Source organism: Asterias rubens, chromosome 11, assembly GCF_902459465.1.
Source record: "Asterias rubens chromosome 11, eAstRub1.3, whole genome shotgun sequence".
NCBI classification, from domain to species: Eukaryota; Metazoa; Echinodermata; class Asteroidea; order Forcipulatida; family Asteriidae; genus Asterias; species Asterias rubens.
Genome location: NC_047072.1, coordinates 17,446,596 through 17,572,156, shown reverse-complemented (window position 1 = coordinate 17,572,156; position 125,561 = coordinate 17,446,596). Strand labels below are relative to the sequence as shown.

The 125,561-nt window shown below is 38.7% G+C and overlaps 7 protein-coding genes and 1 long non-coding RNA gene across 13 annotated transcripts; 6 read left to right on the top strand and 2 right to left on the bottom strand.

Annotated features, from left to right (window-relative positions):
- Positions 1-4,408: 4,408 nt before the first annotated feature.
- LOC117296365 (wiskott-Aldrich syndrome protein family member 3-like) lies at positions 4,409-36,542 on the bottom strand. The gene is made up of 6 exons (XM_033779244.1): positions 36,089-36,542; positions 20,383-20,669; positions 12,239-12,392; positions 8,643-8,760; positions 6,398-7,223; positions 4,409-5,393 (listed from the first exon to the last, which is right to left on the bottom strand). Exons 1-6 carry the CDS (start codon positions 36,160-36,162, stop codon positions 5,230-5,232), a joined length of 1,623 nt encoding a protein of 540 aa, XP_033635135.1. The 5' UTR covers positions 36,163-36,542; the 3' UTR covers positions 4,409-5,229.
- A 5,066-nt stretch (positions 36,543-41,608) lies between these two features.
- LOC117296367 lies at positions 41,609-47,262 on the top strand. The gene is made up of 2 exons (XM_033779245.1): positions 41,609-41,685; positions 46,402-47,262. Exon 2 carries the CDS (start codon positions 46,420-46,422, stop codon positions 47,260-47,262), a length of 843 nt encoding a protein of 280 aa, XP_033635136.1. The 5' UTR covers positions 41,609-41,685; positions 46,402-46,419.
- A 4,641-nt stretch (positions 47,263-51,903) lies between these two features.
- LOC117297011 (tubulin alpha chain-like) lies at positions 51,904-58,395 on the top strand. The gene is made up of 4 exons (XM_033780132.1): positions 51,904-52,104; positions 55,435-55,657; positions 55,842-55,990; positions 56,305-58,395. The coding sequence occupies exons 1-4, from the start codon at positions 52,102-52,104 to the stop codon at positions 57,286-57,288; spliced, it is 1,359 nt and encodes a 452-aa protein (XP_033636023.1). The 5' UTR covers positions 51,904-52,101; the 3' UTR covers positions 57,289-58,395.
- A 3,673-nt stretch (positions 58,396-62,068) lies between these two features.
- Positions 62,069-65,019, top strand: LOC117296306 (tubulin alpha-1 chain-like). The gene is made up of 3 exons (XM_033779154.1): positions 62,069-62,264; positions 62,900-63,048; positions 64,033-65,019. The coding sequence occupies exons 1-3, from the start codon at positions 62,084-62,086 to the stop codon at positions 65,017-65,019; spliced, it is 1,317 nt and encodes a 438-aa protein (XP_033635045.1). The 5' UTR covers positions 62,069-62,083.
- Positions 65,020-70,657: 5,638 nt separating this feature from the next.
- LOC117296327 (tubulin alpha-1 chain-like) lies at positions 70,658-84,176 on the top strand. 3 transcript variants are annotated; one of them, XM_033779191.1, is made up of 5 exons: positions 70,658-70,759; positions 77,507-77,729; positions 78,422-78,570; positions 78,974-79,530; positions 83,418-84,176. In XM_033779191.1, the coding sequence occupies exons 1-5, from the start codon at positions 70,757-70,759 to the stop codon at positions 83,839-83,841; spliced, it is 1,356 nt and encodes a 451-aa protein (XP_033635082.1). In that variant the 5' UTR covers positions 70,658-70,756; the 3' UTR covers positions 83,842-84,176. The 3 variants fall into 3 exon arrangements, with proteins under 3 accessions (XP_033635082.1, XP_033635083.1, XP_033635081.1); XM_033779192.1 differs by lacking the exon at positions 78,974-79,530 and having other exon boundaries at positions 82,861-84,176; XM_033779190.1 differs by lacking the exon at positions 83,418-84,176 and having other exon boundaries at positions 78,974-79,959.
- A 3,807-nt stretch (positions 84,177-87,983) lies between these two features.
- On the top strand, positions 87,984-92,393 carry LOC117296329 (tubulin alpha-2/alpha-4 chain-like). The gene is made up of 4 exons (XM_033779193.1): positions 87,984-88,174; positions 88,668-88,884; positions 88,990-89,138; positions 89,684-92,393. The coding sequence occupies exons 1-4, from the start codon at positions 88,172-88,174 to the stop codon at positions 90,668-90,670; spliced, it is 1,356 nt and encodes a 451-aa protein (XP_033635084.1). The 5' UTR covers positions 87,984-88,171; the 3' UTR covers positions 90,671-92,393.
- Positions 92,394-98,482: 6,089 nt separating this feature from the next.
- LOC117296843 lies at positions 98,483-103,253 on the top strand. Of its 2 annotated transcripts, XR_004519804.1 has the most exons (5): positions 98,483-99,863; positions 100,511-100,694; positions 101,143-101,280; positions 101,743-101,892; positions 102,705-103,253. XR_004519804.1 is itself a non-coding variant. In XM_033779922.1 (4 exons), exons 2-4 carry the CDS (start codon positions 101,173-101,175, stop codon positions 102,792-102,794), a joined length of 348 nt encoding a protein of 115 aa, XP_033635813.1. In that variant the 5' UTR covers positions 98,483-100,694; positions 101,143-101,172; the 3' UTR covers positions 102,795-103,253. The 2 variants fall into 2 exon arrangements, 1 of the variants encoding a protein (XP_033635813.1); XM_033779922.1 differs by having other exon boundaries at positions 98,483-100,694.
- A 10,803-nt stretch (positions 103,254-114,056) lies between these two features.
- LOC117296896 lies at positions 114,057-116,712 on the bottom strand. 3 transcript variants are annotated; one of them, XR_004519815.1, is made up of 4 exons: positions 116,233-116,712; positions 115,923-116,069; positions 115,050-115,180; positions 114,057-114,611 (listed from the first exon to the last, which is right to left on the bottom strand). It is a non-coding gene; the product is annotated as an uncharacterized LOC117296896 (long non-coding RNA). The 3 variants fall into 3 exon arrangements; XR_004519816.1 differs by lacking the exon at positions 116,233-116,712 and having other exon boundaries at positions 115,918-116,136; XR_004519814.1 differs by lacking the exon at positions 116,233-116,712 and having other exon boundaries at positions 115,923-116,136.
- Between the last annotated feature and the right edge of the window lie 8,849 nt (positions 116,713-125,561).

The following is a 125,561-nucleotide window of genomic DNA, read 5'->3' as shown; positions in this document are numbered from 1 at the left end:
TAAACAATACTATATTAATTTCAGAACCAAAAGATCCAGTGTCCCGAGGAATTCTGTCCGCCGGGGATTCGTTCCCCCATACGATGGGAAATCAGCATGGGCTGAAGTAGTGTTTCAACAGAGGGCGCTATCAAAAGAAGTTTTATTTGGTCCAGTGCCTTTAAAGGCATGGACACTATTGGTAATTACTCAAATTAATTAGTAGCGTTAAACCTTACTTGGTAATGAATAATTGAGTGCTGGTAGTATAGCATATTTGTGAGAAAAGGCTCCATTGAAGTAATTTCTGTTTTTAGGAAGAAGTAATTTCTCACAAAAATATTTGAATTTGATTTCGAGACCTCGGAGTTTGATTTTGAGGTCTCGAAATCAAGCATCGAAAAGCACACAACTTGTGCGAAAAAGGGCGTATTTTTTTGTTCCATTATTCTCTCGCAACTTGACGTCCATTTAACATAAAAAAATGCTGGATTAAACACTTTCAAAGTGTAGTCACTCACCGAACTCATGAAGTGTTGGATTTAATTTTTTTTTAGAGTGTACTTGTTTAAAATTGGGGGGAAAGAATCAAGACATAAACAGGAAGAAACACACGGCAACAGCCACAAATCTTTGTTAATTATATTGTTTTTACTAGAAAAGAAAACACCGCATAAAAGCGCCGTGCCTTTCTCGATGTGTATCATACATGGTGATATATTAACCCCCTAAACCATATCAGCTAAAGTGTGAAGATTTGTACACTTATCATTTCTTATAGGCCTACTAAAGAAGTCCTCAAGTTCAATATATTGGTAATTTTGAGCCACAAAACAAAAGGAAACCACGAGAGCCACCAAACGAAAGGAAACCACGAGAGCGCCTTCATTACAACGTTTTTTCCTCCCTTTTCTTCATAAAATGGAGCCATTTCAAAGTGGCCTCAGATGGAACAAGGGGTCCTGCTGGCTATTTGTTCATAAAAGGTAAATGGAACACCCTGCATAAGGTAGACATCCAGTGCCAGTGTTTGATGACGTCAGTGCAAGGAATCAAAAGTTACAATTTATGGGTAAATTGATTACCAAGCGATTGGTGCAGCATTAAGATATTTCGAATGATACAAAGGTCAAAATAATCTGAACATTTTGTTTCCGATGAGATTTGTCGAGCTCCGCTTCACCCATTTTGATGACAGATTCAAAAAGTAAAAAAAAAAGTTCTTGATTTTTACATTTTCTCTTTAATAATCTTAGTGCAAATTCATCTACAATTGTTCCCCTATAAATCAATAGGATAAAGCATTATCCGTTTGTTCAAAGAAATCAACAAATGCCCAATTTCACAGCTTCAGGAAGTTTGGCTTATGCTTCAAAAAAACTGGTTCATCAAAAAAGTGTAAATTACTGTATCAAAAGATATATTGATTGAAAGGCAAGTAATCAATAAACCGATTGTAAATACCCAATAATCAATGAACGAATTATCGAGACCCATTAATTGATCACCAATATATATAATTATAAATAGAATGCCAATCAATTAATGAACCTATTATCAGCATAAAATCGGTAAACGAACCGATAACCAATACTTAATAATTACAAATACATTTCCCTAGAATTCTGTATAATACACTATTAATAAAATATCTAGATACTTCTTACATTATAACAGTCTGCTTTCTGTTCTGCATGTATTTAACACAACTGTTTCCAATATTAAAACAAAATAAAAGAAAATTCGCACAAAAATCCAAGACAAAAAAATTTGCCCAATTCAAAATTTATCTTTATCTTAAACTTCTGCTAAAATAAAACAAAATTATTTATATTCTGTGTAAGTAAATAGCCCAATGCACCAAATAACATATCAAATTATTACAGCAAAATGTATCTTACACTTGAAACAAAAGCACCCTTTCCGCCAATTCAGAATGGGATTGGTATTCTGGTAATGGTTCAGAAGACCATAAAGTAAAATTTACAAAAAAGAGGGCCACCTTTTGAAGTTAACAATTGAGCTTCTTTGGTTTTGTAAGAAGATAATCCCACTTCTGACACCATGTAAGAAGATACACCTTTTTTTTAGCCTTCAAAAAAGACTCTGCTAGGGTTGAAACGTCAGGCCATTAACTATTCTTTGCAAGATACAACTTCGTATGTTTGAGGCTATATTCCAGATTATGCGAATCGACTGTTTCGACTGAGAATCGACGTGTCATCGAGTAAACAGATGAGCAAACCTAGTACAAAATGAGTTAATAAATGATATTAAAAAATGTGAAGGATTCCAAACAAAAGGCTATGGTTTACTCTGTAAACAAACAAAACAAAAGTTAAAACCTACTATATACACACAGAGTGCAAAAAATTAAGGGAAACAAAAGTGAAACCATACTTTCAAACCCAGTATGAATATGATGCAGTAATATACTACAAGACCTAAATTGTATTACGTCAATATCACTTCGACTGGGATGAGTTTGAAGGGAAGTTATTTCTAGATAATGGTTCTTTTTTAGCATAATCTTTAAGTTACCAACTCAGCGCCGGCCCTGTTTGAGGTAATGATACAGTAAACAAGCCAATAAAGTTGACCCTACAATGCTTCAACATGTGGCTACAGCAAACAGCCGAAAGTCAAAGCCACTCAACTCCAACGCAATCCAGACACAGACACTTGTCAAAACCATTACTTGAGTCTCTCGGCCTTACCAAACAACATACTATTGTCACCACTTGAATATTGAGGGCGTGTGAAAAAAATGAAAGACTTTCTAAATTTTCGCAAGCATTTTTTTTTTACCCTTAATTTTGCCAATTCGTCAGCAATTTTGGTTGAAGTTAAACGATGTAGTAATTACACAAAAAATGGTATACAACAATACTCATGCTAATTTTAGATAATATTTTTTTGTTTGTATAGAAAGATACTGTACAAATATGCCAAGTCAGTGCCATTAAGTTAGAAAAGCTAAATCTGTTCAAATTACTTACAAATTTGTTTACATTTTGTATAAATATTAAAATATGCCTTTAAACCTAAAGAATATAACAGTTTCTCCCTCTTTATTTAAGAGGAATTTTGAAAGATGTTTTCATAGCAAATTGTTTTCTTCCTGGGAGGTATTAAAGTTGTTTTACTTTGCTTTAAAAAAAAGGAGTTCAAACTCAACAAATCACATCTTGTCTTTTAAGTGAAGCCAAACTTTAGGTGTCAATGTTTAATACATGTACTAGCCTGAACGTCTGACACCATCCTTCGAGGCTCGTGAATAACGCCAGAGCTGCCAAAAAACGGCGTGTAGTTTGACCTCTGTCGTTTCACATATATATACGCAGTAAAATTTCATTGAGAGCAGCGACTATTTGGGCATCTATGTCACTGCACGTGCATTGTATCCAATGGGAATCACTGGATCTAGCGGCAGCGACCTGTCTTTATCCTTGCGGATAAAGACAGGGGCCCAGTCTATACATGTACCAGCTTCGAGAACTCCACCAACATGGAAAACATGTTCCACAAGAGGGCGACATAATGATGACAAGGATCATGACCTCATGTCACACATTGTTCAGGCTGGCAAAACTGTTTCAAAAAACTTGTGCTAACCTTCATATTTGTTTTCACTTTGGATTCAGCCATATTGAATTATAAATCAACCAAAATATTGCATTGACTATTTTGTAAAATAGAAAATAAGTAGGATTTGAAACTTTGCATGGTGGAGAGGTTTGCAGTAACACCATGTGAATATCTCTTTTTGAGTAGTGTTGGTTCTTTTTTTTCTCTTTTTTTTTTTGGTGGGGGGGGGGGATTTTTTCTCTGGGGACGGGGTTTATGTGTTTAGAGTGTTTACATCGGGCTAATTTATTAACCATCAGATTCGACTGAAATTACCTCAAGAACTAAAACAAAAAACAGAAAGAAGCACCTTTTCTTGTTTTAAATTTTCCGGGTTTTTAACAAATTATTTAGCAGCCCACTTCACCAGGGATGTTCCTCGTTTTCATACAGTCAAATACCATCAGTATCTTCTGTAAAATCAAATTGCTGGACTTTGATATAGATGCGTATTGGGCCCTTACAGCACGCATCCCCTTATACAACAAGCAAGAACCAGACTGTGAAAAAAAAGTAGCGTAGAAGGTTTGCTGTATGAGATCTTGTGGTGTAATACTTTTTGTATGTGTAAGAGCCTTGTCACACGAGGCAACTTTAACAGTCAACTTGGAGGAAACCGATTGCAGTGATTGATACAGAACCACTTTGGTAGCACACAATTTTTCTAACGGCGTGTTAGGACCCACACGAAAAATAATCAGCGAACATTCAAATAATAATAATAATAATAATAATAATAATAAACAGTTCTTATATAGCGCATAATACAAAATAAAGTCTCTAAGCGCTTCTGTGATTGAAGAGATGGGTTTTAAGTCGTGATTTAAATTGTTCTAGTGTGGCACAGTCTTTGAGATTGTTGGGAAGAGAGTTCCATAGTCTAGGTGAAGCATATTGGAAGGAACGTTGACCGTAGAACTTCGTGTGAACTGGAGCTGCTATGAGAAGACCTTTTGAACTGGAACGAAGTTCTCGCGGAGGGTGATAGTGTTGAATTAAACCCTGGAGATAGTCTGGTGCTGATCCGTTTTTGCATATGTAGGTGAGTGTTAGGAGTTTGAAAACTATCCGTGATTTAACTGGTAGCCAGTGGAGATTGCGAAGGATCGGAGTGATGGGTTCAAGTGATCGGGTTCTAGTGATGAGTCTGGCTGCTGAATTTTGAACGCGTTGGAGTTTATGAATGGCTTTTCTTCTTGGAGATGTCCTGGAACTGGTTGCCCGTAATATGGCCTTTTCCGATTGCTTTTCACGTTGCTGTTTTTTTCATACAGTGTGATTTTTTTTTTACGCAGACTTATTTTGAAACACTTGAAAACATTTCAGAGCACTTTCAGTTGCAGCTCCTAGGATGTAGAATTCCATTCCACACTCCATTTAAAGTTCTAGCTCCGTTACTATGTTCAAAAGGTCACTGAAAACATACTCGTTTAATGTCATTCTCTGAGCGCTTTATAACCTTAGAAAAAAAAAACGCTTTGTAAACGGTATTATTATGATTTTGTATTATTAACAACGGATTTCTAAAGAAGCGCGGATCCGTGAAAGAAGCACTCCGTGAAGGGAGTGCACCCCTCCCCCCACCCCCTATGAATGTAGTAACACCCCTACTCCCTGAATGGCTTAGTCCCAGTCCTCGTCGTCATCATCATCTTCGCTGCCGTCCGAGTCGGTGTCGCTCAGCTCCACGGCGATGCGGCGTGCCAAGATCGCCTCCACGGAATTCGTCGCCGGTGTCTGGTACTTGTCCTTCTCCTCCTGTATCTCAGTTTTACGGAGATTGATACCTGCAAGGGGTCAAGTTGAAATACTGTTTAATAAAAAATAATAACAGTAGCTTCTAAAATAGCGTATATCCGTCACTCAGTGACGCTCAGGGCACTTTAACAAACAGTATTTTTTCTGCAAGGTATGTGGGACTACGTTTGAGTTATGAGACTAACTCCTTTTACATAGCACTATGTAAATAATAGTAAACATTATAAAAACAATTACATAGTGCCAAATCAATCGAAAACAATGCTCAATGGTGCTTACAGAGTTATATTAAAACAAAAATCCCTAAAAACATCAAAATTAACAACAAGGTATCAAAATAAGTTTAAAATCAGCTAAAAATAACAAGCAATTATAGAAATGTACAATAAACAATATAAATACAATATGCAATAAAAAATACACAATTTACACCAGAGAGATATGCAATATTTTAAAATGAAAAGGTTTAATGTAACATTTTACAAGGTGCTGTGGCGCAATATGCTGCCAATCAAACCAAGAAAACCCGAGCGAACCCCCTTCTCTTTTTGATAAGGCACTGGGTTCTTTAACATGCGTTACACAACACACTGAACCAACAGCTTGTGACATCACACGCTTTTTCGTCACATGCTCGAAAAGCGTCCACACTTGGGTTGAAAAGTGCCCTCACTTAGGCGAAGGGAGGCAAATGATTGGAGGATGACAATAATAATAAAGGAAACTTATATCACACAATATCCACCTAATAAGGTGCTCAAAGCGCATGAAAAGAAGAAGACAAAAACATAAGCAACAGAGGGAAGAGGGAAGAAAGGGAAACAAAAGAAACAAACTACTGAAAATCTGTTTGAAACAAATGAAATTTCAATTAAAGGAATGGTCCAGCATGCGCAAAGGGCCTGCCCCCCCCCCCAGTTAGGATAGCTGTTCTTTGTGGGTAAAAAGTGCCCGTGAGCTCAGCGTCCCTATAGCGTTGAGCGTTATGCAAGGGGTTTACTAAGAAGAAAGAAGGGCTGGGGTAACATCTTACCTTGCTGTATGGCCGTCAGGAGGTTATTTCTTTCGTTATTAACTTGTGGAGCCTTTGGTCGCATTGATGCTCGATTCGGAGACGCCAAGCTGCCAGGACTAGATGACTCTGGTATATCCCCACCATGTGGAGGAGAAGGTGCGGGGGCAGGCATCGGGGGTGGAGGGGGTATGGATTTGCCGCCCGTTACCCCGACGGGAGGGGGTGGTGGTGGGGGCGGGGGCGGGGGAATGTTTGCGTTTGTAGTGGGTGCAGCGGGAGGGGCGGGCGGGGGCAGCACATGATTGGCGTCGTTGTTCATGATGGGCATGTCCCCGAGATGACTGGGGGGCAAAATGGTCTGGTTGACGGGGATATGTTGGGGTCTGTTGTGGTCCTTCGCAGGCGGCGCCTGGTGGTTGAATGCCTGGGGGGGTACGGCTGGTGCAGGTCGCTTCGGAGTGCTGGCCGAACCGTTTGACATCGGCGGCTGCTCATGGTTAGGTGTTGGGAGGTTCGACGGGGGCGGGGGCGGTCGATTTGTGGGGCGGTGCGATGCTCGATGACCGCTGTCATATGAGCCCCCTTCGTCGAATCCTTCCGATGAGGATCTTGACATACTCTCTTTCGTGGCAAGAGGTTGATGGTACGGCTGTTGAACCGGTGCCTGCTGCGGCTGCTGATACTCATTAATGTTTTGGTTTGAACCCTTCGTTTCCGAGGTGGGCGTCGGCGTGGGCGTGGCCTCCTCCATGAACTCTTGACCCTGTGCCATCGCCTGCCATTTCTGTTTTGACGTTTTGATGCGACTTGGCTTGTCCTGTTGTTTTGACTTTGCGTGTCGCTTCTAAAATAACATTGGCAAAAAAATTAGAATGTTAAGTTTGAGAAAAATACATATCATAAGGATTGGTAGGTAGCTTTCTTCATTTCTTTCATTTTATGTCTCCAGGCACATAAGGCCTGAAGGCCACATTAAGGTTTGGGCTACAATCAACAATTTGTCCAGGGGCCGTTGCTACCTACTCCTGGGGCTTAAACAGAGTTACCCCCTTTACAATCCATACGGATGTAGGCTTGAGCATCATCCATCAGAAGGCTGAATAATAAAAATTCATAAATACCTTGGACGGTTTCAAGTCTCTGATTGGTCAAAACCCGGTCACATGTGGGAGTGTTAACAGTGGTATAAAGACCGGCTTAGGAAAATAGCGAATAAGTGGCCACTATATCAGCATACATTGTGTAAACCTAGCTTGTTTATATCCATGTTAGTTTCATTGCAACTTCGCGCACGCGCGCTGAAAATGTATTCATTTTGAGTGCGCGCGTGTAACAGGTGCACGCGTATAAACTGACGCTGAGCTCATGCACGCGTTTTAATGCACAAAGAACAGCTATCGTCCAATCCGTTGCCTCCTTTGACCTCAGTGAAGGCGCTGAACAGAACATTATTTAAAAGAGTCACTGGTCTCAAAGATCAGTAATGTGATTAACGCACGAAAGAGATGGGAACCATCAAAAGCTCAAATATGGCCCCTGAATATGTCTGGAAGTACCGTCAAGAGAAAAGTTTTTATCAAGGAAGAGATTTCATGTGAAGCAAATTTTTGTGCTGGAAATCGGGCCTAGTAGTCCATTGTAAAATTTGAGCCCTGATCAGCCTACTGTGGACCATTTTTTATAGCTGGAACCACTTCAAAGCACACCCCCCTCGATTGACCTACAGTGGACCAATTACTATAACCGGAACAACTTCAAAGCACACCCCCCTCGATTGACCTACAGTGGACCATTTTTTATAGCTGGAACCACTTCAAAGCACCCCCCCCCCCCCCCGATTGACCTACAGTGGACCAATTACTATAGCTGGAACAACTTCAGCCAGCCCCCCCCCCCCCCCCGATTGACCTACAGTGGACCAATTACTATAGCTGGAACAACTTCAGCCAGCCCCCCCCCCCCGATTGACCTACAGTGGACCAATTACTATAGCTGGAACAACTTCAGCCAGCCCCCCCCCCCCCCCCCCCCGATTGACCTACAGTGGACCAATTACTATAGCTGGAACAACTTCAGCCAGCCCCCCCCCCCCCTCCCCCCCCCGATTGACCTACAGTGGACCAATTACTATAGCTGGAACAACTTCAGCCAGCCCCCCCCCCCCCCCCCCCCCCCCGATTGACCTACAGTGGACCAATTACTATAGCTGGAACCACTTCAGCCCGCCCCCACCTTAGGACTTGCCCACGGCTCACACCTTTACCTTTTTCCTGTTCTTTTTTTCTCTGATATCCGTGATATTCTTCTGCATCTCTTCGCACCAAAGCTGGAAGAAGTACTTCGGGTCAGTGTAGAACTTTAAGGCTTCCTTACCGTCTTCCCTGAAAGGACAAAACATCACAACGGTTTGAGACGTTTGAGATCGCCTTGGGATTAAGTTATTATTTGAATCCAATCTACATGTAAGGGCATTGTCACACAATGCAACTTCGGGGCAACCAGTCGGACAATTTCTCCAAAAGGTGCAAGAGCACTCACCTCGGCCCAATCTCACGGCGCTGCTCACCGCCGTAATCTGCACTTATGATCACCATTCTCCACTTACATGTACATGCAAGCGCCGAATTTCTGCGCTACAATGCCTAGTTACGTGGAGTACGCAAGAGCAGAAGCCAAAATTCCCTGCCTACCCGTGAAATAAGCTTGACGTAAGCACGGAATTCACCTCATTTCGTAAGCGCCGATTCTTTGCTTACGATAAGCAAGGCCATGAAATTGGGCCCTGGTCGTGTTTAGACAATCTTCCCGTCAAGGCAACTCGGCAAACTCCCACAGGGGGAAATAAACACCAGGCTTGCAACAGCCAATCTCTAAACTTGTGTACAACATTCAGGGAGACATTCAGGTCTACATTTTTTTTGGTACATCTCATAACAAAGAAGGAACACATTTTCATATTCAGGGGGATTATCATCAGAGCCTGGAAGAGGGGGCATCCGATTTGATTCAAACCTGGGCTTTAAATCTCAATCAGTCTTCATTCTTAAATGGGAAATATTCTTATCTAAGCATTCTCATCTGGGCAATATCCCTGTTGGCCAGGCAAGACTCGTGGCCTCTTCAAAAAGTTTGGTTTTAAATCTAAAAACTTTGCTCATGGCTTTGGCTCCCCCACTAACAAGAAATCCAAATCTGGACACTTTTCCCAATTTGGATTTACATCCGCACTTGGGCACTATCCCAATCTGGGTGCTAAGTTCCCAGTTGGGTGTTACTTTACCTATACTGGCTCAAGACATTGAGATCAGGTGGCGGGTCGCATCTGAGGTAGGTCTCCCTCATGCCAGCTTGCATGGTGTGAACGTCAAACGTAACCACGTCTGGAATGGTGCTGGCCCGAAACTGCTGTACGTCCAACAGCTGCGTCAACTCAACTAAACAATTGAGGATTTGTTTGGGTTTGGATTTAATTTTCATTAATTGGGTGGGAATCTGGGATTGCCCTGGGAGGGTAAGGATTAGGAGTCGGAAATCGAAACTCGGCCATCCATAGTGCTTCTCAATTACTACTTTATTGTAGTTGAACTTAAAGGTTGGACGCACCTTTATTAGAAGTGTTGAAAAATGCTCGGCAAATGTTGTGTGCAGTTTTTATTTATATTTCCCTTAAATAAAAAAACAGCTCTAAACTTTTTCCTGAGATTCTAATTGATCGTAATTAAGAAGCGCTTTATAAGAAGCAAATATTATGATTATACTCTTATTCCTAAAAGTACTCTTTGACGTCGATATTTAATGAATCTTTTTATTTTTGCTTCTAAATTACAGGTAATTGTCGTTTGACTTGATGGAATTTTTGTATAGTTAAACAGCCAATAAAGGATGATCTCAAATATATAGATATTACAGTTTTCTTATAGCTGCAGTCCATAGGAAACATAACAAAAATATAACGAGTCTCTTACCTCATGTTAAAACATGGTAAAAATGTTTTTTTCTACAGAACGCTTCTAGCCAAATTTCTGAAAAACGCGGGGTAAAAAAACCCTGCGCGACAAAGGAATCGTGACATCAGTGGCGGCTATTTGGTGTGGAAAATAGCGCCCTCAGTTTGCCAAAGCTGGAGAACTGTGTTCACACCCAATTAGGGGAATATCGTCACTGGCGTCAAGAGGTCATTATAATAGATAAGCCGTTTTTGACTCTCGACTGAAAAAGCTGCACGGCCGCCGGCCGGGTGCATTTTTTACTCAAGTTATTCGTTTTTAAATGCAAATTTTGAGAGTAAAATGGTTATTTACCGGTATCTACGATGTCTATTTGGCCATAAAAAGGTAATAGTTGAAATATTGAGATCATCCTTTATTGGCTCTTTAACAACTATTTTTGGAATACCATTTAATTTATCTTGATGGCAATTGTTTCTTTGTATGTGACCTGCCAAGTGGCTAAGCGGGGAATAACATTGCACTCAAGCTCTGTTTTTCCTTCAGAAAGGGGCTGTTTCTCACAATGCTTTTATACTGTCAACAGCTCTCCATTGCTTGTTAACAAGTTAGTTCTCATGCTGACAATTATTTTGAGTTGTTTTCCCGTTTCTTTACAAACAAGCCTCCCCTCAGCGAAGTCAAGAGCTTCCAGAATCACTTGATCCTTAATGATCTATGCATCACACTCATTGACAAGTGTCAAAGAAAAAAACGAATATTGGTTTTCATGACAACGTTTAAAATGCAAATTATGGTTTTCCCAAAACAGCTGCAGTGCATAACCTCAATAATTATCTCAAGAAAATGAGGGAGACCGGTCTTCAGGGAACCGGGGAAGGGGAGAGAGGTCTCCGCGACACCTCAACGATGGTGAGTCATCGTTACGGACAATCAAGTCAGCGGATCAAACCAGCACTGTCCAAGGTGATTTGCGTCTGGCTTAATATCAAAAGGAGATCCGTTTCTGGATGACGAAGCAATTTCAGGATGGCGTTTAGATTTATCATTTGTTTTCACATCGATAAGTTTTTGATGCCCTTTGTCATCATACAATCATGAAAGTATTTCTGTTGAAACACTACATTTTACGTAGTTAACTTGTTATGCTGTGAGGGGCACTGGACACATCATGCTAAAAGTGACCTGGGCCCAAATTTGCTTAGCATGAAATTTCTTCCTTGATAAAAATAGGATTAGGCCTACCAACCATATTTCCATTTGTTGCATATTCTTGTTACTTGTATTCAGCTGTTGTTTGTTTATCCTCACGTGGAAATTTGGTTGGTAATTCTGTTTTTATCGAGGCCAAAATTTCATGCTAAGCAAATTTTTGTGCTTAACAGCGCTATGAAATTGGCCCCTGACCATTGCAGCTGGTTATTCGTGTGTTTCAATCGAACCCATGTGAGGATGCAGGGGTCGATATCACAGAACTCTTCCTAACTTGGGACTAGTCAGAGGCAATGCTAAGAGATATGACAACTCTTAGATTAAGACCAGTTACTGGTCCTAACTTCAGAAAAGACTAGTCTTATCTCTTTGAGAAATCGAACCCAGAACAGCCGTGTTCGATTGTGGTAATATATGCGTCTTACTTAAATTAGAATAATTTTATTAATATTTTCAATCTCAGGAAAAAGCAGAGTTGCGCATTTCACAAAATTCTTATTTTTTATATTAATCATTTTCACAGTGTTTATTTAAAATAAAAAAAAATTGAAGTAGTTGTGAATTATCAAACACTTTGTATGGATAAGACTCATCTCCAAATCCTAAACCGATCCTCCTACCCAATTGAGAATGTTAAAGATCCTCTGTGCCCATTTGGGAATATAGACAGGGGGTGGTTTATTTTGTTACTGGGTTTTACCTGTAAGGGGTTAGGAGGTTGAGCTTGGGCGGTTTGTCACAGCGCATGTAGGTTTCCCGCATTGCCGAGGGCATTGTGTAATTGGCCACCACCTCTTGGTCCAATAGTGTGGAGCTTTTGAAGGCTTTACGCATCTGGATGTCTTGCAATGAGACTGCGGGATGGTTTGCAAGGGTGTGCAGAGAAGAGAGGAGAGCAGCAGGAAGTGATGCAAAAATGGAGAAGTGAGTAAGAAAGATGCAGAAGTAGTAAGAAAGTAGTTAGAAAGATAGAGTAGTAAGAAAGTATTAATAAAGATGAAGCAATAGTAAGAAAGAAGCAGAAGTAAGAAAGATGGAAAAGTAGTAACAAATATTTAGAAGTAATAAGAAAGCAGAAGAAGGATGCAAAAGTAAGAAAGATGCAGAAAGAGTAAGAACGATGGAAGAAAGTAGAAGAAGTGAGAAAGATGAGAAAGTAAGAAAGATGATGAATTAAGAAAGATGGAGAAGTAGGAAGAAAGATGGTGAAGTAGTAAGAAAGATGCATGGAGAAAGATGGAGATGGTATGAAGGGCAAGTAGGGATTATGAGGAGCGATGGTAAGATTTGAAAGCAAGGGCAAGATGGGAAAAGCATGACGGGAGAAAAAGATGCAATTGTTGTATTATAGAAAGCCGTTTTACCAAGCACCAATGCTACCAGAGATGATTAAAATACAATGTAAACACAATAACGGATTAAATGTCAGTGTAACTAGTAAACTACATGACCCCCTACAAAATATAATGTTACGTTAGCATTCCCACTAGCTTATTAAACTAAATGTCAATGAACTTTTCCTTTGCTCGGTCAACCATTTTTATGGAAAGCCGTCTCTGTTCCAGGACAGAAAACTACAAATTTGTGTAAACATTAAACCCATCTTAAGTTAGGACAAGTAACTCATCTTAACTCAAGATAGGATTAATCCTAGCGTTTCGTGAGATCCACCCCTGGTCATTGCCTTGGTGCCCTTCCCCCAGTAGAAAGTTAAAATTTCCTCATACATCATGTACATGGAGAATGGCCTTTTACCAGGGAGAAAACGCCTTTGTGTCCTTGCCCTTTCAAAAACAAAGCACAGGCCTACAGAGGTAAATTTTGCATTGGGAAAGTTCACCAAAGTCTAGTAGGATAGGAAAATTTGAAAGGTCATCAAGGGTCATGTCCTGGGCAGGTAAAGAGGTCATGTCCTCCCCATGTGGCCTAGCCTCTGTGTCATTCCAGACCTGACTATGCATACATATTTACAACTCAAATTATGGACTTTTGAAACCATTGAAAATGGAATTCACAAATTTGCACTGCACCTGCCAATGCATTTTAGAAATAGATTTTAAGCACTTGCTATTAAAATATTCACAAGCTGAGAAGGAAAATAGAATACTGATTTAAGAACGGACAGAGAGCCTGAAAATGGCGGATTTGCAATTACTACTGATGGTTAGTCATAGGAATATTCTATGTTTATTGACAGTCCACAGAGAGTGGATTGTCGGGCACGGTCGGACAAAATATATGCATATTAATATTCATAAAGCAGTGAATGCAGCGAGATGGATTGTTTCCATTCACTTGTGATCCTTTAATCACAGTCTACTCTGAGTAACACAAATGCCAGATGCTTCTGAAAAGGACTGAGGTACTTTTTGTACGGCACAAAACACATTGTTCACAGATTTACATTAAACTCACACAGAATGAAGATAATGATGGTAGAAAGCTTCCCCTATTATTGTACTACTTGCTTGGGACAGACAAGTCACAAACATATTTTTTTCTGAAATTATTTTAGCATGTACATGTATTTTCGGGAAATTGTTTTACTCAATTCTCGAAAACTACAGCACCTCAGCAACTAATATTTAAAGGTAAACTTTCTACGTGTAGGCCTATCATTTTCTTCAAACGGTATTTTATAAATTTAATTTATCTGTGGACATTGTGTTTTGTGTCCAGCAAAAGGTACCAAGACCCTTTAATAAAAAAGGCACTGTACACAAAACCTGTGTACATGATACAGGCATGACGGTGAATGATTTGGTTCATCAACTTTGCACAGCAAAATATTTTGACAGAACAGATTCTGTGCACACAGAATGCTAATATTGTTGAGTTACATTTGTAGCAAAAGGTGGGTTTTTAAGTCTGGTAACCTAAATTCTCTACCATGTTTGAAACTGGGACCTTGAGTCGTTTTCACAAAGAGTGTAATGTATAGAACTAGTCCTAACTTGCACAACGTATGACTAGTCCTACGAGTAGATATTACAAACTTAAAGACAGTGGACACTATTGGTAATTGTCAAAGACCAGTCTTCTCACTTGGTGTATCTCAACATTATGCATAAAATAACAAACCTGTGAAAATTTGAGCTCAATTGGTCGTCGGAGTTGCGAGATAACTATAAAAGAAAAAAACATCATTGTCACACAAAGTTGTGTGCTTTCAGATGCTTGAGGTCTCGAAATCAAATTCGTGGAAAATTACTTCTTTCTCGAAAAACTACTTCACTTCAGAGAGAGCCGTTTCTCACAATGTTTTATACTAATACTATCAACAGCTCCCCATTACTCGTTACCAAATGAGGTTTTATGCTGATAATTATTTTGAGTATTTACAATAGTGTCCACTGTCTTTAAGGCTACATTGTATGTCCTAAAACAAAGCATCCTGTACACATGATATAAAAACGAAGGATACAGTCAGTGTTATATATTTGGCAAAGTAAAAATAAATAATATGTTGCTCGTCCAGACTTTTTGAAAAAGTTGGTGAGATAGGTTCTTGTTATTTGTTATTTTCAAATTTGTTGTTATTTTTTTCTCAAGATGGCCACCATGTCTAAGATGGCGCACCATATCGTATTTGAAGATGGTGTTATATGGTTTTATGAGTATGTTCTATATGTCATCAAATTCTGTGTGTGTTTCTGTGTCCATTTTCATACACTGTTATTCTTTCCAAAGAGTTATTATTGCTTTTGCTCCAAAGTTATTCTGTGTGTGTGTGTGGCATCACGTCCCGGTGCAAAGAACTGTGGCATGCAAACGTGAAGGGCAAAACGTTTCAAAGTAGTGTGTTTCTCATTATGCGTTGTGATAGCATTTTTTGTAGGCCTACATGCAAGAAAGATGATGAAATTGCTCAATAAAAATGAAGGGTACATTTTAAAAAGCTATTAATAATATGTAATAAGAAAATTGATTTCAATGTTTTTTTTTATTGATTTTTTATTATTTTTTTAAAAGCCATTGGACACTTTCGGTAAACAGTATTGTTCAAAGGCCCACACTTCGTGTATCACAACTTATATATAAAATAACAAACCTGTGAAAATTTAGACTCAATCGGTCATCGGAGTCGGGAGAAAAAAACCCACCCTTGTTTCCGCACGTTTCGCCGTGTCATGACATGTGTTTAAAATAAATCTGTAATTCTCGCTAACGAGAATTGATAATTGTTTTAATGTTTTCTCAAAAAGTAAAGCGTTTCATGGAATAGTATTTCAAAAGAAGTCTTTCACCATTACTTCCTGTAAACCCTGCAAGTTATTTGTAAATCTGTGAACTTTAATTGTTTTTCTGTTCCGAAAGTGTACAATGGCTTATAATTAAAAAAAATAAATAAATTGGTGCTGCCGCCAAAATCGCGGCGGGCGGGGACGGTCAACATGGTATTTATTTGACTTGGCTTAAGTTCACACATGTCCATGTACACGTCCATGAACATTGTATTGTATGGCATGTATGGAGTAATCTGTTGCAGAACATCCCTGACTAAAATGTCAAAAACAGGAAGGAAATAAAGGACTTGGACAAGTTGCACTGGGAAGTACTAGTTTCATCATGTAGGCTAACTTTTCACTTTTCTGCCGACAGTTACATGTACATATACATGTACATGTATTGTACACATGCGTAGACTTCTTAGGCAACATATACCTGTACACACGGACTGTTGGTTTCAATTCAAACTTAATGCTCAATGTTTCATGGTCTCGGAACACAAGGAAATATCTTTGCATGCCCTTAAAGCCATTGGACCCTTTGGGTACAGAAAAAGAAAAACAAGTTCACAGATTTACAAATAACTTACAGGGTTTAATTTACAGAAGGTAATGGTGAAAGACTTCTCTTGAAATATTACTCCATGAAATGCTTTACTTTTTGAGAAAATATTAAAACAATATCAATTCTCGATAACGAGAATTACAGATTTATTTCAAACACATGTCATGACACAGCGAAACGTGCAGAAACAAGGGTGGGTTTTCCCGTTATTTTCTCACGACTCCCATGACCAATTGAGCCTAAATTTTCACAGGTTTGTTATTTTATATAGAAGTTGTGATACACGAAGTGTGGGCTTTGGACATTACTGTTTACCGAAAGTGTCCATATGGCTTTAAAAACAAGTTTTATGTTTCATAAATGAATTACTTTAGAAAATGTGTCTGAAAATAATCAGAGAAAGAGTAGGCGTCGAGGTCTTTTTACTGGCGCGGTGGTTTTACACAATTAAAACCGGTAGTCTGGTCATGGCCTTGCAATAACAGGACCCAGATCGCACGGCCAAGACCAGACCAAAGCAGCAACCTTTTAAACAGCAATCCAAGACAGAGTCAGTACTCTTCTATTCCCATTCATATGCCTTTTTCTTAACTTGTAGCAATTAAAGGAACACTATGCCTTGGATCAGCCGAGTTGGTCTTTGACTCCCATAAATGGCCGACCGTGTTAGTTCGCGACGTAAAATGAAAATCGTGCAATTTTGAGTGATACTTGTGTGGATCCTTATATTCTACTTTTAAAACATCTTTCTAACCATATGCATTTCATAACAAACGGTTTCAAACGCTTTTCATAGACCAACTTGTCCGATCCAAGGCAATGTGTTCCTTTAAGGGTACATTGTACGACGTATTCAAATTAGGCCTTACATCAAGGCAATGACGATGGGCAATGGTGGCAAATGCATCCGTTTCCCCCTCTAAGTATCGGGCCTGCGTACGTACAGTTTGAGACATACATGTACGTACAGTACTGTACATTGTGTGTTGCGCAAACGGTTGCAGTACATCATGTATGTACATGTACGTGTGCACTGTGCTGTACATCAGTGTATTGCAAAATATAAAAAATATTAGACTAAAACCAACAGGTGAACCCTTTTCATTCACAATGCCACAATGTCAATGGTATACAATCAAAATTGATTTTACAAAAAATGTTCGCCTGTAACAATAACATCAGAATGTTTTGTACAAAAATAACCAATTGTATGCATAGCACAAATGCATGTTTGCATACAATTTAAGAAATTAATAATGATCTAGGTTGTCTCGTAAATTTGGGTGTGATTCCTGGCTACACGACAGCTGACGGCTGTACACATACTGTTGTGCTTAGCTTCTTTCTGTCCTTTAAAGCAGCTCTACAGACACATTATGTAATTGGGCCCTGGTCGTTGCCTCGGTGCCCTTGAAATACTCCAGTAGAAATTGGAGGGTGCCCTTTACCAAAATGCCTTGGTGCCCTCAAAACATGTACAGGCCTGGTACTGTTCCAGCCAGAAACAGCAGACAGTTGAAACAGTACACTTCTCAATTAATAGCATGTCATACAGTAATAGGATTTCCTCTTCAATGAACATGTTGAATGCATCAATGTCACGTCTACATGTAGTTCAAACAACGAGTTTAGCTCAATCCTGGAACATTCCACAAACAACCGGAAACTCCTCCAGAACTTTTTTTTAACTTCTTAAGGGCACAGGGGTCGATTCCACAAAGAGTTAGGACTTAGGACTAGTCCTATACACATATAGGAGGTAGGAGATACATGTATAGCCTACAAAACGTATGGCTAGTCCTTAGTTAGGACGACTCGTCCTAACTGGAGATAAGACTAGTCCTACATGTAACTCTATGAGGTCGTTCAGACACAGTACTAAAGTTGGTTTAACTCATGGTTCAACCCGATCGAGTTCAACTCTGTGTGTCTGAACGGTTCTAAAGTAAGTCCGAATCGAGTTCAACCCACAAAAGATAAACCATCCAGGGAGGGGGTTTACCTTTAGACCGCTTCGGGTTTATCTTTTAACACTGTGTGTGGACAGAATAAAAAAGACCACATCCGGTTTAACTCACAACAGACGACCCATTGACCTCATTATGTAAACACACGGTGACCAATGAACATGCCAATAACCAGGATGTTAGAGTAACGGGGTCGCGTTTGCTATGACGTCTTAAAACCAAAGATAAACCGTATCGGGTTTAACTCAGTGCTGTCTGAACGCAAGGTTTTTTTTATTTTTACGACCACCCCCTGCTGCTCGTAGAAGTTAAACCGGTTCGGGTCTAACTTAGTACGCTGTCTGAACATACCCCATGTGAAATCCACCCCTGGACACGAATGGTAACTGTCAAGGACCAATAATCTTTCTAGGTGTATCACAACATCCCCTGTACATATATAATGCGTGAGACTTGCACTGTCTACAATAAACAGGCCATGAACTTCACTCTTGAAGGGGCACAGCAATTTCCCTCGGGCAATGGGCACTTCTACGAGGCAAAATGTAAAATTTTACAGGAACCTTGTACAGGGCACAACGGCAAAAAGCACAGGGCACAAGGGCAATTGCTGTGGGTGTTGTGGGCTATTTCAATGTCACAAGACAGATCATGATCTGTCTGTGGATGAAACCCCCCCCTCAGTGTTGAGTAAACGTGTACTTCTTGTGGTTGTACAAGGTGTCTAAGACTAATTGGGGTCAATCAACTTTTGTCACCATCTAAGATGTCTGCATAGGGAGGGAGTCCACAGTCAGTACATCTAGATTGATTGTGAGATACGGTCAAGCTGTGATGGCTGCGGGAGTAGCATCTAAGATGTCTGCGTAAGGAGGGAGTCCATATAGAATCAGTACATCTAGATTGATTGTAAGATACGGTCAAGCTGTGAGCTTTTGTCACCATCTAAGATGTCTATGTAAACATGGCAAAAGCAGGAAGTCTACACAGTCAGTACATCATGGAGCAAGTTCGAGTGTGCACTGGTTTTAACTAAAGGTTGACCATTTGCACTCAAACCCAGGCTGGTCGACCATTGGTTGACTACTGTGGTCGACCGTTTGGAACCAGCCTCGAGCCCATGGTTTCTTCACTGGTCCCAACAGCATGTTCCGTTCTAACATGTGCAAAGCGCAGAGGAAAACCAGTGACACTATAGCGAAAAAGGCAGAAGGTTGACTAAACTTCCAAATGAGACATTCGAGTGAGTGTGTCACTGTGCATGTACATTGCTGGTCAGTAGTCAACCACGGGTCGACTATTTGTGCCCACTCGAACTTGTTATAGAATGATTGTGAGATTTGGTCAAGCTGTGAGAAGATGACCTAGCCTGGCCTGGATAAACCAAGTTCTACATTACATTCACAATGTAGCTTCAAGTTTAAAGGCAGTGGACACTATTGGTAATTATTCAAAATAATTATCATCATAAAACCTTTCTTGGTAACGAGTAATGGGGAGAGGTTGATTGTATAAAACATTGTGAGAAACAGCTCCCTCTGAGATAACGTAGTTTTCGAGAAAGAAGTAATTTTCCACGAATTTGATTTCGAGCCCTCAAGTTTAGAATTTGAGGTCTCGAAATCAAGCATCAGAGAGCACACAACTTCGTGTTACAAGGACATTGTTTCTTTCATAATTATCTCGCAACTTCGACGACCGATTGAGCTCAAATTTTCAGTTATTTTATGCATATTATGTTGAGATACACCACCTGTGAAGACTAGTCTTTTACAGTTACCAGTAGTGTCCACTGTCTTTAAGGAACTTTAGTTCCAAATGTGCGCGTACATTTACATTGCATACATGTAGTACAATGTAGCTTCAAGGAACTTTAGTTCCCAATGCTTTAGACAAACCATGTCTGTCGTCAAAATCCACCTACTCCCCCCTTCCCCCCCCCCTACTTACAAAAAGAAAAATAATCATAGAAAAACAAGCATTTATAACGAGAAAAACAAATGCATAAAAAAGACGGGGCTAGAAAGACAAAAGCAGGCAGAAACCAGGGGCAGCTGCAGCGGCACGAAATAATTCCTCTTACCATCGTCTCTCGTCGCATCCAGCTGCTTGACCTTGACCGACAGTCTATCAATCCGATCCTGGAGTGAGTTTGACCTCCGACACAACGAGTTGGCCTCGTTGTAGAGGTCGCCGAAGATGTCCTCGGCATGCTTGCTCAGGTTACTCAGCTGCCGGATGATACCGGCGAGCGTGGTGTTGGTGACGCACTCTAGCTCGTTGGAGATGCCCTGTGAGATCACCCCTCGGCTCAAGTTGACCGGCTCAATTTCTCGTTTGACCAATGGCATGGTGACTGGTTTCAGACTTCTGCATTGATGAGAAAAGGGAGAGGAAAAATTTACAAATTTACTACAAATAACAACACTGGGATTGTACAGCGCTTTAAAAAAGCACACCCCTAGGAGTGCATCAACTGACCTCTGTATTTCTTTCCTGCAAGGTATTTGGAAGTTCTAAATTTTTTGAAGTATGAGATCTATGACAAGGGACTATGGTGCAATTTTCTTACGATCAGACCAGGAACACTGGGCAAACCTCTTCTTTTAAGTGCACTGTTTTTTTTATGTGCATTACACAACACACTGGACGAATGGCTTTGCATCCCATCCAAAAGAGGAAGCAATAATGGAAAAGTGTCTTGCTCAAGGTCATGTGTCAAGACCAGGAGTCAAACCTACACTCCAATCCAATGAAATCACTGGGTCTGTAAGACCAGTGCCTATCCTAAAGACAGGGTACCAGTCTAGCCTCACGCATGCAGTCCAGTGTAAATTTTGAGCCTTATAATCTGCATACTATGAAGTTGTACGTTACTATACATGTACGTACTGTTGAAAGACTGTTAATGAACGCCCTATTGCATATTTGAAGCTCCAACATGTTTAGTGACTTTATCAGTCTAACATGTCTAATGCAACAACATGTTGTCCAAGGACGATCCAGCGCAATCATGATGACGACTGATAATTATCCAAATGAAAATTAGGAACACACACATGCCTAGCCTACACATGTCCATGGAAGAGTGCTCAGACAACACACGAAGACTTCATGGTCCGCTGGCAGACTGGCATTATGTTAAAACTCATAATGAATGTAGTGTACATGTACGTACAATGAGTAAGATTAATGTATTGTCTATACGGCTAGCTGTTGATATTAATCGTTAATAAGCATTACAAAACATTGTTAGAGGTAATGTAGTTTTAGAAAAAGAGGTTATTTTTCACCCCACAATTTGAATCTGGGACAACAGCTCCCTAATACTCGTTACCAAGTAAGTTTTCATGCTAACAATTATTTTGAGTAATTACCAATAGTGCCCAGTGCCTTTAATGATGAGCTTGGCTTTTATCCATCATCAGCTGTCAAGAGTCATACATGTACATTGTGTGTAACTGACAGGCCTGTATGGTACAAGTGCATGCACTTGACATAAATACATGTAAAAGAATATCAGGTGCATTGGTGATGGGGGTCAGTGACTTTATCACCATTCTCTACCAAACTCTATGGTTATGATGGTACAATTTACCTTTCACCATTGAACTACTGTAGTACGTGTGAACTCTGTGTAGTTCTTCAAGAGGGAGATGTACAAGTGCTTTGAGATGCCCTTCGGGTATATAAAGCACTTAATAAAAACCAACTATTGTTATTACATGTATTTATGATTAGGCCACATACAATTTCTTTTTTGATAGTCCCAGCCCGACCAATCAAAACCCCCGACCCCATTTTTCCCCCTTTTTTTCCCCATTTCTGGATTTCTCTTTATACTTTTACTGCCCATATTTTTCAGCTGATATTTTTTTTCAAAATGTACAGGTTTGAAAAGATGTTTAAAGAAGGTTTTTATTCATGTTGGCAAAGCAAGAACAATTCTTCAAATGTTTACTTGGGCTACACTGTGCTTGTAGTTGTTTGAAAAAGTTTACAGAAAATGTCATTTAGGAGTTTAATTTGTATGACAAAACTATTGAAAAAATCAAAAACACACAAACCCTCTGTTTTATAGTGATTGTGATGATTTCTTGATTTTATATTTGGCATGTCAACAAAACTTTATAAAAAAAATATATTAAAAAAAACCTCCCTCCCTCCCCCATCCGCAAAAAAAGGACGATCAAAATTTTTTGTTTATGTGGCCTTATGTACTTCTTAGTAAAGCTGCTCAATTTTCTCAACTGTATTCATAACTCATCAAAAAAAATTGTAAAGCCTTTAACAATAAAAATAAGTCTGCAAGTCACTGACAAAAACATTGCACAAACTGTCTGTCAGTTCCATCTCTCTGAGACCTATGTGGTATTTATTATCATTAGCTGTTTTTGTACCCTAACAGGCCCAAATTTCATAGCGCTGATTAACGGTAAGCAAATTTGCGTGCTTACTGTAGCAGAAAAATTTGCTTAAGCCTTAGTGTATTTCACAGGTTAGCAGAAAAATTTGGCGGCTATATTGCGTGTTTACCGTGGATTTGCATTGTGGATTTGCATTTTCGTGCGGTAAGCACCAGAAAGTTAGCACGCCTTTTCGTGTGCTTAAGGTGAGCAGAGCTATGAAATAGAAATTGCAAAGTAAGCACAAAATCCGCCGCTAAGCAGCGCTATGAAATTGGGCCCTTACAGATCATTGTGTATTGGAGGGGCAGCTCTGTGTCTGTGACTATGCAAGGTATACTTGCATCTGAAACCATTTCAAAATGCAACATTTCTGAACATAGGTTTGTCAGATAACAGAGAAGTACATGTACATGTATATAATAATAATATGTACAATGTACATGAACGCAAGTCACTAACAAAACATTGCACAAAATTGCAAGTCTGCAACTTAAACTTCACCTTAATAGAGAAAATTACAAAAATGTCAATGATTTTGAATAATATTTTTCAATTTTGAATGGTCAAACTGCGAAAATAAAAGAAAGAAGGATATCAGCTGATCCGAAGAAAAGCTGCTTGCCTTAAATTGTAAGTTCCATCGCTCAGCTGTTTCTTGCAGCCAAATGTGGTATTTATTATCATTAGCTGTTTTTGTTCCCGAACAGATCATTGGGTATTCCAGGGGCAGCTCTGAGTCGATGACTACGCATGGCATTCAGTAACTGGCATTGAATGATGATGACAGAGGTGAAGTCAATGAATTATTTTAAGGAGTGATGTGTTGATGAGAGAAGCTTCAGTCTATAGTGGCTTAAATTCTTGGTGCGATATAATGCGGAATGCAGGGGCTAACTGTCCACAAAAAAATGCGCTAAAAACAGGTTTGTGGTAAGCAGAAAGGGGAAATCAGAGGCAGGTCACAATTTAAAACAACAGTCTTATAGCTCATATATTTACCGATATGGTACACAATGGTGTAACAGACAGAACAATTCTAAGACAGTTTTTGAATTGTTTGCATTTTAAAAACTAGACAAAATTTATGTACAATCTGCAGCTTATTGCCAGACACACCGGGGCAAGCCCCTTCCTAGTAGTAACTGGCTTCTATTTTGTGCGTTAGTTACACAACACACAGTGCCTATTTGTACAGTACATGTGTCCTGCTTTACGTCCCATCTGACATACGTCCGAAGGACACAGCAATAATATCCAAGATTTTAAATTTGTCTATTTTATTATTTTGAAGACATGTATTGTATTCAAGTTTTTATGACCATTCAAATGACCATTAAAATTTATGACCACTAAGATGGTCGCGCGACGAAAATCTTGCGCGCAATCCTAAGACTGAGGCCTAAAAACAGTGTCTTTTTATGATCGCGCGTCTAGATTTCCGACGCCCGACTAATGCGCGACCAACTATAACTCGGCCTTTAGGATACAAAAATAGGTTTGACAGTTTTTAGTAGCCGTCAGAGCTTCAAATGGTTAAACGTCCCAACCCTAGCACATACATTGTAGATACACAATTCTCACTTATTGTACAAACTTGATTCCAATATGAAATTCGCATACACACTAATGTACATGTACACGTGTAGGCCTACCAACTGACCAAACATATCACGTTTAAAGACACTGGAAACTATTGGTAATTGTCAAAGACTAGCCTTCACAGTTGGTGTATCTCAACATATGCATGAAATAACAAACCTGTGAAAATTTGAGCTCAATCGGTCGTCAAAGTGGCTAGATAATGATGAAAGAAAAAAACACCAGTGACACACAAAGTTGTGTGCTTTCAGATGCTTGATTTCGAGACCTCAAATTCTGAAGCTGAGGTCTCGAAAGCAAATTTGTGGAAAATTACTTCTCTCTCAAAAACTACATTACTTTAGAGGGAGCCGTTTCTCACAATGTTTTATACTATCAACCTCTCCCCATTACCAAGAAAGGTTTTATGCTAATAATTATTTTGAGTAATTAACAAAGGTGTGCACTGCCTTAAGTGTATGCAATACATGCATTCAGGGAGAAAGGACTCACAGTACTGTAGCACTATATCGCCAGATCAGGCCTCACCTGAATTAACTATCCATTAGTCACACAAACTAATAGTTTAATGCATTCGCACAATTAATCTTTAATTGAAAGAGCCCTGGACAGATTCTAACGGACAATAATGAGAATGAAATCAACAATTAAACCACCAAGCTGAAGAAAACATTTTAATTAAATTGTGAGATTTTGTGTTAGAGTGAAATACAAGTAGGTTGGTGCACATTTTCGCAACAGAAGGATATTTTGAGATGAAGTAAAATATTATTATATTCTTATTTTTTTTTATATTATGAAAATTTCCGCTGAGGGTAAAATCTGCTAACCAATCACAAAGAGTTGAGTATGACATGGTATACACATTTGCAACCTTATTTTTAAAAGGCATAGGCCCCTATATAGACACTAAAAACAATTCTTTGATACGTTTTTTTCTGGTAGGCCTTCTAAAATCATTTGAAAACTGGAGAGCTGTTTGTGTTGAATAAAACAATGCTAGAAACGACACCGTTTGAAGTAAAGTAGTTGTACAGAAAGAGGTAATTTTTCACCCAATATTTTAAATCTGAGAAGTTACAATGCATCTGGAAGCACATGATTCTACATTTATGCAAGATTTTGTTTTTTTCCCTTTGTTTTTGAACTAGCAAATTGGTGATAAATTGTGTCAACATTTGCACTAGTTACTGTTCTTTATATTACTGTATGTTGAGATACACAAAGTGAGGATACTAATCTTTGATATTTGGACACTATTGGAAATTGTCAAAGACTAGCCTTCACAGTTGGTGTATCTCAACATAATATGCATAAAATAACAAACCTGTGAAAATTTGAGCTCAATCGGTCATCAAAGTTGCTAGATAATAATAAAAGAAAAAAAACACCCTTGTCACACGAAGTTATGTGCTTTCAGATGCTTGATTTCGAGACCTCAAATTCTAAATCTGAGGATTCTAAATCTGAGGTCTCGAAATCAAATTCGTGGAAAATTACTTCTCTTGTAAAAACTACATTACTTCAGAGGGAGCCGTTTCTCACAATGTTTTATACCATCAACCTCTCCCCATTACTTGTTACCAAGAAAGGTCTTATGCTAATTATTATTTTGAGCAATTACCAATAGTGTCCACTGCCTTTAAAAAATACAGTCATGGAAGTACACAATCATCAGTGTACAACGTAAAACAAAATCCAATGAATAAAATCCAAAGAAACAAAAAACTGACATAAAAATATGCGAGCCAGGCCCGAGAAGCCCCACAGTGCAAACGAAGTTTTGTCAGCTTCAGAAATTCCAGTTTACAAGATTATCTTACATGTATCCAGTGTATCTTGCCACTACTCAATAATGTACGAGACTTCCAAGTACGATGTACAGAAACCTACTCACTTCGCTACAGGCATTTTTAGTTTCTTCGTTCACAAAAGCAGGTCACGAATATGTGTACATTCTATTCACGTGTACGCCGCTGAATAACTTAGAGTGAAACTCTATTCTTGTGAACCAGCACAAAGCATTTCCTCTACTTTAAAGGTAACTTCCCCTAGGATGTAAACTAAAAGTCTGTCGAGTAACAGTACAAGTACTACATGTATGTGTACGTTTCGCTTTTGAAAGGGCAAGGGCACCAAGGCATTTTCTACTTGGTAAAGGGCACCAAGGCAATTCCCCTAGGATGTAAACTAAAAGTCTGTCGAGTAACAATACAAGTACTACATGTAGTGTATGCTTTGCTTTTGAAAGGGCAAGGGCACCAAGGCATTTTCTACTTGGTAAAGGGCACCAAGGCAATGACCAGAGCTGGGGAATGAAGGCAATCACCTTCATTGCCTTCGTGAAGTATCAGGCATGTCATTTGCTACTCAAAATTTGCGTTCATTGAGCAAAAAACTTTCCAATCAAAATATTTTGCTGTGAATGCAAAGTTGCTGAAAGAAGTTGTTCGTGTAACGGTAATCTAGGAGAATCCATCTTCTGGTTACACGTACATTATTTCTATAAGAAAAATGAATTCACCATTATATGTAATGACTCAAGCATGAACGTTTTAACTGAGTCGTTGTTGTTTTAATACTAGTTTAATAATAATGAACGCTTTCACTATTGTCAATATTTGACCTCAAGTGCACACCGTTAAATTTGATCACAGATGAAAGACAGCCAGGAAAACCAGGAAGTGCAAGTTGTAGGACAAATTTAACCAGGGGGGAAATGTCCTTTCACATAGACAATGTACAAAATTACTAATATGTGTACAGTCATCCTCGTTAAAAAGAGTACTGTTATTTTTGTAATTTTGTAAAAAAAAATACAATGGTTTTTACTATTTCTTGAAGATGATTCGTTGAGAGATCGGGAGCCAGTGTAGTTGTTTCAGAATTGGGGTGATGGAACAGGATTTCTTAGATAGTGCCACAATGCGGGCAGCAGTATTTTGGAGGTGTTGAAAACAGGAAATCTGGTTGTTTATCTTTCTTTCTTTCTTTGCATTGTTCTTGTTTTATTTATTGTTCAGCGCTTTGATCTGTGTTAAAGGCGTAGTATAAATACCTATATTATTATTATTATTATTATTATTAATGTTCCTACAGTTCTGAAATAGTCTTTATCGAGGTTCTACTTTTAAAGAGTATAAATTCTGAAGTCCTGAATTTCATTTCTTCTTTGTTTTGCCGTTCTCTTACATGTTCCTGTTACAAGTCAAGCCTTATACATGTACTTTACAGACTGACAGACTGACAGAGGCAACGAAGGCGATTGCCTCCATGCCCCATGGTCACTGCCTTGGTGCCCTTGAAATACGACAGTAGAAATATAATTTCCATAATGTGTAGGGTGCCCTTTACCAAGGAGAAAATGCCTTGGTGCCCATGTCCTTTCAAAAACGAAGCATACAAGTCAGTAAAGGGGTAATTTGGCCAGTCTAAGCAATCTTGTTTTAAATATAACGCCAGTCAACTGTATACTATGTACGTGCTGCACAGAATCTGACTGTGTTGGCCTACATGTACCTGTTGTTTATTTGTTGTGCAATGTGTACTATGGTCCTTCTATCCGTTACTACGGAGGAAAAGGTCACTGGTAATACAGAACTTCCTTCTTCTTGTTTCTTTTTTTTCCACAGTAAGACATGGTTCATGTATAAAGTAGATTACTAGCAAGGGACAATCCTGAATACAGTACACCAAATACTATTGATAATTGCTCAAAATAATGTTTGGCATAAAAATCTACTTGTTAGCGATTATTAAAAGGGGTTGAAGTATAGACGTACACATTGGGCAATACAGTAATTATGTACTGACACACATACATGTATTGTGTACGTCCTTTAAGCTTGTGTGTGCCTCAACAGACCGTATTGAATAACCCCTTTTTGCTATGAAAAGTCGCCATCTTAAAGGAAGATGTTGCGTTGGACCGGACGAGTTGGTCTATAAAAAGCATTTGTAACCGTTTGTTATAAAATGCATTGATTGGAAAGATGTTTTAAAAGTAGAATGCAATTATTCACACAAATTTGCCTCGAAATTGCTTGATTTTCCTTTTACTTTGCGAACTAACATGGTCGGCCATTCATGGGAGTCAAAAATTTGACTCCCATGAATGGCCGACCAAGCTCGTCAACGAGGTAAAAGGAAAAGCGTGTAATTTCGAGGCATGTTTGTGTGGATCAATATATTCTACTTTTAAAACATTTTTCTAATCAGATGCATTTTATAACAAACGATTACAAACGCTTTTCAAAGACCAACTCGATTGATCCAAGGCAACGTGTTTCTTTAACCGGATATTCAAATTATTCTCCCAGGCCTACACGGCACATGCACGTACAAACACCCAGACGCCATTTTGTAGGTCAGATATTTGAGCCGCGTGACCTCATATTCAATACGGTCTATATGCCATTTTGGAGAATAGTGCTAGTGCGGTATGGATTGGTTTTTTTTAAGCAACACACTCTGAGATTCTCTTAACATGCTAAATTATCACGTAATTTTAACCATGGAGGTAGAATTCTACATGTATCTCCCATGTCTAAACATTCCCAGTGACTGATAAATTGCATCCTTGCCTGCACAAATGAGAGTGAAAATTGTGCAATAAATTTATTCTGATGACGAGCCAGGATTTCTCCCCACAGACAAGTCACCGCGGCAAGTCACGTTCGTACGTACATGTAGAGTATCAGGCGGATAGTTATGAAATATTTGGGGTCAACTGAAAAGGCCTGATCCAAATATTTTCCACACGACACGCTCCCCGATATTTCTAAAACATCGTTCTTTTTTTCAAAGAATGGAATTTAATCTTTGAAAGGACGCGGCCATTTCCATCCATTGGAAAGTCTTAAAGTCAATAGGAAACTTTTGAAGGGCACAAAGGCCAAGACCAGGGGCAATGGAGTCCATGGCATTCGTCGCCTGCATGCAATTTTAGGCAGGTGATTCGGCATGCTGCCCCAGGTAACGAGGCTACCTCTTCCGAGGATGGATCCCAGCAAGCAACCTGAAAAATTATGAAGAGCTTCTTGGGGGGATAGAGACAAGAACGAGATAGGTACCAATGAAACCATGCTCCCTGTTGACCCCCCAAAAGTAGTACCGTATTGACGCGTCTTATCTGATTTTTAGACCCCCAAAACGTCGGTGCGTCTTATCTTTCGGTGCGCCTTGTCTGCTGACCATTGATTTTTTTAATGATCACTGCGTGAACAAATAAATACCTTCTTGTCCAGTTCAAATCAACGGTCTTTGTGTAGAGAATCCTTACTCAATAATGCGGTCAAACGTCAAACACGACTAAACTTTTTATACACTGAGACCCTATTTTCATTTGAACAATGCCGCGATCCCCCAGGCCAGACCGTCCTTTCATTCCAACAATGCCGCAATGCGTCTAGGCCCCCCCCTTAATGATGGTGCTTTCGCTCCAACAGACCGAACTACAAAATAATCAAAGAAGTTTACGGTTGATCGCTCAATGCCATATGTGCGTAATTCCTACTGCAAAAAGTCCACAGTGTGGATAGCATCACATTTGTAAGAGAAGTAAGGGCCCCCAAGTAATGTTCCACTGCAGTGAGAGAAAACTTGCAACTTGTAAATCAATAATTTTTTAAAATACAGTAAAGAGTTCAAAACAATTATTTTAAACAAACTGCGCCAAAACACATGCATTAGCTACCCAAAATCGTTCATGCATGCAGTACATGCATGCAGTTCATGATCAATCACTCACAAGACTGTACAAAAATATAGTAATTTTATAAACACATCACATCATAAATCAACAAATAATAATAAATCAACAAGGACTCAAGAAGTCAAGACTAGAACCTAGGAAGTTAGAGCATAACATCTAACTTAGATGTTATGATGTCGCCTGGTTACTTAACTTTTGGGTCGTCGTTAGACCATGGTTTCTTAATGCTCACCTTATACTTTATAGTTAATGTTGAAACAAATCTGGGAAAAGTTTCCGTACGGCGCCACTACTTTTTCATTCGATATGAAATAATATAGTATCTAATTTACCTCAATGATATATCCCTTTTTGTAAAAATGAGTGAAAAAGTGGTGGCGCCATACGGAAAGTTATCCCAAATCTGTGTGAATGAAATTGAACCTTGGTCACGTGCAGGCGAAGTCAACATGATCAAAATCGTCGAGTTAATCCAACGGTTCTTTTCAGAACCACCCCAACTCATTGAGAGATTGTTATTACATGGTGTTACCGCAAACTTTTCTATATCTTACTTCCACCATGCAAAGTTTCAAATCCTACTAATGCTAATGGATAACTTTCCGTATGGCGCCACCACTTTTTCACTCATTTTTACAAAAAGGGATATCTCATTGAGGTAAATTAGATACTATATTATTTCATATCGAATGAAAAAGTGGTGGCGCCATACGGAAACTTTTCCCTACTAATGATCATTGATGATGAGCATGATGCTTGTTGATGCAAGACTTACCTAGATTTTGAATTAAATTTAAAAACTTGAATTGTTCCTAAACTAAAAAAGTCACATTAACTAATAATACAACCCAGGTGGAGTTCATGTTTAGTGGTGTCTACTTTTGATGTTTTCTGTTGAGTTGTCTGTGATAAACAATAAGAAAATAAGGTGACCCAAAATTTGTGAACTTTATAACCCAGCTTGAACTAGTCAGCCACATTTCACTGCACAGCACACACCTCCCATTCAAACAGTGTGTGGGCGCTGCAAAGCTCAGCCAGAAATAATCTGGCCAATTCATAAAACACTTCAAAATAAATAACTAACTAACACAACTGAATCAGCACAAATCAACCTACCATCTGCAGGAATCATTTCGTAAAGACAACTTGTAAACAACGTGCCGTCAAACTTGACAATTATCAGCGGCGTTTAAGACGGTTCGCTCGTCGATTTTTAGCGGAAGTGTACGAGTTCAGAAAATGGAAAAAAATGGCGTTTGATGAACTACATTGGCGAAAGTTTACTGCGAGAGGGCGCTGTTATCTTTTATCCACGCCCAAACTTTGCAGAGGGGGCGGGGGGGGGGGGGTGCAAAGTGCATAAACCCAGCCAGTGGAACTTGGTGTTGGGCTAAAGTCATATCTGACGATTTTGTTTCATTCTTATAAATTAATTGGATACCTCCATGGATGTAGAATTTCACTCGGACTTTCCCCAGCAAACATTGCTTGGTATCGCTGTACCCGTGGCCTAAAATATAATATTGTTTTTTCTTGAGAAGTTTTAAAAGAAGACTTTGTTTTGCCATTTTTTAGCAAGTGGTAGACCTAGCCTGGCTTATGTACGTGTCCATGTGGGCATATTGCCTGGACTAAGTAATTTAGGCTGATCGTGTTCTAAACAATGTTTTATCATTATTTTTGTTTCATCTACCATTAGCAAATTAATAATTATCGCCATGCCGATTTTTATATACGCCGGTGATTCTGACAGAAGATTCTGTCAGTCCCATATTTTGTGTATGGCAAAACTGTGTTCAAGTTATTTTGACAGCGCCCTCTTTTGAATCCTCCTCCTCTACTAGTGCATGTTCATTTCCTATGGGGGACCGAATCTCCATATTATGGGCAGACAGAATTGTGCAGAGGTTTGTCCTAGCATTGAGAAATGAACACGGTTCCCTTCTACTCAAATTGCTACCCGTGTTGATTTGACCATGGAGGAAGGAAGAGAAGGAGCTCAAACGACCCGAAAAACCGCAAAGTAACAAAAGAATACTCTGACAATGCCCCTGTCTGACCAGTGGAAAAAGGCTCATGGGACGGACGATATGGACATAGAAACGACGTGTACACAAGTCTATGATACGGCCAATAATTTATTTTTCTTTAGCAATGACACTATCTCTAAATGAATTGGCGTCAATTGAGGAAAGGCTTAAAGCCATTATACACTTTTGGTAAACAGTATTGTCCAAGTCTCACACTTCGTGTGTCACAACTTATATATAAAATAACAATCCTGTGGAAATTTAGGCTCAATCAGATATCGGAATCGGGAGAAAATAACGGGAAAACCCACCCCTGTTTTCGCGCGTTTCGCCGTGTCATGATATGTGTTTATAACAAATCCGTAATTCTCGCTAACGAGAATTTATATTGTTTTACCGTTTTCTCAAAAAGTAAAGCATTTCATGGACTAATATTTTTTTTTCTGTACCGAAAGGGTCCAATGGCTTTAACCTGACACCTGCTGAAAGACACATGACACCTTTGATAATTATTGTCAAAGACAAGCATTCTCACTTGGTGGTATAACCCAACAATGCATGAAAGAAGCAAAACATGTGAAAACTTTGACTCAATATTGGTCATCGAATTTGCAAGAGAATCGTTGGAGAAAAAAAAACACCGTTGTTGCCAGTCAATATAGCTCTATGGTTGATGCATTACTTTGTGTGCTTTCACACGCATATTCATCTGGAGTGTTTTATTATTTTGAGTGAGAATTTACCTCTTTCTCCAAAACTAACGTTACTTCAGATCAGAGGGAGTGGTTTCTCATGCTTTACTCACTTTAAACAGCTCTCCATTGCTCGTTACCAAGTAAATTGTTAAAACAATAATATTTTGAGTAATTACTAATAGTGTCCACTGCGCCTTTAAAGGTTGAAAAATGTACTAAAAAATATGCATTATTTGAAAGCTGTATTCATCAAAATGTTAATGTTGGCTTCGCTTTGACTTACTAAAAATGCAGTGAAACTATTAATTAATGGAGTTAGTTTGTCTGAAACATAACAACCATGCGACCTATAGCTTCCTAAATCGAAACCAAAATGTATATTCTTTATCCCCGATGCAAATTTAACATCTCTTATGAAAGAAGAATAGTTTCACAATATTGTGTGCTTTCTTGTAAAAGGCTTCAGCGTAAGTCTGGAATTACCTACCGTACTTCAGAGGGAGCCGTTTCACACAATGTTTTATACTATCAACAGCTCTCCTTTTCAGTTTTTATGCTAACAATTTACTTTGAGTACCAATAGTGTCCAGTGCCTTTAAAGCCATTGGACCCTTTCGGTACAGAAAGAAAAAAAAAAGTTCACAGATTTACAAACAATTTACAGGGTTTACAGAAGGTAATGGTAAAAGACTTCTCTTGAAATATTAGTCCATGAAATGCTTTACTTTTTGAGAAAACAATAAAACAATAACGAGAATTACGGATTAATTTGTTATAAACACATGTCATGACACGGCGAAACGCGCGAAAACAGGAGTGGGTTTTCCCGTTATTTTCTCCCGAATCCGATGTCCGATTGAGCCTAAATTTCCACAGGATTGTTATTTTATATATAAGTTATAACACGAAGTGTGGGACTTGGACAATACTGTTCACCGAAAGTGTATAATGGCTTTTATACATTGTTTCCTCTTCGGAAATACCGTATCAGCGCATTGCATAATATTACGCGCTTTACAAATGCTTTTATAAATTTCAATATAAAAATGCTGTTTCCATAAACGATGGTCGCTGGAGGCATTGACTATGAATGGTATGCAGTTCAGGGTATATCGTAGACTTCACTCAAGTCCCAATCCCGTGCCATCGCCAGAAAGCTATCGTTTTGAGTGCGGCGCGATATATTTTACACGAGAACAGGACTTGAAACAAGTCTAGGATCGGGTCATGGTTCTCCAGATGTGGAAGCTATCCTTTGCCCTCAAAATATTTCAATCGCGGAACTTAAATGACCCAAACATGTGTACGTCTCGAGCGAAAACCAAAAGCCCATGTTTGGAAATAAGCAAGACCATTCATGAACGTGTGTAGATAAAGCGTGTTCACAACAAAGATTTGGGAAAACAATTAACATCATTTTGCACATTGGATATCCATTTACACCGATGTGTGTTAGCACCACTCTGTATTTTGCTGAGTCATTTGAAGGAACACAAATCTATCTATTATGGTACATAAGATGGTTATGTTGTAAAACCTACTGTTGAAATTGTTTTGCCCTATAGGAAGATTTTTTAAGGAAATTGGTTGAACATAACTATTAGTTCTGACTCTCACAAAATCCAAAATTTTGACCAACAGTTAAAACAACAGTTAAAATACTACACTGGGTCTACTGTCATAATTTCAGTGAGACCGACTTAACTTACACTATCACCAGGTATAATGATTTCATGTTTATACCATGTCCCTAACATAGAAAAAGACGGATGCTGGTCTATAACAATACCAATGCTAAGTACGTGTGCTTTAAAGGGTCTATGTAACTTTTGTAGGACAACAAAAAACACAATGTCCACAGATTTACACTAAACTTAGTTTGAAGATAATGATGGTAGAAAGCTTCCCTGAAAATACTACGTGCTGAGGTGCTGTAGTTTTTGGGAAATTAGTAAAACAATGTCATGAAAATAACTTTCGTCTCATGAGACGAAAATTAATTTAATCATTTACAAACGTATTTTCATGACATTGTTTTACTCATTTCTGAAAAACTACAGCACCTCAGTAAGTAAGATTTGAAGGGAAGCTTTCCACTATCATTATCTTCAAACCCTGTAATTTAATGTAAATCTATAGACATTTTGAAAAATTACCCAAATCCTTTAAGTAATGTGGTTATTTTAAAAGGATCACTTTTATCCCCATAAATTTGAATCTGAGAAGCGTTACTGACTGTAATGTCTCTGAGATTGTGTATTCCAACACGAATTATTGTAATCTATGGCGTACATTAAAGGCAGTGGACACTATTGGTAATTACTCAAAATAATTATTAGCATAAACCTTAATTGCTAACAAGTATTGGAGAGAGATTGATGGTATAAAACATTGTGAGAAACAGCTCCCTCTGAAGTAACGTAGTTTTCGAGAAAGAAGTAATTTTCCACAAATTTATTTCGAGACCTCAAGTTTAGAATTTGAGGTCTCGAAATCAAGCATCTAAACGCACACAACTTCGATGACAAGGATGTTTTTTCTTTCATTAATATCTTGCAACTTCAACGACCAATTGAGCTCAAATTTTCACATGTTTGTTATTTTACGCATAATGTCGAGATACACCAACTGTTAAGACTAGTCTTTGACAATTACCAATAGTGTCCACTGCCTTTAAAACGATCAAAATGTTAAAATTCCCCTCTTCAAGTTTTGTTATATTATTATGGTCTTCTTGTGATGATGTGTTTTTATAAAGAAGCAAGATGAAAAAAATAAAAATAATACGTTTAACATTATCTTTGGCATCTTCTTTGATATTAGTCTTTACTTATTCGCACCTTGGATTAAACACAAATATTTGTAAAATTTGACATAATTTAGGTCTTTAAAATATTGATCATAATGAGGTTTTATGAAAAACAGTGACCATTAAATAAAATCAACATAACTGAAGGCTAATACATTCCTGGTCGGTGGAAAATTAAACCATTTCACTTTTCGAATCTAACGGAATAGTATTATGAGCCGTTGTTTATTTTTTATTTAAACAAAAACCATTACTAAATTAACGTTGACTCCACTATTGAGTCCTTCTCAAGAGTATTATTATAGCTGTATATGATTTTTAACCCAATTTTATGACAGTGTCCAAAGTGACACGTATAGTGACACTGTAGTTGCATTTTAATCATTTAAAACACAAAATTATGTCAGAGTTGATGCTGTAACATGATTTAGTGTCCGCATTAAAAACCTTCTCATCGCCCTGCGCCGACTTGATTCCTAAAATCTAATTTCAATAAAAACGGATTAATATAAACGTCTGGTCCTAGCTTACCGAGTGTGCTCCCGTGGTGTTTTCCTTAGGCAGGCGAACTGATCCGCACTGCTTTGTCTCATGATGGTTGCCATGGTTATCTGTTTGTTCACTCCCCAAAACCCGTGTTTCTCCTCCAATGTTGAACCAGATATATAGTATTTCCTTGTTCAATCGCTCCGAACTCCCCCAGACGACTACAAGCGGTCTTCCTCACAGCACCAGCGCTCGCATGAGAAGATTTGCGCCGTCACAAAGACGCGACACCACCCTAATCCCGGAAGTAAAATTCCCTGTTTTCTACTCCTCGCAGATTTTGTGATTGTTTTAAGCCGGAAGAACATCGAGGAAGGACGGTGTTTTTGTTATCAAATAGTTCTTCAATTCACATGCGGATAATCATTATTATCATTAGGCTAGGATGCGATGTATTGGAGGAGGATAGTATAGCACGGCTGTAGGTTTATATACTATGGGATGTGTGTGGAGCCGTTTGGGTTACAGAATACATGACAGTGCAGTGCTGGTTTAAACACAACACAACACACGTGTGTTTTGGTCTTTTGTACAATAGCTTCATCATCACGTGTGTCGTGTGATGGTACAATACCACGACCAGGAAATGAGATAGCTATTATTTTGGTACATCCAGGGTATAGTGAACTTTAGTGCGATATCAGCAGATTAAATTTAGCTGTCTGAATAAAAAAGATGTTCCTTAGATCCAATTGCAAAAAGAGATAATGGTGTATTGTCCTTTAGTTCAAAGGCAGTGGACACTATTGGTAATTACTCAAAATAATTATTATCATAAAACCCTTTTGGTGACAAGTAATGGGGAGAGTTTGATGGTATAAAACATTGTGAGAAACGGCTCCCTCTGAAGTGCCATAGTTTTCGAGAAAGAAGTAATTTTCCACGAATTTGATTTCGAGACCTCAGATTTAGAACTTGAGGTCTCGAAATCAACCATCTAAATGTACACAACTTGGTGTGACAAGGGTGTTTTGTTCTTTCATTATTATCTCGCAAGTTTGATGACCGATTGAGCTGAAATTGTTCACAGGTTTGTTATTTTATGCATATGTTGAGACACACTAACTGTGAAGGCTAGTCTTTGACAATTACCAATAGTGTCCACTGCCTTTAAACAAAATGTATGGGGTTTGAGGCATTGCATGGTGAGGTATATCAATTTGGCTTGCGGTATTGCGTGTGACCTATACTTGCTAAATGTACCAATTTAAGTGACTTCATCACCGGCTATGGCTAGTGGCTGTGGCTGCAACGACTGCCGAAACTATCAATTCATACATCGCCTATACGTTTTGACGGACATCCTCAGGTACGTGCCTGATGTCAATATTTAGGGTAAACATCCTCGTAAGCTTTTGGTTCTATTTTCAATTTAAACACAAGATGTGTTCTCGACCGATACTGTATCCTTATTATGAGAAGAAATTTCATGGCTCATGATTATTGTTCTACCTACGTGGTATAGTGAGTTGAACTTGCGGCTCTCAAGTCCTTTAGAATCGCACCCATAATTGCTTCTCCTCACCCAGTTGTATAAATGCGAAGCAGATATAGGCCTTCACAATCGCGAAGCATCAAGCCATCAATATTTTGTCTTGGGGCAAAACTAATTACGTTTAAGATAACAACATGGTATCAAAGGTGTAGACCTATAGAAGGGGAATAATAGTTAAACAAGTGCGAACCCGTGAACGAATTTCGAGGGCGGAAATGTAGGATGGAAGCGGTAGAGTGACAACATAATTAAAGGCAGTGGACACTATTGGTAATTGTCAAAGACTAGCCTTCACAGTTGGCGTATCTCAACATATGCATAACATAACAAACCTGTGAAAATTTGAGCTCAATCGGTCATCGAAGTTGCGAGATAATAATGAAAGAAAAAACACCCTTGTCACACGAAGTTGTGTGCGTTTAGATGGTTGATTTCGAGACCTCAAGTTCTAAATCTGAGGTCTCGAAATCAAATTCGTGGAAAATTACTTCTTTCTCGAAAACTATGGCACTTCAGAGGGAGCCGTTTCTCACAGTGTTTTATACCGTCAACCTCTCCCCATTGCTCGTCACCAAGAAAGGTTTTATGCCAATAATTATTTTGAGTAATTACCAATAGTGTCCACTGCCTTTAAACAGCAAAAATGAAGACATCCATGAGCGAGAAAGTGTGAGATACAGGCGTGTCCTGGGGGAGTTCCATTTACTAACATTGCATGGGACCACAACACCTTTAGATTTAGAAGCCAAGATTTGGTCAAGGATGGAGAAATATTATTATCATTACTATTGGTTTATTAAAACACATTCAAACATCGCAGCTACAAACTGAATGGGAGACTTTCTGGGACGATAGAGGGCAGCAGACTTACCGGGTAAATCCATTGTTCTCAGAATTATGCGCATGTTCAGAACTACGTAAACAATGGAAATTTACCCGGTATGTCTGCTGCCGCCTAGCGTTGGAAAGTCTCCTATTGAGTGTAAAATACAAAGATTCAAAAAATGGAAATGTTAAAATTTACGAAAAAACATAAGGACATACAATTTGTTTTTTTACACATTAAAAAGGCAAACCGGCTAGTGCCAGTGACAAATTAGGTAAAACTTAACATTGCACGGCAAGTCACATTCAAAGGACAAAATGAAAGAATGGGGACAAATGGCATACCAACTGAGTGAACACAAATCAAGAGCTATTGTTGAGTGCTTGGACAAGGGATGGAATGCAACTATTTTTGTAACGACCAGCCACATTTTGGGGCACATTTTGTTGGCATTCCGCAAGTTGTTGTTGTTGTTTGGTGGGAGCCAGTGCCTGTAGTTTTCAGATTCAAACAAGGTCTCACAAAAATTGACAAACAAATTAATGTCTCAGTCTATCAGTGATTGCAGGCAAACTGAACAATTGGCATATTTCCACTATGAAGTTGGTGTATTTGACCAGCCAGAATGATACGAAAAGCCCCTTTTTGTAACCTTTCAAGGGTTATGAGAAAAGGTGGCACGAATTTTACACGATTCGGGGTCCCCCTATATAACGAAAAATAAAATGGTAGCAGCTGATGCTACGAGTGACACCCCCCAGTTACGCCATGTAACGATTACAACAAAAACATGGTCAGAATGGAAAAAGCTATTAATTACAAACAAAATCACGAATAGGCGTCAGTTCCAAACAGAACTCCTTTTCTATTTATTCCACTCTATAATTCTTTTAAAACTATCACGGTAATTGAATGGTTCAGTAAAGTGTGTAGTAACAATGAGTCAATTAGTCAAGTCTGCATGATAATTTTGAATTATGTATGGGTAAAAAAGTTTGTTAAAGATGGCGGAACATTATTTTTTTCGGCACAGATGGTTCTTTCCCTTTCCACCTGTATCGCCCCAGGATTAGTCTTGAAGACAAGACGGTAACTGTTAAGCGCGGTGTAGTAACAGCGCGGTGTAGCTACGGGGACGTTACACTCACCCTCGATCTCAGTATGTGTGTGTGTGAGTCAGTCGCAAGCTGCCACGCGCTACCTACGACCGTTGCATGTGTATAATCGCACTGTGACTGTTGCATGAACGGCAGACAAATAGGCAGCGCCTAACGACTTGTCATCAAGTCTACCCAGGGATTGCCACTGTAAATGTTGGTGTAGCAAAACCTGAGCGCATCGTTGTCTATGGATTTTGTTTTAGCCCACAGTGTTATATTATGAATTTGAAACCCCTTTTTAAGCACAATTCCGCAGTTCCGCTTATTAGAATGCATGTAAGACAGAGTCGATCGCTCTGAGTTTGGTTGCTTCGGGGTTACGGAAAATACTATTTGGTTTGGCTACCAGTTACTGATTCTCTATTGTTATAGCATTCCGTTGAGCAACTCTTGAAGTCCCTTACGTGCTTGTTGACAAAAGGAACACGCAGTGAATGACTATTGTTGAAAGTTACAAATCTACTCACTGTGAATACAACCAAACATAAGAATTTTGTGGTGAGTGCATTTTGGACTTTGTTTGTAATATTTTTTTTTCAAACAATCCTGGTACGAGGCTGAAGGGACCGGAGGCTAGCGGGCCTTGCGCGGCGTTGCACGGCGGTACAATTCTTGAACAGAGACCACACAGTTGTTTGATTAACTCCCTCATGACCTTTTTCTTTAAAGTCCAAATAATAGTTGCGAAAACTAGGACTGACAACTTTTCATTTGATAGGACTGATCTTCGCCTGGGGAATAAGTTGAAATTGTAAAAAATTGTTTGTTCAAAGATGGTATTTGGGTTACACAGACCCCAGGTTCTGGTAAGGAATTAGACTACGGTGGAACCTGCACACAACCCAGACCTTTATTTGGAAATAATCTGTTATTTGGTAAGTGGGTTTTGAGTTTGCATTTTAAAAGTGGACACTATTGGTAATTACTTAAAACACTAAATTAGCATAAAACCTTACTTGGTAACGAGTAGTGGGGAGAGGTTGATAGTATAACACATTGTGAGAAACGGCTCCCTCTGAAGTGACGTAGCTTTCGAGAAAGAAGTACTTTTCCACGAATTTGATTTCGAGACTAAGTTGAAATTGTAAAAAATTGTTTGTTCAAAGATGGTATTTGGGTTACACAGACCCCAGGTTCTGGTAAGGAATTAGACTACGGTGGAACCTGCACACAACCCAGACCTTTATTTGGAAATAATCTGTTATTTGGTAAGTGGGTTTTGAGTTTGCATTTTAAAAGTGGACACTATTGGTAATTACTTAAAACACTAAATTAGCATAAAACCTTACTTGGTAACGAGTAGTGGGGAGAGGTTGATAGTATAACACATTGTGAGAAACGGCTCCCTCTGAAGTGACGTAGCTTTCGAGAAAGAAGTACTTTTCCACGAATTTGATTTCGAGACTTCAGATTTAGATTTTGAAGTCTCGAAACCAAGCATCTAAAAACACACAACTTCGTGTGACAAGGGTGTTTTTTCTTTTTATTATCTTGCAACTTCGACGACCGATTGAGCTCAAAAGCACAGGTTTGTTAATTTGTTGAGATACACCAAGTGAGAAGACTGATCTTTGACAGTTACCAATAGTGTCCACTGTCTTTCAGAAATACACACAATTCGTGATATAGTTATTCTAAGATCGTTTTTTTTTCTGCGGTAATTTAAAAAAAAAAAAAAAAACGCCAATTGTTGTCAACTGCTTGGTTGAGTGATGGACTCGTCATGGGTTTTCAATCATTTTCATTGGATGACATAAAGTTAAAAAGCTTCAGGCACGCTGTCTCAATAACATTGTTATGTGTTGATTTGTTTTTTAACAATACAACTTCTTATGGAAGGTACATGTATTTTATGAAAGTTTGCAGAATATGTTGAAATGATCTGTTGAGTGTTTTACGGACAATCGGCCGTCCAGGACCTTTTGAAGCGTATCGGCCACAAACGACCCCCGGCATGATCGTGAACTCTTTCCAACCCATATCAGCATTTGCCGGTCTTAACTATCACTCACAGACTGAAAGTTGTCGAAACAGTTGTATGACTACCCGCTCTCCGTGACGCTCGGTTTCGGTAACTCGATCTTCATTGCTGCACCTCTTGGTAAATATAATCATTTTTTCCACATCAGACTATAAAAACAGTATTTAGAATTTCAACTTTATAAGCATTAGTTTGGGTAACCTAAAATATGTTAAGATTAGTGTTTGTGTTTGATGATGCTTGTTTGGAAAGGAAGAGCGTAATCATACGTTGCCTGCGGATGAATTTTGTGAAGACAGTGTGGCCACGAACACTGTTCGAATTGTTCCCCCCCCCGAAAATGTGAGCATCAAACAACTCTGTTAGTGTATGTAGAGGCCTTGAGACAAACATAAAACAATATACGAACAATATAAAAAACAAATTAAGCAGTTGTCAAAATGATAAGCGTGTTTATCATTTGAACGTGTTTAAAAAGTGGGTACAACAACATCAATTTGTGTTTAAAATCTAAACACTGGTTGTAAGCGACGGAAGCATACATAGCAAAACTGGTGTATTAAAATTGACACAAAGTGGTGCTGTCACAGAGGTAAAAAACAAAACAAAACATAATTTGGGTGTTAAGGCGTGGACACTATTGGTAATTACTCAAAAAAATTATTAGCATAAAAACTTACTTGGTATAACAAGTAATGGGGAGAGGTTGATAGTATAAAATATTGTGAGAAACAGCTCTCTCTCTCTGAAGTAACCTAGTTTTTATGAGTGAAGTAATTTTCCACGAATTTGATTACGAGACCGCAGATATTGACTTTGAGGTCTCGAATTCAAGTATCTTAGAGCACACAACACTTCGTGTGACAAGGTTGTTTTTTCTTTCCTTGTTATCTCGCAACTTCGATGACCAATTGAGCTCAAATTTTCACAGATTTGTTATTTTATGCATATGTGAGGAAACTGGTCTTTGACAAAAAATTAATTACCAATAGTGTCCAGTGTAAGAGTAACTTTAAATATAAATATATATAGTAAACTTGCGGGTACAACCATGCACGAGTAAAACTTCTTTTGAATGAGTAGTGGCTCTGGATAGTTTTTCTTATTCTCCACATCATGCAAAATGTCAAACATCAGTGTATTCAACACCCTATATATGTTTCAATTTTGATTCTCAATTGGTCTTCTTTTTCACAAAACCCTTGGTGTAAATTTTACCAAGTTTTTGTTTTTAAGGCAGTGGACACTATTGGTAATTACTCAAAATATTTATCATTATAAAATCTTTCTTGATTGCAAGTAATGGGGAGAGACAGATGGTATAAAACATTGTGAGAAACAGCTCCCTCTGAAGTGACGTAGTTTTCGAGAAAGAAGTAATTTTCCACGAATTTGATTTCGAGACCTCAAGTTTAGGATTTTAGGTCTCGAAATCAAGCATCAGAAAGCACACAACTTTGTGTGAAAATGGTGTTTTTTTCTTTCATCATTATCTCGCAAATTCGACGACCGATTGAGCTTAAATTTTCACAGATTTGTTATTTTATGCATAGTTGAGATACAGCAAGTACAGTCAAATTACCAAAATAATAGTGTCCAGTGTAAAAGTAACTATAAATATATAAATATGAATAGTAAACTTGCGGGTCGAGTAAAATCTCTTTTGAAGGAGTAGTGGCTCTGGATTGTTACTCTTATTCTCCACACCAAGTGTCAAACACCAGTGTATTTAACACCCAGTTTGTGTGTTAAGTTGCTGTCTGGGTGTCCATGTTTTCCCAAACTATGACTCAGACGTAAAACTTAGATAATTTGTTTTACAACATTTTTCTGAGTTAACGTACAAAAAGGAAGACGCCCTTTTGATTTGCAAAAAAATAGTAGTTGTGAAAAATAATCAATCCCAAATATCCGGATTTTGGGCGCGAGAAACGCGACCACCTTTTGAAATGAAATGTTCACAGACTTGTTACATGTATTATAGGATCAAACCAATCGTACGGTTAAAAAACAAAAACAAATATATACATTGCATTTAAAGGCACTGGACACATCTGTTAATTGTCAAAACCAGTCTTTCACTTGCTTGTTGTACCTCAAAATATGTATAAAATAACAGACCTGTGAAAATTTGACCTCAATTGGTTGTCGAATTTGCGAAAGAATAATGGAAGAAAAAACACCCTTTTCACACGAGCTGTTTGCTTGATTTCGAGACCTCAGCTGAGCTCTCGAAATATTTTAGTGAGAAATTACTTCTTTCTCAAAAACTACGTTACTTCAGAGGAACTGTTTCTCACAATGTTTTATACTATCAACAGCTCTCCATTGATCGTTACCAAAGTTGTTATGCTACGAATTGTTTTGAGTAATTACCAATAGTGTCTCGGGTCTTAAGGAGGACCCCAAACCAGAAACATTCTTGTTCATGGGTGATGGGGGAAGGTAAAGAGTCTGGTACCACCCCAATGCAGCGTCCAATTTTGTACGGTGGAAAAGTTCGTTCACACGGCGACTTATCCGGAAGCAAACGAGTCGAGTTGACCCCAAGTACCCCACACGTATACAATGGAACCTTGAACACGCTTGTTGAGATTAGAATCATAGCATTCCAATGTCATCATTAAGCCCTAACAAAACACAATAATTGGGGGTTCTTTCTATACTTATTGGAAGATCCATCTAACAAAAGGATATTATAATGACCTGCTAAATTTGTTGCTTTCAAATTATAATTTGTTCAGGGTCATCCTGGCAAGAAACCACTAATAAAACCACAATGACAAGAAATAATGAGGGACAAAAATAATATTGACCATTGAAAGTGAAAGGAATCATCCGTGCTCATGGAGAAAGTTTCAAACTAACTGCTGATTTTTGGGCAACTTGAAAATTAGTTGTGGCGCCAATTATTCTGCGCGATAATGCTGTCGCTTTTTAAAGGCAAGACACTATTGGTAATGACTCGAAATAACTGTAAGCATAAAAGCTTGCATGGTATTCGAGCATTGGAGAACTGTTGGTTATATAAAGCACCGTGATAAACGGCTCCCTCCGAGTAGTTTTTGAGAAAAGAGGTAGTTTATCACACAATATCAAAAAACCTCAGCTGAAGCCTTAAAGGCAGTGGACACTATTGGTAATTACTCAAAATAATTATGAGCATAAAACCTTTCTTGGTGACAAGTAATGGGGAGAGGTTGATGGTATAAAACATTGTGAAAAACGGCTCCCTCTGAAGTGCCGTAGTTTTCCACGAATTTGATTTCGACACCTCAGATTTAGAACTTATTGAGGTCTCGAAATCAACCATCTAAACGCACACAACTTCAGGTGACAAGGGCGTTTTTTCGTTCATTATTATCTCGCAAGTTCGATGACCGATTGAGCTCAAATTTACACAGGTTTGTTATTTTATGCATATGTTAAGATACACCAACTGTGAAGGCTAGTCTTTGACAATTACCAATATTGTCTACTGCCTTTAAGCCTCTGAAAGCGAACACATTAATTTTGTGCAACACAGGTATTTTTTTCTTCTCCATTATTCTCTTGCAACTTCGATGACAAATTGAGCCCCAATTTTCACAGGCCGTGATTTTATGCATGTTTTGTTGGGATACACCCAGTGAAAACACTGGTCTTTGATAATTACCAAACATTTTCAGTGCCTGCCTTAAAGGCACCAAAGGTGTCCAGTGTCTTTAACTGATTTGGGATGTTGACCCAAAGCAACTGCCACTAGGGGCATGTTGCAATTTTCTCATGGGGTCTGAAACAAGGTTTGCCCCTTTCACAGTCCATGTTGAATGATGTAGGCATGGGTATCATCCACTAGGAGCCACCTATACTCATAGCAGCTAAAACAGGGTTACCCCTTCACAGTCTATAAGGATGTAGGCATAATTATCATCCACTAGGAGCCACCTACTCCTTGGGCTGAAACAGGGTTACCCCTTCACGGTCCGTAAGGGGGTAAGCATGGGTATCATCCACTAAGAGCCACCTACTCCTGGGGCTGAAACAGGGTTGCCCCCTTCACAGTCCCTAAGGATGTAGGCATGGGTGTCAACCACTAGAAGCCACCTACTCCTGGGATTGAAACAGGGTTACACCCTTCACAGTCCCTATTAAAGGATGTAGGCATGGGTATCATCCACTAAGAGCCACCTACTCCTCTAGGGCTGAAACAGGGTTACCCCCTTCACAGTCCCTAAGGATGTAGGCATGGGTATCATCCACTAGGAGCCACCTACTCCTAGGGCTGAAACAGGGTTACCCCCTTCACAGTCCCTAAGGATGTAGGCATGGGTATCATCCACTAGGAGCCACCTACTCCTAGGGCTGAAACAGGGTTACCCTCTCCGGAGTCCCTAAGGATGTAGGCATGGGTATCATCCACTAGGAGCCACCTACTCCTTGGGTTGAAACAGGGTTACCCCCTTCACAGTCCCTAAGGATGTAGGCATGGGTATCATCCACTAGGAGCCACCTACTCCTTGGGTTGAAACAGGGTTACCCCCTTCACAGTCCCTAAGGATGTAGGCATGGGTGTCATCCACTAGGAGCCACCTACTCCTAGGGCTGAAACAGGGTTACACCCTTCACAGTATGTAATGATGTAGGCATGGGTATCATCCACTAGGAGCCACCTACTCCTGGGGCTGAAACAGGGTTACCCCTTCACAGTATGTAATGATGTAGGCATGGGCATCATCACCTAGGGGCCTGGCTGGTAGAGCAGAGTTCAATAGTGTTTGTGAACCAAAAGGGTCCATTATAGACTCAATCATTTACGCTATATTTCTGTGTACTCTTTCTAATATTTTTAATCAGATTAATACCGGTTATAAGATGGCCATGGATGAGTCTACGAGTCGCGTTATCCTTTGGGGTGTACCCATGTGCCTGTCCACAGTTTTCACGAGATGCATGGCGGCAAGAGGCAACACCGAAATCTTCGTGGAGCCCTACGACAACTGTCACAGTTTTGGCCCGGAGAGGCGCGTCGCATGGCCGGCCCAGATCCACTCGGCAGACCTGGTGAATGACTGGCAGACCTACAGTTGGACAACGGCTAAGCTGGAGAGGGATTATCCACAGTCTGTCTTTGTGAAGGACATGGCCTTCGCAATGGATGGGAAGTTTGAGATGCTACCGGGTGGTTACCGCCACACTTTCATGATCAGGGACCCCGTGAAGGTGTGGTCGGCCTACCGAAAGAGAATCACACAACTGTTGTCGGGTGAGAAAAATGGCGTCGACTCAAACCTACCGGGAGACCTTGAAAGCTACGTCAGCCCTTCATCCGTTTACAAGGCCAGTTATAATCTCATGGACTACGTGCGATCTGTTCTCCACCAGACACCGGTCGTTGTTGACGCCGATGATTTGGCTGCTCACCCCGGGGAGACCTTGCGCCGGTACTGCTCGGAAGTCGGCATCCCGTACAAGGAGGACATGTTAAACTTTGCCGCCCAAAAGGGCACAGAGGAGAATAAATGGCACTGCTCCAAGTTCTTTCAGTGGGGAGGGGAACAAGGTGGGTTCTATGACAAGGCGATGAAGAGTCACAGCTTCCTTGTCAACAAGACAGAGTACAGGATGGAGGACTTGCCTCCGGATGTTGTTGAATGCGTCAAGAGGAACCAGCCGTGGTATGAGAAAATGTACGCCTTGCGATTAAAACCAGAATAAGTGCGGCACGTTTAGCCGTCTGCCGCCCTCTCGTGTAAGTGTCAGGATTTTTTATTTAGATAACAAGGGATTGCTTGATCAAATTGGAGAAAAATACATCTGTGAATGAAATTAGTTTTTTGTATTTCGTTACCAACTGGTGATGGATCGATACGTACGTTTTAGTGCTGAACCATTCTTAGTATTAAACGGTATTGTTTTAAAACACTGTGGTGTTAAAATTACCCCCCTGGTGTTTATACGAAGTAAGTTAAACACTTGATTAGATTGTATCTTCATGCTGCGTAGTGAGTCACTTTTTAACGACGTTAAAGGTGGGTATTCAATGCTCTCTCTGATCATTGTTCCTAATAAGATTCTCATAACACAGTAAAGACAGGGTGGGGGGATTTATTACACATTATTGTTATTTGTGTGTTGAAGGCAGTGGACACCATTGGTAATAATTACTCAAATTAATTATTACCATAAAACCTTACTTGGTGACGAGTAATGGGGAGAGGTTGATAGTATAAAACATTGTGAGAAACGGCTCCCTCTGAATTGCCATAGTTTTCGAGAAAGAAGTAAATTTCTACGAATTTGATTTCGAGACCTCAGATTTAGAATTTGAGGTCTCGAAATCAATCATCAGACTGCACCCAAATTCGTGTAACAAGGTTTTTTTTCTTTAATTATTATCTCGCAACTTCGACCACCAATTGAGCTCAAATTTTCACAGGTTTGTTATTTTATGCATATGTTGAGATACACCAAGTGAGACACTTCTTTAAAACACTATGGTGTTAAAATTACACCCCTGGTGTTTATACGAAGTAAGTTAAACACTTGATTAGATTGTATCTTCATGCTGTGTAGTGAGTCCATTTTTTTTTTAAAGACTTTGAAGGTGGGTATTCAAAGACCCTCGACGCATTTGGAAAGCATCACTCGGTGTATCCCAACATGCATAACAAACTACTTTGTGTAAATTTTGACTCAATTGGTCATCAAAGTTGCAAGAAAATAATGAAAGAAATAACATCCTAAAGCATTATTTTTGTGCGTTTTTATTTTTTGGGGGGATGCCTGTTCATTCTCGAATACTCCTCAATGTACACCCACTCTCTGATTATTGTTCATACGGTTCTCATAACATAGTAAAGACATAGGGTGGAGGGGGGGGGGTGGGAAATATTTATTACACATTGTTGTTATTGGTGTATTAAAAAACCCATTGCAACCCAAAGAATGAATTGCACAGTAATTAAAAAGTACAGAGCATAAACGTTATTATAAAAAAATTAATGTGAGACAGAAACGACAGCAATGCAATTCTGAAAACATAACTTAGTTGTTGCTCAAGCCACAAACAGTAAACGTGTCTTCATGACTGTATGATATCAACTTCAACATTTTACTTAGAAGTAAATATCTTTCAAAGGTGATTGATTTCAGACCCATCGCTTGATGGGTGCAATCGAGAAGGGCAGAGGGTTCCTTTCCACTACCGCGGTTCATTCTCACATTCCAGATTGGGTCACGGCTTGTAAGAAGAAGCTGCAAACTTTCACTTAAAGGGATACGTTTAGAAGTGACTCTGAAAATTAATGGAGACAAAAACTAACTCGGCAAGAAACTTCTCGCTTCGATTATGGAATTTTTTCTCACTTATTTGCTCATAACCAAGCACTTTTTTTTTCTAACAATTTTTTGGGAGTAATTACCAATAGTGGCCAGTGCCTTTAAGATCCTTTAAGAGGTTTGATTCGATAAATGCTCAGCTTCATCGCTATCTACTGACTTATAATTACAATAGGAAGCGTTGCTTCATCTGATTGAGCATCCTTCTAGAGTTAACCATCAACATTATATATTAAAGCATGACTAAGAAATAATTGCCTCATGGAACCCTCAAAATAAATATTTGTTTGCGGTGACAACATCTGCTTCATATTTGACCAATTCCTTTGAATTCATAATGACGTTTCCGTATATTTTGTTTTATCCTCCTTTGAAAACAGTTGGCAAATAAAAGGTTTTTATTTCATTGATTGCTTGTTGAAGTAAGTATTTTAAGTATAGCTCGCCTCTGCATTGAAACCACGAGATGTGATATATTATTTACTGGTTCACATTTTCAATAATAGCTCGCCTCTGTAATGAAACCATACGATATAAATTATTATTTACTGGTTCCCTGTTCAATTAGATTAATCCATGTTGAACATACTGATCGACCTTTCACGACATTAATGCATTAGCTTAATTACAAAGTCCCTATTTCAAATCAATACACACTTTGCCACAACCAGGGATTACGTATGTACACCCCTCTAATGGAATGGAACGTTCCAGTGAAACCAATGCATAACATTATAAAGGTTGTGAGTAGTAATTACTGTTCTCATGAAACCTGTTTCGCACCAACATCATAATAATAATTTTTAATGGAACTATGATTTACCCGTTTACAAACTCGCCCATATTCCTTGAACAGTCGTTTAACAGCAGATAAACACATAGCCTTGCCGAAGGCTCTATACGCAACAAAATCATACTTCGTTTTGTGACCTCGTTCATACCTCGAAAAGCCATGTTTCGACCCCACAGTATCGTGCGCGCGGTATAGTAGTAGTACACATGTACACGCAGTTCGTGGATTCATAGCAGCGGGCCGGCGCGGTGCTTGTGTAAAGAGCCTTGGACGAGGCTAATAAACACAAAAACCATTGGACCTTGGCAGGTGTTGAAAGACTTAGGCCGTGTCCGAAACGGCGACTTCGGCTACAGCTACGACTAGATCGCGCGCGTCTGCTATTCTTCAACACTGGTAGACGCGCTGATCTAGACGTAGCTGTAGCCGAAGTCGTCGTTTCGGACACGGCCAATCTTTATGCACAGTCCAATATTGTCATCGCACCTGGAATCACGTAGAGCTGCTTATGCATAAAAACTAGCTAAGCACGACAAAATTATGCTGAGCAGAATGGGGTTGTCGGCCAAACTACCCTGTCAATTGTACGTTTTGTGAGTGGCATTCTGCTCATTTCTGCTTAGCAGAAACCGAATTTGCGCTTATGGCGCCTTTAAGCGCGTGATTCTATGGACACCATGAGAGTGAATTCGCGGTAATGTCCCCTTTTTCGTTTGTTTTATAGGTTTCTTGTGTATTGCCCTTTTGGCTTTCTTGTTTAATTTTGTTGGATACTTTATTTTGTGATTTTGCTGCTTTGTATATTCTTTGTTCCATATTGGAAAATAAGAGCCGTGAAAGTGCGCCCTGGTCGTTGTTATGATATCAGTATGAATACGCAAATTCGCATTTTTTTTGCATAATTTTCTGAAACTGCCAAGTGGTTGGGAACACACCCATTGTGCTTCATTTGAAATCTAAACGTTTCGCACTAAGATGCTGAGGTTACTGTGTATTGCATTTATTGAAAAGAGTCTATTAATAATACCCCCCTTCTTTGGACAAGCACTCACTTTAGTTTTCCCAAAAAAATAAACGTTTTAATCGGGATCTTAAGATGAGTTTAGATCTTCTTAATTGGAAAAGAATTCCGACTTCCCCAAATTGCTTTTTCTTGTTCATCCATCTGAATGCATTCTGCTTCGCTCCTGTCACTTCTTTCCAGTTGACTGCTTCGGTTACATTAGCTAGGATACTGTCATTTTAGTCTTTGAGAATGACTCTGCTCAGGTTGATAAGTGAGGTCGTTGACATCTTCTTTCCATGACACCCTCCCCTTACTCACCCCACCCCCATCCCCTAAAAAAAAGAAGGGAAACAAATGTAGGTTGGGATCCCGACATTAGGGACTTTTCGTTTTCGACGACGGATGGTTCTGTGACGGTTGTTCAGCTAAACGTTGTCGTTTTCAGCACAACGAAGATTCATCCCAAGTACTGTCGTAGAAATTGAGGGACGACCGTCCTCAAAGCCGACGCATGCGCAGATGACGCCAAATGTCATCTTTACCGTCGCAGAACCATCCGTCGTCGAAAACGAAAAGTCCCTATTATCTCGCGATCAACAACCATGTACAAACAATTTTGCAGTTTGTAACCACATAAGCTGTCAAGATCCATTTAGAGTAAAAACGAAACAGAAATCAGGAATAAGCATATTTCGGCGACAATCGACTAGATCGTTCATTTATGAAACCCCATGGGACTAATACGTTTGTACCCCAACCCCTCATACATTAACTCCATCCTCAAATGAATTCTTAAAATAATTGTAATACTTGGCCAAAGTACTTCAAAAGCAGCCACTTTCCATGCATTTTGTTGTTTAGATATTGAAATGGAATTAAATTACATTGCACAAGAGGGTGGACATAATTTCATATTTTAATGTATCGTAGGCAGGCGTGAATAATTACAGCACCGCTAACTCTCTGGCGGTGGCTTTTTGAAACAGCTTATAATGTCCTCAAATTGGTTAAAGAAGATTATTTCATCTTCTCCATGAAACTGCTGTGTACCTCAAGTCGAGTGTGAAATCAACCGTGATGGAGTGATGACACGACCCAATAGCGTCGTAGGAATCCAACTTGATGTTTAACATCGCGGCCTGGGGTGATAATTAAGGTAGGCATGCGCGGCTGCGGACGGCAGGCCGTGCGTGCGTCTTGGGGCACACACAGGTTCGCGAGAAGCTGTAGTCATTTCGAGCCTGCAGTCGGGAGGTTTGTATCGCGTCTGACCCGCCCATCACAGTTGGATCAAGACCGCTCTGACTATCTCACTCCGGATAAAATATAAGAATCTTTTCTTGGATTTATTATCTCAAAAAAATCCCACATACATTCCACTTTTACGTTCCAAGAGAATCGCAGTCAGATCTTCAACATGGTGAGTACTATTCTTTGTTCTAAACTCTGTTTTCGATTAATATTTTTGAGGTTGAAATGATGAAGTTTAGTTATTTTGTTTTCTTCATGGAAAAGTCGTCCCGTCATCTCTAACGCGTTTTTCCCGTTTCAAATTTGAAGCCACACCTTTGTCAAGTGACAAGCGAATAATTATGCGTCTTCGTGTCTTCAGCAAAAAATAAAAATAACTACTATTACAATTTTGAGGGTAAACCCCTCTTAAATATTAGTCAATACATAAATTATAGTAAAACATATATTTAAATGAACAACATATACAGTGAAAGTAAACAAACACTAACATGTGCAAAATCTATCATTCACACAGCACTCAATTATATGGATCTTGTTTGTAATTCTGAATCTTGTTTGTTTGTTTGTTTGTTTGTTTGTTTGTTTGTGTCTATTTATTTATCAATGTCTTGTTTGTTTCCGCTCGTGGTTTTGTAATTACTAAGTTTATTTATTCCTAAATTTTGTTTATTTATTTATTTACTTATTAATTTTATTCATTTGTGATTGTAAAAAAAAAACTTTATTTTTTCAATATTATTCATTCTTTATTTATTTTTTTTAAACAAATTTACATACACATTATGAAACAATATCACTCAGATCATTCTTAATAATATGATCAAGAAATATCTTGATATCTTTGCTAAATCGATAACTCGCCAGGTATTCGTTTTTGTACTGTATCGATTTACTGGCGTCAATTTTGTGCTGAATCAATACGTACCAGGTTTCTAAAGTGCTATCGGCACTTAGAACTGTCAAAATCAGATAAACTCTAATGGGTTTTTGTTTTAAGAAAAATCGATTTGGAAATAGTGATGGGAAAAACTGTGTACGATTTTGTACAGACTTTTGTTTAATGAAGGAAATGTACAATGTTCTTTGTCGTTACAGTAGAAAAGAAAAATTAGTAGAAATTGTTATTCTTTTATTAAAATGTTACACCAAATTTACCAAGAAAATTTCACGTGTTTGTTTTCTTCTTCTTTTTTTCTTCTAGTACAAAAATGCTTCAAAACATCACAAAATTGTCTTCAATTTTATTTACTTCACTCCTTGAAACAAACTTGGCATACGTTTTAGTGGTTCCAAGAGAGCATTATAATGACAATGGTGTAATGATGTTGCTGTTAATTTGTTGTTGTGAAACTTGAGTTGATCCATGACTTAAAGACACTGGACACGATTGGTAATTGTCAAAGACCAGTCTTCTCAATTGGTGTATCTCAACATATGCACAAAATAACAAACCAGTGAAAATTTGAGCTTAATTGGTCGTCGAAGTTGCGAGATAATAATGAAAGAAAAAACACCCTTGTCACACTAAGTTGTGTGCGTTTTGATTTCAAGACCTCAAAGTCTAAATCTGAGGTCTCGAAATCAAATTCGTGGAAAGTTACTTCTTTCTCGAAAACTATGTCACTTCAGACGGAGTCGTTTCTCACAATGTTTTATACCGTCAAACTCTCCCCTATCACTCGTCACCAAGTAAGGTTTTATGCTTATAAATATTTTGAGTAAATACATAGTGTCCACTTCCTTTAATAGATGTTGCTACAGTTAATTAAAACTTAAAATACAACAATAACCAGGCATTGTTGGAATTCACATAAGAATTGCTTAATGTAAAAAGAGTAATTAACTTTTAGAGGTGTGTCATGATCATATCGTAGCTCGGGCATGAACGTCGTGCAAGAGAGATCAAACAATGCAGCAAGCAAAAGTTTCCAAATTTTAATTTTAAGTCCATTTTAAATTCGTGGATGGCTTCCCCCTAATAGGAACAATCACCTTCGAAATGTTGCCCTGCTCACTGCCGTTAAATGTAGAACCAGCAGATATAACAACAGTTGTATCCCCAAACTGACCAGTCTGCTTAATCACAAACCCTAGTGTTTTTATCTGTGGTATTCTGTTTTCTTAACAATTCGCTGGCTTTTCAGTTTTTGTTTTTGTTTTTAAATTGCCTGTTTGTTTTTATGTCTTTTCTCGTCTTTTGGGTTTTTGTAGTGCCTTTTTGCTATTTGTTTTTTATACCTGCTCCCCTTGTGTAATATGAGTATGTTTTACCTTAATGCTTTTTTCTCAAATTTTAATAGATTTATAGTAATAATTATTGTATTTTTACTCTTTGTATATAATATGCATCCGCAATTCGGCCTTTTGGCCGCCAGGTTTGCATTTTTAATAAACCAATAATAATAATAAAAAACATTAAAACAATTGTAAACATTGAATCAGCATGCACAGACAAACCAAGCACAATGGATACAAAGTTGCCCCCCTGCGCTTTAATGCACAACACGGACTATTTGTTTTCAATCGTTATTAAATCTGTATGAAGACAAAAGAAAATTCAAAACATTTGATTTTCATTCCTGTACTTCAACAACAAAAAGCCACCTTCGCAAAAAACAATGAATAATTTCCCCCATCCTCCCTTGATAATCACCATCCTCTGCCAAATAAGCATAAAATATTCTTCGTCACTTCATTCTAGAGAGAGTTAAAGTTGTGTACCTAGTAACACGAGGACAGTGCAGGGCCCCAGCGTCTTCGTGCGCCGTGCATCATCAATGCACTAAATTCCCCCGGGGCGATTTATCCTCTGCTATGACTCACGTATTCCGTTCTCGCCAAATCTCATTTCCTACCCGGCCTCTGGCCATGTAGGAATAAAACATTGTATCTCTTTTCTTTCGTGTTGTAAGAAATGTTGATATTTTTGTGTCGGTCTTTCAGAACCAATTCAATTTCAATTCCTACCTGGCCACTGGCCTTGTAGAAATACAACACTGTATCTGTGATCTCTTTTTTTGTGTAAGACATTTTAATATTTTGTTTGTATAGGTTAAGCGGAAAAAAGAAGAAGAAATACACATTTTTAAAAACTATTAAGTGATTTTGTATAAACTCTTCACAAAAATCTTGGTCTACGATACTGCATATGCAGGACATAAAGATGCGAGCAAGAGAACCAAAATGAAACTTAATCGTTGTACCAAGACTGTAAACTCGTAGGCTCATAATTATTTTGATTTGTTATGCCCTATTTCCCCTTAAAAAGTAAGCTGTGAAATGTGTTTTTACTATAAAACACGATTGTTGAGTTTGTTTAATGTTTGCAGAAGAGATAAATTAATGATAACTTGAACAATATCAGTGCCCGAAATTACTAACGGCGAGTTGTTATAGCGACCTCTCGTGACAGAGCATTACCCTTAAAATCTATCATCAAGAACTGGCTGACAATGCTTGTATAGTTATTGTATCGGCTCTTAATGTTTGTTTTCAGCGTGAGTGTATCTCCATCCACGTCGGACAAGCCGGTGTACAAATCGGAAATGCCTGCTGGGAGCTGTACTGCCTGGAGCACGGCATCCAGCCTGATGGTCAGATGCCTAGTGACAAGACCATCGGAGGTGGAGACGACTCCTTCAACACCTTCTTCAGTGAGACCGGTGCCGGCAAGCACGTCCCCCGTGCTGTCTTCGTTGACTTGGAGCCCACAGTTGTCGGTACGTCTCCCTAGCATAAGTTGCTTTGAAAGGATGAAGTGACTTGTCATTCCAAATGATCCAATATACCTTGAACAAAATGCAAATCATTCTGTTCCCTGTGTTTTCCCCAGGAAATTATTTATTTTGAGCATAATACAACACACATTACTAACTTTGTTTTCGTTGCTGTTCATTCCTCCAGATGAGGTCCGAAGAGGTCCGTACCGGCAGCTCTTCCACCCTGAGCAGCTGATCACAGGCAAAGAGGATGCCGCCAACAACTACGCAAGAGGTCACTACACCGTCGGCAAGGAACACGTGGACACAGTCCTAGACAGAATCCGTAAACTGGTAATTGTTATCTCACTTTATCTTAAATTCTTTTTTCCAAGGTAATAGTCAAACAATGTGAGCAATAATCCCTTGGCTTTATTAGAGCTGACTGGCCTCAATGTTTAAGTGGCGTCAGTGTCGAGGCCGAGAGGTAATAAGGGCATTGTACTCAAGACCTTGTGTTTGTGAGAGTTCGAGTCCTGGTCGTGGCAATTTGTGTCACTGAGCAAGATACATTACTACATAAACCAATTTGTTTTCCCTTTGTCTTTTCTTGTGTTACTTTATGCAATAATTATTGAGTGATTATTCTTGTCCTTTTTGCGTTGTAGTCCGATCAGTGCACCGGTCTTCAGGGTTTCCTCGTCTTCCACAGCTTCGGTGGTGGTACCGGCTCTGGCTTCACATCCCTGTTGATGGAGCGTCTCTCTGTCGACTACGGCAAGAAGTCCAAGCTGGAGTTTGCTGTCTACCCTGCTCCTCAAATAGCCTCCGCTGTAGTAGAGCCTTACAACTCCATCCTCACCACTCACACCACCCTTGAGCACACCGATTGTGCCTTCATGGTCGACAACGAGGCCATCTACGACATCTGCCGTCGTAATCTCGACATTGAGCGACCGAGCTACACCAATCTAAACCGTCTGATTGCGCAAATCGTGTCCTCCATTACCGCTTCTTTGAGATTTGATGGCGCCCTCAATGTCGACTTGACGGAGTTCCAGACCAACTTGGTGCCCTATCCTCGCATCCACTTCCCTCTTGCCACCTACGCACCAGTAGTGTCTGCCGAGAAGGCCTACCATGAGCAGCTGAGTGTTGCAGAGATCACCAATGCCTGTTTCGAGCCGGCCAACCAGATGGTGAAGTGCGATCCCCGTCACGGCAAGTACATGGCTTGCTGCCTTCTCTTCCGCGGTGATGTCGTCCCCAAAGATGTCAACGCTGCCATCGCAACAATCAAGACCAAACGCTCCATCCAGTTCGTGGACTGGTGTCCAACTGGCTTCAAGGTGGGCATCAACTACCAGCCTCCTACCGTGGTGCCCGGTGGTGATCTGGCCAAGGTGCAGCGTGCCGTCTGCATGCTGAGCAACACCACCGCTATCGCCGAGGCTTGGTGTCGTCTGGATCATAAGTTTGATCTAATGTACGCCAAGCGTGCCTTCGTCCACTGGTATGTAGGAGAGGGTATGGAGGAGGGTGAGTTCTCTGAGGCTCGTGAGGATCTGGCTGCCCTGGAGAAGGACTATGAGGAGGTCGGGGTCGACTCCAATGATGCAGATGAAGACGAAGATGGTGCTGACGAATATTAGACTCTCTGAATTGTCTTTCTTTCAGTCTCCAAGAAGTATCTTATTTTGCATTTAGCATAATCTGCAGGAGTTAGTAGACATCAATATTGTTGTCATAGAAACTAATGTGCACATCTCTTCTTGCACATTCCAGGGAACCCAAGCTAATCTAAACACCTAATATTCCTTAAAATTGAGTTTTGCTCTTTGCGGAATGGAAACTCGAAATATTTGCCCTTATTTGCACAATCGAATGTTTACACATAAAGATGTACACATTTTGGACCTTATAATAAGCTGACGTAACATATTTATTAAATTGTCTCAGGGTGGCGCTGTTCAAAATGGGCCTGGTTCCAAGTCTCAGGTTTCTGGGTAAAGTTTTTGATGACTTTAACAAAAACGGCCCGATTACACATAGTAAGACTTGAAGACAGTTTGTACCCATTTTACTATGAGAAATACGCATTGTCTATATTAGACACCTTTTCAAGTATCACATGCATCATTACACGGTATGAATCTTGGAAAAAATTGAGCCACAGGATCAAAGAGAAGGGACACAATAATAAAGCTACAACCAAATATAACCAAATGATATAGAATACAACCATGTGAACTGAAGTCTACCAATGTACGCCCTCTATATTAGAAATGATAGCCGAGCCTGAACATCTGACGTCACACTTCGAGGCTCGTAAACTACGCCAGAGATTGAGCCAAACGTCAATATCCTGACGGTCACGTGGTAAGGATGTACCGTTGATCACGCATTAATTTCGCAGTCAATTTTTACTGTACTGTAAGTGTATTACATGTACGCCCTCATTTGCAATTCGAAAGCCAATCCTTATGAATATTAAGACTTCTCAAAGGTCTATGATTTCGGCATGTATATCCGCAAACATTCAAAAACTACTTTATCCAAAAAATTATAAAATATTTTGTAGAATAAGTCGAGAATCTTCCCCTTGTGTAGAACAAGAAGTATATAGTATTTTTTAGAGTAGGGAAGTCATAAAAATCGTCTGTTGTGATTTAAAACGGGCTGTATTATACCGGAAAACAGTAACATTATGTACAAGTCTCATGAACAAAATAAAACTCAACTGACGTCTCTCATAATTATTGTTTTCTTGCAGTGTGAAATTTCTCTACCTAAAATAAAACGTTACATTTCTGTGAGTCATTTTGACAAAAGTTCATGAAGTGGGGACCGTACCCAACTTCAGTTGGGACAACTCTATAGTTGGGCCCTCCCAACTGTACCACTCAAGTTGGCACTGGTCCCAAAGACAGTTGGGACACTTCTACAGTTGGGCCGTCCCAACACTCAAGTTGTGACCGGTCCCAACTACAGTTGGGACAATTCTAGAGTTGGGCCGTCCCAACACTCAAGTTGTGACCGGTCCCAACTACAGTTGGGACAATTCTAGAGTTGGCGCTGGTCAAAGATCTCTGGATCCAAGCTATAGTTGGGCTGTCCCAACTGGAACACTCTTGGACCGGTCTCAACTACAGTTGGGACAATATTCCAGAGTTGGGGCCCACGGTGACATATCTCTAAATCCCAGCTATCGTTGGGCCGGCCCAACTATAACCCTCAAGTTGGGACTGGTCCCAACTACAGTTGGGACAATTCTAAAGTTGGGACTGAACAATAACCCATTGTCCTTGTATCGGGGTGTTAGACAATAAAAATGTTGATATAAAAGTTGTTTCGAGGTGAAGGCCTGTCTCATTATATCGTGCGAGGCGTACATTGTCAGCGCTCTCGGCATACCAGAGCAGTCCACCTTGCTTGACGAAACCATCATAGCCAGGAACTATGGTAAGTTGGATTTTAGAAAGTCTTGTGTGGGTTATTAAACATCTTTTGTTCGAAGTTAAACTTTTCAACTAGCTTCGTTCTTCTGATGATGTAAGAAAATGCTTTAAATTTATCTGGTAGTACAGTCTTTGACAACAATGGGTGCGTTCGATTAGCTTCCCTGGGTCTACCCCGCGGTGTTCACTCAGGTGAGCCCCTGACAAGAGCTAAACGAACGGCCACTCACCACTCTCGTAGTGACGTCATGAACCAGGGCCAGCCCCCAAGTGACCCACTCCACAAGCAGGGCACTGGGGGCTGACCCGGGTGAGCCCCTGGAACGACATCGAAGTTTTTTGAACGCACCGGTGGCAGTCCAGGGTAGACCCAGGGAAGCTAAAACGAACGCACCCACAGTAATAAGGAACTGATGGGAGGGGCAGTCAGCTATGATTAATCGTGATTTTAGGCATTGTGATTGTTTATTGACTATCTCAGCCTTTTCACAAGTTTTCACGCTCTAGAGATATTAATACATATTTTGTTATTAGTAACTTTTTTAAGAATTCTCTGTCCTGTACCCCATTGCAACGCTCTAAAGTAGCCATTTATCCCACAAACTTGGCCTTCTTGTCAACTCTGTGTCGCATCAGGGACTAAGAATCCCACTGGGGGAATATAATACTCCCAAAATTCGTTGTGAAATGATCTTTCCCATCTAGTCAATAGTTCTTGCTCAAATAGCACATTTTTCTTTGAAGAAAAAGAAGCAGTTGAATTGTTTCATACATAAAACAATCCCCTTTTCATTTAGGCCGTTGCCCCCCCCCCGACGGAAATGTCTGGCCATGTTAGTGGAAACATGAACAGCATGAGAGGCAGTTTCAAAGCGTTTTCATCAACAGAAACAAGCCAAGTCAATCAACCAATAAAACAAAAATCACAAACAAAATAACAAACTAACACCCGATCACCTGAAACAAATACAACCAAACCTGTCACTTTTTATCACCACAACGACTATAGACCTTATCGCAAATACCAATGCGCAAGCGCAGACTGTTAAATGAGGTGCATTGTGGGATATATATGGATCAAATTTGGATACCAGCAAGACCACAATGCACCTAATTCCAAGCTTTACGCGCGCGCCCCGGTATTTGCGAAAAGGTCTTTGTCAACAATAAAAGCCAGCCTCCATCCCTCATTAACTATCGTCGCTCGTCCCCAACTGTTCAACAATTGAATTTCGAGGAAGAGAAGGGGACGGGCATGCGAGGTCAACCAAACCAGCCTTTGTCATTTTATCACGCAAAGTACAATAACCCATCAATTAAATTGTGGTGCCCATTAAGCTCAATGACAATAATTACAATATAGAAAGGTTTGCATTAATATTATTAATTTTAATGAGTTTAATCACAATGATCTTGAACCCCAAAACGCCTGGTTGTACTTATCGCTCGGCTGAGCATCTAATTATCCTGTCCACCAGTTGTTGTTTTATCAAAAGAGGGTTATATTACGTTTACAGGCAAAGTATACCCTTTGTTTCCATAACCGTTCGATTGTAGATGTATACAATAAAATTAACATGTGACAACTTCATTTCAAAAGGTGGTCGTCCATATTTATTACAGAAGCGATACGACAAAGCTAAGCTTTGTCAACAAAGAGGCAGACAGCTCTTTGGAACACATTTTTAGACAATTTGTATTTAGCCAAATAAGGCTTAAATGATGGCACATTTTTAATACAAAGAGGGTGACATTGTACACCCAATGACCCTTTTGACAGGCAAGAATATATGCTGATCATGTTGAAAATTTGCATTTGTGTCACCATGAAGCTCCATTGTGTCACATATTATTCCACATAAAATCGAGCCTTACTTATAAACGAGAAAGTGGCTAGTTGATTCGAGGAATCGGGTAGTGTCAAAAGGGCCTAAACATGAAATAATGCAAACGCATTTTTAAAGGTAGAACAGAAATAAACATTGGCATAAACCAAACGGTGGACGAGAATTTAAGCAGAGGACCCCCCCCCCCCATCAAACAACAACACACAGGTCAGAGAATAACAACAACAGTGGGTTTTCTAAAACCATGGCTTCAGGCTTTATTACAACCTTTAAAGCCGTGTAACTCGGTGTTACACCTCATCATACAAACCTAGCCTCATACATGATTTCGAAAACATCAAAACAATACCAATATTTTGTGTTACCCTTTAACCACCACTCTCAATATTTTTGTTCCAGCGCAGCGGTCTTGTTTGCTTGTATTGGTTCATAGAATAAAAGACCGAGGTCAAATGGTGTGTTATCGTTTTACGCCAAACAGGCTCTCCATACTGTTGTCTGCTAGTCATTCTATTGTTAAATTACGTCGAAAAATACTATTCAAAATTGCCATGCTACGTGTTTGCTGGTTTTAAGTGACATTTTGAATGGTGTATTCTCTGTATATTTTGGTCGCCATGTGAAATTTAGCCCCTTTCACACGAGAGTAAATTAGCAAGGGGTCCCTTGCTAAATTTGAGCAAGTTTGTAAAATTTTACCTCGTGTGAAAAGGACGAACAATTTTTACTGTCCCAGTTTCCTTGTAAAATATTGTCAAACATTGCAACATTTACAACCATGCTAAAATTAAGCAAGGGACCCCAGTTAAAGTGCTGTCATGTGAATAGGACTTTTTACTCTAAGGAGGATGCATGACTACAAACTATATACCATTTTGTGTTTGCACTTCGTCATTGCATAGAGGTCATTGTTACAACATTTTCTAGTATCCACATCGTCAATGGCCCGTAAAATAACATACCAGGGCCAAATTTCATAAAGCCTGTAAGCACAAAAACTTGCCAAGCACAGAAAAGTATTGCTTAACAGAAACAAGTACCAGCCAAAATGACATTTAAAGAATGGTTTTATTTATTTATTTTAAAAATATTTGTTTTAGCGTGAATGTGTGTCTATCCATGTCGGCCAGGCCGGAGTCCAGATGGGCAATGCCTGCTGGGAGCTGTACTGCCTGGAGCACGGCATCCAGCCTGATGGTCAGATGCCCAGTGACAAGACTGTTGGGGGTGGAGACGACTCCTTCAACACCTTCTTTAGTGAGACCGGGGCCGGCAAGCATGTCCCTCGTGCCGTCTTCATCGATCTGGAACCCACAGTGATTGGTAATAATATAAACCAAAGTGCTCGGTCCTTACTTAGCACAGCAATGTCTTAGCTAGATCAAGGTGCTTCACATTATCTATCCATTTTCATCAATGCCCAATTTTATAAAGCATGTAAGCATAAAACCTTGCTAAGCACAACCAAATATTGCTTACCAGAAATAGGCTACCAGAAAAAAATCTCATACAGCTTACAATGCTGCATCATGGTACACTACTCAATTCTTGCTAGCAGATACATTTTGCTAAGCAAACAAATTCTGCTTATCAGCTTCATGAAACTGGCCCCAGAATACTAAGATCATTCATCAAACTCCCTGGGGAGCAAACGACCAACCTGCTTCTTAACGGTTAGTGGTTAATAACATAACGGTGTCAGTCACAGTACTGTCTCAGTCCATCCATGTTCCCATTTCAAAACCTGGGTGAGGAGAAGCAATTATGGATAAGTGCCATTCTCATGGCTGGGATTCGTGTTAGTGGCTGGGATTCGAGCCCTCACTCCGACGATTCAACCATCGGAACTTTGCTCCATCACCACAAGCCAGTATATCGGTCCTATTAAACCACATTTCTAAATCAAGAACCAGACATTCAAGAAAACATTTCTCTGTTGTTTTCACTCCTACTTAAAGATGAGGTTCGAACTGGCAAGTACCGCCAGCTCTTCCACCCCGAGCAGATGATCACTGGGAAGGAGGATGCCGCCAATAACTACGCCAGGGGGCACTACACCGTCGGTAGAGAGTCTGTCGATAACGTCATTGATATAATTCATAAGATGGTAGGAGAATTGTTGTTTACAGAACAAGAATTTAAAGACACTGGTCACTAATGGTAATATCAAAGACAGCAATGTCTTAGCTAGACACTGCTCTAGAATTGCAAGGTTCGTGGGTTCGAATCCCACCCGAGTAACATGCCTGTGATATTTTGTTTACAGGACTCGGGAGAGTATACAGTGCTAACACACATCGGTGTATGGGTAAAACCCAAAAATTAATAAACACTAGCTATGTGAACGTTTTGCCTCAATTGGTTATCGAAGTTGGAAGAGAATAATGAAGAAAGAAAAAAAACCTTGTTTCACAAACTTGGGAGCTTTCAGATGCCTATTGAAAGTCCTCAGGAACGGAGACTTTTTATTATTTGATTGAGAAATTACCATCTCAAAAACTACGTTACACCAGAGGGAGCTGCATCTCACAATGTTTTATACTATCAACAGCTCTCCAATGCTCGTTACCGAGTAAGTGTTTATTCTAACAATTATTTTGAGTAATTACCAATAGTGTGCAGTGCCTTTAAAGAGAGTGGACACTATTGGTAATTGTAAAAGACTAGCCTTCACAGTTGGTGTATCTCAACATATGCGTATAATAACAAACCTGTGAAAATTTGAGCTCAATCGGTCGTCGAAGTTGCGAGATAATAATGAACGAAAAAGCACACTTGTCACACGAAGTTGTGTGCTTTCTCATGCTTGATTTCGAGACCTCAAGTTCTACATCTGAGGTCTCGAAATCAAATTCGTGGAAAATTACTTCTTTCTCGAAAACTATGGCACTTCAGAGGGAGCCGTTTCTCACAATGTTTTATACTATCAACCTCTCCCCATTACTCGTCACCAAGAAAGGTTTAATGCTAATAATTATTTTGAGTAATTACCAATAGTGTCCACTGCCTTTAAAGTCTAGAGTGAAATGTCATGAAGTTCTTGTTTTAAATTGACCACTAAACCACCCTTTGTGAATGACTTTCCTTGTAGACTGAACAGTGTTCCGGTCTTCAGGGCTTTTTCGTCTTCCACAGTTTCGGTGGTGGCACCGGGTCGGGCTTCAGTGCCCTGCTCATGGAGCGACTATCAATGGACTACGGCAAGAAGTCCAAGCTGGAGTTTGCCGTCTACCCTGCTCCACAGATGGCCTCGGCGGTGGTGGAGCCTTACAACTCCATCCTCACCACTCACACCACCCTTGAGCACACCGATTGTGCCTTCATGGTCGACAACGAAGCCATCTACGAAATCTGCAAGCGTAACCTCAAAATCGAAATGCCGACTTTCGCAAATCTTAACCGCCTTATTGCGCAGATTGTGTCGACAGTGACCGCGTCTTTGCGTTTCGACGGCGCCCTCAACGTCGACCTGAATGAGTTTCAGACAAACTTGGTACCCTACCCGAGGATCCACTTTCCGCTTGTGACGTATGCACCTGTGGTTTCCGTCGAGAAGGCAAGTCATGAGCAACATGACGTTCCTGAGCTCACTTATGCCTGTTTCGAGCCGGCCAACCAGATGGTGAAGTGCGATCCCCGTCACGGCAAGTACATGGCTTGCTGCCTCCTGTACCGTGGTGATGTCGTCCCCAAGGATGTCAACGCTGCCATCGCAACCATCAAGACCAAGCGTACCATCCAGTTCGTTGACTGGTGTCCAACTGGCTTCAAGGTTGGCATCAACTACCAGCCACCCACCGTGGTGCCTGGTGGCGATCTGGCCAAGGTGCAGCGTGCCGTCTGCATGCTGAGCAACACCACCGCCATCGCTGAGGCCTGGGCTCGTCTGGATCACAAGTTTGATCTGATGTACGCCAAGCGTGCCTTCGTCCACTGGTACGTAGGAGAGGGTATGGAGGAGGGTGAGTTCTCTGAGGCTCGTGAGAATCTGGCCGCCCTGGAGAAGGACTACGAGGAGGTTGGGGTCGACTCAATTATAGAGGACAGTGATGAAGAGTACGATGCAGATGAAATATAACTTCATCCATCTTTAAGGATCCTCCTGGAAGTAGTAATGACCGAGAGAAAACGTTCAGTATTTATGAAATCGTTATTCGTTAGACCATTTACAATTATTGATAAAGTTTTAACTTAAAATGCTTGCCCTTCATTAAAAACAACAGCTCATTCTTTTTTCACATGTCCAAATATCAAGCAGTTGCAGAAAGTATAGTTTAACAAAAAAGATTTGCAGAGCAAAAAGTGTCAGTCCCCCTGTCAGTGCTGTGTAAATTGCAAATATCTCCTTCCTTAACTATGACTCCTTTTCATCTTAGGCAATAATTACCGTGCTAAGTAAATATTTGTGTTTCATAACATGTTCAGTGATAGGAATCAGTCTTCGGAGGTAAAAAAAACCCGAAGTTAATGGTCGATCAAGCATCTGAAAGCACACAATTTCGTGTGACAAGGGTGTTTTCTCTGGCGACCAATTGAGCTCAAATTTTCACAGGTTTGTTATTTTATGCATATGTTGAGATACACCAAGTGAGAAGACTGGTCTTTGACAATTACCAATAGTGTCCAGTGTCTTTAAGTATGAGACAAATCCTTAGCCCGTACCTGGATGCTTGTGTTTGAAAGGGCAAGGGCACCAGGGCACCCTATGTGAACATTGTACATTTTTCTACTGGAGATATTTAAGGGCACCAAGGCAAAGACCAGGGGCATGGAGGTATCAGGGCTGCCTTTACATATTGTCACCAATGTATTACAGAAAGACTCGACAAGGGACGAAACGGCAGGCCATTAACTATTTGTTGTGCATGTTTATTATGTCCAGTTTGCAACAGCTAAACTATATTTTCTCACTCTTTAACAAATGAAAGTGTCTTGATTAATTATTCCATTTTGCCGAACAAAAATTTATGAATATGCATCATATTATTGAGGTCAGGGAATTGTGCAACAAGTCTGACGATCTAGTGTTTGGATCAGGTATCCATGGCAACTTGACATGTAGTTGTCGCCCGTTTATCGAGTGTGCTGTGAAGCGATCAATATGGTATTAAGAAGCGCATAATTGGGTTTCTGGGTTGCCGGCGAATTTTTTTTTAGTATTATTTTGTTTGCCTTTAGAGGAAGTCAATCTGGGTTAAAATGGCTGCCCCAATAGTCAATTCTCGCGGGTTCTCGAATATTTGCCGAGAACCTTGGCTCATTTGGACGCTGCTGCCAAGTGTAAATGTAACAGAAACGCAAACTCTAGAAAGGGTCATGTCACACGAAGCAATTTAAAGGCAACCACTTCCAGGCAATCCACATGAAGAACAGGCATTCACATTTGAATGTGTACATTTGTGTTTCTTTAGGGATTGTATGACATTGTTTGAAAAATTACTCATGTGCTACCACAGTGGTCCTGTAGAATTCACTGCAGTTGGTTGCCTCCAAGTTGCCTGTAAAAGGCACTGGACACTATTGGTAATTACTCAAAATAATTATAAGCATAAAACCTGACTTGGTGACGAGTAATGGGGAGAGGTTGATGGTATAAATCATTGTGAGAAACGGTTCCCCCTGAAGTGGAGTATTTTTTGAGAAAGAAGTAATTTTCCACGAATTTGATTTCGAGACCTCAAATTTATAATTTGAGCTCTCGAAATCAACCATCTGAACGCACACAACTTCGTGTGACAAGGGTGTTTTTTTCGTTCATTATTATCTCGCAATTTGACGACCAATTGAGCTCAAACTTTCACAGGTTTGTTATGTTATGCATAATACACCAAGTGAGAAGACTGGTCTTTGACAATTACAAATGGTGTACACAGCCTTTAAAGTTGCCTCGTGTATTAGAACAAGCGTTCACATATAAAGCACATAATCTTACATGTCATGACATGGACAAGTTCCTTGGTTTTAAAATGCTACAGTTTTTGTGAAACGGTAAATCATGGGACCAGTTACATTTAGCTTTAAATACTGATTGTTTATTTGCTCAGCAAAAATTGAGTGGAGTACCAGTCACAACAATGTAAACGTAGTGTAATTTGGGCTAGTTACCTGTTGCAATACTGTTATGTGCTTAGCAAATTGTGTTTACTTGGTTTATGAAATTGGGTCCTTGTTTGATCTCGGAAGTCAATCCCGATGCTTGAAAACAGGAAAAATATTATTACCCCCCCCAAGTTTCACGTGATGTTCCCTATTTGTTTTGTCTTCGCTCGTTATTGAGGCCTACGTGGCCCTACGGGAATTTTGGAGGAGAAAAAACAATGTATTTAACTAAATATCTTGAATTTGAGGCAATGCATGGTGAGGTATCAATATTAATTATATTTGGTTTGCGGTATTAAACACCATGTGTGTATCTATATTACCAGGTACATTTTGTTCTTTAGAGAACTGTTGTGCTTCATATTTAACCGCCGAGGAGAAGATGTTCGGAATTCGGGAGACTTCAAAATGAAAAGAAATCACAAGAAATGTTCCAGAGATACATTTCTTGGATTATATATTTGTTTTGACTTTGGGGTTATTTTGATGCAACAGTTGTGAACTTTGGCTGCAAATATCAAAAATAATCGTCTCCTGATGGAAACAACAAGTGTAGGTCTTTTTGTGCGAACAATCCGTCAAGGTTTTCGAGTCCTTTGTTCTGTAATTGTCCGTCACTCCATCGTAAAATGGCGCGGAATCAGCTTGGAGCGCGGGTAAAAGCGTCACCACGGCAACCGATGGTGCTTAAAACTGTCTGCTTCGGTTCGATAGTGCGACCTTTATCGACTGGAAATTGCGGTGTGGCCGATTACTAGGGACTTTTCGTTTTCGACGACGGATGGTTCTGCGACGGTTGTTCAGCTAAACGTTGTCGTTTTCAGCACAACAAAGATTCATCCCATGTACAGTCGTAGAAATTGAGGGACGACCGTCCTCAAAGCCGACGCATGCGCAGATGACGCCAAATGTCATCTTTGCCGTCGCAGAACCATCCGTCGTCGAAAACGAAAAGTCCCCACTATTACAGCAGCGAGACCCCCAAATTGTGATACATTTCTCCTTGTATGAAAGTGTGTGTTCTACTTGAACTCGACAGGTTTATAGATATACATTAACCTACCTTCTACAGCAAAGATTGTGGCTTATTTTGTTTTCTTTTAGGAAAGTGTGTCAAATTCAAACTCAACAGATTTCAAGAAACATAGATGGGTAAATAAATATTGTTTATTTTTAGGGAGAATAAATGTATGCAGATGCACTAGTCTTTAAGACATATTGACAAAGGGGATTTACAGCATTTTGTTTGGGGAATGACACAAATTAGTATGTATATGGAAATTAAATCCAAAGTATCTATTTGAAAAAGAAAAAAAAATGTTAAAGGGGGTGTATTGTTTGTTTGGGTTTGGTACATCATTGGGTGTTTTTAGGAGTACATTCATTTTAATAGTTCAAATCATCAACACGAGGTTGCACATATTATTTCCTTCTAAAAGAGTACATTCATTCCAATCCTCTAGTTATCAAGAAAAAAATCATAAAGGGATGGGTACATCATTGGTTATTGGAAGAGTACATTCATTCCAATCCTCCAGTGTTCAAGAAACATTTTATAAAGGGATGGTACATCATTGGTTTCTGGAAGAGTGCATTCATTCCAATCCTCTAGTGTTCAAGAAACACATCATAAAGGGATGGGTACATCATTGGTTATTGGAAGAGTACATTCATTCCAATCCTCTAGTGTTCAAGAAACATATCATAAAGGGATGGTACATCATTGGTTAGTGGAAGAGTACATTCATTCCAATCCTCTAGTGTTCAAGAAACATATCATAAAGGGATGGGTACATCATTGGTTAGTGGAAGAGTACATTCATTCCAATCCTCCAGTGTTCAAGAAACATATCATAAAGGGATGGTACATCATTGGTTAGTGGAAGAGTACATTCATTCCAATCCTCCAGTGTTCAAGAAACATATCATAAAGGGATGGGTACATCATTGGTTAGTGGAAGAGTACATTCATTCCAATCCTCCAGTGTTCAAGAAACATATCATAAAGGGATGGTACATCATTGGTTAGTGGAAGAGTACATTCATTCCAATCCTCTAGTGTTCAAGAAACATACCATAAAGGGATGGTACATCATTGGTTAGTGGAAGAGTACATTCATTCCAATCCTCCAGTGTTCAGGAAACATATCATAAAGGGATGGAACATCATTGGTTAGTGGAAGAGTATATTCATTCCAATCCTCTAGTGTTCAGGAAACATATCATAAAGGGATGGAACATCATTGGTTTCTGGAAGAGTACATGTATTCCAATATATAATTATCAATACACATCATAAAGGGATGGTCCAACATTACAGACTTATGAAATATCTCATTAATTACCACCACTTTGTCAAAATAGTCAAGAGCTTATTATAACAATTATTACACCGTTAACTTATTTGTCTACACGATTAGTCAATCAATTTGAAACAATACCGAACAGTTTTCACATTGATATGTAATAAAGAGTAAGCTGTTGCCAACAGCTTTTAAAAATCGCTGTAAATTTATTACAAAATTATATTGACCTTACACAAATGCCCTAGTGGAGGTCATTGCTACGAGTAGAGCTCTCATCAGCTTCGGAGAGAGTGAGGCCTGATATAACCTTCTCTTTGGTAATAGCTACTTACCACTAATTAATTAAAACAAATAAATAAACTATATGAAGGCCAAACCTGTTTGTAATTGCATTTTGTGACTCGCTGTCAGAAAATGTCAATTGCTTAGGAGTTATGGAAACAAGTGGCAAAGGGGTTCCGAGCAAGTTATTTTTTTATTAAAATAAAATTCGTCGAATATAATATTTCAATACAGGGTGGCACAATGATAAGAACAAAACAAAACTAATGATGACAGCAATTGTCACCCAGTTGATCAGCATGTTTTAAATGATGTGGTACACCAAAAATGGAGTGAAACACACGGGACGAAAATAAAGTGCAACTATACACATTTTGTCTCTGAGATAATGGTTTAGTTTCATGAAGGCAAACCATGGTGTATCTACTGCTTTGTTCTCAAAACCTCGACGACCAAAATGAGCTCAAATTTTCACAGGTTTGTTATTTTATGCATAGGCCAATGTTGAGATACACCAACTGTGAAGACTAGTCTTTGACAATTACCAGTAGTGTCCATAGTTGATGTTGTAATAATAGAAACAAGTCATTTTGTTGTAGATATTCGGATGCAGTTGAGTAGTTAGGTTTAAATGCTCGTCAAAATTTGGTTTTCTTTTAAGTTGCACCAACCTGCTCAATGAGTTCCCGGACATCTTGTTTGGATTAATGAACAAAATCAATTTGAACCAAAGATGCAATATTTTGTACACAAGTAATACAATATAATTGACTTGATGGCTAAATCGATCGTACAGTCATAAAACAATATTCATAATGTATTTAACCGCATTTCTCCCGAAACCCACTAGTGACACTAGCAGACAACAGTGCCTGATACCATGGCAACATAATGCCATCTTTTCACAATATGGCGCGCAAGGTTGGTCGACTAATCAGCGGCGAGCACAGCGACGTGAGCAGACGACACTTGTTTCGTTATAATAAAGCCATCTTTGAGCCGAGTAGCGCACATCGTCTTGCGCCGTCATTACAAACGGACCGAAAAAGAGTATTCCTGCTCGCCAGCTGAACAGAAAGCATATTTTCTCCCTGAATAATTTCTGTAAACTAACAAGAAACAGTCAATATGGTAAGTTGAATTCTCTTCAGTTATTTTTTATTTTAGGAAAGACTAGAAACAGGAATAATGTGTAGTAGTTTTATTTCACTGGTGGTTATTTTAAAAGGCAAGCAATAACCCGCATTTGTATCGTTAAATCATGGCAAACGGCGACTACCCGCCGGAAAGCTTAAAGATATTAGTTGATTAAAGTTAATTGTTGGGGGAAGACAGAAAATTTGATCACCAATTTGTATGATTTGTGGAAACACCAGGTTGTGTATCTACTTGCTAGGTAGATTTTGTTCTTTCGAGACCTCGTCTTTGCTGGGAATTACACGCAGGGCACGAAGGTCATTGCCTCCGTTGCTTCCATTGCCCTGGTCTTGCCATTGGTGCCCCCGCTTCAAACTCTTTCCAATGACTTTAAGATTTTCCAATGGAAGTGCCCTTTGCAAAATGAAAATGGCATTGCCCTTTGAAAGAAAAAACTCGAGGCCTGGTATTACTTCTCGGTGCTGAAAAGAACTTTCCTGCTTTTCAACTACTACCTGGACGGAAGGTAGAAAATCGGACAGGACTAATATTTTCGCTTTAGTGGATCGAGGGAACTTCTCGTTATTAGGTCTTAATTTGGTTTCAATGTTTCGACTAGTTTGCTCTGGTCATTCACTGTTGGTAATTTAAAAATGCTAAGGGCAGCCAATAAATAAACCCGCATTTTTATCGTCCAATCTTGGAAATGGCGACTACAAGCCGGCAGTCTGTGAAGATTATAGTTGATTAAAATTTCGTTTCAGTTATTACCATTATTTTGCTTTATGATGGTAAGCTCTTTGTTTACGCGTCGTTGATGCGTGTACGTGTTTTAAACAAAATTTAGGTAAATAACAAAAACCTTCACTTTCTTAGCATCTGACAGTATTAAATTATTCAATAGACTTAGAATAAACTCGGATTAGGTTTTTATTGATCAAACTAACTAAGAACCAAGCTTCCGATGGAAAGAAAGCAAGGTCGGGAGATTGTTTTTTTTTCGTATACAGAGAACATCAGAATATATATTTTGATAATTAGTAATTGTCCTTTTAGTCTGATGGAATTTGAACCTAAGGCTTTTGCTTTGCTAAATGCAGATGTCTTACCACTATAATAGATCACTGAGTTATATAGCCAGCCCCAGGTGGCTAGAGGTAGTTCGAGACCCAAAATGAAACAAATGTTGCCAGCGTGCTTTAACCTCCTAATTTCACGAAAATGCTTCGAAGATTTTTTTTTTATTTATTATTTTGTATGCAAGTTCAACCCAAACCAAACCAGGCTAATATAACCACTCTTGGTAAAGTGCTACAAGAAGGAAATAATTTAGATATTCATGTTAAAAAGTCTATAATGTAGGATGGAGAAAAACATGCACCAGGCAATGGTATTATATATTGCTTTATAAATTTTAACGTTCATAACACACAAAATATTCAAACATGCGACGATTTCACGCTGTAATATTTAATTTAAAACCTAATTTGAGTATGAAAATAATTTTTTATCTGAAAAAAAATTACACCATTTCTCCCTATATCACACTAAATTAGCTTCAATTATGTTATCTTTGAGGTTTTGCATTAACATATCTTGCCGTCCGTTATCATACAAAATATCTTTCCAAAGAATAAGTGGATATTTTTAGATTTGTTTATCTTATTTCTATCTAGTTTTTCTATCAGACTGATGACGTCAGGTTTTTATTAGCGGGTTGGGGTTATTGCCAGGCTATTCATATGCTAATTAGTTATTATAAACGGCAGAGCAGAATTTAATATCATCTGACCAAATGTGCCGTCATATTTTTTCAAGATTAAAGTTGCGACGATGTGTGTCATTTAATAAAAAAAAAAAATTCACACGCCGTGAGATATTTGTTTAATGGACTTTTTGATTGATGAATGAATCAACAAAGGAACATTATACAATTATTTCTGATGAACAAAATAGGTCATCCATACAGCGAAGAAAGGAATGAAAGTCAATAATAAAAATAACTTAAATGCACTGAACACTATGGTAATTGCTCAAAAAATAAAAAAAATGGTGACGAGCAATGTAGAGTTGATGACTGTATAGAACGTTGTGAGAAAGTAAAATAGGTTTTTAGAAAAAGACACTTTTCAAAGACTTCAAGCCTGAAGTCTTTTAGGGTACATACGTTAATTTGTGCAAAGGTGTTTTTCTGTTATTATTCTCTTGAACATCGATGACCAATTGAGTCAAAATGTTCACAGGTTTGTTATTTTATGCATATGTTTGAATACACCAAGTGAGAATAGAGGTCTTTGACAATTTACTTACAGACAGTGGACACTATTGGGTAGTTGTCAAAGACCAGTCTTCCAACTTGGTGTATCTAAACATATGCATAGAATAACAAACCTCTGAACATTTGAGCTCAATTGGTCGTCGAAAATGCGAGATATGAATGAAAAAAGAAAAAAAAAACTTGTCACACCAAGTTGTGTGCTTTCAGATGCTTGATTTCGAGACCTCAAATTCTAAACTTGAGGTCTCGAAATCAAATTCATGGAAAACTACTTTCTCGAAAACTACGTCACTTCATTGGGAGTCGTTTCTCACAATGTTTTTTATTATCAACCTCTCCCCATTACTCTTTTCCGAGTACGGTTTTATGCTAATAATTATTTGAGTAATTACCAACAGTGTCCACTGCCTTCAAGGACTGATACATAGTGCCTTAAAGGCAGTGGACACTATTGGTAATTACTCAATAATTATAAGCATAAACCTTTCTTGGTGACGAGTAATGGGGAGAGGTTGATGGTATAAAACATTGTGAGAAACGGCACCCTCTGAAGTGCCATAGTTTTCGAGAAAGAAGTAATTTTCCACGAATTTGATTTCGAGACCTCAAGTTTAGAACTTGAGGTCTCGAAATCAACTATATAAACGCACACAAGTTCGTGTGACAAGGGTATTTTTTTTTCTTTCATTATTTTCTCGCAAGTTCGATGACCGATTGAGCTCAAATTTTCACAGGTTTGTTATTTTATGCATAATTTGAGATACACCAGCTGTGAAGGCTAGTCTTTGACAATTACCAATAGTGTCTACTGCCTTTTATTTAGAAACATTTATACTTAGTATGTAGTCTGGAAATATCTATTTGAATTTGATCCAGCTAATTTTGCATCAAATGGTAATAATAACCTAATACCTCTTCTCAAATGTCTGCCTCAACATAAATATTTAGTACCCTTTTAAATATTTATTCTAAATGGATGGTTGATCTTGGTAATCACTCCTTACTAGTCTATAACCGTAAACACTAACTTGCTGTTGATAATGAAACACTATGTATGCCAACACAATTAGACTGGTGTCATATCAAAACACTAACACCGTATGGTGTTAATTTTGAACCCCTCTTGGTGTTTAGATGTAACAACAGCAACACCAACGGTGTAAATTTTAACACGGTCCTCCATTCTGTGGAGGCATTCACAAGTTAATTTAAGGGTAACACGCAGGGAGTACTAATGTTAAAAATAGTTATCATCCTAGGTGAGGATATTGACTTTTTGCTTTATCCTTCGCATGATTGTCAAAATCGATGTCTTCAGACATAGCCCCCCCCCCGGTTGTCTGAAGTGTAAAGATCGAGACACAAATTGCCTCGAAATTGTTGTTTCCTCTAAAGGTTATTGTTCTCATGCTAATTCGTAAAGTAACTACGATCCACCATTTTGTGGAGTCCGCAAATTTGGTATTCCAAAATAAGGGACCATGTTAGCAAACGTGTAAAAGTAAAAACACAAAATAAGTGAGGCAACAGCAATTTTGAGGCAGCTACCACATCAGCAAGAAAATAACGACAAAGCAAGGATTTCGATTACACCATCTCGAAATGAGTTGGGGTGGTTCTGAAAAGAAACGTTGGTTTCAACTGTAGCCCTATATAGGACTCTTCCTCTGTACGCAGATATTGTAGTATAATACGAAAGTGTAAGTCCACCAGGGCTAGTTTCAACTGTAGAAACCTATCAGAACCACCCATGCCAACTCAATTAGAGATTTACATGGTGTTACCGCAGACAGCTATCGTATGTCCACCATGCAAAGTTTCAAATCCTAACAAGACAAACAACTACAAAAACAACAGCCAAAGAGAAACGTAGTAAGTAATATTATGATTTTTATATTTAAACAGATGACTTCGGCGACCGGCCTTTTTTTTTTTTAAGAAAACCTTAAAATTAGACAACTCGCCTACGTATTCATTATTGCTAATTGCTGTTTTCTAAAATAACAGTTTCAAATTTCCACGAAGTTGAGAAATATCATAATTCTAGGCCTAGATCGAATATCGAGAACTATTAATATACATGTTTACTATTATCAATAGCATGACGCATAACCATCATTTGTTTTTGTAATCATGTGTCATGTATACTTCAAATTACTCACAGAACACCGAAACAAAGAGAAATTTCTTTACAATAGTAATAATTTGTATAAGCGATGAAGCGTGTAGTAATTATGGCTAAAGGTTATATGAACAAAGGCAAACCTTCTGTCTAGGCTGCTGCGTAATGGATGTTGTAAATATATACACTGCATGTAGATTTAATTAATTTATGCACATCATTAGACCAGACGCTCATTACGCTCTACTCCCCCCCCCCCTTCAGCCACCAACCCCCTCCCATTTAGTTCCAGACGGTCGAAGTTAACCTTCATTTTTTTTTTAGATCCACTGTGATCATTTTGGTATATTAAAGGCCTATAGACACTTCTTGTGATTGTCAAAGACCGGGGCCCAATTTCATAGAGCCACTAAGCACACAAAGTTTGCTTAGCATAAAATTTCTGCCTTTGTTGATATTTACCAACCATTTTTCCATGTATTTTTGCATATTTCCATGTATTTTTGTAAATGGTTAATTTTTAGTGTATTTGTATATATAACATAATATTTTTAGACACGCAAAACCGAAACGAATTTCACTGTACTAATATTTGTTTTTTTACAAGTGACAATAAAACATTATTCTATTTTATTCTATCCTGTTTTTTTTATTATTATAGCCTGTTAATGGTATTTAGCTGTTGTTTGCTTATCCTGAAAATCACGTGAACATTTGGTTGGTAATCATCAACGCAAACATTTTATGCCAAGCAAATTTTTGTGCTTTCTGCTTACCGTAAGCAAAGAATCGGAGGTTACGGAAACAGGGATTTCCGTGCTTAGCTTACGTCAAGCGTATTTCACGAGTTAGCTGCGAAGTTTGACTTCTGTGCTTGCGTTACTCTACATCTGTGTTCTACGCTTACACAGCTAGCGCAGAAATTCGGCGCTTGCACGTAAGCGGAGAATGGTGATCGTAAGCGCAGAATTCGTCGGTAAGCAGAGTCATGAAATTGGGCCAAGTATTCTCACTTCGTGTATTCCAACATCATGCATTACATAACAAACCTGTGAAAACTTTGTCTTATTTGAAGTCATCGAAGTTGCCAACGATTATTGAATGACAAAAATACCATTGTTTCTATAAATTTGTGTGCTTTCGTAAACCTTATAAAAAGGCTTTAGCTGAAGTATTTTACCATGTGAAATGTTGAGTGAGAAATTACTTCTTTCTCAAAAACTGCGTTTTTTTCATTCAGAGGGAGCCGTTTCTCAGAATATATCAACAGCTCCCCATTACTCGTTACCGAAGTAATTTTGTATGCCGTCAATTATTTTGAGTAATTACCAATATAGTGTCTACAAAACATGGTGCCTGTAACCTCAGGCTAACTCAACCGTGGTAAATTTGCTATATTAAGGCCACACATGACACGAAGCCTTTGGTGTATAATTTCATTTTTGGCATACATTACAGCACGACTGGAGCTGTAATAAGCGACGATATACTACAGAGGCATCGCTAGTGCGTGGAGTGGCACACCAATTAGCTCACCAATTAGTCAATTACGGTGAATAATTAGGTGGGCGGCTTCTTTTGATAGTACGTGACACGAACAACAAGTAGAGTGATTTTGTATACAAAAATATTACAATTCTTTGAATCTTATCCGAGGACTGAGCATACAGTGCCAAGGGTGAAACCAAAGTGAGTGATTCTACGAAGGTTTAAATGTCAACTCCAATGCTTTCAAAACAATACAACTCTTTGAATCTCACCCGAGTTGTCCTTCGGATGGGACGTTAAGCCGTTGGTCCCATGTGTTATGTAACGCGTGTAAAAGAACCAAGTGCACTCGTCGTGAAGCATTACATGGTGCTATCAGAATTAGGTCTCATAACTCAAACGTAGTCCCACATCTGACAGAGAAATACTGTATGTTAAAGTGACAGGAGCGTCACTGGGTGACGGACATGTGCGCTATACAAAAAGCCACAATTATTATTATTATTATTATTATTGTTATTATTATTATTATTATTATTATTATTATTATTATTATTATTATTATTATTATTATTATTATTATTATTATTATTATTATTATTATTATTATTATTATTATTATTATTATTATTGTTATTATTATTATTATTATTATTATTATTATTATTATTATTATTATTATTATTATTATTATTATTATTATTATTATTATTATTATTGCCAGCACACACGTCGGTGTACATGGGTGAAACCAAGTGAATAATTCTACGAAGGTTACAATTTCAACTCCATTCTTTCAAACCATTTTCGTATGTTTTTGAACAAGTTTGTTTCTAACTTTACTTTCTTCTAGCGTGAATGTATCTCAGTCCATGTCGGCCAGGCCGGAGTCCAGATGGGCAATGCCTGCTGGGAGTTGTACTGCCTGGAGCACGGCATCCAGCCTGATGGTCAGATGCCAAGTGACAAGACCATCGGAGGTGGAGACGACTCCTTCAACACCTTCTTTGCCGAGACCGGCTCAGGCAAGCACGTCCCTCGTGCCGTCTTCATCGACCTAGAACCCTCGGTTGTTGGTTAGTAGATTGTTTTTTTTGGTTGTCATTTTGGAGGTAGTGCTTTCTGCTCTACCAGCTAGGCTTCTGATAGATGGTACCCAAGTCTTCAACCGCATGCAGTGGGGGGTAACCCTGTTTCAACCCCAGGAGTAGGGGGCAACGGCCCCTGGACAAAATAGTTGATTTTAGCCCACACCTTGAAGTGGCCTTCGGGCCTTGTGTGCCTGGCGACTTGCAAACAAAAAGGATCCCTTTGTCAAAAAATACATAGCTGTTCCGAGTTTTTTCCCCTTCGATTAGCCTCTTAAAAGCTTTAAAGTTACTAGTGGACACTACTCGAAATAAATGTTAGCATACAAACTTACTTGGTAACAAGCAATGGAGAGCTGTTGAATTTGTTTTTTTAACGGCTCCCTCTGAAATAATTAAAAGTAGTTTTTTTGAGAAAGAGGTACATGTTTTGCTCAAATAATAAAAAACGAAAGTTGTGCAACAATGTTTTTTTTTTCATTCAGTATTCTCTTGCAACTTATATATCCAACAGAGCCCAAATTTTCACAGGTTTGTTAATGTTGGGAAACACCAAGTGAGAATACTGGTCTTTGACAATTACCAAACGGGCACAGTGCCTTTAACACTCAAGACGGGAAAGGGTTTTTATTAAAAAACGACACAATTTTAACACATTTTGTTTGACAATTTATTTACAGACGAGGTCCGAACTGGAACCTACCGCTCGCTCTTCCACCCTGAGCAGCTGATCACAGGCAAAGAGGATGCCGCCAACAACTACGCCAGAGGTCACTACACCGTCGGCAAGGAGTGGATTGATGTAGTAATGGATCGCCTTAGGAAACTTGTAAGTTTGGTTTTAAACTCTGTAGAATTAAGGTTATGGAACTTATGCATTGACCTCACCGAAAATACTCGGTACGCGCGCGTTATGAGTGGAATGAGGTGCGTGCTGTTCTACCTAGCGATCAGGTTTGATCGCTAGCTAGACCAGCATGCACCTCATTCGCAAAAGGTTGACATCATCACGGCGCCATCTTAATTGAGAAAGTATGACGAAATAATGGAAAACGCACGTCGTGTACGCGTCCTTTGACCTCTAGCAGAGGGCACCCTTTTCAAATGACGTCATTTGCGTATTAAGGTCATCCCTGGAATCGAAACCGCTGAGCTTTGAGGAAAGATTAATGTGAAAGTGTACAACACTGTATGTTAATCTGGCGTACTTTGTATCTATTTGGTCTTAATAGGCTGACCAGTGCACCGGTCTTCAGGGTTTCCTCATCTTCCACAGCTTCGGTGGTGGTACCGGCTCTGGCTTCACATCTCTGTTGATGGAGCGTCTGGCTGTTGACTACGGCAAGAAGTCCAAGCTGGAGTTTGCCATCTACCCTGCTCCACAGATCTCCACAGCTGTAGTAGAGCCTTACAACTCTATCCTCACCACTCACACCACCCTTGAGCATTCCGACTGTGCCTTCATGGTCGACAACGAGGCCATCTACGACATCTGTCGTCGCAACCTCGACATCGAGAGACCGACCTACACCAACCTCAACCGTCTTATTGGTCAGATCGTGTCCTCCGTCACTGCTTCACTTCGCTTTGACGGTGCTCTCAACGTTGACTTGACAGAGTTCCAGACCAACTTGGTGCCCTACCCACGTATTCACTTTCCTCTTGCCACCTACGCCCCAGTCATCTCTGCTGAGAAGGCCTACCATGAGCAGCTGAGTATAGCAGAGATCACAACTGCCTGCTTCGAGCCCGCCAACCAGATGGTGAAGTGCGATCCCCGTCACGGCAAGTACATGGCCTGCTGCCTCCTATACCGTGGTGATGTCGTCCCTAAAGATGTCAACTCTGCCATCGCAACCATCAAGACCAAGCGTACCATCCAGTTCGTCGACTGGTGTCCAACTGGCTTCAAGGTGGGCATCAACTACCAGCCTCCTACCGTGGTACCCGGTGGTGATCTGGCCAAGGTGCAGCGTGCCGTCTGCATGCTAAGCAACACCACCGCCATCGCTGAGGCCTGGGCTCGTCTGGATCACAAGTTTGATCTGATGTACGCCAAGCGTGCCTTCGTCCACTGGTACGTAGGAGAGGGTATGGAGGAGGGTGAGTTCTCTGAGGCTCGTGAGGATCTGGCTGCCCTGGAGAAGGACTACGAAGAGGTTGGAATCGACTCTGCTGAAGAAGGGGCAGAGGGAGATGGAGAGGACGAATACTAAAAGTCAACAGCCGAATCTAACCGAACAAAACAGCCTTGAAATCAAGCAACAACAACAACAAAAACAACAACATCAATAACAACAACAGCAGCAAGAGCAGCAACAGCAACAACAACAAACAACAAACAAAAAACAAAAACAACAATCCACAAACAACAAACAACAAACAACAAACAACAAGCAGCAAGAAACAAACACCAAAAAAACAAACAACAACAACAACAAACAACAACAAAATACAACAGCAAACAACAACAACAGCAACAATTCGACGGTCCTGGAAGAGTTTCATGCAATCACTGCTTGTACAATATAACTGCTATTATAGTTGTACAGGGTATGAACTGGCTAATGATTCGCGTTTCTTGTACTTGTCTATAATTTTTTACTAATTTCTAAATGTAAATGTGTTATGGTAACATTCTTGTTTTAACATCTTTTTTCTTTTTGCTCGAACCGAGGAGTCAGATTCTGGAAGGTTTTGTTGTGAAGTAAAAAATATGACAATTGACTTCGCTTGATCTACTCCTGAGTTCGCCAACAACGTTGTCTTGAGAAAACTGTAAACACCATTCATAACCAATCTCAAAGAAATACTTTTTTTTCTGAAGCTTCTGAATCAGCTTATCTTATTTTTAGATGGTTGCATGGTTGTGTGAAGTGTACATTCATTCCAATCCTTAAGCTTACAAGAATTATACCACAAGGTGAAGCCACGTCGTTCGTTTTGGGAATATTGTATTTATTAGAATTACTCTTTAACAAGCAATGAATAAAAACAAGATGGTACATCCTTAGTAATTAGAAGATCAAGAGCACATTCATTCCAATTCTATACTATTAAGTAACATACCATAACAGGGGTGGTACATTTGGCTTTTGAGAGTTCATTTTTTCCCTCCAATTTCTAGTTTTTAGAAACACTTCATAAAGGGATGATACACAAGTGATAGTGAAAGAGTACATTCCCTTCAAGCCTCTAGAACTTAGCAAGAAACGTCTTAATGAAAAAGAACAAAATGTTTATGTGGTAGATTACACTCGCACACCCCTTTCAAAATAAAAAAGCACAGTCTGTGTGTTAATACCACTGAATATGTTTATTATACAACACTGTTTCTATACCCTTTATATTCACGATAATTATTACTTTTCAAGTGTGCACAACTATTAGCAAGTCACCTCGTTTCAAATAACAAAGGAGCATTTTAAATCGAGATAACTATTTACCCAGTTTAGTATTCCGAAGCTTTTATTTATCCACAAAGTCTCAAACTTTAGGCTGACTGTGGCTGAATATTTCAAATCAAATATCTTTGTTTTTAAAAGTGAACAATTTGTATGTGTAATATTGAGGCTTTTCATTGACAGTGAAGACAATAAATTTATGAAGAAAAAAATCGGAAAAAATGTTTTTGATCTCCGAAAGGAAGCATTTTGTTTATTCTCAACGTTTCGACTGCCGTGCTTGTGGTCTTCATCAGTAAATGGATAACGATTTCAGATGGATTGGTTCATCACGGGTTGTTAATGACCGAACAAGTTATTGGCTGCAGCCGCGAAAACGTACCCAGGGAGTTTAAGCGAGCGGCGAGCCAGGAAAATGGCGCGGCGAAATCGGTCAACCCTGGAAACGAGGTTGTGATAATTGCTATTTTTGTTACAGGAAGAAATCAGGGGTCGATTTCACAAAGAGTAAGGACTAGCCTTAACTTAAGACTAACAAAAAACTTAAGGCAAGTCATAATTGCGAACGAGTTACTCGTCCTGACTCGAGATAAGACTAGTCTTAACTCTTTGTGACATCCACCCCTAGGCCCAATTTCATAGAGCTGCTTAAGCACAAAAAGTAGCTAAAAACAGCAAAACATTATGCTTATCAGATTAAGGTTATCAGTCAAAGTACCAAAATAACAATTTGTGACTGGTATCCTGCTCAATTCTGCTAAGCAGGAATGAAGTGTTAAGCAAAATGTTCTGCTTAAGCAGATCTATGATATTGTTTCCTGGCTATGTTCTCATGTAGCAGGTTCAGTTTAGCTGTATCGTTGGGTGCTTTCGATTAGCTTCCCCGGGTCGACCCCGGTCTGCCACGTTACATTCCAGGGGCTCACCCGGGTCAGCCCCAAGTGCCCTGCTTGTGGAACGGGTCAAGGGGCTGGCCCGGGGTGCATGACGTCACTACGAAAGGGCAAATGATCGTTCGTTTAGCTCTTGTGAGGGGCTCACCCGAGTGAGCACCGCGGGGTCGACCCAGGGAAGCTATTTGAATGCACCCATTATTATTGGCAAAAATGTCTAATAAGGAAACAAAAAATGTCTAAAAAGTGAAACTGTACCTCGCAAGTCCGTAAAGAAACATGCATTAAAGGCACTGAACACTATTGGTATACTCAAAATATTATTGACATACAAATATTACTTTGTAATAGCTGTTGATAGTACAAACCATTGTAAGAAACGACTCCCTCTGAAGTAACGTAGTTTTTGAGAAAGAAGTAATTTCTCACTAAAATTTTTGAATTTGATTTCGAGACCATAGAATTTGATTTTGAGGTCCCGAAATCAGGCATCTGAAAGCACACAACATGTGCGACAAGGGTGGTTTTTTCTGTTATGATTCTTTTGCAACTTCGATGACCAATTGAGATCAAACTCAGATATGTTATTTTATGCATTTGTTGGGATATACCAAGTGGGAGTACTGGTCTTTGACAATTTACCAAAGGTGTCTAGAGCCTTTCAGGCACCGTCGAACTTTTTAAAGTGTACTTATCTGACGGGGCCTTAGCCGAAGCCTCAGCCCAAGTCGTGGTTTCGAAAAGACTAAGCTTTGAGGAAATTTTAGTTTACAACACTGGATATTAATATGGTCTACTTTGTATCTATTTTGGTCTTAACAGGCTGACCAGTGCACCGGTCTTCAGGGTTTCCTCATATTTCACAGCTTCGGTGGTGGTACCGGCTCTGGCTTCACATCTCTGTTGATGGAGCGTCTGGCCGTCGACTACGGCAAGAAGTCCAAGCTGGAGTTTGCCATCTACCCCGCCCCACAGATCTCCACAGCTGTAGTAGAGCCTTATAACTCAGTGCTGACCACTCACACCACCCTTGAGCACTCCGACTGTGCCTTCATGGTCGACAACGAGGCGATCTACGACATCTGCCATCGTAACCTTGACATCGAGAGACCGACCTACACTAACCTTAACCGTCTCATTGGTCAGATCGTGTCCTCCGTCACTGCTTCACTTCGCTTTGATGGTGCCCTCAACGTCGACCTGACAGAATTCCAGACCAACTTGGTGCCCTACCCACGTATTCACTTTCCTCTTGCCACCTACGCACCTGTCATCTCTGCTGAGAAGGCCTACCATGAACAGCAGACCGTTGCTTCGCTCACCAAAGGCTGTTTCTTGCCTGCAAACCAGATGGTGAAGTGTGATCCCCGTCACGGCAAGTACATGGCTTGCTGCCTCCTGTACCGTGGTGATGTCGTCCCCAAGGATGTCAACGCTGCCATCGCATCCATCAAGACCATGCGTACCATCCAGTTCGTTGACTGGTGTCCAACTGGCTTCAAGGTGGGCATCAACTACCAGCCACCTACAGTGGTGCCTGGTGGTGATCTGGCCAAGGTGCAACGTGCCGTCTGCATGCTGAGCAACACCACCGCCATCGCCGAAGCTTGGGCTCGTCTGGATCACAAGTTTGATCTGATGTACGCCAAGCGTGCCTTCGTCCACTGGTACGTAGGGGAGGGTATGGAGGAGGGTGAGTTCTCTGAGGCTCGTGAGGATCTGGCTGCCCTGGAGAAGGACTACGAGGAGGTCGGAATCGACTCTGTCGATGACGAGGGAGAGGACGAAGGAGAGGAATATTAAACACATCTTAAGAGGAACAACGACAATTAGACAGTCCTGGAAGAGGTTCATGCAATAATTACATTTATAATATAACCGATATTTATACAGGGTATAAACTGGCTTATGCTATTTTTCTTTTCTATACTTTTTACTAAAATGCTTAATGTAAATGTGGTTGTAACATTCGAACATTTTTCCCCCCTCTTTTCTCGTTTTTTCTTCTTCTTATTCCAACCTATTTGTTCCCTCCAACGAGAAGTCAGATATTCCGTTTTTGTCACGTGAAAGAAAAACAATATGACAATATTAAAGACACTGGACACTATTGGTAATTGTCAAAGACCACTCTTCTCATTTGGTGTATCTCAACATTTGCAGACAAAAACAAACATGTGAAAATTTGAGCTCAATTGATCGTCGAAGTTGCGAGATAACAATGAAAGAAAAAAAAAACCTTGTCACACAAAGTTGTGTGCTTTCGGATGCTTGATTTCGAGACCTCAAAATCTAAATCTGAGGTCTCGAAATCAAATTCGTCGAAAATTAATGTTCCTCGAAAACAACGTCACTTCAGAGTGAGCCAATGATCACAATGTTTTGTACTTTCAATCTCTCCCCATTACTCGTTACCAAGTAAGGTTATATGACATTAATTATTATGAGTAATAGGAGACTTTCCAACGCTAGGTGGCAGCAGACATACCGGGTAAATTTCCATTGTTTACGTAGTTCTGAACATGCGCATAATTCTGAGAACAATGGATTTACCCGGTAAGTCTGCTGCCCTCTATCGTCCCGGAAAGTCTCCCATTACCAGTAGTGTCCGCTGCCTTTAAAGTAGGATTTGAAACTTTGCATGGTGGAATGACGATATGGAAAGGTTTGCGGAAACACCAATATGACAATTATTGTCTTCACCCTCCTCCTCGGTTGCCAACATCATTGACTTGTGAGACAAAAAAGGAAGGAAAAAAGGATGGTGCATCAAAATTGTCCTTAATTTTCTGGACAGATAATCTTCAAAGGCACTGGACACTATTGGTAATTACTCAAAATATTTGTTAATATTACCATAAAAACCTACTTGGTAACGAGCAATGGAGAGCTGTTGATAGTATAACATATTGTGAGAAACGGCTCTCTATGAACTAATGTAGTTTTTGACAAAGAAGTAATTTCTCACTAAAGTATTTGAGTCTGAGTTCGAAACCTCAGGTGAGGTCTCGAATTCAGTCATCTGAAAGGACAAGGGTGTTTTCTATAAAGGAACACGTTGCCTTGGATCGGTCGAGTTGGTCTTTGAAAAGCGTATGTAACCGCTTGTTATAAAATACATATGGTTTAAAAGATGTTTAAAAAGTAGAATACAATAATCTGCACACATTTGCCTCGAAATTGCGTGGCTTTCCTTTTATTTTGCGAACTAACACGGTCGGCCATTTATGGGAGTCAAACATTTGATTCCCATAAATGGCCAACCGTGTTTGTCGACGAGGTAAAAGGAAAACCACGCAATTTCGAGTAATACTTGTGTGGATCATTATATTTTACTTTTAAAATATCTTTCTAATCATATGCATTCTATACGGTTACGTACGCTTTTCAAAGACCAACTCGACCAATCCAAGGCAACGTGTTCCTTTAATTATTCTCTCGCAACTAATTCGACGACCAATTGAGTCCACATTTTTACAGGCTTGTTATTTCATGCTTAATGTTGGGATACACCAAGTGAGAACACTGGTTTTTGACAATTGTTTTTTAAATGAATGGTTGACTATTTGAAGAGTACATTCATTCCAAATGTTTATGTGTTGTCATTGTTCATAATGGTGACTTTTCCTGAATGGTTCAAAGCTGAATCTTGCTAAAAATCGTTCATGCAATAAAGAGCTTGGAACAAATAAAGTAGTAAAATTCAAACTAATGGTGTTTCCTATTAAACTACTATAAGGCTGGTTTATTTGGTGTGTCGTGGTCAACAGGTTAACAGAGGAATGGGCTGAAGCTCTTAATAGCCCAATGTCATAGAACCTAGCACAAAACCTTGCTAAGCAAAGACAATCTTGCTTAGAAGAAACAGGTCACCAACACACATTTCATTTACGGTTTGTAATATTGCCACGGGGGCCCAACTTCATGGCTCTGCTTACCGCCGAATTCTGCGCTTACGATCGTGATTCCCCGCTAACGTGCAAGCGCCGAATTTCTGCGCTAGCCTTGTAAGCGTAGAAAGCCTAGTAACGTGAAGTACGCACGCGCAGAAGCCAAAATTCGCCGCTAACCCGTGAAATACGTTTGCCGTAAGCACAGAATTCCCTGCTTCCGTAAGCGCCGATTCTTTGCTTACGGTAAGCAGAGCCATGAAATTGGGCCCAGATGTTTACTCATTCATGTTTAACGGAAATTTATTGAGCAGCATTTTCTGAAAAACAGCTTTATGAAAGTGTACCCTCTTGGGCCCTGGGCGATATTTCCATCTGAACTCAAATCATATTCAAGACAAGTGAATCTTAACCCCTCCCCTCCCCCAGTACAAGGGGGGGGGGCGCCCGGAACCTTGGGGACAGAGTCTCCTGCCACCGGACCACAGGTATTTCCCCAGAGATTCTGTTCCCATGTTGGAAAGTCGCCAAGGGATGAAGGAAGAGGATACAAGAGGGCGCTATCAGAAGTAGTTTGTACACAGTCTGCCGTATGGGGGGGGGGTGCTGATCTCCTGCCACCACGAAACAAAGTTATGCTACTTCTGCATTCAAAACCGTATTTCAAGACTACACCCTCTTACGAGCTGCGTCGCAACGATTAAAACACAACTAATGCCTTGGAGGCAGACTAGTCTGAATTGAATCAACGAAGAAAGCGGTTTCTCACGGTAGCTTTAAAGGGAGATCGCACATAAACAAATGTTATATTCGGACATAGTTCACGTACGGTTTGGGGCCCAAATAGTCATGTAAATATTAACCTAAATATTCAAGGTTTTGGTCGTGTCTCGAATTACGTGAATAATGTTGCGATACGGTGCATTGTTTGCGTACATGTTTATGTTCGATGTCCCTTTAATAAACCGTTACCAACTCTTGAAAAAGGATCATGGGTTTTATCCAAACAGCAAAAGGTTGATAGATTTGAAGGCAGTGTGCACCTTTAATCGAAACTTTTACTTTATATTTTGTAGTTTTACTCCGAAAAAATGAGAGCAGTTTGCTAACAACAAATTCACACCCTCAGATTGTAGTCATGTCTCACCCCCGGTTGTAGGAGTCACTTTCACGAACAAAATCAGTCTGACCCAAAAGTTAAACGAGAGGTGCGGCTTTCACTCTGGTCAGTCAACCGTCAAACGCAGCCGAGGCTCCCATCGTGTCGGGGGCGTATGACACGGTCCCCTAGCAATAACACCGAGAAGAATGCCTTGCTGTTTGTGCAGTCGTCTGAATCTTGCCTCTGGAATTTGGTTGAATTATAGATAATTATGGTTTGAGGTTCACTACCTTTGGGGAAAGGAATTTTACCAGATATTTGTAGTTGTGGGTGTGAAAATTTAATTTCCCATTGTTATGGACAATGGAACAGCTTCGTCATATGAAAAAACTCGAATTTTTCGTTAGACAGAAAGTCAACGGCTGTTTCATCAATTAATAGCAAACTGTTTGAACGAAGGCTAATTAATTGTTAATTAGAAGCCCTCTGCGTTGGCTACCGGTGGCGCATACTCCATATGAGTTGAGTTTGGATAATGGAACCCCTTTGTAAAATGAAGGAACTGTGCGTTTTTATACTGGTATGACTAGTTTTTCTTCTTTTCAAACATATTTAATTGTCATTTTCCCAATTTATTTCCTTGATTCTGTAAAAGTAAATTTTAAATTGATTTTGAAAAGCAGCCATTTTCGTTTTTTAACCTTAATCTTCACTGCACGTACCACCACAAATGTACTGCCGAAAAATTACGAGCGACAATCATATACAAATAGTTGTTTTGTACTGTGTTGGAAATGTTCAATACAATAATCTACCCAATGTTAAAGCTATGCGACTGGCGACCTTGAATGGAACACAAAACAGCCGTTTACTCAAATGCCCTTGGTCTTCAAATCTCACTTGCATTATTGTGATAATGACAGATCACAATTCAGTCAGATTTCATACTCGGGGTGATTTGCTTTGAATTTGGAGAGAGGTATTTTCCAGTTCCGTTTTGACGGATCGTCAGCAGCCACTGCTCTTGTGGGAAGCGTGAATCGAGAGCGTTTCCACGGGGGAATTAGCCGCCACTCCTCCCACGAACTCAAGCTGGAATTTCCGCTTTGTTCACAAGACTGCATAACCCTAGACAGGAACAATGGTATGTATATTAAATAGAATTGTAAATCTAGGGATGTTTCAAATACTGTATTGCAAAGTTTATATAATTGAACACTTTTGGGATAAGGGATATTTTTTCTCTCACAAATTCAACTAAATAATATGTATTTAACATACTTATTAATGTCATTGACGATGACTATAGTGCAAACTGTACGTTGTCTCGAAGACTTTATACAGAATTAATTAAGATGGTGGACCCTTTAATGGATTTGTTGATTTCAATGCATAGGGCCCAAGAAATAAGTTTGTTATTTTTTTCTTCCCCCTGTTCTTCCTCTTCCAGAATAATTTTGATTTAACAATGTAGATTTTAACCCAACAATGTTTGATATCAAGTATAACTCAAGAATGTATTAAAAAGCAAACTTTAAAGATGGTGTACTATGTAAAATCGATTTTGTATTTATAATTGTGTTACCTTAAAATTAATGTTTGTTCAAATTTACACATTTTTATTATTTTTTTTTTAGCGTGAAGCCATATCCATTCACATCGGCCAGGCCGGTGTCCAGATGGGCAATGCCTGCTGGGAGCTGTACTGCCTGGAGCACGGCATCGAACCAGACGGGGTCATACCAAACCGGCCCGAGGGAACCAGCGCCACCTTTCAGACTTTCTTCAGCGAGACCGGGGGAAGGAAGTTCGTTCCACGTGTAGTCTTTGTGGATCTTGAACCATCAGTTATAGGTAAAGAAATGTTACATGAGCTGTCATTTAATAAAAAAAAATAAAACAATGGGGAAGGCTTTTATAATGTCTAAACTCATGTTTGTGATTAATGAATATTTACAGATGAGGTTCGAACTGGCAAGTACCGCCAGCTCTTCCACCCTGAGCAGCTGATCACAGGCAAAGAGGATGCCGCCAACAACTACGCCAGAGGTCACTACACCGTCGGCAAGGAGCACATTGACCTCGTCTTGGACAGAATCCGTAAACTGGTGAGTGTCCAGAACCCATTATTTCATGAACCTGCTTACCGCAGAACTCTGCTCTAAAAAAAAAGCCCTGCAAATAAGTGATCTAGGTCACCGGTGTTGTCAGCAACATAAGTTGGGTTTGTATCCCGGTCAAGACACTTGTGCCCTTGAGCAAGGCAATTAACAACAATATTGCTTCGTAAAACAGTTGACTCCATCAGCCTAGCTCATAATTATGTATACATCCTTGCATTCCGTGAAGGGGGTAACCCTGTTAAACCCCCAGGAGTAGGCCTAGGTGACAAATGTGCCCCTGGTGCCAGTTGATTTGAGTCGATAGCCCAAATGTAGCCCTCTCCTTGAACTGGCTGTCCAGGGCCTGGCGATGTCAGGCGATCTCATAAGAAATATATTTTAAAATAAAAAAATGCGAACTCATGTATCAAAGCGTCTAACATATGCTGTCACAATCACCTCAGTTCAGGAACTGTTGTTCCAAACATAACAAGTTCAGTGCCAAAGTATACCAGTGTACTGATCTGAAATTTATTTGTTGATTTCCACAGGCTGAGAACTGCCAGGGTCTTCAAGGTTTTCTTGTCTTTCGGAGTTTCGGGGGAGGCACTGGTTCCGGTTTCTCGTCCCTCTTGATGGAACGTCTTTTGACTGAATACGGTAGTAAGTCCAAGCTGGAGTTTGCCATCTACCCTGCTCCCCAGATCTCCACAGCTGTCGTAGAGCCTTACAATGCTATCCTGACCACACACACTACACTGGAACACACAGACTGTGCCTTCATGGTCGACAACGAAGCCATCTACGACATCTGCCGTCGCAACCTCGACATCCAGAGGCCTACTTACTCGAATCTGAACCGACTCATCGCCCAGGTTGTGTCCTCCATCACGGCATCTCTGCGCTTCGAGGGGTCTTTGAACATTGACCTGATTGAGTTTCAGACTAACTTGGTGCCCTACCCCCGCATCCACTTCCCTCTTGCCTCCTACGCACCAGTCGTCTCTGCTGAGAAGGCCTACCATGAACAGATGACGGTTGCTGAGATCACCAATGCCTGCTTCGAACCGGCCAACCAGATGGTGAAGTGTGACCCTCGCAAGGGTAAATACATGGCCTGCTGCATGATGTACCGCGGTGATGTCGTGTCGAAAGACATCATGGCGGCCATCGCAACCATCAAGACCAAGCGTACGATCCAGTTCGTCGAGTGGTGCCCAACTGGCTTCAAGGTGGGCATCAACTACCAACCGTCTACTGCAGTGCCAGGTGGTGATCTGGCCAAGGTGCAGCGTGCCGTCTGCATGCTGAGCAACACCACCGCCATCGCTGAGGCCTGGGCTCGTCTGAATCAAAAGTTTGATCTGATGTACTCCAAGCGTGCCTTCGTCCACTGGTACGTTGGGGAAGGGATGGAAGAAAGTGAATTTTACGAGGCTCGGTACGATCTTGCAACTCTAGAGAAGGACTACGAAGAAGTCGTCAGTGACTTTACTAATGGAGACGTTGAAGATGAGGAATCGCTAGAGGAATACTGACACATCGTGTTTGTACAAAAACACTTTAAAGGGGCACTCTCGTTCTGATCACGGCGAGGTTGTGGCCAGACGTTGAACTCTGAACTTACACTCAGTTACCTGTGCCAATTTATTGAATCTCTTATTGTTTTACTATCTCCCCCCCCCCCCAATTTCAACTCGTATTGGTCTTTCTGCTTTCTTTTGACAATTAAAGGGTCGATTTACTTTTTCAAAGGGTTTATGTACTTTTTAAAGGGTTCATGTATTTTTTTTTCCAACAGGAAACACAATGTTCACGGATTTACGTTGAGCTTGCACGGCGGTTTGGGGATGGTGGAGGGCTTCCCTTGGTGGAGGGCTTCCCTTGGAATGGTGCTTGCTGGGGTGGTGTGGTTTTTGGGCGACGGGTGAAGCAATGTCGCGCCGTTAATTTTCGTTTCAGTTTTGGCGTGATGGGGCGTATTGGCCAGTTATGGTGTGTTATGGTATAATACCATGGCTGGTTGATGGTTTCTTTGCATGCTAAAATAATTTTCATCTCACTGGGACGAAGATTGCTTTGTTACTTGTTTTGCTCATTTCTCAGGGGCTGCAGCGCCTCAGTAGGTGGTATTTCGGGGGGAGGCTTTCTACTGTAATTGTCTTCAGACCCTGTAGGTTTGGTGTGAATCTGTGGACATTTTTAAAAAAGTACCTGAATCCTTTAAGAGCCTTAGTTTTATTGTGGTATGTTTTATACGGTAGTTCTTGTGTATATATTGTTTGTGTAATTGCTTTTTACTTGCCATCTTTTGTTATAATTGTTACTGCAATTTTAGAGTGTTTTATGTATAGTATATAAATGTGTACTGTTTATGATCTAGGTCTGGGAGGGCACATCTTTTTGATGAAAGTTTTTTGACGTTTACCCTTCCCTGCTTGTTTTATTGTTTGTCCGAAGAATTAAAAAAAAATAAATAACATAAATAAGCACAAAACTTTGCTTATAGCTTTAAATGGTTTCCTTGATAAAAAAAAGACTACCAGCCAAATTTATATCTAACTTGAATAACACCTTGTTTGGGTTTTTACAGAAATTCTTGTCTCGTCTTGCTTGTTTGAATTACAGTGTCAACTTGTTTGTTCACACAGTCCCAGTAACAAAACATTTTGGGACATTAATTTGTGACTTCGTCTCATTCTCATTAAAGTGGCCGAGTCCAGCAACATGTTACCATTGCAAATGTGGTTTCATTTTAAAGAGGAACACTTCAGCTTTGCATTGATAATATAACATATACAAAGAGAGTAATAAATAATAAAAAATGGTAGCCTACGGCGTAGGGTCCGGGCCCGTTTAAGGGCTCCGGATTTTTTTTTTTTGCATTATTATAGATGCTATGTTAGTGCAATGAAATGCCAATTAGACGCATGATTGATGAAGGAAAAAAAAAAAAGAAAAAAAAAAACCATCAAATTTTGAGCTGTAGAATTTGGGGCTTGTGGATTTAGGCAATACTTTTATTTTAAGTGCAGTATCAGTTCAAGAAATGAATTAATTACACCAGGAATGGCCCGTTGCCTCCCCCTAACCAATATCCACCCTTGAACATAATTAATGACTCGACTCCCAAGATGGTGGGAATGGTAAACGCAAACTGTATAATCGTTAATTTGGTTGTATTTAGGGAAGAGACACGCTTGGTAATTACTCGAAACAAATATTAACTTTCAAACTGACTTGGTAACGAGCATTGGAGAGCTGTTGATAGTATAACACATTGTGGGAAACGACTCCCTCTAAAGTAAAAAAAAAACATAGTTTTTGAGAAAGAGGTAATTTCTCACTAAAATATTAAAAGACTTCTAGCAACAAGTCTTTTATTCCTATCTGAAAGCACACAAATTCGTCCAACAAAGGTGTTTTTTCTTTCATCATTTTCTCGCAACTTTTATGACCGATTGAGCCCAAATTTTCACAGGCTTGTTATTTTATGCTTATGATGGGATACACTAAGTGAGAACACTGGTCTTTGACAGTTACCAAACGTGTTACAGTGCATTTAAGTAAAACTATTTTCTTTGAGGAAAACATAAAATTAGCTGTTGTAAATAATCTGAAATGACTCTATTATTTGTAAGTAAAGATATTTTCTTTGAATGAAGAAAAATACAAAAGAACCTTTGAGATTGCCCGCAAGGAGTATCTTTCTGCCATTAGAGAGGTTTCGCAGAGTCGCGGATACGAATTACGCATACAGATATCGAACCGTACGCGTTCGCGCATCAAGCGAGCTGTGTAGTTTTGTTTCGCAAAATTCTGACGATTACCCTCAACTTGAGGCTCAAGAGGGCGCTGTTAACCAAATGGCTGCACCCATGGACAATCGCCATTTTTCTTTTTCTGAAGCATGGTGGTTGTTAACAAATGTCCAACTACATCCATATATGATACCTCTAGATATGGGGAAAACCTGGTACAAACAAACAATCCGCTACAAAAACATGAACAAAAATATACTCGTTGTTTACTTACGTGTATGACGACAGATTCCCGTTTTGAGCGACTATTCTAACTTGTGTACAATGGTCATACGTCACATGGACCTCAAAAAGTGATGACGTTAAGACGTATCCGTCACGTAAGAGTATCGGTGACTCTGCGAAACCTCTCTACCGAGAAAATGACGCTGAGCCATCTTAAACACAGGTCACTCACAGTTCACTTAGCCTTTGTAAGGGGGCTTTTGAAAAGAAATACCAATAGGGATTCGAACCCATGGTCCGGTTATGTGTGTAAGTAGAATGGTCTAGTTATAAAGAACACCGTTATATAACACCAATAGGTTGCCCTACACATCAACAAGAAAAGAGAAAGAAACTGAGAACGGGTGGTGACTGTATAATGTCTTAGCATGAAAGACTTCTTGTTATGCAAATAAGGAGATCTTGGCACGGCTTTCGAAGCCCCGTCGTTGTGGCCGATTCAGCGCGGCATTACTGGACGTGTCGCGCTGGAGGATGGCCGTATCTCTCAGCTTACCTTAGGGAATTGGACGTCGCGTTTTTCCTGATGAACTTTACTTGCAACCTTGTCGAAATTGTTGCGTTTTCTGATGAACTTTACTTGTCGAAAAATTTGTCGAAATTCTCACCAGAGTAGTCATGTGCATTCAGAACTATGTTGTCAAAACTGTTTAAAATGGTGATATTCTAAACAGCGTGGTCATTTTGAAGTACGAGGCGTACAACAGCACACACGAATTTGCACGATGTGTTTTTGTTGTCACATGGCTGAATGTTTTTACTAAAAACTGCAGTGTTCAACACATACTTCACTGTTGAGCACTTCACTGCATACTTTTATAGTGAAATTCCTCGAAGTTCTCTAGTTCCGACTTTTTAATGCAAAATGAACTTCGGTGTTTGAGCCCGGGTAGCTGTAGAGAGCTTCCCTTGAGTCGCCGTGGAATGGGGCGTGAACCTCCATGGCCGAAGCCGAATGAACACATCGAGCCATCGACAAAAACAAGGTAGGCCTAAGGCTCTGTGACATAATTGTTTTCGTCTATAAAATAAATTTAGTTCAACAAATAAGTTGCATGGACACTATAACCATGTGGATGGGGGGTCTCGTGTTCAATGGTGAATGGGTGGGGGGGGGGGGGCAGGGGCAGAGCAGAATGGTTAATTCCACAGATGCACAAACTGTGTTAAAACACAAACGAAGGCCAGCAAATTTATGTTAAGTTTTCCTTGTCCAATTTGTCTTCTTAAAACTTTTTTATTTGTTTTCTTTTCTTGTATGTTTGTTTTTCATTTAAATTTAAATAAACACACCAAAGAGATACATGACACCTTAAAAAACGGAGAAGGCTTACAATTGAAATTTGTTCCCTGGTTTTAACCAGTTCTCTGGCGCATTAGAAATATTTTCACTCCCTTTAAAAACTTGGTTTTCTCTTGAAAATGTAAACGAGAGAAGCGTTACTGCAGTAACGCTTCCCAGGTTTTGTATTTCCTACTAGGGATCTTCCTGCTAGGACTTATTCGTTCCATATTTTCGACGGTATCTCGGAACTGTTATCAGCTTTTGAAATGAACTGAAATAAATCTATATCTATGGTATTAAAACAATCTAATATCAAAGGTATACTTTGTCTTGTGTTCGCTGAATTGTGCAGTTTTTTTCTTTGACTGCAGCATTGGGAAGACCGAGCGCGAGACGGGCACGACTTGAGGCAGACCCAGCAGCCAGTAGCCAGTAGCCAGTAGCCAGTAGCCAGTAGCCAGTAGCCAGTAGCCAGTAGCCAGTAGCCAGTAGCCAGTAGCCAGTAGCCAGTAGCCAGTAGCCAGTAGCCAGTAGCCAGTAGCCGGTAGCCAGTTGCCGGCAGGCGGCAGGCGGCAGGCGGCAGGCGGCAGGCGGCAGGCGGCAGGCGGCAGGCGGCAGGCGGCAGGCGGCAGGCGGCAGGCGGCAGGCGGCAGGCCGCAGGCGGCAGGCGGCAGGCGGCAGGCGGCAGGCGGCAGGCGGCAGCCAACATACACCAGCCACCAGCCATCAAGCCAAGCTTCAAGTGACGTCGTTGGGTCTGTTTTGTGAGAGGCAAGAAGAGGGAGTTCATCATGGGACAGGTACACAAAACTTAAAATGAGTCCTATACTGTTGGACTTTTAAGGTCGCTAGGTGGCAGCAGACTCAAAAGGTAAATCCATTGTTCTTAGTTGTGTGCCCGCATGCTCAGAACTAAGTTAACAATGGAAATTTACCTGGAAAGTCTGCTGCCACCAAGCGTTTCAAAGTCTGCCATTTGTTTGTTAATTTGAATTGCTGGAATGTTTGAACTTTGTCATAGTATCTTTTCCAAATTCGCTTACGACCACATCTGCTGGTTGTATTTTACTTACTCTAAATGAGTGAAGCAATTATTTGAATAGACCCAGCAGAATGATTGGTAGCCCCCTTCATTGTTAAGATTGCATATTATTATCTTTTACCCATATCAACTTGTTGAGACTAAAAACTTTCGTTATCAAGGCTTCTCTTCTCATTTAACTTGAAACTAATGAAACTTTAATTAAATATTAAGGAACCTACCCCCCCCCCTCCCAGAAAAAAAACCACTTAAATCCTGAATTTTTCTTACTGCTACTTCATTGACAATGTTGTACTTATACTGGCAATGACATAAATGTGCATGGCACCTTGATGATGGCTTTGTAGCCAGTCAATTATTTCAAGGGTATTAACATATTTTTTATCCCAATACTATTCCACTCCTGGAATAAGCTTTCTGTTTCAGTGTGATGTCACTTAGTACTAGTAGTCATGTTTCTTTGTTTAAGAGAAACAACATTGAGAGTGATGAGAGTAGAGTGACAAAACATTTTACGTTATCGTTTTTCCCTTGTAACCATGTTAGCTGTTAATTAACTGATTATTCGTATCCGTGTTTTTGTTGTTGTCCTTTTTCCCGTTATATCTGTTTTGTACCCATTATTGTCTTTGACATAAGGCTTCACCTGCTTATCAGGGTTTGCCTCCATTCCAATAATTAGGCTTATGTTATTACTGGATTGTTTTGTAAACAAGTGAAATAGAAATGAAAAATTAATGTTTCCGAGTTAAATTGATTTCGAGGGAACTAATTCCGAGAAACGGTAAAATTTGTTTTCGTTAAAATAATTGACCAAGGTGAACATTATGAAATTTAGATAGGCCTAGGTAGTTTAGTGACTGCAAGCCACTTGGTGGTATCCTAGTCTAGTTCTCCGAGTCCCTGCTCACTGAGACACATTTGAGCTTGTAGCTAACTATATGCTATATGGAGGAACGGGCATCGGAGCTTCCAGCTCAAATTTGTGTCAGTATAATATTTTTCTGGAAATATAATTAGCTGTTGCAAACAACTTACCAACCAAAAGGACCTAGGTTATGAATGAAAAAAATATTAATATTTAGTATAATATTCTGAGGCAAGGAAATAATTCTAACTTTATTTTCTTTGTTTAGGTGCTCCTATCTTTGTGCCGACGAGTCTCACGAGACAGTGCACAGATGGGAGTTTATCTATGGATATGTGGTTTGTGGACGTAACTTTGGAGTCCTCGCTGGAGTCAACGCCGGATTCAGGTAAGGAAAACTTGGCACCATCCGACCTCCACGTTTTGTTGGCAATTCTTTTTTTATGAAAGCTGCCCTTTATCCTTAAAAGCCTTAATTGCTTTTTACCTCTAAAAGGGCAGCAACCACACTCTAGAAAAATGGAAACGAACTGCAACTTTTCAAAGAAAAACAAATGAATTGTTTGATAAATGCTGCCCCTTCATCCCTGAAAGCCTTAATTGCTTTTTATCTCTCGAAGAGGGCAGCAAACACAATCTAGTACAAATTATGGAGACGTTCTTCAACTTTCAAGTAAAAAATCCTTGCTCAATGTTAACGTTGATGCACTTTTTGAAAACAAAATTCATGTGTTTCCACATGATTAAACAATAATTCAATAGAACTGGATGCACATATAGACAATTTTCTCTTATGACTTTTGATTGTTCTTAAAAGAACAGAAAATATGTTTCTCAAAAAAAGGAGAACAAAGTTACAATAAGTACAATAGTGGAGGTCGGATAACGCAAGTTGTCCTAAATCAAGATCAAGACGAAGACATCGAAGTGTAAGAGGAGATCTAACCCGTTCTCTTGCAGAGTCCCACCCCTCGTACCGCCCCTTCTCCTTCAAAATGCTCTTCGATCTTGTTGATGTTGTCCTTACTAGTGCAGTTTTCAAGGAGACTTTAGAGTTTCTTGGCATTTTCTTGAGCTGCATATTGGTCGAAGCCAATGATGCTTTTTAGTTAGGAGACTAGTCTTACTGGAATTTTCGGGGTTGATACTTTAAATCGTCAGTTGTCATGTTTATTTAAAATTGTCATAATTTTATGTTTAAAACATTGTAACAAAATTCCAACTTTAAACTAAATCATAGTAATTTCCGATAACTCTTTTTAAAAAAGCCAGAAAAAATGTTTTAAATAAAATAAATTAATTTCTTACAAAATCCCCTCGTTACTAAGTGCTTTGTTTTTTTGGCACAACACTTTAACCCACACCAAAACATATTTAAAAGTAATAACAATGCAGTCATCTATTCAATCAAATCAACATTCATTTTATGATTAATGTTTGATTTAGGAATTGTAAATAAAGAATTTAGACTTACTAAATGAAAATTTACATATTCCCAAAATCAGCATGACATCAATTCTGAATGTAGATCTTTCTAGCCAAAATTGTATTAATATATCTAAAAACAAATAATTGGTAAAGTAAAAGTATAAAATTAATAAACACTATAGCTTTAGGATGATTAATGTTTGATTTCGGAGATGTAAATAAAGAATTTAGACTTACTAAATGATTATTTTACATATTCCTAAAATCAGCACTACATCATTCCTGAAAGAAGACATTTCAAGCTAAAATATTAAAATATTTTAAACTGAGTTTTAAGATTGTAAACAACAACGCTGCAGCGCTTGCTCATTAAGATCAAATTTTAAATTAAAATAATGCGGAAACTGTAAGCAAATACTGCGCTCTTTTAAAGCTACAAAAAAATAAACCAAGAAGTTGGCAAGAGAGAAAAAGGGATGGGTGAAAAGGAGCAGCCATGAGAGAAAGACTTCAGTGGTGCATAGGTACGTATGGGTGGTAAGACAGTGGGTGCGTTCGCTTAGCTTCCCTGGGTCGACCCCGGTGTGTGGCTGTTTTTTCTTCCAGGACGAACGTGGGTAATTATTTGCACACGTTCGTCCTGGGAAAAAAAACCCGTCACACACCGGGGTCGACCCAGGGAAGCTAAACGAACGCACCCAGTGAAGGCCTAGAGTATCAGTTTTGGCCTAGAGTATTAGTTTTGGCCTATAGATATAAGACTAACTCTCTACTCTTTCAACAGGTTTTGATGGAGATGGGTTAAGTATAAGGTGTGACTGGCGTAGTACTTAGTCTTGATTTCAAGACGCTCAATCTAATTTCATTTGCGGTGACACAACTCACCCAAGGACAGTAAAACAAGATCCAAACAAAATAATGTCTTGAACTAAAACTTTAGTCTCGTTTCAAGATGTTCAATCTCATTTTATTTGCGGTGCAACAACTCATAATAGACGGTAAACACACTATCCTAAAAAAATACAAGATAATGTCTTGAACCAAAACTAAGAACTACGCTGTCTTTAAGTAAACGCAGAGCTTGAAGATGAAGACTCTCCCTTTGATGTCACTGGGTGAGACTGGAGGTCAACTGGAGGTCAGCAGCTTGGAGCAAAGTATCGGGTATAAGTATTGGCAAGTGTGAAAGAATAGCAACCCTTTCCAAAGATCTAATCCGTTCTACTTACTTGAGATTTAACATTTATTTTCCACATCCACTGACCGGCTTCCAGGCCATAGTTTCTTTTGTTTGCTTTCCAGAGTCTGGACCCGTTCCTCCTGAAAAAGATGTTGTGGAAGATGACGTGCAGATAAAGCGGGCATGAAACTCCCTTTGATATCGCCGATTCATGACCTGAGGACACTGGGTTTGATGAGGTCTTTGCAGCAAAGGTTATAAGTATCATGAAAGGTATAAAGTTTTAGGACAAGTGTGAAAGAAAAGTTTTTTCTCTCCACTTAGCTTATTACTTTTATTTTAGCAGCTCTGAACCTTTCAAAGGTTAGCTGTTATCTAGAGCAGGCTAGTCAAAACATTGAGATAAATTAAGAACTCACTCCGCGGTAGTGAAGTTAATAACGAGAAGTCCCCTCGATCCACTTAAGCTAAAAAAGAAGTCTGAGCCGATTTCTTACCTTCATCTCAAGTAGTGGCTCATAAGCAGGACAGTTCTTTTCAGAACTGAGAAGTCTCCCAAATTCCAGAAATCTATACCCCACTGCAGTAAAAAAGTCTCCCAATTTCCGAAAACCTACTTCGCGGTAGTAGAATATCCAGCAAGACAAGTTCTTTTCAGAACATAATCTACAAAGCAAGTGCATTGTCTTACCGCATAAACCACTCTCTTACCTTGATGGTGGCATCGAAGCCCTTCACCTGGCTGAGGACCAAGCTATACTGGCTTACAAACAAACCACATGTTTCTTTTTTTGTTTCCCACAGTCTGAACCTGATTTTCCTAAAGAGGATGTTGTGACAGTCAGATGGCAGCTCTTGGACACCGTAGATGACATGGGTTTGGTAAAGTATTGAGGTTATCTCAGGTAATGTGTATGGTGAACCTGACTATGGCTATTTGAGGTAGCCCCAAAAGGTAACCTTCAACAAACATTTCTTTAATAAGAGAGTAGATCATATTTTCATCTTGAAGATGATGAAGTAGTTTCCATGAGCTGAGAAGATGCCTACCATTAGGGACAGGAGTCATGCAAAGAATTAGTAATGTATCAAGGTATAAAGTTACCAACTACTGGTGCCGAAAACTGCCTACTAATGAGTGGGACAACTCGATCGAGAAATTTGGAAGATCACAAACAATTACATGAAGATAACCGGTGTTAGTTGCCAGACGAAAGTGATGTGGCTTTTTAGCCTCTTTCTTAAATGAAACATTCCCGTATGTTGGACAACTCGACCAAGACATTTAGAAGATCACAAACGAGCTCTTCATCAAAGTAGTGATTACTTTGGAAGGAAAATCGAAACATGCAGAAGAAATAAGTCAGATTTTGATCCACTGTTTAACCAGCAGTCTAAATACTAGTATGAAGAATTGATTAGAGCTGAATGGGAGTTTTCTTGGACATGCAAGCACTTTGACTTAACTTTTTTGTAGACAAAGAGTTTACCAACATTAATCTTTAAAAACTATATATTTTTGTCTAAAGATTGAGAAGAATATCTTGGAGATGGCATACACCCAAACTTGAGGCTACACTCGGGACGGTTTTTGGACTGGCCACCAGCTGAAGAAGGACTGTCTCAAGTTTAGCCAGATGATTTTTCCACTACAAGTTAGTTCAACCGTTCAAGTGACAGAGCGATGTTGAGTATACCACAACAGACCACTAGGTAAGTTTGAAAGAAAAACAATCTAAAACCTTATTTTAAAAGAGAAGTTTCCAACCCAAAAATTTTGCAAATGTGTGGATCTTTTTGAAGGTTTCAACTCGATTTGAAAGAATATACATGCATACGCATCATTTTAGATTGTAGTATGCAAACTAAATGGTGAAATCAGGAAGTCAACATTTTCAGAGGAAGATTTTGTTTTTAGTACCAAAAATTGAACAAAACCTGGAATATTGTGACATAAAAGTTCGCATTTTCATTGAGGTGAAACATGAGTAGTGCTGGAGGAAACGTTTCTTTGTAAGCATTCAGACTTGACTAGTCCTCAGAACAACCGAGTTTAAAAGAGGATTATCAAAATGAATCTTTGAAATTGTCTACGACAGGTTGATATAATGATCTTGAATATGACATCTCAATACAATAATTTATTTTTACTGACCACCAGTTGAAGAAGGACTGTGTCAAGTCTAACCAGATGACTCCCACTACAACCCTACAAGTTCAACCCGTCAAACGACGTATCGATGCTGGGGCTAAACAGCACTTCTTGGACAGATGCAAAAACACACCAACAGACAACTCCGTAAGTTGAAAAAAACCCTAATTCTAAATCATTCTTTGAGAGAGTTTATCCCACAAATTTGGAAAATGAGTCTGTTTGATGCTCTGTGGGTTTTTATATGAAGAGAAATTCCATCCAACCTGAGAAATTTGCAACTTTGAAGGGTTGAAATCGTTGATTTAAAAGAATACGTTCATTCCAATACTTAAGTTTGTAATGAACAAACCATACAAACAAACTGGTTTCAAAACTTCATTATAATTGGAGGTAAAGTTTGTCAGATCAAGAATACTCAAACACAGAAGGTCAACAAAAGCTGGAAAATTGTGTCATATTGTGTTCACATTGTCACTGAGCTGAAAAACTGATTGAAGCTAGGGGAGAATCTCCTTAAAGCATTCAGACTTGACTATCCTTAGAACAACTTAAACTTGTTTTAAAAAGAGGATTATCAAAATAAATTTTTGAAATTTTAAACCACAGGTTGAGATGATGACGTTGAAGCTGAAGGACTGTGTCAAGTCTACACAGAAGACTTTCTTGTACAAGATTAACCTTTCAAGTGACGTAGTGATGTTGAGGCTAAGCAACACTTTTTGGACACGAGCAAAAATACCAACAGCAGACAATATGGTAAGTTTGAAATGTTTTCATTATAAACGATCTTTTTGAAGAGAAGGTTTATCCCACAAATTTGGCAAATGAGTTGAAGGTTTCAGTGGTAGACTTTAGGACGCTAGATGGCAGCAGACTTACCAGGTACATTTCCATTGTTTACGTAGTTCTGAGCGAGCACACATGACCGAGAACAATGGATTTTACCCGGTAAGTCTGCTGCCACCAAGCATCCCAAAAGTCTCACATTCGATTTAAAGTACTACATTGATCACGTTCTTAATAAAGTTGTAATAAAAACACAACACAACAAGCTACTGGGAAAACTTTTATAAATCGAGAGGTCAAGTTCAACAGAAAAATATTATTTTTAATTAGAAAATATTAAACAAAACCTGAAATGTTGAGTCTTGTGCTTGTTCAATAATTGGATCGAAGAACTGGGCATGATTTAATAAAGCCCGTAAGCGTACAAACTTACTAAGCACATACAAGTTTTGCTTAAAATTATTTCGTGACCTCAGATTTATAACTTGAGGTCTCGAAATCAACCATGTAAACGAACACAACTCCAATGAACAATTGAGCTCAAATTTTCACAGGTTTGTTATTTTATGCATAACGTTGAGATACACCAACTGTGAAGGCTAGTCTTTGAAAATTACCAACAGTGTCCACTGCCTTTAAAAGAGGATGGTGGCCAGCCAAAATTGAACTGGATGAGTCATTTCTTTGTACGCATTTGACATGACTAGTCCTCAAAAACTAATCATTTATTAAAATATTTGTATCAAAATTAATCTTAGAAAATTATTCGTTTTCTACAACAGATTGATTTGATGACCTTGGAGATGACATTGAGGCTATTCAACACTTTTTGGACAGAGTGCACCAGCCGAAGAAGTACTGTGCCAGTCTAGCTCGATGACCCTGTGCAACAAGTTCACTGAACCGTACAAGTGACGTAGGGGTGTTGTGGGGGATCTAACCACCACTTTGTGGACTGAACAGCTGGAGATCTTCGTCATAGTCCAAATGACAAAGGGACAATACATGATAGAACACTTATCAGAGCAAACTGTCCTCATAAAGGATTTTACACATGTTGTACCATGGAACATAACTCGTTGTAGTTACTTAATATTGTTCACACCATCAAAAGCTTCAATGCTTTTTGGACTGTCGCTGACTTAAAAGGACTGTCAATTTTAGCCAGATGATCACCCACGCTCAACTGAAACAAAATGGACCATGATGGCGCCTGCTATGATGACGCTTGAGTGGAGGACCACATACATGAAGAACCATAGGTGGACCAGGGCCAATTTCATAGAGCTGCTTAGCCAGAAAATATTGCTTAACAACTTTCTGCTAACAGAAATGAGCAGGATACCAGTCACAAATTATGACATGTAAGTTTGGCTGGTACCCTTATTCTGTTAAGCAATATTTTATTGTGCTTAGCTACTTATTTTGGTTAGCAGCTCTATGAAATTGGGCCATGCTTAGGGTGTGTCTGAATGTGTGGTTGTGGCTATGGCTGCAGCTCTTGCTATGGGCCTCATACCATACTTTAAACAAGTTCATGTGAGGATCAAGCCGTATCCACAGCCACTATTTCAGACACAGTCTCTTCAGTATTGTTGTTTACTCAATAGGCTTTTCTTGGATTCATCAAAATCCCATACCAATATTGTACAAGTAGCTAAATTCTCACATCAGTTGATTTGATAAAATTGGCAGCCTGGCCTCTCGCCAAGCATTGTATTGCTCATCATGGATAATCAAATTAATTAAAACCAAGTACAGTATGCTTTGGATTTTGATGGAGTCAAAGTAGTTAGGAATGCAAGTCAAAAGATGGTGCATCTTTTTTGTTAAGTGAAACCATCAATTCAGGTAGCCAAATATTTCAGAATACAAGCAACGCAGTCTTTGAACCTTGTTTTGGTACTTTTTGCCAAACACATGAACATTGTTGACTAAACAAGTGAAAATACCAGAAACAATTAACAGTTGGTTGCAGGAAAATTGTTTACTTATATTTGACAGAACTTAGGTCACTAAAGTTCTTTGACATGTTAGACATCATGGCAACAAACCCAAACTTGGATTTAGTTGTTTTATTTTGGTACACTGCTTTGTGAAAAAAATAATGTGAAGGAAGGAATGACACAACCTGCAGACAAAATTGCAATAAAACTGTGTACGAATATCTTAAAGTTTGTTGAGGTCATAAAATGATTTTGCGGGATTAAGTACGATCATTTGCATACATGTATGTCCTAGTATTAAAACCATTTAAAGTATCATTCCTAAGACCACACCCTGTTCAGCACAAACCGCTTTTTTATCTGCGCATTCAGTAACAAAACAAATAGTGTTACTTATTTTAAAACATTCCTCTTGGCTACTAGCGCAAAAACAAACTGAAATTGTACTAGATCATTTAATAATAATCAATTTTATTGTAGTGTATATTAATTGTAGTTTATCTAAAGTAATTGTTTTTTTTATATTTAAATTTATATCTGTTTGTGATGTTGGTTTTCTGAAGTATTATTTGACTGTAATAAACAATCATATTTCTATGTGACAACTCCTTGCATTTATTGTTACACAATTTTGTTGTTAAGGGGCTGTATACGTTTGACTGGTTATGGAAAAAAAAGAGTAACTTTTTGACAAAACCCCTTCAGATTTTGTGCAATCTCAAAGTACTGAGGTTATGAAAAAAGAAATAACTTGTATCTCAGACAAATTGCAAACCGAGCCCCTTTGAAAAAAGATAACACTTTTATCACAAACAAACTTTAAACTGAAAAGCATTACTTGTACGTTTCAAATTTGAAAAAATGCACAACCCTTTATGCATTTTAAAGTTTTTATAAAATACACAAGGCTTTAGCCTCGTTCATTTGATAGCAAAAATATACCAGGGTTTAGCCGTGTATATTTTAGAGCAAAATTTGAAATTTACACAAGGTCTTGTAAAATTTTTTGAGCAAAATTTGAACAATAAACAAGACTTCTTCGTTTTAGAGCAAAAAAGAAAACACACAAGCCTCGTGCATTTTAGAGCAAAATTTGAAAATTACACAAGGCTATTATTTTATACACCTCGATTCACATATTGCGTCCAAGCAAAAATAAAAAGACACACACACGGGAATTGAACCCGGGTCCCGTAGCTCCCAGTCTAATACATTCTTAGACTAGCTGCGGCGCCAGTTACTAAGTTACCGAATAATAAATACCTAAAGAATAATATTCAATAATTACAGGAGGCTTTAGCCTTATAGACTTGTTTGAGCAAAAGATCTACAATCATTATTCGCTAGGTATTTATTATTCGAATGGTAACTGGCGCCGCAGCTACTCCAATTTTTGGACCCGAGTTCAATTCCCGTTTGTATGTTTTTATTTTTTGCTTCGACGCAGTGAGTGAATTATTTAAGTAGTATAAAAATCATCTCCAAACACCAACGGGCACTGTGGTGACACGGTACACTGGATAGTTCAATTGTGCGTGCATTCCAGAGTTGGGATACCGGTTCGAATCCTACCCGTACCAAGAGGGACAACAAATACAAAAATATTATAACCAATTTGAGCCACACATTTTGCTTGTCAAATTTTGCTTGAAAAAAATCTATAAGGTTATATATAGCCTTATGAACTTTTGCTTTGGAAAATTTTGCTTGAAAAAAATCTATATGGTTATAGCATTGTGAACTTGTCAAATTTTGCGTAACAAAATCTTTAAGGCTATAATCCTTGTGAACTTGTCAAATTTTAAGCACAATTTGACAAGTTCACTTGTAGACATTTTTATGCAAATTTCAAGCAAAATTTTACAAGTTCACAAGATTAAATTTTTTCAAGCAAAATTTGAAAAGTTCACAAGCCCTATATAATTTTTGTCAAGCCCTATATAATTTTTTACTGGGAAAAATTGACAAGTTTACTTGTAGACTTTTTCAAGCAAAAAATGACAAGTTCACAAAGATTATAGCCTTAAAGATTGTTTTCATGCAAAATTTTAAAATTTAACAAGGCTATGGCCTTGTAAACTTTTTCAAGCAGAAGTTCAAAAGATTAGATTTTTTTCAAGTAAAATTTTACAAGTTCACTTGTAGACTTTTCATGCAAATTTTCAATCAAGATTTGACAAGTTCACAAGGATTATATAGCCTTAAAAAATTCCAAGCTAAATTCCAAAATAATTGCGTGTTCAAAAGATTCGATTTTTTTCAAGCAAAATTTGGCAAGTTCACAAGGCCTTATAGATTTCCTTCAAGCAAAATTTGACAAGTTCACTTGTTAACTTTTTTATGCAGATTTTCAAGCAAAATTTGACAAGTTCACAAGGGTTATAGCCTTAAAGATTTTTTCAAGCAAAATTTGACAAGTTCACAAGATTACATTTTTTCCAGCAAAATTTGACAAGTTCACTTGTAGACTTTTTCATGCAAATTTCAAGCAAAATTTGACAAGTTCACAAGGATTATAGCCTCAAAGATTTTTTCAAACGAAATTTGACAAGTTCACAAGATTAGATTTGTTTTCATGCAAAATTTGATAAGTTCACAAGGATTATAGCCTCAAAGATTTTTTCAAGTGAAATTTGACAAGTTCACAAGATTAGATTTATTTTATGCAAAATTTGATAAGTTCACAAGGCTAACCCTAACCCTAAACCTAACATAGGCCTTATAGATTTTTTTCAAGCAAAATTTGATTTTTTTTCAAGCAAAATTTGATTTTATTTCAAGTAAATTTAAGTCTCCAAGTTCACTTGGAGACTTTTTATGAAAATTTTCAAGCAAAATTTGACAGACTCACCAGAATTATAGCCTTTAGATTTTTTTTTCCAGCAAAATTTGACAAGTTCACATGATTAGATTTTTTCAAGCAAAATTTGAAAAGTTCACAAGGCTATAGCCCTATATAATTTGTTCAAGCAAAATTTGACAAGTTCACAATGCTATATAGCCTATAGATTTTTTGAAGCAAAATTTGACAAGTTCACAAGATTCGATTGTTTTCAAGCAAAATTTGACAAGTTCACAAGATTTGATTTTTTCATGCAACATTTGAAAAGTTCACAAGGCTAACCCTAACCCTAACCCTAACCCTAACCCTAACCCTTATAGATTTTTTTCAAGCAAAATTTGATTTTATTTCAAGCAATATTTGACACGTTCACTTGTAGACTTTTTCAAGGATTAGAGCCTAAACTGATTTTTTCAAGCAAAATTTGACAAGTTCACAAGATTATATTTTTTTCAAGCAAATTTTGAAAAATTTGCCTTGTTAACTTTTTCAAGCAAAATTTGACATGTTCACAAGAATACACTTTTCACGCAAAATTTGACAAGTTTATAGATTTTTTCAAGCAAAATTTGAAAAGTTCACAAGGCTATAGCCCTATATAATTTGTTCAAGCAAAAATTTCCAAGATTACATTTTTTCAAGCAAAATTTGACAAGTTCACTTGTAGACTTTTTCATGCAAATTTCAAGCAAAATTTGACAAGTTCACAAGGATTATAGCCTCAAAGATTTTTTCAAACGAAATTTGACAAGTTCACAAGATGAGATTTGTTTCATGCAAAATTTGATAAGTTCACAAGGATTATAGCCTCAAAGATTTTTTCAAGTGAAATTTGACAAGTTCACATGATTAGATTTATTTTATGCAAAATTTGATAAGTTCACAAGGCTAACCCTAACCCTAAACCTAACATAGGCCTTATAGATTTTTTTCAAGCAAAATTTGATTTTTTTTCAAGCAAAATTTGATTTTATTTCAAGTAAATTTAAGTCTCCAAGTTCACTTGTAGACTTTTTTATGAAAATTTTCAAGCAAAATTTGACAAGCTCACCAGAATTATAGCCTTTAGATTTTTTTCCAGCAAAATTTGACAAGTTCACAAGATTAGATTTTTTCAAGCAAAATTTGAAAAGTTCACAAGGCTATAGCCCTATAGCCTATAGATTTTTTGAAGCAAAATTTGACAAGTTCACAAGATTCGATTGTTTTCAAGCAAAATTTGACAAGTTCACAAGATTTGATTTTTTCATGCAACATTTGAAAAGTTCTCAAGGCTAACCCTAACCCTAACCCTAACCCTAACCCTAACCCTTATAGATTTTTTTCAAGCAAAATTTGATTTTATTTCAAGCAATATTTGACACGTTCACTTGTAGACTTTTTCAAGGATTAGAGCCTAAACTGATTTTTTCAAGCAAAATTTGACAAGTTCACAAGATTATATTTTTTTCAAGCAAATTTTGAAAAATTTGCCTTGTTAACTTTTTTAAGCAAAATTTGACATGTTCACAAGAATACACTTTTCACGCAAAATTTGACAAGTTTATAGATTTTTTCAAGCAAAATTTGAAAAGTTCACAAGGCTATAGCCCTATATAATTTGTTCAAGCAAAAATTTCCAAGATTACATTTTTTCAAGCAAAATTTGACAAGTTCACTTGTAGACTTTTTCATGCAAATTTCAAGCAAAATTTGACAAGTTCACAAGGATTATAGCCTCAAAGATTTTTTCAAACGAAATTTGACAAGTTCACAAGATGAGATTTGTTTTCATGCAAAATTTGATAAGTTCACAAGGATTATAGCCTCAAAGATTTTTTCAAGTGAAATTTGACAAGTTCACATGATTAGATTTTTTCAAGCAAAATTTTAAAAGTTCACAAGGCTATAGCCCTATATAATTTGTTCAAGCAAAATTTGACAAGTTCACAAGGCTATTATTATAGCCTATAGATTTTTTGAAGCAAAATTTGACAAGTTCACAAGGATTATAGCCTTAAAAAAATTTCAACAAAATTTGACAAGTTCACAAGATTCGATTGTTTTCAAGCAAAATTTGACAAGTTCACAAGATTTGATTTTTTTCATGCAACATTTGAAAAGTTCACAAGGCTAACCCTAACCCTAACCCTAACCCTAACCCTAACCCTTATAGATTTTTTTCAAGCAAAATTTGATTTTATTTCAAGCAATATTTGACACGTTCACTTGTAGACTTTTTCAAGGATTAGAGCCTAAACTGATTTTTTTCAAGCAAAGTTTGACAAGTTCACAAGATTATATTTTTTTCAAGCAAATTTTTTAAAGTTCACAAGGTAAACCTTTTCACGCAAAATTTGACAAGTTTATAGATTTTTTCAAGCAAAATTTGAAAAGTTCACAAGGCTATAGCCCTATATAATTTGTTCCAGCAAAATTTGCAAAAATTTCCAAGATTACATTTTTCTCAAGCAAAATTTGACAAGTTCACTTGTAGACTTTTTCATGCAAATTTCAAGCAAAATTTGACAAGTTCACAAGGATTATAGCCTCAAAGATTTTTTCAAACGAAATTTGACAAGTTCACAAGATTAGATTTGCTTTCATGCAAAATTTGATAAGTTCACAAGGATTATAGCCTCAAAGATTTTTTCAAGCGAAATTTGACAAGTTCACAAGATTAGATTTATTTCATGCAAAGTTTGATTTACAAGATTACATTTTTTCAAGCAAAATTTGACAAGTTCACTTGTAGACTTTTTCATGCAAATTTTCAAGCAAATAACGACAGGTTTTCAAGGCTTATAGCCTCAAAGATTTTTCTAAGCAAAATTTGACAAGTTCACAAAATCAAATTTTTTCATGCAAAATTTGAAAAATTTACAAGATTACATTTTTTCAAGCCAAATTTGACAAGTTCACTTGTAGACTTTTTCATGCAAATTTTCAAGCAAAATTTGACAAGTTCACATAAGGATAATAGCCGCAAAGATTTTTTTCAGCAAAATTTGACAAGTTCACAAATTAAATTTTTTTCATGCAAAGTTTGAAAAATTTACAAGATTACATTTTTTCAAGCAAAATTTGACAAGTTCACTTGTAGACTTTTCATGCAAATTTCAAGCATAATTTGACAAGTTCACAAGGGTTATAGCCTTAAAGATTTTTTTAAGCAAAATTTGACAAGTTCACAAAATTATATTTTTTTCATGCAAAATTTGAAAAATTTGCCTTGTTAACTTTTTCAAGCAAAATTTGACATGTTCACAAGAATACATTTTTCAAGCAAAATTTGACAAGTTCACTTGTAGACTTTTTCATGCAAATTTTCAAGCAAATTTTCCAAGTTCACAAGAATTATAGCCTTAAAAAAAGTTTAAGCAAAATTTGACAAGTTCACAAAGCTATATTTGACAAGTTCACTTGTAGACTTTTTCATGCAAATTTTCAAGCAAATAACGACAGGTTTTTAAGGCTTATAGCCTTAAAGATTTTTCTAAGCAAAATTTGACAAGTTTACAAAATCAAATTTTTTTCATGCAAAATTTGAAAAATTTACAAGATTACATTTTTTCAAGCCAAATTTGACAAGTTCACTTGTAGACTTTTTCATGCAAATTTTCAAGCAAAATTTGACAAGTTCACAAAAGGATTATAGCCGCAAAGATTTTTTTCAGCAAAATTTGACAAGTTCACAAATTAAATTTTTTTCATGCAAAGTTTGAAAAATTTCCAAGATTACATTTTTTCAAGCAAAATTTTACAAGTTCACTTGTAGACTTTTTCATGCAAATTTCAAGCAAAATTTGACAAGTTCACAAGGATTATAGCCTCAAAGATTTTTTCAAACGAAATTTGACAAGTTCACAAGATTAGATTTGTTTTCATGCAAAATTTGATAAGTTCACAAGGATTATAGCCTCAAAGATTTTTTCAAGTGAAATTTGACAAGTTCACAAGATTAGATTTATTTCATGCAAAATTTGATAAGTTCACAAGGCTAACCCTAACCCTAAACCTAACCTAGGCCTTATAGATTTTTTCAAGCAAAATTTGATTTTATTTCAAGTAAATTTAAGTCTCCAAGTTCACTTGGAGACTTTTTTATGAAAATTTTCAAGCAAAATTTGACAGACTCACCAGAATTATAGCCTTTATATTTTTTTCCAGCAAAATTTGACAAGTTCACATGACTAGATTTTTTCAAGCAAAATTTGAAAAGTTCACAAGGCTATATAGCCTATAGATTTTTTGAAGCAAAATTTGACAAGTTCACAAGGATTATAGCCTTAAAAAAATTTCAACAAAATTTGACAAGTTCACAAGATTCGATTGTTTTCAAGCAAAATTTGACAAGTTCACAAGATTTGATTTTTTCATGCAAAATTTTAAAAATTTACAAGATTACATTTTTTCAAGCAAAATTTGACAAGTTCAGTTGTAGACTTTTTCATGCAAACTTCAAGCAAAATTTGACAAGTTCACAAGATTAGATTTATTTCATGCAAAATTTGAAAAGTTAACAAGGCTAGCCCTAACCCTAACCCTAACCCTAAACCTTATAGATTTTTTTTAAGAAAAATTTGATTTTATTTCAAGCAATATTTGACACGTTCACTTGTAGACTTTTTCAAGGATTAGAGCCTAAAAGAATTTTTCAAGCAAAGTTTGACAAGTTCACAAGATTATATTTTTTTCAAGCAAATTTTGACAAGTTTATAGATTTTTTCAAGCAAAATTTGAAAAGTTCACAAGGCTATAGCCCTATATAATTTTTGCAAGCAAAATTTGACAAGTTCACAAGCCTAATAGATTTTCTTCAAGCAAAATTTTGTTTTATGTTTGTGGCTCAAATTGGTTTTAATATTTTTATATTTTTTAACGGGGGTACGGATTCGAACCGGTGTCCCTACTCTGGATTGCACGCACAATTGAACTATCCCGTGCACCGTGTCACCACAGTGCCCGTTGGTGTTTGGAGATGATTTGTATACTACTTAAATAATTCACTCACTGCGTCAAAGCAAAAAATAAGAACACACACGGGAATTGAACCCGGGTCCCGTAGCTCCCAGTCCAATACATTCTTGGACTAGCTGCGGCGCCAGTTACAATACGAATAATAAATACCTAAATAATAATGATAAGTACACATAAGGCTAAAGCCTCCTGTAATTATTGAATATTATTCTTTATGTATTTATTATTCGTTAACTTAGTAACTGGCTCCGCAGCCTAGTCTAAGAATGTATTAGGACTGGGAGCTACGGGACCCGGGTTCAATTCCCGTGTGTGCGTTTTATTTTTGCTTGGACGCAATGAGTGAATCAAGGTGTATAAAATAATTGCCTTAATGTGTAATTTTCAAATTTTGCTCTAAAATGCACGAGGCTTGTGTGTTTTCTTTTTTTGCTCTACAATGAAGAAGTCTTGATTATTTTTCAAATTTTGCTCGAAAATTTCACAAGGCTTTGTGTATTTTTCAAATTTTGCGCTAAATTACACAAGGCTTGTGTTTTTTATAATTTTGCTGTAAGATGCGTGTAATTCTAAATTTTTGCTTTAAAATGCACAAGGCCTTGTGTATTTATGAAATATTTTGCTCTAAAATGCATAAGGCCTTGTGTATTTATGAAATTTTGCTCTAAAATATACAAGGCTAAATGCCTTGTTTATTTTTGCTCTCAAATGAACGAGGCTATAGCCTTGTGCATTTTTTTCAAATTTAAAACGCACAAGTAATACTTCTCAGATTAAAGTTTGTTTGTGATAAAAGTGTTATCTTTTTTCAAAGATGCTTGGATTGCATTTTGTTTAAGATACAAGTTATTTTAGTACTTTGAGATTGCGCAAAATCTGAAGGGGTTTTGTCAACGCAGGAAAAATAATTTGCAATTGGAAAACACAACCTGAGAAGCGTTACCGCTGAAACACTTCTGAGATTTGCATTTTATTTTTTTTCAGTCGAAAGTGATATCTTTTGCATAACCACAGTACTTCGAGTTCGGTTATGTCTACACAGGAAGAATACTTTGTAATTTTTTGCTCTAAAATTGGAAAACACAATCTGAGAAGCGTTACCGCGGTAACGCTTTTATGATTCAAAGTTTGGAGGTCAACAAGTTACAGTTTTTCCCCCCATAACCAGCCAAACGTATACAGACCCTAAACAAATGCAAGGAGTTGTCATGTAGAAATATGATCGTTTATTACAGTCAAATAATACTTCAGAAAACTAACATCAAAAACAGATATAAATTTAAATATAAAATTAACAATTACTTTAGATAAACTATAATTAATATACACTTCAATAAAATTGTTATTATTAAATTATATAGTATAACTACAGTTTGTAGAGGAATGTTTAAAAAAGAAATAAGACTATTTGGTTTGTTACTGAATGCGCAGATAAAATAGTGGTTTGTGCCGAAGAGGGTGTGGTTTTAACAGTGATACTTTAAATGGTTTTAATACAAGGGCATACATGAATGCAAATGAACGTATTTAATCTCACAAAGTTATGTTATTTCCTCAAAAAACTTTAAGATATTTGTACACAACTTTATTGCAATTTTGTCTGAAGATTGTGTCTTTCCTTCCTTCACATATTTTTTTTCACAAAGCAGTGAACCAAAATAAAACAACTAAATCTAAGTGTGGTTTTGTTGCCATGAAGTATAAAATGTTAAATAACTTTGGTGACTAAGTTCTGTCAAATATAAGTTAAAATCTTTCCTGCGACCAACGGTTAATTGTTTCTGGCATTTTCACTTGTTTAGTCAACGGGATTTTAGCAAAAAGTACCAACACAAGGTTCAAAGACTGCGTTGCTTGTATTCTGAAATATTTGGCTACCTGAATTGATGGTTTCACTTAACAAAAAAGATGCACCATCTTTTGACTTGCATTCCTAACTACTTTGACTCCATCAAAATCTAAACCATACTGTACTTGGTTTTACTAAATTTGATTATCCATGAGTAGCCATACAATGCTTGGCAAGAGGCCAGGCTGCCAATTTTATCAAATCAACTGATGTGAGAATTTAGCTACTTGTACAGTATTGGTATGGGATTTTGATGAATAAAAAAAAAGCCTATTGAATAAACAACGATACTGAGCAGACTGTGTCTGAAATAGTGGCTGTGGATACGGCTTGATCCTCACATGAACATGTTTAAAGTATGGTACGAGGCCAATAGCAACAGCTGCAGCCATAGCCACAACCACACATTCAGACACACCCTAAGCAGGGCCCAATTTCATAGAGCTGCTAACCAAAATAAGTAGCTAAGCACAATAAAATATTGCTTAACAGAATAAGGGTACCAGCCAAACTTACATGTCATAGTTTGTGACTGGTATCCTGCTCATTTCTGTTAGCAGAAAGTTGTTAAGCAATATTTTCTTGTTAAGCAGCTCTATGAAATTGGCCCTGGTCCTATGGTTCTTCATGTATGTGGTCCTCCACTCAAGCGTCATCATAGCAGGCGCCCTCATCATCCAGCTCGTGTTAGTTGAGCATGTGGGTGATCACCTAGACTTGACACAGTCTTTCATCAGTCAGTGACGGTCCAAAAAGCATTGAAGCTTAGCATGGTGTGGAAATCAACCATTGACTACAACTAGTAAAGTTCCATGGTACAACCATGTGTAAAATCACCTTTGGAGGAGAGTTTGTTCTAAGAAGTGTTCTATCATTATTATTGTCTTTGATACTTGAACTATGACCCAGATCTTCAGCTGTTCAGTCCACAAAGTGGTGGTTAAATCCCCGGACAACATCCCTTCGTCACTTGAACGGTTGAACTTGTAGCAGAGAGTCAGGTAGCTAGATTTGACGCAGTCCTTCAGCTGGTGCACTCGGTCCAAAAAGTTATGATGAGCCCAAATGTCATCTCCAAGATCATCAACTCAACCTGTAGTAGAAGATGAATAGTTCTAAGATTATTTTGATCAATTATTTTAATACAAGAAACACTTGTAAGAGTATGGCTACGCTTGCAAAGAAAATTCTCCTCCAGCTTCAAGCAGGGCCCAATTTCATGAAGCTGTTACGCAGAAAATACTGCTCAGCAAACTTCTTTGCAAAGCCAAAGAAATGAGTTGGGCATCAGTTGAATCATTGTCAACTTTTGGGAATTTTTACTAACCGAATCTTTGAGCATGCACAACATGACTCAAGATTATGTTACACTTTTTCGAACTGTGTTCTCAAAAAAACGTTTTCTGTTTGGTGTGTTTCTTTTACAACCAAAATGATGCGAATGAATTTATTCTATCAAATCGAGTTGAAAACTTCAACTCATCTTCTCTTCAAATTTATCTTTTTGAATATTAGTTTTGCTCCAACTTACCAAAATGATGTTGGTGACTCTTTGCTCTGGTCCAATAGTGCTGGTCATCGCTATCTTGAACGGTTGAAGTTGTAGCAAAAAGTCAAAGAGCTTTAACTGGCAAAGTTCTTCCTCAGCTGATGGAACTCAATCTGTGGTAGAAAATTAGTAATATTTTCTAAGATTCATTTTGATAAATTATTTTAGTAAAAGTATCAGATGTTCTTGGAAATTTCTCCGGCAACTCCAATCAGGGCCTAATTTCATAAAGCCTTGCATTTAAAGACAGTGGACACTATAACTGTCAAAGACTATCCTTCACATGGTGTATCTCAACATATACACAAATAACAAACCTGTGCAAATTTGAGCTCAATCGGTCGTCGAAATTGCGACACAATAATGAAAGAAAAAACACACTTATCACACGAAGTTGTGTGCTTTTAGATGCTTGATTTCGAGACCTCAACTTCTAAATCTGAGGTCTCGAAATCAAAGTCGTAGAAAATTACTTCTTTCTCGAAAACTATGTTAATTCAGAGGGAGCCATTCCTGAGTATGTTCTGAAAGGAACTTGTCTTGCTGGATATTCTACTACCGCGAAGTAGGTTTTCGAAATTCGGGAGACTTCTCAGTTCTGAAAATGGGTCACTACTTCAGATGAAGTAGGAAATCTGCTCAGACTTCTTTTTTAGCTTAAGTGGATCGAGGGGACTTCTCGTTATTAACTTCACTACCACGGAGTGAGTTCTTAATTTGTCTCAACATTTCGACTAGCTTGCTCTAGATAACAGCTAACATGAAAGGTTCAAATAGCTGTTAAAATAAAAGTAAATAGCTAGGTGGAGAGAAAAAAACCTTTTCTTCACACTTTTTCTCATAATTTTACCTTACATGATACTTATAAACCTTTGCTGCAAAGACCTCATCAAACCCAGTGACATCAGGTCATGAATCGGCGATATCAAAGGGAGTTTCAGGACTGCTTCGTCTGCACGTCATCTGCCACAACATCTTTTTCAGGAGGAACGGGTCCAGACTCTGGAAAGCAAACAAAAGAAACTATGGCCTGGAAGCCGGTCAGTGGATATGGAAAATAAATGTTAAATCTCATAATGTGTAGAAAATGTAAGAGCCGTGGAGGGGAGGGGTTATTTTTCTGTCCCACTTATACCAATACTTATACCCGATACTTTGCTCCAACCTTTGCTCGAAGCTGCTGACCTCATTGACCTCTAGTCACTCAGTGACATCGAAGGGAATGTCTCCATCTTCAAGCTCTGCGTTTACTTAAGACAGCGTAGTTCTTAGTTTTGGTTCAAGACATTATCTTGTATTTTTTTTAGGATAGTGTGTTTACCGTCCATTGTGAGTTGTTGCACCGCAAATAAAATGAGATTGAACATCTTGAAACGAGACTAAGTTTTTAGTTTTGGTTCAAGACATTATTTTATTTGGATCTTGTTTTACTGTCCTTGGGTGAGTTGTGTCACCGCAAATGAAATTAGATTGAGCGTCTTGAAATCAAGACTAAGTACTACGCAAGTCACACCTTATACTTAACCCATCTCCATCAAAACCTGTTGAAAGAGTAGAGAGTTAGTCTTATATCTATATGCCAAAACTAATACTCTAGGCCAAAACTGATACTCTAGGCCTTCACTGGGTGCGTTCGTTTAGCTTCCCTGGGTCGACCCCAGTGTGTACGATTTTTTCCCAGGACGAACGTGTGCAGATAATTACCCACGTTCGTCCTGGAAGAAAAAACAGCCACACACCGGGGTCGACCCAGGGAAGCTAAGCGAACGCACCCACTGTCTTACCACCCATACGTACCTATGCACCACTGAAGTCTTTCTCTCATGGCTGCTCCTTTTCGCCCATCCTTTTTTCTCTCTTGCCAGCTTCTTGTTTTTTTTTGTAGCTTTAAAAGAGCGCAGTATTTGCTTACAGTTTCCGCATTATTTTAATTTAAAATTTGATCTTAATGAGCAAGCTCTGCAGCGTTGTTGCTTATAATCTTAAAACTCAGTTTAAAATGTTTTAATATTTTAGTTTGAAATGTCTTCTTTCAGGAATGAAGTAGCGCTGATTTTAGGAATATGTAAAATAATCATTTAGTAAGTCTAAATTCTTTATTTACATCTCCGAAATCAAACATTAATCATCCTTAAGCTATAGTGTTTATAATTTTTATACTTTTACTTTACCAATTATTTGTTTTTAGATATATTAATACAATTTTGGCTAGAAAGATCTACATTCAGAATTGATGTCATGCTGATTTTGGGAATATGTAAATTTTCATTTAGTAAGTCTAAATTCTATATTTACAACTCCTAAATCAAACATTAATCATAAAATGAATGTTGATTTGATTGAATATTTGACTGCATTGTTATTACTTTTAAATATGTTTTGGTGTGGGTTAAAGTGTTGTGCCAAAAATACAAAGCACTTAGTAACGAGGGGATTTTGTAAGAAATTAATTTATTTTATTTTAAACATTTTTTTCTGGCGTTTTTAATAAGAGTTATCGGAAATTACTATGATTTAGTTTAAAGTTGGAATTTTGTTACAGTGTTTTAAACATAAAATCATGACAATTTTAAATAAACATGACAACTGACGATTTGAAGTATCAACCCCGAAAATTCCAGTAAGACTAGTCTCCTAACTAAAAAGCATCATTGGCTTCGACCAACATGCATCTCAAGAAAATGTCGAGAAACTCTAAAGACACCTTGAAAACTGCACTAGTAAGGACAACATCAACAAGATCGAAGAGCATTTTGAAGGGGAAGGGGCGGTACGAGGGGTGGGACTCTGCAAGAGAACGGGTTAGATCTCCTCTTACACTTCGATGTCTTCGTCTTGATCTTGATCTTGGTTTAGGACAACTTGCGTTATCCGACCTCCACTATTGTACTTTATCAATATTGTAACTGTGTTCTCCTTTTTTTGAGAAACATATTTTCTGTTCTTTTAAGAACAATCAAAAGTCATCAGAGAAAATTGTCTACATGTGCATCCAGTTCTATTGAATTATTGTTTAATCATGTGGAAAACGCATGAATTTTGTTTTCAAAAAGTGCATCAACGTTAACATTGAGCAAGGATTTATTACTTGAAAGTTGAAGAACGTCTCCATAATTTGTACTAGATTGTGTTTGCTGCCCTCTTCGAGAGATAAAAAGCAATTAAGGCTTTCAGGGATGAAGGGGCAGCATTTATCAAACAATTCATTTGTTTTTCTTTGAAAAGTTGCAGTTCGTTTCCATTTTTCTAGAGTGTGTTTGCTGCCCTTTTAGAGGTAAAAAGCAATTAAGGCTTTTAAGGATAAAGGGCAGCTTTCATAAAAAAAAGAATTGCCAAAAAAACGTGGAGGTCGGATGGTGCCAAGTTTTCCTTACCTGAATCCGGCGTTGACTCCAGCGAGGACTCCAAAGTTACGTCCACAAACCACATATCCATAGATAAACTCCCATCTGTGCACTGTCTCGTGAGACTCGTCGGCACAAAGATAGGAGCACCTAAACAAAGAAAATAAAGTTCGAATTATTTCGTTGCCTCAGAATATTATACTAAATATTAATCTTTTTTCATTTATAACCTAGGTCCTTTTGGTTGGTAAGTTGTTTGCAACAGCTAATTATATTTCCAGACAAATATTATACTGACACAAATTTGAGCTGGAAGCTCCGATGTCCGTTCCCCTATATAGCAGAGTTAGCTACAAGCTCAAATTTGTCTCAGTGTGGTTCCCATAACCCAGCAGCCACATCTTTCATGACTGCCCTGACTTCAGACCACCAAAAGGTGAGCAGGGACTCGGAGAACTAGACTAGGATACCACCAAGTGGCTTGCAGTCACTAAACTACCTAGGCCTATCTAAATTTCATAATGTTCACCTTGGTCAATTTTTTTAACGAAAACAAATTTTACCGTTTCTCGGAATTAGTTCCCCTGAAATCAATTTAACTCAGAAACATTAATATTGTTCATTTCTATTTCACTTGTTTACAAAACAATCCATTAATAACATAAGCCTAATTAAGGGAATGGAGGCAAACCCTGATAAGCAGGTGAAGCCTGTTAAGGACAATGATGGGTACAAAACAGATATAACGGGAAGAGGGACAGGAAACAAAAACACAATTCAAATAATCAGTTAATTAACAGCTAACATGGTTACAAGGGAAAAACGATAACGTAACATTTTTGTCACTCTATTCTAGTCACTGTCAATGTTGCTTTTCTACACAAAGAAGCATGACTACTAAGTGACATCACACTGAAACAGAAAGCTTATTCAAGGAGTGGAATAGTATGGGGATGAACAAATATGTTAATACACTTGAAGAATTGACTTGCGACAAAGCCACCAAGGTGCCATACAAACTTATGTCAACGCCAGTAAAAGTACAACTTTGTCAATGAAGTAGCAGTAAGAACAATTCAGGATTTAAGTGTTTTTGTTTCGTGGGGGGGGGGGGGGGGTTAGGTTCCTTTTAATTAAAGTTTCATTAGTTTCAAATTAAGTTAGCAGAGAAGCCTTAATAACGGAAGTTTATAGTCTTAAGGTTGTTGGCATGCAAAACAACTTTATAACAAGTTGATATGGGTAAAAGATAATAATATGCTATCTTGACAATGAAGGGGGCTACCAATCTTTCTGCTGGGTATATTGAAATGTTTGCTTCACTCATTTAGAGTAAGTAAAATACAACCAGATGTGGTTGTAAGCGAATTTAGAAAAGATACTATAACAGTTCAAATAAGTTCAAATATTCCAGCAATTCAAATTAACAAACCAATTGGAGACTTTGGAACGCTGGGTGGCAGCAAACTTGCCCAGGTAAATTTCCATTTTTAACTTAGTTCTGAGCACGGGCACACAACTAAGAACAATGAATTTACCTGGTAAGTCTGCTGCCACCTAGCGTCCTTAAAAGTCCAATGACAGAGGACTACTTTTCAAATTTTTGTTTTACCTATCCCATTAGGGCATCCCTCTCCTTGCCTCTCACAAAACAGTCCCATCGATGTCACTTGAAGCTTGGCTTGATGTGAGCTCGCTGGTGGCTAATGGCTGGTGTATGTTGGCTGGTGGCTGGTGGCTGGTGGTTGGTGGCTGGTGGCTGGTGGCTGGTGGCTGGTGGCTGGTGGCTGGTGGCTGGTGGCTGCCGCCTGCCGGCTACGGGCTACGGGCTACGGGCTGCTGGCTGCTGGCTGCTGGCTGCTGGCTACTGGCTACTGGCTGCTGATTTTGCGCTCGGTGTTGCCCCATCTCGATCATTGCTACAATTCAAGAAGAAAAAAACTGCACGGTTCAGCGAACACAAGACAAAGTATACCTTTGATATTCAATTGTTTTAATACCATATAAAATATGGAACAAACAAATCCACGCAGGAAGATCCCTTTAGGATATACACACAGTCTGAGAAGCGTTACTGCAGTAACACTTCTCTTGTTTAAATTTTCAAGAGAAACACATGTTTTTGATGGGAGTGAAAATAATTATTTCGAATGAACAAGAGAACTGTTAACCAGGGAACAGATTTCAACTGTTATCCTTCTCCAAGATTTTGAAGGTTTTCATCGTATGTATTTTGGTGTGTAATATGACATTAAAAATGAAAAACAAACATAAACGAAATAAAAAAAAAATTTAAATAGAAAATAACCCCCTCAAAAATTAACAATAACAATAGAACAAATTATTACCCCCCACCCCCCCAAAAAAAAAATAATAAAAAAATAAACAAATAAATAAAAATAAAGCAGGAATAAGGCGACAAATTGACAAGGAAACGAGACACCTATTTATATGGTGTTAGAACTTGGCTGTTCTTCTTTTATGTTTTAACACAGTGTGTGCATCTGTGGAATTAACCCTCATACTCTGCGCCCCCCCCCCCCCCCCACGGAACAAAGAGACCCCATTCACATGGCCATAGGGTCCATGAAACTTGTCTTCTGATCTAATTTTATTTTATAGACGAAAACAAAATGGTTTTGCCGTGTGGCCGATACCCCCCCCCCCCCAAAAAGAAGGGTATTTTTTATGTTTAACTTCCAAAGCCTTACCTTATTTTTTGTCGATGGCTCGATGCGTTCATTCGGCTTCGGTCATGGAGGTTTACGGCCCTTTCGACGGCGACTCATGGGGAGCTCTCTACAGCTACCCAGGCTCAAACACCGAAGTTCATTGCTTTGAAAAGTTTGATAGTCAAAACTAGAGAAGTTCGTGGAATTCACGATAATGTTGTGAGGGGTTCAACAATGAGTTTTGTGTTGAACACTGCAGCTTTCGGTAAATGTAATACAGCCATGTGACAATAAAAACACAACGTGCAAATTCGTGTGTGCTGTTGTAGGCCTTCTACTTCAAAAACCAAGACCGAGTCTTTTAGAATATCACCATTTTATAGTGCAATAGTTCTGAATGCACATGACTAGTTCCGGTGACAATTTCGACATTTAAAGTTCATCAGAAAATGCAACAATTTTGACAATATTGCAAGTAAAGTTCATCAGGAAAACGCGACGTCAAGACCATAGTTGAGCCGAGAGATACGGCCATCCTCCAGCGCGACACGTCCAGTAATGCCGTGCTGTATCGGCCACAACTAGGGCTTCGAAACCCGTGCCAAGATCTCCTTATTTGCATAACAAGAAGTCTTTCATGCTAAGACATTCCACAGTCACCGCCTAATCTCAGTTTCTTTCTCTTTTCTTGTTGATGTGTAGGGCAACCCATTGGTGTTATATAACGGTTTTCTTTATAACTAGACCATTCTACTTACACACATAACCGGACCATGGGTTCGAATCCCTATTTGGTATTTCTTTTCAAATGCCCTCTTACAAATAGGCGAAGTGAACTGTGCGTGACCTGTGTTGACGATGGGTCAGCGCCATTTTCTTAATGGGCTACTTGCTAGCTATCTCAGTGGTTCTTTATTCTTTTGTATTTAACATTTTGTATGTACCATTTATAGTGTTTTCTTTAGAATTAGCTTGAGATGAGGGCCTCTATAGTCAATCCTTTGGGCTTAGCAGTTTCATTCCCCTCATGTACTTAAATTGCTCATTGCTGTATTTTAAAATGTGTTTACCTAGAATTAATTTGCATTATGTTGTACTTTTCATCTACCCGAGAAATGAAATAAATCTAAAATGTGTTTACCTAGAATTAATTTGCATTAGGCATATGTACTTTTCATCTACCCGAGAAATGAAATAAATATAAAATTTAAAATACCATATATACGCCACTTTAGTTGGTTTACAGCAGCTAATTCTTTTTCCCTTAATAAAAGAAAATATGTTTACTTACAAACAATCACATTTGCAGAGAGAGGAAACAGATATAGACCACCCCAGGGCCACATTTCTTTAGCTGCTTAAAGAACAGAGAATGATGCTTAACACACAAAAAATAACCCAAGTGTTTACGAAGGGTCAGCGCCATTTTCTCAATGAAAACTACTACTCCTTGCGAGTAATCTCAAAGGTTGTTTTGTATTTAACACCTTGTTTGTGCCATAGGTAATTTTGGTTGGTTTACGAAAGCTAGTCTAATAGGTTTTCCTCATTCGAAGAAAATATCTTTACTTACAAGTACTCGAGTCATTCCAGTTTATTTACAACAGCTAGTTTTATGTTTTCCTCAAAGAAAATAATTTTACTTAAATACAATCAAATTAACAATTAAATTGATAGAGAGACCCAGTTTGTACCTGCGTCATCCTGGCAAGTCCCTGAATTTAAATTTCAAAGTTTGAGAGCGGCTTCCAGACTTCTTGACACCGAAAATTAAAAGTAGGCGGCTGTGCTCCGAAACGAACTCAACAAGACTCCCTACGGGATTTTTGTGCACAGAGAAAATCAAAAGTTCAACGGGTCAATTTGACCCAAAATCATTGCCCAATCTAAACAAGTTTAGCACCAATGGATGGACAATTTCAAGGGTTTTCCTCTCGTACACAAATTAGGGCTATGGGGATTTTCAAAGCGACGCTAGAGGCCAGGGAGTACACCCGACACACCCCATAAATTTGGGACATTTAATGCATGAAACACACGGCATGTGGTAATTATTGGAGAAAACAAATACATGCCTTGAAAAAAAAGCCCGGACTCATAAAAACTTTCAGCTATGCTTTTGAATCATTCTGGAACTAAAAACGATAGAGAGACGCAGTTTGTACCTGCGTCATCCTGGCATGTCCCTGAATTTAAATTTCAAAGTTTTAGAGCGGCTTCCAGACTTCTTGACACCGAAAATTAAAAGTAGGCGGCTGTGCTCCGAAACGAACTCAACAAGACTCCCTACGGGATTTTTGTGCACAGAGAAAATCAAAAGTTCAACGGGTCAATTTGACCCAAAATCATTGCCCAATCTAAACAAGTTTAGCACCAATGGATGGACAATTTCAAGGGCTTTCCTCTCGTACAAAAATTAGGGCTATGGGGATTTTCAAAGCGACGCTAGAGGCCAGGGAGTAGACCCGACACACCCCATAAATTTGGGACATTTAATGCATGAAACACACGGCATGTGGTGATTATTGGAGAAAACAAATATATGCCTTGAAAAAAAAGCCCGGACTCATAAAAACTTTCAGCTATGCTTTTGAATCATTCTGGAACTAAAAGCGATAGAGAGACCCAGTTTGTACCTGCGTCATCCTGGCATGTCCCTGAATTTAAATTTCAAAGTTTTAGAGCGGCTGCCAGACTTCTTGATACCGAAAATTAAAAGTAGGCGGCTGTGCTCCGAAACGAACTCAAGTGTTTACGAAGGGTCAGCGCCATTTTCTCAATGAAAACTACTACTCCTTGCGAGTAATCTCAAAGGTTGTTTTGTATTTAACACCTTGTTTGTGCCATAGGTAATTTTGGTTGGTTTACGAAAGCTAGTCTAATAGGTTTTCCTCATTCGAAGAAAATATCTTTACTTACAAGTACTCGAGTCATTCCAGTTTATTTACAACAGCTAGTTTTATGTTTTCCTCAAAGAAAATAATTTTACTTAAATACAATCAAATTAACAATTAAATTGATAGAGAGACCCAGTTTGTACCTGCGTCATCCTGGCAAGTCCCTGAATTTAAATTTCAAAGTTTTAGAGCGGCTTCCAGACTTCTTGACACCGAAAATTAAAAGTAGGCGGCTGTGCTCCGAAACGAACTCAACAAGACTCCCTACGGGATTTTTGTGCACAGAGAAAATCAAAAGTTCAACGGGTCAATTTGACCCAAAATCATTGCCCAATCTAAACAAGTTTAGCACCAATGGATGGACAATTTCAAGGGCTTTCCTCTCGTACAAAAATTAGGGCTATGGGGATTTTCAAAGCGACGCTAGAGGCCAGGGAGTAGACCCGACACACCCCATAAATTTGGGACATTTAATGCATGAAACACACGGCATGTGGTAATTATTGGAGAAAACAAATATATGCCTTGAAAAAAAAGCCCGGACTCATAAAAACTTTCAGCTATGCTTTTGAATCATTCTGGAACTAAAAACGATAGAGAGACGCAGTTTGTACCTGCGTCATCCTGGCATGTCCCTGAATTTAAATTTCAAAGTTTTAGAGCGGCTTCCAGACTTCTTGACACCGAAAATTAAAAGTAGGCGGCTGTGCTCCGAAACGAACTCAACAAGACTCCCTACGGGATTTTTGTGCACATAGAAAAACAAAAGTTCAACGGGTCAATTTCACCCAAAATCATTGCCCAATCTAAACAAGTTTAGCACCAATGGATGGACAATTTCAAGGGCTTTCCTCTCGTACACAAATTAGGGCTATGGGGATTGTCAAAGCGACGCTAGAGGCCAGGGAGTAGACCCGACACACCCCATAAATTTGGGACATTTAATGCGTGAAACACACGGCATGTGGTGATTATTGGAGAAAACAAATATATGCCTTGAAAAAAAAGCCCGGACTCATAAAAACTTTCAGCTATGCTTTTGAATCATTCTGGAACTAAAAACGATAGAGAGACCCAGTTTGTACCTGCGTCATCCTGGCATGTCCCTGAATTTAAATTTCAAAGTTTTAAAGCGGCTTCCAGACTTCTTGATACCGAAAACTAAAAGTAGGCGGCTGTGCTCCGAAACAAACTCAACAAGCCTCCCTACGGGATTGTTGTGCACAGAGAAAATCAAAAGTACAACGGGTCAATTTGACCCAAAATCATGGCTCAATCTAAACAAGTTTAGACCCATTGGATGGACAATTTCAAGGGCTTTCCTCTCGTACAAAAATTAGTGCTATGAGGATTTTCAAAGCGACGCTAGAGGGCAGGGAGTACACCCGACACACCCCATAAATTTGGGCCATTTAATGCATGAAACACACGGCATGTGGTCATTATTGGAGAAAACAAATATATGCGGTGAAAAAAAAGCCCGGACTTATAAAAACTTTCAGCTATGCTTTTGAATCATTCTGGAACTAAAAATTTGACCCAAAATCATGGCTCAATCTAAACAAGCTTAGCACCAATGGA

Bases quoted from the DNA above. Each gene is read 5' to 3' on its own strand.
- LOC117296365 (XM_033779244.1), bottom strand. From the start codon at position 36,162: ATGGCAACCATCATGAGACAAAGCAGTGCGGATCAGTTCGCCTGCCTA. The intron at 12,393-20,382 runs GTAAGAGGAATT...ACCATCCCGCAG, and splicing joins GGATGCGACGAGAGACGATG to TCTCATTGCAAGACATCCAG. The intron at 8,761-12,238 runs GTAAAACCCAGT...TTGTCCTTTCAG, and splicing joins AACCTCCTAACCCCTTACAG to GGAAGACGGTAAGGAAGCCT.
- LOC117296367 (XM_033779245.1), top strand. From the start codon at position 46,420: ATGGCCATGGATGAGTCTACGAGTCGCGTTATCCTTTGGGGTGTACCC.
- LOC117297011 (XM_033780132.1), top strand. The intron at 55,658-55,841 runs GTACGTCTCCCT...TCATTCCTCCAG, and splicing joins CTTGGAGCCCACAGTTGTCG to ATGAGGTCCGAAGAGGTCCG. The intron at 55,991-56,304 runs GTAATTGTTATC...TTTGCGTTGTAG, and splicing joins TAGACAGAATCCGTAAACTG to TCCGATCAGTGCACCGGTCT.
- LOC117296306 (XM_033779154.1), top strand. From the start codon at position 62,084: ATGGGCAATGCCTGCTGGGAGCTGTACTGCCTGGAGCACGGCATCCAG. The intron at 62,265-62,899 runs GTAATAATATAA...TCCTACTTAAAG, and splicing joins TCTGGAACCCACAGTGATTG to ATGAGGTTCGAACTGGCAAG. The intron at 63,049-64,032 runs GTAGGAGAATTG...CTTTCCTTGTAG, and splicing joins TTGATATAATTCATAAGATG to ACTGAACAGTGTTCCGGTCT.
- LOC117296327 (XM_033779190.1), top strand. The intron at 77,730-78,421 runs GTTAGTAGATTG...ATTTATTTACAG, and splicing joins CCTAGAACCCTCGGTTGTTG to ACGAGGTCCGAACTGGAACC. The intron at 78,571-78,973 runs GTAAGTTTGGTT...TGGTCTTAATAG, and splicing joins TGGATCGCCTTAGGAAACTT to GCTGACCAGTGCACCGGTCT.
- LOC117296329 (XM_033779193.1), top strand. The intron at 88,885-88,989 runs GTAAAGAAATGT...GAATATTTACAG, and splicing joins TCTTGAACCATCAGTTATAG to ATGAGGTTCGAACTGGCAAG. The intron at 89,139-89,683 runs GTGAGTGTCCAG...TGATTTCCACAG, and splicing joins TGGACAGAATCCGTAAACTG to GCTGAGAACTGCCAGGGTCT.
- LOC117296843 (XM_033779922.1), top strand. From the start codon at position 101,173: ATGACTCCCACTACAACCCTACAAGTTCAACCCGTCAAACGACGTATC. The intron at 101,281-101,742 runs GTAAGTTGAAAA...TTTAAACCACAG, and splicing joins ACACACCAACAGACAACTCC to GTTGAGATGATGACGTTGAA. The intron at 101,893-102,704 runs GTAAGTTTGAAA...TTTCTACAACAG, and splicing joins TACCAACAGCAGACAATATG to ATTGATTTGATGACCTTGGA.